General features: G+C 43.0%; 8 protein-coding genes and 2 long non-coding RNA genes across 17 annotated transcripts; 4 read left to right on the top strand and 6 right to left on the bottom strand.

Moving 5' to 3' along the window:
- The first annotated feature begins 3,827 nt into the window (after positions 1-3,827).
- On the top strand, positions 3,828-6,263 carry LOC148653049 (uncharacterized). The gene is made up of 2 exons (XM_088647548.1): positions 3,828-4,290; positions 5,202-6,263. Exons 1-2 carry the CDS (start codon positions 3,922-3,924, stop codon positions 5,970-5,972), a joined length of 1,140 nt encoding a protein of 379 aa, XP_088503674.1. The 5' UTR covers positions 3,828-3,921; the 3' UTR covers positions 5,973-6,263.
- A 14,485-nt stretch (positions 6,264-20,748) lies between these two features.
- LOC148653048 (uncharacterized) lies at positions 20,749-23,421 on the bottom strand. The gene is made up of 2 exons (XR_015941584.1): positions 22,287-23,421; positions 20,749-21,232 (listed from the first exon to the last, which is right to left on the bottom strand). It is a non-coding gene; the product is annotated as an uncharacterized LOC148653048 (long non-coding RNA).
- Positions 23,422-24,209: 788 nt separating this feature from the next.
- On the bottom strand, positions 24,210-31,259 carry LOC148653047 (uncharacterized). The gene is made up of 2 exons (XR_015941583.1): positions 26,250-31,259; positions 24,210-26,167 (listed from the first exon to the last, which is right to left on the bottom strand). It is a non-coding gene; the product is annotated as an uncharacterized LOC148653047 (long non-coding RNA).
- A 14,807-nt stretch (positions 31,260-46,066) lies between these two features.
- Positions 46,067-53,454, bottom strand: pnn (pinin, desmosome associated protein). Its single transcript, XM_088647546.1, has 9 exons — positions 53,284-53,454; positions 51,971-52,042; positions 51,595-51,663; positions 50,742-50,817; positions 50,566-50,660; positions 50,087-50,162; positions 49,686-49,841; positions 49,437-49,575; positions 46,067-49,289 (listed from the first exon to the last, which is right to left on the bottom strand). The coding sequence occupies exons 1-9, from the start codon at positions 53,394-53,396 to the stop codon at positions 47,971-47,973; spliced, it is 2,115 nt and encodes a 704-aa protein (XP_088503672.1). The 5' UTR covers positions 53,397-53,454; the 3' UTR covers positions 46,067-47,970.
- Positions 53,455-55,559: 2,105 nt separating this feature from the next.
- Positions 55,560-60,615, bottom strand: gemin2 (gem (nuclear organelle) associated protein 2). The gene is made up of 10 exons (XM_088647547.1): positions 60,288-60,615; positions 60,001-60,085; positions 59,367-59,456; positions 57,931-57,990; positions 57,715-57,834; positions 57,444-57,488; positions 57,228-57,296; positions 56,542-56,652; positions 55,934-55,992; positions 55,560-55,787 (listed from the first exon to the last, which is right to left on the bottom strand). Exons 1-10 carry the CDS (start codon positions 60,404-60,406, stop codon positions 55,751-55,753), a joined length of 795 nt encoding a protein of 264 aa, XP_088503673.1. The 5' UTR covers positions 60,407-60,615; the 3' UTR covers positions 55,560-55,750.
- Positions 60,616-60,781: 166 nt separating this feature from the next.
- Positions 60,782-88,598, top strand: mia2 (MIA SH3 domain ER export factor 2). Of its 6 annotated transcripts, XM_088647540.1 has the most exons (30): positions 60,782-61,318; positions 61,974-62,107; positions 62,471-62,557; positions 62,955-66,029; positions 66,087-68,310; positions 68,808-69,074; positions 69,343-69,443; positions 74,121-74,252; positions 76,291-76,312; positions 76,638-76,726; positions 76,862-76,933; positions 77,492-77,602; positions 77,815-77,886; positions 78,051-78,155; positions 78,656-78,778; positions 78,961-79,069; positions 79,361-79,407; positions 79,611-79,701; positions 80,004-80,142; positions 80,536-80,637; positions 81,004-81,064; positions 81,544-81,579; positions 81,842-81,909; positions 82,272-82,354; positions 83,204-83,338; positions 84,173-84,307; positions 85,969-86,073; positions 86,488-86,552; positions 86,846-87,020; positions 87,151-88,598. In XM_088647540.1, exons 1-30 carry the CDS (start codon positions 61,201-61,203, stop codon positions 87,327-87,329), a joined length of 8,262 nt encoding a protein of 2,753 aa, XP_088503666.1. In that variant the 5' UTR covers positions 60,782-61,200; the 3' UTR covers positions 87,330-88,598. The 6 variants fall into 6 exon arrangements, with proteins under 6 accessions (XP_088503666.1, XP_088503668.1, XP_088503665.1 ...); XM_088647542.1 differs by lacking the exon at positions 66,087-68,310 and having other exon boundaries at positions 62,955-63,933; XM_088647539.1 differs by having other exon boundaries at positions 62,955-68,310.
- Positions 88,599-90,449: 1,851 nt separating this feature from the next.
- On the bottom strand, positions 90,450-101,063 carry fbxo33 (F-box protein 33). The gene is made up of 4 exons (XM_088647552.1): positions 99,750-101,063; positions 95,995-96,105; positions 94,956-95,638; positions 90,450-94,538 (listed from the first exon to the last, which is right to left on the bottom strand). Exons 1-4 carry the CDS (start codon positions 100,139-100,141, stop codon positions 94,273-94,275), a joined length of 1,452 nt encoding a protein of 483 aa, XP_088503678.1. The 5' UTR covers positions 100,142-101,063; the 3' UTR covers positions 90,450-94,272.
- Positions 101,064-101,396: 333 nt separating this feature from the next.
- On the top strand, positions 101,397-105,769 carry fam177a1a (family with sequence similarity 177 member A1a). Its single transcript, XM_088647556.1, has 5 exons — positions 101,397-101,556; positions 102,390-102,590; positions 103,263-103,329; positions 103,619-103,716; positions 103,940-105,769. The coding sequence occupies exons 1-5, from the start codon at positions 101,488-101,490 to the stop codon at positions 104,141-104,143; spliced, it is 639 nt and encodes a 212-aa protein (XP_088503682.1). The 5' UTR covers positions 101,397-101,487; the 3' UTR covers positions 104,144-105,769.
- ppp2r3c (protein phosphatase 2, regulatory subunit B'', gamma) lies at positions 105,640-114,850 on the bottom strand. The gene is made up of 13 exons (XM_088647553.1): positions 114,679-114,850; positions 113,841-113,962; positions 112,255-112,359; positions 111,983-112,095; positions 110,927-111,024; positions 110,437-110,507; positions 109,732-109,864; positions 109,033-109,088; positions 108,773-108,848; positions 108,318-108,454; positions 107,706-107,843; positions 106,384-106,443; positions 105,640-106,287 (listed from the first exon to the last, which is right to left on the bottom strand). The coding sequence occupies exons 1-13, from the start codon at positions 114,743-114,745 to the stop codon at positions 106,099-106,101; spliced, it is 1,365 nt and encodes a 454-aa protein (XP_088503679.1). The 5' UTR covers positions 114,746-114,850; the 3' UTR covers positions 105,640-106,098.
- Positions 114,851-114,940: 90 nt separating this feature from the next.
- Positions 114,941-140,506, top strand: prorp (protein only RNase P catalytic subunit). 3 transcript variants are annotated; one of them, XM_088647550.1, is made up of 7 exons: positions 114,949-116,396; positions 116,889-116,936; positions 117,569-117,698; positions 125,006-125,113; positions 138,591-138,739; positions 139,454-139,649; positions 139,980-140,506. In XM_088647550.1, exons 1-7 carry the CDS (start codon positions 115,426-115,428, stop codon positions 140,109-140,111), a joined length of 1,734 nt encoding a protein of 577 aa, XP_088503676.1. In that variant the 5' UTR covers positions 114,949-115,425; the 3' UTR covers positions 140,112-140,506. The 3 variants fall into 3 exon arrangements, with proteins under 3 accessions (XP_088503677.1, XP_088503676.1, XP_088503675.1); XM_088647549.1 differs by having other exon boundaries at positions 117,566-117,698; XM_088647551.1 differs by lacking the exons at positions 139,454-139,649; positions 139,980-140,506 and adding an exon at positions 139,339-139,366 and having other exon boundaries at positions 114,941-116,396; positions 117,566-117,698.
- Positions 140,507-140,708: the final 202 nt, after the last annotated feature.

Raw genomic sequence — 140,708 nt, 5'->3', positions numbered from 1 at the left:
CCTGAGATAGGCCTTCTACAGTGGAAAGTTGGCAGCTAAAAAGAGTATGACTACTTCTCTGACACAGACAGCATGAATAAGTCTTTGCCTTGTTTGTTTTTCCACTTAAGAGAAACAGCATTGGACGTCAGCCAGGTATTCTGTCAAGCTCCAGATGACTAGATACCAAGCACTTCTCTATTTCCAAACTTTAAAACAGACGTACAGTATGGCTGAAAGGAGGCAGGGAAGAGGTGGAGGAGCCTTCAGACTACTAAGACCAGATGAATCTGTCTGATATGTCTTGTGCTTTTTTCCAGATAAGGTCAGGTCAAGAGCAGACAGACAGCATCCTGTGTGATGACCTGGATAAATTTCAATTGATTAGTGTCAGGTAGAACAAACATTTCCTGGCTCTGATATTTCTAACAGTAATTAACGACAAAAAAAATGGGAAATTGACAGCAGTCGGACCAGTTCTGGAAATTTCCTACTGCACCAATTGTAATATTTAATTATTGCTGAGCAAGCACACCAAACTATTTATCATGTAAAGGCATATCATTTGTAATGTAAAGGCAAATGCAAGTGTGTCCCAATACAGCCAATACATTTCCATGCCCACATGAGCTGCTGCACTCAGGAGAGAGGTGTCCATGAAGAGAACAAGGAAAGAATTGCTTTCTTGAAATCCGTTGTACAATATGACAAGCCACTGGGCAGACGGTGTGGACTTGTAAACTGGCAAAAGACAAAAAATGACACATCTCTCCAGGCCCTTGTGTGCCTCAGGAAAGTCTTCTTGGAGGTGGAGTTATGGGAATAGGGCTCCAGTCCAAACAAATTGTTGGGTATTGTGTTTATTTAGTGAAGTCTGCAATGCCATCTTTCAGATTTGCTAGGCTGCAACCTCAGTAGTTTCCTTTTACATTTATCAGTGTCGAATAATATATACTGGATGAAGAAATGAGCAGTCGGGAACTGAGCTGAACATAGCCAGAAATACAAAGCAGTTTGTTCTTTCATTTCTTGCTTATTTCATGGTGTTGAATCCCTAGACTACTCCCTGTGATGTGGCAGGGATAATTCCTGATTTTTTTCCTTTCTGCTCTTCACAGCAGTTCACTCCAAAGCCCCTGCAGGTGACAGTTACTGCAAAAGCGAAGAGACGTGAATTCTCTGTCTTCCTAGTCTATAACGCCTCATTTTAATTATTACATGTGACAGGACCTTTTGTCATTCATTGTCTTCCCATGCCTCCTCGAATACCTTCAAACACTGGGTGTGCTGGGGCTTGAAAACCAAAACAGTGCCACTAATTCTTCAAAAAAAGATAATTTCATGTGAAGTGGAGACATAAATGATTGTCTCAGAAATTATAACCTAAGTGCTTAATTAAAACATTTCAGAAATACAAAACCTAGAGATATATTCTTCCTTCCTGTGGTACCTTAATTACGTTTCTTAATTAATCCTTCTTTTACTTTAAAGGCATCCTAGGATATCACAGTCTGGGAACAGACACTTTTTAAATAAGAGGTGTGAAATGAAAATGATTTCTATTTTTACAAATAGAATATTTCACTTTTTTGGGGACAATATAATATTGTATATCTGAGTTAGGCCCTTGAAAAGAAAGAGCTGTTTAGTGGGAACTGGTAGTTTGTAATAACAATTTTAGTCCTGTATTCACATAATCAGCATGAACTGGAGGGGGATTTAGATTTGGAGCCTAAAAAGAAGAAGAGATGAGTGCTCTTCACACTTGTCTCCCGAAGCACCACCACTGTGCGATGTGCCTGCAGCAGGAGAACAGGATCTCACTGGATTCCAAAACTATCTGCAATTCAAATAGAAAATAAATTGCAAAGTACAATTCCATGTCCCCTGGAAGTCTGCTGTGAAACTAGGGGAAGCCCTGGATAAGGGATTCAGACTTCAAGTACTTGAAATCTCTGCTATGAAATTACTTTGTGGGGATTTGCAAGAAGCCAGGAGCAACAGTGTTTCAGAGTGCTCTCTATTCAATTATAATTGATCGAACTGGGATCTAAATAAATGCCTCATATTTGTTAAAAACGTCTCTCTTCATGGATTTCCTGCAGAAAAACAGACATAAAGCTTAAGTATAATTTACTTTGTTACTTTGTTATATCATGCTCTTAGTATTGATGTGCTTTCTTTCATGGGTCTCAACACTAGAGACATACACCCTCTCTTGACCTATTTGTCTGCCTTACAAATTGGTAAAAACACAACAATGGTTGGCAATAAAAAATAAGGTAATACCCAGTTCTTTCCAGTTTAGATCAATATAAGTCCTGTGAAAGATTTGGATTAATTAATGACAATATCGATACCTAATTCTGGGAAAACATCAAGAAACAAAAAACAAATACTTAGAAACCAACTCACAGTGCCAAACTCAAGAACACTTTTTTCATTAGAGTGTTATATCATCAAGGTGGGGAGTAGAGCAACGTTTTAAAAACTATATATCAAGCAATTATAAGATACCAAAGCTTGTTAAACATCTGGGCCCCGGTTGTGCAAAAATGCAGATTCATCTTTTCTTAAAATGAGCAGGATACAAAGGCATTCATTGTCTTGGCTTTAATGAAAGAGCAGTGAGAGATCAGCACTAACCTGCTGCTATGATTCCAGTCATGAGGGCTGCCTTTCTCCACCATGTATATGCGTTGAGAACCAGCTTTTATTACTGTTTCTTTACAGGCTCAATGTCGTGCATTAAATAATAAATCATTAGAAGGAACATTACAGTCTGTATTTACTATCATCTATCATGTTCCCAACAAAAAACATCTTCTTAAATTAAGAGTCAAATTGAAAAATATACAAAATGCCAGCTTTCTAATGAGTTTTTAAATGGACAGAGAGAACACCGATAGCACTGAAAGATTCTGTTGTAAATTCTAACCAACAAGGATCATGAGTGCTTGAAAAATTTTGTGTACATTTATATGCAGACGATGTAGTAAATCAACGTTTTTAATTAAATCTGTGAAATATCGTTTTGCCGTTGGTGCACCGCCAACACACAGTAATTGGGAAACATGTTCCAGGGAAAGTAGACCGATTTTCTTTCATGTCAGAAAATCTGGATTTTTTTTTCCTGAAAAAAAGTAGTCATTAGAAAACTATCAGGGTGTAATTGGAATTAATCAATAATTAAAGGAGCAATGTAGGCTCTACTCAATTAAAGTGTCTACTTAGAGTCTTAAATATGTAGTTTTACATTTGAATTTTAAATTTAATAGTGGACTTTTTCAGATTCATGTAAAACAAGTGGGAATTTTTAAGCATGACCCAGTATTCCCTGAAGATAAGGCACTAGTTTAAAGACGATGAGGATTATGATGATAAAGCACTATCTGAACCTTACTTTTTTATTAAAATCTCACTGTCCCGTTCCCCAATTACAAATACACACCTTGTAAAAAGATTACATTATTCCATGTCCTATTCTATGCTTTTAATGCATTTTTACTTTCATATTGTGTAACGGAAATCTGAAAGGTACGATTTTTTAAATAAATTAATCTCTAGAAAGCCTGACGTGAATACAACGACATGGACTCTTTTAACGTTTTCTTTCGCGATCATAAATCCGTATTTACAAGCCTGCTGCGCCTCAGCCACAACGCAGTTCATTGCAACTCAAAAAGTTCAGAAACGCAAGTTGTTAATAAAGAACTCGAGGAAACTGAGATGTGAAGGCATACATATCTCATTATAAAATTCGTATTATACGCCATAAGGCTTCATATCCACGAAGCTCTTTGAAGTATCAGGTTTGTAGCTCCGTGCGGTATCGTTTATGACGTCATACACGAACGTTCGGAACCAAAGATTCCAAACCCGGAGCGACGCAGTTCGGCCGCATTCGGCTACGAGCTCCCGCTCGGACCGGACGCAGGGGACATGTTTCCTTTGCTCATTAAACTCGTGGTCTGTATTCTGGCGTTATTTTCGCTGGACAACAGACTGTTTCAGCTCGCCGGCAGATTTCCTGCCGTCTTCAAGCTCGCCGGCCATGGCGCCCCATGCTTGGGCGTCGACCACGACTCGGCTGGCCTGTCGAGTCTACTTCGCTGGCTGGAGAAACCTCCGATTCGCCCTCCTCGCCTTGCACCGCCTGGCCTGGACCCCCCAGAACCAGGACCGGAATTACCACACGACATGAAAAAAGACACCATCTTCCAGCACCTCAACATCGGCACGGAGAGGACGTGGCGCGTTGTCGCCTGGTGTCATCTCGTCGCTCTTCTGACTCTGTGGACAGCGACCATGGTGAGGAACTGGAGCAAACTAGACACTGCCGGGCCAGCTGGGAGGTCAGCTGCTGGTTTAGATGGTCAAATCAGTCGGGAGTTAAGAGCAGCAGCGACCGTTAGTCATGGGGAGGAATATTACAATTGTGTCCTTAATTTGACGATATGTCTGCAAGAAAGCAAAATGAGAAGTCTAATAACTAAGAATAACCATGCCTCCTTTATTATTGGACAAAGCTTTCATGACCTGTCTGCTTATCTGTTATTACAATTGCCTCTAGTAAGAGCAGACTTAGTAATGTTTATTTGTGTGTTGATCCGTTACCATGACTTCAGTGCCATGATGTCATGATTTCTCGTGCAATCAAAACGCCTCATCAAGTGAAGACGTCATAACAGTGTGACCTTGACAACAGACGGCCTGACAGTGTGAAAATAAAAGTCAAAATAATAACAGAACTAAACTAAATATAAACATAAAGTTCTTATGAAAATCTGAACATGATGAAAATTAATTATGAAATTTGGTGCAGGAAACATCTTAAGCATAACTATGAAAAATAATTGCTTATTTGTACTACAGCAATTTAATAATTGCTGGACTGTATTGTCCAAAATATTTCAAACTGGTTGAGATTCTGTAAACAAATGCTAAATGTTTTATCCTCTCAGGATGTCTGTTAGCATCATAGAGCCTCTGAAAGTTTCTAGTGCTGGTGGCAGCGATGAAACACATTCAGAAGAGGTCAGCCCCAGTTTGAACTGTGGTGTCCATCATCAAGGTGCTCAAGTCCAGTTAGTGGGTCACAGTGGTCTGGGAGGACCACTGACAAGCACAGCCAATAACTGGACATTGTGACCTGCGGCTGCGTGTGTCTCCTGTGCTCTAGGACTGACTTCCTGTCTCACTCTCCTCCTCTGTGTCCACAGATCCTGGCCTTCAGAGGAAGGTCCTCCCCTGACCTCGACCCGGCGCCCTCTTGCCCCTTGGCCCCCTTACCCCCATCCTCTCTCGCCCCCAGACTGGCGGCCCCCCCATTCTACAGGTTCTACCCCTGCTTGGACCCCCCTGTCCAGTCCAGCGCCCCCAGGGTCTCTTGCTCTCCTCCCCCTCAGGCCCTGCTCTCCGTCTCCTGCCTCCTCTGCTCTGTGCGTCTCCCTCCCTGCCGCCCCGCTGCCCTGAGCTCTTCTCTCTCTCTCACCCTCTCCCTCCGCTGTGCCCTGAAGCGGCTCCAGGGGACTGTCCGCACCCCCCCCCGCCCTGGCCGCCCCTCTCCCCTGCTGCCCCTCCCCCCTGCGCCCTCACGGCCTCGTTCTCTCTGCCCCCTGGCGGCTGGGGCTGTCTCACTGAGGCTGCCTCCCCTGTCCTCAGCCTTCCTGCCCCGATCCGTCCGGCTCGACCCTTTCCCTCCTCCGGCGCCCCTCCCTGACCCCACGGTGCTCCGGAACGGCCCCCAGCTCTGCCTCTTCTCTCCGGACTGTGGGGCCCCCATGGAGTTCTGGGAGCTGGAGGGGGAGAGCGCGGAGCCCGGTCCCAGTGGGCGTGTCGAGGAGAGCAGGGCAGCGTGGGAAGGAGGCGCGAGGCGGCTGGACCCCCTGAACACGGAGCTGGAAGGGCTGTGGGACGGACTGGGCTTCCTGTGGGACAGGGACAGCGGCGACCCCTGCTGGTGGAGCTTGGAAGAGTGGGAAATGGGCTGACTCACCATCTGCCTGCCAGACCGAACTCTTTCACGGGCTTCATGGGCCTGGCTTTTGGACTGACACTTAAATCTGTTTTTATATATAACCTTAACTTTTAAGTTAACATTTAGGGAACATTTAATTCATACTTGTTTAACCTTAAAATTTCAATGAACACCTGGTTAGATTCAAGTAAAGTATTTAGTTCTAAAATGTTAATTTTGCCTCAATTATTAATTAACTTTCTTTTCAACGTCATGTGCTACTGTTTTGTGTTTAATTTTAAAAACAATAAAAACATTTTCTGTATTTTTGAATCTTTGTGTTTTTGCGGTAATACTAATAGATGGTCTGAGCTGAGTGTATTTCCAAGGTTCTGCTGAGAAGCTCTTGAGAGGCAGCCTTGAGCACTTGTGCTATTTGCTCTATTTAAGTCCTAGACAGGGGTTTCCAGTCTACCTGTTTTTCTCATCTTATACAGCTTCTTCAGTTATTTAAAAATCAGAAAAATGTTTCAATGATGCAATACATCTTTTTAAGAGTCATCATTCTATGACTGTTAGCACAACCTTGCCCGCTGCTGACAATCGTGTAGAACAGAAAACTAAAAAGCCTTGCTGAATGCATCCTTCTGGATTAACAAAAGAGCTTTGCTGGTCAACATACAATACCAGGCTGCAGGTAGACATCAGTCCGGCACTTTTAACAGGCATTCTGTGGAGGGCAGAGTATGTCAGTCAGAAAGAACGACACCAGCCCCCCCAGTGATGATGGAGACGCAGTGCTGGATCCACTCTCTCTACTCTTGCTGTGATCAGGTTTGCACCTTTTCTCAAGATTTGCCCAGAAAAGACAAGGCCAAGGAAAGAGCAGGAAGACTCTTATTCCATTAGTCTGTCAAGGTTGTGAAAACACCCACAAGCAATTGGAATGTGAGTTTGATGAAGAAACCCCATGATGACCTGCTGTATTTGGACGTGACAGAAAATTGGAGTTGACTCTCTTCCACCCACGTGCAAAGTAATGTGGGAAGTGTGTTATAAAAGGTTATGCAATGAAGAAGAAAAAAAGTGTTTAATTTCAGAGGAACTGCTTTTATTTTTTATTCTTAAAAGGCCATTCTGAAAATGCCAGCAATACTTTATGTAAGGATTTCATGGAGTCTGATAGTTCCTGGAGCTGGTCAGTTGTACTTTCTTGACCTGTGATGGTGTCATACCCCTTAGGGATGTGAATAGTATTAATAATCTGTAACATGATTTTGCACAACGCACCCTACACCCTGCCCGCCCCAAAAACAGTGGAGCCTCCTCCACAGCCGAAACGCTGTGTTTTCCTTCTTCTTTTTTTCAGAATGGAGTAAACCTATTACTTGTTCCATCATTAAGTATGTGTTTGCTTAGGTTTGTACTTAGAATTCAGCACAAATAAACATTAAATATCTTTTTGTGGTTTTCCAAATGTAAAAAATGTATATTTTGGGTTACAATTTCCTGTAGCACTACAGAGGTGAGGTGCTTATTTATAATTAAGTCCCACCAGATGCTACATTCACAGCATTTACAGTATCAGTATATCAGCTGTATCCCTTGAAGTCCAAATTAAATTCTTATGAAACTGACAGCAATCGGAAGAGTAGAGTTCGCTTTCTGTCTTGGATATGCAATACTGGAAATTGCTTTATTCCACCAGCGGACTTGATAACTGATAGGGCGTAATGGAAACAGACTGGATCTTGATCTCTGTCAGTAAGAAGAAAACAGTGCATGCTGACAGGTTGTAGTAGTAGGCTAATACATTCGCTAAATAGAAACGATAAAATATTCAGAATTGAAAGAAGCTTCTCCACTGCATTCTCACTTTGTCGGGTTTAGATTGACAGTGCACTGCAGGGTCCTGCGCTCTCACTGGGACTGCTGAGGACAGTCACTATTCTCACGTTCAGCCTTGTCATTCAAACAACATTGCTATTGTTGCTACTTCAGAAGGATCTTTGATTTACACTTTTTTTTTATAATGTGTTCTAATGTCTAATGTTTCTTTTTTAGCCCTATACAATTTCTTGCATTAGGAATTGTATCCCTACTGTTGTATCCCTACTGAAGTACAGTATGTGTCGATAGATAGAGATCAGGTGCTATATATGGCCTGATGTAGATACCAATGCAAATCCTAGATAGAGCTATACTTTGAGGGATAACTGTGGTGGTCTTACTACAGTGTAGGTGTTACGTTCAGTTGTTTTTTTTACTCCCCTCCCATGCGGGGGTCCATTTTTGGAAGTGGGTGTGTCCCTAAATCGGCTCTCTCTGTGGATTGGTGGAAGAGAGCGGTCCGGTTTTAAAATGTCGGTTCGGGCCGTCTGGAGAGAGAGGTAGAAGAGAGGTGGGAATAAACTACGTTGGATTTCTGCGAGGCTGACGTTGGTTTGTAGTTTTTGGTAAACGCGAGATCTGGCGGGTTTGTTAATTTGGCTGTGGTGGGGATCGGGATTGTTGTGGCTCCTGTGTGTGGGGTTTTTTTTTGTTTGTTTGTTTTCCATGACAGCTTAGTTCAGTGTGATAAGTTAGCTTGCGGAATCTTTTCTTTGGCTTTGCCCCCCCTCTTCTCGGGAGACAGGTTTAGAGGGTATCGGGTTGTAGGAAAGTGTAGTGTTTTTATTTTATTTGTGCATTTCCGTCCGTTTAATCCCTGGCTCATGTGTTAGTCCCTATTCCCCCCTAGACTGAGCCATATTGGAGATGCAGCAGTAGGCCAGAAGAACGTTGCTGGGGCAGGGAATTAAGACCGAAGGCAGCAGGTAAGTTATTATGAACAGGTTAGTTTAAAAAAAATAGGGGTCCATGTCTATAGAGTATTAGGGGTTTGTTTGCAACAAAATCAGCTGAGTGATTGTGAATACTTTGGGTATTAAGCTTTTAAATGGAATATAGGAAAGACCTCCGTCAAATAAAGATATTGTTCTGTCGGTTGTCAGAAAATCCTAAAATACACCCTCTTTCCTCTGGCCTTCTCATATATTCTGTTTTTTGAGAAATGAAATTTGCTCTATAATGATATCCTGCAGCATTACCATCCTCGTTTTAAGCCCTTCCTGGCAGTTGTCAGCTATTTATTGCTCCTGAATGGAGTTTATCTGCTGGCTCATCTGTGAGCGCTTGCACAGGGTTTTGGAATTGTGAATAATATATGTTCCCAAAAAAACGCTCTGCTGTGAGATTATCAAAATGTGACCAGAACCAGATAAGCGTTGCTTGGCATCGCGCCGTGTCGCGCAACTTTGAAGTACAGCCAGCCTCCCCGAGCACAGTCCTGCCTTTGTACAGGAAAGTCATCACAGGTGTCAGTGTCACAGGCATGTCACCATGCCCTACCCAGACTGTACTGTCTGTCTGAGTGTGCACAGGCCCTCGTTTATCTAGGCTTAGTATTACAGCAACAATAAAATAACCATTTTCAACACAAATTGGCTTATCTGAAGCTGAGACATTACGAAGTTAACAAAATTATCATCAGCTGAGCCGCTACATCAAGACAATAAGAACGTTGCATTTAATATTTGTAAATTGCATTAAAGAAAATTTGAACATCATAAATTTCAGTAATGTTATGAATTCATGTGCTACAGGAAATTAAAATTATTTGGCAAGAATGTTGAATGACTAACGACCGGTAAATAAAACGAAATATCGAAAGAGATATCGAAAGAAGACCACAAGTTCATGTTTTCTCATTGCTGAAGACAAAAATAAATATCTTCCTTATATGTCTTACTCTGACGAAATCAAAATGTTGGCATCATTTCTTTTCAATTTAAAATGAATAAAGTATTTAGCATAGACTTTTAACCAAAGTGGAATTTTATACAGCAGGGCATTGTGCCAACGAATTGTGCTCAAACGGTACTGCAGCAGGGGCCTGTCTGTCATTTTCATCACAATTATTCACAGGGAGGTGATCAAAATTATTACTTTCTTTATAAATTACAGTATATATTTATGTATAAATTGATCCTAGATAATTAACAGAATTCAAGTAAAAAAAGTAACCCAATGTGACTAATTGACAGTATACGGCAGCTAATGTGATTATTCATCCCAGGAAACACAATGTCTCAAAATCCAAATGATGAGTTTTCACCTCTGGTAGTTTTATACCAGTCAGGGCTTTGTGCTGGCCATTAGAGGAGATAGATTAAGTCTAACAAACACTGCCAGGAGTACTAACAAATCAAAAGTGTAGCAGACAACCGACACAAGAATGCGGAGTAAAAGAATAATGAAGACCAGTACATATGTACACACACAAATTACTCCTCTTAGACGCTGCTTATACAGAAGCACAGACATTTGCGTGGGTGGGTGAATGGATTACATTATGCCTTTTTTCTCTTAGAAACATCTTCTTAGCTGAATTATAATTATGTTTCTGTCCGTCACTGTTTTTGATTATTTTTGGTACAGCACACAATGCAGAATAAATGACATGTTCTCCGGAAAGGAAAAATGACATGGATGTTTTCCTAGATGAGGATACTCATCTCCCTATTAGTATTCCTGCAGGTTATCGCAGTCCTGACCATTCTTTGATTGAAACTGGTGTACTTACGTCAAGCCCTGTGAGTTGCTGTATAAAGAGAGCAGTATTTAGGGCCCTGATCCAACAAATGGAAGGTTGTAGGCTCAAATCTGTTGTACTTTCATGCACAATGTGTACTTCTCTCATATCAGTGAAATACTCAGTTGTATAAAAGCATATAAATGTAAATCATTCTGGGTTAAAGCATCACCAAAACAAACTAATGCTAAGAAGAACAAAGCTCTATAACACAGCCTCTGAGCTGTAGCTGCGTAATTCAGCAGATGACAGACTCATTTTTGTTCCTTCACTGCAGGCTGCTGTTTTGTAATGTTATCTGTAATGTGATGTCTCCCAAGTTTTTCTGGAATTCTGTGGGCTATGTAAGTGCATGTCTTCCCTATATTCAAGAGAGATAATGTAATAACAATTTAACAGAGATATTTTTCTTTTCTTTTTGGCAGACCTTAGGATTCATTAATGGAATCTGACTTGTTTCTTGTTTTGTTTTTTTTCATAGCCTGTCAAATTCACTCGAACAATGAAGAACTGAATTGAATTCTGTATGTAAGCCCTCAACATAAGGACTTCTCTTGCGCAGTGAAAAGGCCCCACTGTGACCTTTAAGTGCTACTGTTGTAACAGGAAACTAATTGCAGCAATCCTGGTGATTAATTACCTGTACATCTCAGGGCCCACTGGCTATTCTGCCTGACTCAGGAGATTATGCTATAAAAGTGTTAGACTCATACCTTGCAGTAAAGTTAGATGAGACCAGGATCCATGTAAAATTTAATAACTGCCTTAGATTTTGTGCTATAGTTCAAGGTTCCAGAAACATCCTCTGGCTTCTCTGAGGAAAACCATAAGAGATGCCTCTGTAACCTTCTCACCTTATGGTACTGTGTGAAGTAGTACTTTAATATTAATATGGCTTCTGGGTACTGAACTCTTAAGGAAGGATAGCCAAGGTCATTTTTCTGGTATGGGGTTTGCATACAGCCTCCTTAGTGAATCATTACAGTGGCTGACTAGATTAATTATCTGTAGGTGCTCTTGCAATTTGGAAGATCAGTACACCTCATTACTCTGTCATCTCACTACGTTTCGTCCAACGCATTACATAACCTCCGACTGGGTAAATAAGCTTAAATTGCAACTGCCTGAAGGGGGCCTATCAATAACCACCAGAAAGAAACATTTCCTTCTTACTAAAAAAAAAACACACGACTTTAAAAGCACTGCTATTTAGTTGGAGGCCTATGTAAAGTTTAGTCCTATACATCAATTCTATATTTAATGTCTCTTAATATACTCCTTTGCTTTAAACTACACCCTGAAAAACTAGGAAACGTCAAGCTTCACACAGTCGGGGATTTGAGACAACGTCTTCTTTCATCAGAGTAAAAAGCAGACTATCTGCCCTCAGTTGTCCCAGTGTTGTGATGAAGCACTGCTTCTGACTCCAGTGACATCGTGGTTTAGGAGCCACTGTAGCTGTGGAGTCTGAACCCAAAAATCATCAGTGCAAAAATGCTCACCCTAAATTACAAACTGGCCATTCCTCCCACAAGCACGATTGCTAAGCGATTGTTCATCGGTGTTTCTCCACAAGCAGCCATTGTGAACACTCCTTCACACACCTTGTGTCACTACAGCTAGAGGGCGCTCCTACTCTGTCCTGCTCCTGGTTTCCTATGCTTTGCTTGTCCTTCCGGTGTGTCTTTGTGAGGGCAATATATTTCCGGGTCACCCTTTCCTCCTGGCTCAGCATTGAGGGTTCGGATGTCTTGAGACCCGCCCAGCACCAGGTCATCTCCTCCGGGGCCTGAGGGCACAGGTTTCTACCCGACATCGTCTGACCTCCTGAGCCCGTTTTGCCAGTTTTGCCGCTACCCATAGGGTCTTTATTGCTCTCCTGGCCATGCCCTTTCCAACATCCGTGACTCCTTCGCTTCTTTCCTATTGCCACACAAACTGTGAACTCTCCCCCATCGGCCTCCCGTGAGCGTGTCCTTGGCAATTCTGTGTATCAAAGGGAAGGTTCATCTTGACTTGTGCATGTGATTGTGTTCTCCTTGTTTCTTAATTTCAATTTGCATCCTTTAATATTGTATGTGTTGTACGTCTGCTCTGCCAGAGTTCTTTTGCTGTACCGAAAGCAACTATTGTGGCAGTCAAGACTTTTATTCTGTTCTTTTCCAGCCTGGAAATACCCAGATGCATAACATATTTTTATCACCGGACGGTTTGTGTGATGGCTTGTGTATTTTTCTCCAGATCTGGAATCATTAATTTTTTTAGGAATGTGATTATGTCAACTATTTTCATTAATTTCATTGTTTCCTACAAGCTGTTCCGGTTATCCACTTGCCCTGTTTAATCAATTGTTCCTGAGTATGCTAGAAAGCAGCATAACATATATATATACTGTATATGAAAAGAAGGTTTTCTACTACTGTAATAATGAAAGAGAATGTGTTTTGAAGACATAATCAAACAGACACATCTAGATAATTCATTGTAGATTTTGCACACAGGGTTCTTAATTTGATTTGTCCATTTTGCATTATTCTTGAATGAAAAAAGACAAGGAAGAAGTATAACAAAACCAGATTTTTGTAAACCTGATGCTTCATATTTGTACTTGGGCTCTGGTGTAACCTTTCAGCAAGTGAATTCAAGATACCAGTTTTTCTCTGCAGCTGTGCAGGTGAATTATAAACCTGAAGCTGAAGAAAAGGAATTTACTGTATAAGGACAATTGAATTCTTGGCCGTGTGTCCCACAAAACATCTGTAAGTATGAATTATTAAATAATCCTCAGAAGTGTTTTTGAGTAAATAGGTTTGTTGATGTGCATTAGTCCACATTTGTTTTCAGCATTGTGCACAAAATATAAGACCAACAGAGAAATGAAATGCAGTATTTAGCGTTTAAAGAATCACCCAGATGTTGTGATACACTGCATATTTCTAAGATTCCTGAAGCCTTAGCCAGAGTTACTGTGACATTATCTTTGATTGCAGTCCCATTTTTGTTTGATTTTTTTTTCCCGAAACAGAATGCAATAGCAATACCACACAACAAACAACCGCCTTCACCTCCAAGCTTCCACCTGAAGGACTCGCAGGCCGAAGTGAGCAGCTATGAGACACTGAGAGACACCATGTGCAGTGAGGACCTGACCTCATCAGCAGCAGCTCTCAAATCCATTCCAGCACACCCCCCCCCTGCAGCATGGACCCCCACAGTGACAGCAGCAGGACAGGAGCCAGGGGAAACACCCATTCCCAGCATCCCAACACAGCGCCAGCGTTTGTTTTAGCTCGAGTGCGACCTGCCAACCAAACCTCCTGCTGCTGCAGTGAGATGCAGTGGTCGGAGATGTCCTTGCACAAAGGCACTCGGGGAGAGCAAGGACTGTCCTCGTTCTGCACAGAGGACAGAGAAGAAAGAGGTGTCCCACGGGTAAGCACATCTGCAAGTGTGTGTAAGGACAACCACAGCGCCCCCTGGGCAAATTGAACACAAGTCCACGAGAGGTCAGGTATGCCCTGTCAAGAAACTAAAGTGAATTATCAGATGGTTAGGGTTTGTGGAATCTGAATAAACGTTGTCCAACATGCTGTCCCAGGTACCTTCCTCTATAACATTCAAGTCCCTGTTCCAAAGAGCAACAGTTGCAAACATTCTGTACAAAGCCTTTAGCAGAAACACACAGAGGAGGTCTGTTCCTCTGTTTTGTCCCTGAAGTCCATCAGATCAGGTTATGCACAGATAAACATGTCCCCCAGTGTAGGCGGGGGCAGAGCCAGGCAGGTCATACTGACAGTGTAAGTCCTGGAGTGGGTGAAAACATCCTCATTAGTATGTTTTGAATGCCTGTCCAGTTATAGTGACAATCAGGAACATCAGTGCAAATGGCCATTATTACAACACACAGCTTTATAACAGCCTGTTGCATATCTGATGTCCATGTTGATGTATCATAACATCACATCCTCAAACACAAGAAAAAGGCACATGCGTGTAACTCCAGCACATAGCTTCCTTTGTAACCAAGGCCACACACATTTCGTAGACCCATAATATATTCAGTATGTGTACAGTGCATGCTATTTCCATGCATAATCTTTATCCCTTCCATTCTTATCACCCCCATCTGACAGACCCCACAGGCTAGTCAAAGCCAAGTTAATCTGTCTTGAGGTCTTCCCAAAGTGTTGTGTGTGTGCGTGCACTGCAGAGAAATCCAGTTCACTAATGTGGTTAACCGACAGAAATGTTATAAATATTAGCAGTCTTTCACATTGTCTGCGATATAAATAATAAAAACTGCAGCACTGCCTGTGGACCAAAATGTCAATCATATAGAAAAAAAAACCTTACTTTTCAAAACGAATCAGTAATGCAAGGGGAGCAGATCTCAGAGGGGTGAGCAGCTATTCGTTGAACCTCAAGGCCATTTATCAGCTGAACAGAATTAACTGGCATAGCAGAGTCCAGCTATCAACTAGGAGGCAAAGAGCAAAAAAACTCAAATAAGAAAATGGACAGTTTAGCTGAGTTCCCCACCTAAAGTGTTATGTACTTCTTTGTAGCTTTTTTGTGCCTTAGTGTTTATCTGAAAATCGGACAGACGTCATACTCCCAGGCAGCTTTAATTTCACCCAAGGGAAGGAATGACCATGTTAAACAATTAAAAGGCCCTGAGCTGGCCAGAAAACATGGGTTTGGTACAACATCCATTTCTTTATCAATATCTAAGCAAGCATGACCTTAAAGAAAACGAACATGGCTCCTTCAGAGAGGGCAAGATTGCAAAACAAAATCATTGAGACACCCTTCCCCTCCTGAACATTTACTGCACGTAGGAAAATGTCTCCTTGTTTTAGTTACAAAGACAATTTAAATAATAAAAATGTTTTATCAGCGATCTAAGAACACTCATACCTTTAAATTTAATGACACCACTTCTCAGATATTACAATGCGTTTGGTATTCTGATTAATTTCAGGCACTGAGTTTCATACTAATGGCACAGGAGTACCTCATAAGAATTTAAATGAATGCAATTTTTAGTTGAAACATATTAAATAAGTAGCTGCTATCAGATTTTAATTACATTTTTTAATATATTTTCAAAAACTTTTACAGAGGAAGAGAAAAACGTAAATCTTACCTTTTTAGATGCTCAGAATTCTGGGTTTCCAAATTCATTTCAGATTTGTGGACTTTTCGAAATTTGCAAGGGTGTGCTGTAGGAGACCTGAGCTGCCAAGACTGCTTTGTGTCCTGGGTCCAGCTGACTGTCAGAAGGGAGCCTGCCTGCCTTCTGAAGGGATTTCTTTGTGTCGTTTATTTGGTACTGACTGACAATGCTCCATATGTATTTCTCCATCTGATCTGATTATAAAGAATACACCTTGGGCTATTGTTTTCCCTATTTGAAGGGACCTTCTTTTTGGTCTTCGCTGCTAGAAATGAGGTTCAGTCATAGCACCATCTCAGTGGCAATGGGACACCTTGCTGGGACAGTGCTGCCTTGCATTTTGTCATTTTCCCCTTGGCTATTCTGGGCACAAATAACTGGAACTATTTTATCTACGAGTCTGGCTGTGCATCAGGGAAATACACTGTATATGAAAGGCTGAACGGACTTGTTAAGAATTCCTGTTTAGTTCTGGTGAAAGGGATCTCAGAGCCACTACTCCAGTCTCATGAAGAGGTAATTTGATAAGCCAGGGAACATAGAGAAAGCTATCTCAAATTATACTGTGGAGAACTGCAGACCGCAGTTCATTATACACGGATATTATCTATTTAATAAAATTGGAGCCTGTACACTACAAAGGAGAGTTCTACTTTAGAAAGTGTAGCCATGTTAGATAGAGATTAAAGTAATGCATATAATTTGGCTCAAATTTCTCAAAGTGCTATTTATTTTCGTTTTTTACTTGGATTTAGATTCATGTCCAATTCAGACTATTCTGCTTTTCACATTTTTACGATGACTTCTGCTGCCATGCAAGACCATTTCACAAAAACAAATGGAGCAGACTTGGATGACATTACAGGAACATCCATGTCTGTATCATAGAATGTCTGATGTTTCCTCTTTTATTCTTCTCATATAGTGTTCCATTAACAACTAAGATACCTGACAGAACCTTAATACTCTTGAACATTATTTTTATGAATTTCCTGCATCTTGGTTTCATATAAGGTAATTAGCAGATGCCAGTGTCTGGGAGCAAAGCAGATAAATATCCAAGTTCCACTGGTTTATTACCACACATTACTTCTTCTTAGCTTTTGCCTGAAGAATGATCTATAAATATAAAATAATATACAGTATATCCATCTTTTAAATTCCCATTCTCATCATTGACACATACATGAACTTTAGAAAGTGTCAGAGTCTGATGAAATTGTTTGAACCCACCAGATTTGCCATCAGGAGGAAGTTTCTCTGCCAATTTTATAAGAAGAGTAAATTGCACCTGCTGCAGCCGTGTCAGTGCAAGCGTACTAAAATAGAGACAGACGGATGTGCTCGTGTCCACTGGGCACCTGGGAGTCTGGGTAATGAATCACTGATGACCTGAAGCGGTCAAGGTCACCCATGGAGAGAAGAGGATAAATTAACATGAAGTGAGCAGATACGATCATAAATAATAAAAGTGAGGTGGCCAGCTCATTAGGAACAACACATCTTGTGCCCAATAAATTATTAAGAAACTATCCAATAATCACAGAAACTGCACTTCCAAGATACAGAAGTCAATGTTTTGATCTTGTGCAGCTTTAATTTTGTTTACATTTTGGGGGGGAGGATAACACAGAAATACAGTAAATCACTCCTTCAAATTCAGAACAAGTCCTGCGAGATCCTTCTATAAGCAGGGATGATAGGGTTCGTTTCCTTTGTTAATGTCTGGGGCCAAACAGAATATACCATACTACAGTCAAGGTTTTACCTCTTACCTATTGGGTTCATGCTCCCCATCATCAGGCAGGAAGGACACTGATGACAGCACCATTTAGATTACAAAAACCCTTATTTCCTAAATGTGCATCCTGCCACGTCCCAGCAGCCCCTATTGTCCATATAGTTTTGCCCATTGAATTCCGGGAGCTCCTCACCAAGCATTTGCCCCAGCCGGGAATGCTGGAACTTTGTGCTGTGCTCCACACCGTGCTATCACCACCCCACGTCAGCAAGTCTCTCCTCAGACCTCCTGAACACAACAGGCATGGTCATACTGCTGTTTCCCCGCTGCTGAACTAGTCCTCCTAACATGTCAAGCCAATATGAATTCGCCCCTGTCCCACAGAATTTATTTAAGTAGACTTAATTTATTTGCCTGATGCTTTTATCCAGTGAGACTTCCACTTCCACTCATTTATACAACCTGCTCCTGACAGGCGTTTCCTGTGTTTTTTAAGCCATGCTGTGAATGACACCTGACAGACAGCGCTGCAGTACTCTGGGTCACGAGTCTTTCCGATCCCGATATCATTCATTCCCAGTTTTCTGCGTTTCCCTGCATCTGTCCATGCAGTCGCCTGGTGAAGTCAAGTGACTCGTCTGCAACTACATTTCCTGCAGCTAAGAGAATTTTAAACAGTTTGGCCAGCCAGCGTATACATTTTAGAATCTGTTGTTAGGTTTAGGTTTTGAATTATCTATTATGTTCCTTGCCATATATAAAGTATAATATATGCATTTTGGGCAATTATTGTGTCTGAAATCCCCAAGAGGGAAAACTAAAAAGTGCCTTTTCATGTCTACAGAGAAAGAGCAGCTGAAAGACAAGATTAGAGGATTTTCAGGCCACAGAGCCCCTTTCAGTCATCTGCCTTTTCAAGGATGGGTCATCATTAGCTGTTATCTCTGGGCAGGCATTCCTGAAATGTCATTAGATTCCCAGCTCCGACTAAGACGGGCTTCCCACTGCCTTTTCTATTGCTGAGTTTGTGTCAGGACAATCCGCTTATAACCGCAGGCTGCTGTCATTAAAAGGATTTTTTTTACAACCATATTATTCTCAAATATTCGCCTGATCACACTGTCAAAAAGCTCTACACTTTTTGCTGGGTTCTTTTAATGGCAGGTTCGCTATTTCATACATTTCTACCAATGTACCAACTCTTGTAATCAATCTGTAAATAAGTTACAGATAAATTGTGTAAGCTGTCCCTTTGTACAAAACACAATTGTCGTCTTTGCATATTTGCACAACAGCGCCAACGAAAGCTGTGACGTTTTTACCTTTCTTGTCCGTTCCTCCTCACAAAGAAAACCCATAAATAAAGGAAACAAAACAGAACAAAAATTGCTCTGTTGATGGCCCAGCATTCTTGCACTTAAAAAGATCTACATCTGTACAAAACACATTTACGTTTGAACATGGAAGGTTCTCTCCATGAATTTTAATGTATACCCATTGAATTAAAAGACAAATGCCACCACAGCTCGGAGATTGTAGTTTACTGCACAGCCAATAATGCATTGTAATTCCTGGAGTGTTCAACCCCACCATGAATAAATCTCCAACCAGCCCCTCAACCAGTCATGATAAAGAGCCACAGAGAGACAGCTCTGCCGCAGTGTACTACAGCCTCTTATAGCACAGGGTCTCCAGACGAGCCTGCAGGTACTTCTCTAAGTAGATCCGTGTAATTGTAAAAATCAATGTCAGATTATGACTGACTCGCTCTTCTATCCTTTCAACTAAATGTAAGGGTACAAGGCTGCTGGAAACTAGTAAAAAGCAGAGCAGTACAGTTCTGCTCCTTCCCCACCTCTGTAATTTCAACACTAATGACTACAAAGTGACGTTTCTATGGTGGAGCAATCTGGTCTGGTTACTGTCCTTTCTCCTTCTCTGATGTCAAGAGACATCAGTTTGATGTCAACCCGTGCTTGACATCAAATTTCTTGAGGCTAAATAGTGACAAAACAGAAATTGTACTGGTGGGCAGCAAATGTCAACAGGAGAAGCTGGAGAGCTTCACAGCGAGGGCGCTCGGCTTCCCCACTCAGGCCTCAGCCACAGACAGGAGTCTGGGAGTCACACCTGGTCCTTCTCCCATTGAGCCCCCATGTGAACGACGCGATTAAGATATCTTTATTTCACCTCAGAAATACTGCCCACGTGAGGCAAATTCCATAAATGTCCGATGCTGAGTTTCTGATGTATTTATAACATCAAGGCACGGTTTCTGCAACTCTTTACTCTGTGGGCTTCCGAACACTTCTCGAAGTTAGTTGTGCTATGTCCAGAACTCTGCAGGTACACGTCTAACTCACTCCAGACCCTGCTGGCACATCAGGACTATGCTTAAATCTCTACATTGGTGGCCTATAAAGTCACATATTCCATATATGATTGTGTTACTCAATCAAGTGGGACTGAGTAAAAATTTTATTTCTGTTAAAGGAGTGATGTTATTTTATCTATATATGATTATCTGTGCTTATATGGTAAAAATGGAAGACTCTTGGATGCTTTTATTTATTTATTTTTACCTTGGCTTCATTTATAAGTATTTATTAATATTTGAGTACTTTTTTTCTGTCAGTGGATGTCTTTTTTCCTCTGTTTCTATGGATATCTGTGTGCCTTTGTTTTTTCTTGTCATTTAATAAAACAATTTTAAAAAAAAGATCTTGTTACTGACTTGCAAGGCTGTAAATAATCTGACCTCCTCCGTGTTTACACTCCCTCCTGTTGGCTCCGGTCAGTTGAGGCCGGTCACTGTACCCAGGACTAAATCTCAGACTCCTGATGACAGTGCTTATCCTGACGCTGCTCATTATGGGATGCCCTTCCTCTGACTCTTTGACAGACATTTTTTTGGAGTCTTTTCAGATCTAAACTTAAAACTCACTTTTTATAAATAGGGCCTGTGTTTGATTGCCTTAGTTGTTTATCATGTTCTTGTTTCATTTTAATTGATTTTTTATTGTATTTTCATCTTTACCACGATGTACAGCTTCTTTGGAAACTTTTATAAATAGAAGTTGGTGTGGTCATCGTTGCCATCCTTGTTCTCAAACCAAGAGCAAAATTTCCGCCCTGATCTCTGAGAACATACAGACCTTCCTTTCTACTGCCACACTGCTTATTCCAGTAAATAACAATAAATAACACCTTTACAGAGACCAAAGTTCAAGATGTTCAAAAAACACAGTGGCATCGGTCACTTATTAAAACACAGGAATTAAACTTTAAAAAGCAAACGTGGCTTAAAAATTACAAAATTTTACAATTTTACAAATTACAAAACCAGAGTACACTCCAGCAAATCGTGTACATGGAGGGCTCCTGGGGTGTGCAGAATACTCTGCCCTGATCAAGATGAGGACATTTGATTTTCAGGCCCCTTCATCTATTGCTTCTCTTCTTATTGTGTATTTTAGTTGTTCTTATCTGTGTATGTTTTTTAGTTAATTGCTCAAAAAATTGTCGACAGAGAAAATCTTTCTATGCTGCAAATCAGTCTGCAAAGGTTCAGCTTCTGCTTTCTTGCCTGTTTTACATGCCAGTCCCTATTACACTGCGATGTTCTTACTTCCTGTGGAGTAAAGGTCAGAGCTCCAGTGATGTACAGCAAGTGACAGAGCATGGTGGTGCCCATTAGTTGGCTTTGCTGGAAGTTCCTTGTGAAAGTCGCCCAACTTCAAAAGGCTGTGTAGAGAATAATGACACCCTCAGCTAATGATCAGACAGTGCTAACAAAGCAAAGGATTTTACAGTCCATTTTATACAGAGGAGTAAGCATCATCGTGCAGTATTCTTTCATAATCTACCAAATTCCTTTCACACGAAATGACCTTTAGGGCAGAAGATTAAAAAAATGAAGGTGCTCGTAATGGACACACTTTATAAAAAAATATTTAGTTAGCCTTATCTGATATCAAACCTGGAAAAGAACATCTAATTGGCATTTATACTCAAAGGGTTTCACCCATGAAACAATGACAATAAAAAAATGTTTTAAATTAAAAAATGTTTTAAAATTCTCTCCTACAGACAGTGAAATGTTTCATTATTACATGCGTTGAATGAACGTATATAGGCAAACGACATGAAAGGCTGAGTGGACACAGACTACTGCAAATCTACTAACCTATAAAAACACTAATGGGCATGTGGCACTTTTTGTACATGGGTAACATTTCATGTCTTTCTTCTTTACAATTACAGCTACCCTGTTTGGATAACATCTACAGTGTTTCCAATGGGTGAACAAGCATTAAAACGATCAGGTGGAAGTCAACATTGACATTTTAAAATGTCCTTTGGTTTGTACATTTGGTCTGCAAAAGTGCAGAATTTTGAAAGTTTACAGATATGGTAAAAACATTTTGAAATATGTCTGTTTAACTGAAACACTCTTTAAACAACAGACAGATTTTTAAGTTCCTTCATGAAAAGAAGTCAGAATACCTTATCGACTGTGGTCACGGATGAAGAAGGAAATTTGATTAAAAGTAATTTAAAAGCCTGATATGAACAATCATGTTTTCAACTCTCATATGATTATTTAATTGTTCTCTTTATACTTCCATTACCAGGAGAGTTTTTTTTTCTTCTGGGTGAGTGCTTAAATTCAACAACAAACAATAACTTCTCATTTTGTAAAAATATGGTAATGTAGTACCATCCAAATTCACTGTACATCAACAAGGATAATTAATGGATGATGAAAAAAACTGTTGACTTAAAAGCTCTCTCGTACCTGAATACTAATGAACAATAATCTCGAAATGATTACTATGTGACAGGAATGGCTTCCTCTGAATGCCTACTACTTCAGCAGCCTTGCCTTCACCTTCTTCTCCCTGTCATGGTAGTGAGAGCTACTTTAATATTACAACTTATTCATGAGCCAGTGTCACACTCAGCTCAGCACCCCTGGAAATCTGAAGCCTTCCTAAGCCCATGCGCTGCGCACAACATTCCTCCCTGTGCTGTGAACGCGTTGGGTCACATCAGAGGCGATCTTTTAATTGGCTGAATTACGGGTCAATAAGGTTTTGAACTGTACGGCAGCCGAAACACTAGTGTCTGTTCCATCAGATGAACAGTGCTTCTTCATCCCCTAGTGTCTGCAGCAGACAACCCAGACCCTCAGGAAGGGTGCGGTGATTGGGAAAGGACTTTAGAAAGGTTTGCACGTAACGAACAACCCTAACTTCACTGAGTGTCAGCCTGTGTTGTGACAGCCTTGAAATCAGGAGTTAACATCCCTACTTTTCCAAACACGGGCTCTTCACTGAGCAGCAGTCAGGACCTTGTTTAACATCGCATCCGAAGGATGGAAACTCTGATCGAGAGGGACAACGGAGTGAGAAGAGGAAAGAAAAGCATTTTGGAGGGGATTAGGAAAGATTAATGTATTAATGCTGCTCGACTTCAATCTTGCAAAACAAATTGGGGCTTGCTTTCATTGTCGGACGACAAGAGGGAATTGTTTTAAATGTCCCGGAATTAGCTGAGTGACCCTGTCAAGAGGCCTGAGCTCTGGCCATGTTGGCATGGGGTGAAATGAGTCCGTCTGATTGGAAGCGTTTATGTTTTGCTTGTAAGACATTTTGCATTCAGGGCCACAGGCATAAATCACTGGGGCACACGAGGCAGAGGAAGGAAGAGGAATGACTAAACAGGGTGACTTTTTCCCCTCCGTGAAAAATCAATGCTTCACAGAATTCACCCAGCATGCGGATTTTCAGAACTAGAACTAAAACGAAGCCATGTGCTTCTCCCGTTTTGTCTATTTGATCTCCTCCCTGGCACTGTGCAGCATCTGGCAGATCCTCATTTGTCTTCCAAGCCTCTCCTGTCGGTCGGGAAGGCATCACAGCTGCTGTGCGCTATTAAGACAAAACGTATTATTTATTTAATAAAACAGTACAAGCTTGCTTCATTTTTACTTTTAGATATCACTTATGGGAACTTATGGCTGTCACCTCTAAACACAATTGGAAGTAATAAGAAAATTTGTGTCGTTCACCAGTTACATAGGGGAGGGGTTAAGAAACAGTTCCCATCTCGTTTTTTTGTACAACCTTAGACTCTAGAGCTGCCCTCCATATCTACCGCACTCGGGAACGTTTTAGACCATGATCGTATTGCACGGTGTTAAGTTATACCAGGACAAACCCACATTTATAAGTCAGATTTTTTTTTTTATCACAAAACCTCAAACAATAGAAAGATGAGACACCTAGAGAGATTTTACTTTCCTCCCTGTCAAGTCTCCAGAGTTGGTGGTGTTATCTCTTAGATATCAGAAATGGACAGCTCCAGCTTGAGTGCTGAGACAGGCAGTAGCTTGAAAGCGTCTGGGCACTGATCATCCCACTCTCTCTGTTCAGGCCAGCCTGCAGACCTGAGGAGCACACTTGCCTTACTTTAGGCATGGAGGGGAACCCCAGTCTCACACTGGGCACTAGGCAGGGCATCTGCTGCATACAGAGAAGCACTCCTTCCGTTTTCATCCAGTACCTTCAACAGAGAAGTGCAATTCGGGCAGCCACCCTTCACAGCAATCTTGAAGAAGTCAGAAATAAGAAAAATTGCGAATGAAAGGAAGCAGTTCAGCCCACCCAGGCAGCCAAAGCACGCTTTGAGAACCAGTGTCAGAAATGACAGGAACAAAGAGAGAAAATTATTTATAATAGCTATTTAGAAAATGCAAGACAAACAAAACATTATATTGTGTTAACAAAATGGCAAATTATACATTTTGCTCCATAATAATAAATTAAACACAATAAATCTAAAATTAAACACAACCACGTTATAGAAAGGTTAAGCACTGTGGGGGTTTTTTGTGTTTGTGTAGGATCCATCATGTCTCAGCACAAGAAAGACAATCTATTTGCAATTCCAGTCCACAAAAGAATGGAAAAGCAGCTATTGCCAGTTATAACCAGGACACTGATAAATGAAGCACATTAAGTATTAATCAAACTTGACAGTTTGTTATGTAAATTGTATTAAAAATCTATTAAAAACTGCAAACCAGCTGTCATCTTGATAAAAATATTAAAGCAACAAGGGATGCAGTCTTTCAATTAAGCAGAAAGGAACAAAAAAGATATTTTCTGATTTGTCTTGTCATTAATATAGATTTGGTGACAAGATTTCATCTGGGAATAATTTTCAGGCTCAAATAAGTGTGTTTTGCAGCAGTTGATTAGAGTGACTTTATTTTAACCCCTTCTGCTCCTGCATACCAATATGAGCCAAGCTTTTAGTCACAGGGAGAGCTGCAGATGGCAAATATACTATATTCTCCAAAAGCACTGAGTTTCAGAGCACTGCCCTTGGAACAGTCTTGCACAGATCTCCATTTTGTCCTGATGACCCTTGTTTTACGCTTTTGGAGTATTTACACCTTGCAGATAGATATCATGACAAAAAACAAAGAACACAGACAAAGAGAAAACAGATTGGTCCGTCCAGGCTGCAGAGGGAGAAGACATTGTGACACCAGGATCCCTTGAGTCTTCTGTAAGTGAACCCTGGGGTCTTTTTCTCCCTCTAACTAAGCTTACTGAGCAGAGGGAGAGGGTCCCTGCCCACACTGAAGTGGTGCACTAAATGAGCTAAGGAGCAACCAAACGCTTAGCTTTGCAGGTGCGGAAGTCAACAATTGTTTGAGAAACAATGGAAAACATCATTTTCTTTTCTGGGGAAGCCAGAACCACAGGTTTCTTTTTTCTGAAAACAAAAATGGCACAGAGGAGGTTTTCCTTCATTCCACACTGCAGTTCACAGCTTCTACAGCACTGCCAGCCAACGCCCCCATTAAACCACAGCTGTGTGGCCACTGACAAGCCAGAAATTACGACTCACTGCCACTGCGGCTGGGGCACCTTGCTGTGAATGTAACACATAGCCTGTAACACCGAAGCTGGAAGATGAAAAACAGTAATGTGATTATGGTGAAAGAAGATTAAAAGCTAAAATTACAGTTTTATTGTAAGAAATAGCACGTCTCATGTTGAAGGAGGGCAAGGATGATATATTGGAATGAGGGTTTAGCCGACAGAGCAAAAGCAAACAGGGAAGTGATTTTCTAGTGGCACCACACAATACATTTCAGTGAAGCAGCTGTCCGTAACCAAAACCACAAAACCGAAAGACCATGGAAGCAATATCTGTATCAAGAAGAATTGACAATTGAAATAAAAAATAAAATTCTGTCTGCTCTGAAGTATTCAGAAGACATGAATAAGGCCTTTTATTCTATCCAGTCAGTCTCCTTTGCGATTGCCACATCACTAAGTGAAAAGATCACAATTAGCATTAATAACTCAAAGGGTTGTTGTGAATAATCTCAGAATTCAGCCTCTGGTATCTCACAGCATGCGTAGACTGCACAACCTGCACCGAGCTGTTTAAACTTTTTGTTCCAAACCTCTCCATCCCTGAGAGTAGTCTATCAGGAGAGGGTGTCATCGTCCTCGTCTGCTCAGTGCTTCAGGGAGGAAACTGGGAGACAAGGATTACCTGCCGCTGGGTTGTTGCCTTCAGGCAGAATTCAAAGGCTCAAATAGCAAATTCTCTGGCAAGGAAAGGGGCTGAAAGTAGGTGACTATTTTTTATTCACTGCAACAAAAACAGAGAAAAGGAATAATTGGGATGGAAGCACACTTTATGCAAATTGAGCACCAGCATTTCAACACGGTACCTTGGCACTGCCTGGGTTTCCAAGGCAACCTGTACAGTCTTGTGGCAGGGAAACAGCCAAGTGAAAATTCGGCTGTCTGGGAGTCATCTGAGTAGACATAAATAAAAACTGGCCTGAAGGAACTGATAGGTTAAGAAAAAGCTTTCTTATTTGGCCGGATATACCAAAAATTTAGGCTCGAGAACTGAGAGTTGAAATAACTCTGTTTTTAACAGTTTCAGAGGAGGCCGAAAGGATACCACATTGCAAAGAACACATTTTAAGAAGCTTGGCTGAAATAAAATAATTTCCAGAGGTTCAACCCTATCGGTTTAAGACACTTTCTCTGAGGGATCCATACACCTGCCACACCCTCCAAGACAGCATAAACACATTAGGGTGTTTGGCTTCTACAGATCTCTACTCTCGTTGCTATGGTATCTAATTAAATAGACAAGCCCAGAAGTAGCATGTGAAATTGGTTAAAACAAAAACAAGCAAAGAAGTCAGTGTTGCACCTAAAAGTATACAGTGCCCTCCAAAGGCAGAGAAAACCACAGACGTTTTGACTGTTCATAAAACCACTAATGTTGTGAATGTAAGGAGTTCAGCACAAAGACTTACTCTTCATCTTATATATTGTACGCCCAGGCTGTAGAAGGGTTGTCCGTGATGAATATACTGTGCAACAAGATTGGTTTCTCTGTTTGTAAACTTCATACCAGGGGGAAGCTGATCAAAAACTGTCCTCTCCTTCTTCGTTGGAAGGTAATTATCTTACCTGACCTGTGAGCAGCTCTTACTCTTCTGGAACAATTCTAACAAGCGGACAGAACTGAATGCAAACTCCCTGGCATGACACCGATTGCCAACAATGGGAAAGACAGGAAGGAGACTGGTGCAGTTAAAAGTACTTTCTTCCAGGGCTCTTGCTTTACAGATATTAGAGGGAAAAGAAAAATAAAATGTCGAGGCCGGAACTGTTTGGGAAGCTGCCAGGCAATCTGCAGCTCAGGGAACTGTCTTGCAGTTCTACAAAGGGACTTCGAATTATCTCACCGCCGCATTCCTGATAGGCTCTTACCTCTATATGTAAAACCATCACGAACAGAACTGAATGTCAAGAGGTCTCATTGTGGATTCAGCAGCTTAAATTCTTTGCTGTTTAGGATGTGCTACAATTCCTGTTCTTTGTGTGCCAGTTCTGAGGCTAATCCAGCCGTGGATGTGACTGGGTTCCATTTAAAACATTCAACATCATAATCTCATTACATATTATTACTGCAGCTGATATGGAACAGCAGCATCTCAGTTCAGAGGGCTTAACTGCTACAGAGAACATAATGGGATTGGAAAGGAGCTGAACAGGAATCAGGTAAGAGAGGAGGAGGGTAATGGATGGAAATTCATCTCAGGCATGATCAAACTGCCTTATTTTTTTTAGAGGGAAGTTAGATTTTTTTTTTGCAACACACGCATTCTGTACTCGATGACTCCTGTTTTTAAGAAGGTTGAAGAATGAAACGATCTGGTTACCTTAACAGGCCATCTTTAAGAAACCACTTATCCCTTCCCATTCCTTTTCACAGAAGTATGCATAGACAATATCCAGCTGCCATTTCAAATGCCTCACCACACAGATTACTGAACTGACAGGAGACATGAAGACATTCTCGATGGGCTGAATACCCCGCGCACTCCCCTCAGGGCCTGTTCCCATCCCTTCCTCGTCCACGCCAGCCTCGTCCGCTGTCCGCTCACAGGCCATACAGTGTGGCACAAGGCTTCCCAGGGTGCGCTAAGCTCTATTTAGCGACTGAATTGTAAAACAAATATTTTGCTAAGCACCCACCCAACTGGGGATCGCCAGTTGTGTATTGCTCACATCCTCACAGCATCAAATCCAAATCCTGCAGACTCTCACTAAGGGGAGGGCTATGGGGAAGTGTAGGCAGATGTCTCTGCCTCGCCCAGCTTCAAGCCACTCTTCTTTCATCGCGTCACAGATTTTCAGCGCCAGCTGTGCTAGGGGCATGTCCTTCACCGGCTTCTCCACACGCCTGCAATGATCCATGATGCCTCAGGGCTCGCCATGTCACCCGGCACCAAGAAAAATCTGGCTGGTTCATCCCTCCCCCTCGGGGAACCAGACATGACCAGACTCAAACCCACAACACCTGGAGCACTGAGCTCACCCTGTGCTCACACCAGCACCTGTACCAGCTGAGCCACTCAGAAGCCCAATGCCAACTCTGTGTTCTGAGTGCAGGTTTTCAGTTCTTCCCCTTAATTGCTCATAAATAATGTCCAGAGTCTGTATTATGTCTTCATTATTCTTAAACAGACCTCACAAACTTGCTCAATCATGGTGCCAACGCCATGTTTCTTGATCAACAGCCAGACGAAACTCTCAAGGCAGCCAGATGACTTGGCAGTGGGGCCCTCACTCATGCCCAATAAGTCTGTTGCAGAAAACAGTAGGCTGTTTCATTGTACTTATGCTTATTTCATTAACAACCAAGAGTTGTCATAATTTTCTGTTACTACTGAATCTTTTTGGAATCATCTCCAGCAGCTCACAGGATTTTGTCTCACTACAACTATCCCACTGTATGTGTTACACGTCTTTTACTTCTAGCTCATTAATGTGTTGTAGCACTCGTGAGAAAAAGAGAGACCACAGAAATCACATTCAAGAGCTCTACACCTTGCTCAACAGTACTCTCAATACTGATCACTAGCTCCCGTGAAAGTATCCAGAAAGTACAGAAGAGCTCAGAAAACACTGAGAGTGCAGCCATTTATAGGCCAAACTGAGCATGTTCACACAATTCAGTGTTCTTCTGACTGGGACTGATGCTGCCAATTCCCACCAAAACATATTGTGGTGTCCAAAGTTAATGATGGACACAAACACTGAATTAGAAAATATTTGCAATACAGTACATGCTGGAAATCATCTTGAGCCTCCCACAATCCCAGCTTGATGCGTGACATTTGATTCTTAGACCCTGAGCACTGAGGCACACAAATGAGTACCCAGAACACCATGCATGGAACTTTATATCCGAAGCTCAATACATTTAAATGCAGTACATTGTTTTCAATGCTGATTCTTAGAAATGTCTCTTGAAAAAATATGTATTTCTGTAATTCTTCAGATCTCTTTTTAATTGGCCTCAGAGCTTTGACCTACGGCCAGTTCTAAAGTAATGCATTCCCCTCGATTCTTGCATACATAAAGGACAGCTTCTTGTTGCACTGTGTTGTTTCCCATGATGCCGGTGGGAATGACTTTGTCTTGCCTTCTTAAATAAAGGATTTCATGTGTCTTTTCTTTACAAGGTGTGATAACAAGTTGAAACATTCATGTCTTTAGATGAGGTCACTCCAGGACAAAATATTTTTTCCTGTTTTTCATTGTCAAAACATCCCTAAAGGATTTATGTCTTTCAGTTTAAAACAATCTTTTTCCAAATGTCATTTTTGCTTTATTTAGTGAACAAAACATCTCTGTCCTATTTTCTTTCCTTATTTATAGCTGCTAGGGATGCTCCTTTCTTTTGAACAGGATGTAGCAAATTCATAAAAGACTACTCAAAACTTATCTTAACCTGTGATACCTTCAGAGCACATCTAGAGACAAAGGAATTAAAACTGCAATATGCTAATTGTGTATTCATGTATTTAGCACTGTTTTAATGAATAACTTTAATAACAGATAACTGCTCCCAGACGGATTGTTAAATGTAGAACATAACTAATGGGAATTTAGCTGTGGGGAGTGTACATCACTCTAGCATTCACTTCCAGAAGAAAAGTGGACATTCATCATTGTTCATGATGTCAATGTCTCATAAAAAGAACCAGCAAGCATTGAAAACATAGGTTTTAGGCAAAATATTTGTGCATGGACATTTTTTTTACAATAACACATTTTTTGTCAGTCTAAATGGCCGGATTAAACCACAAAACATTTTCATTTCATTCTCCAGATTCCCATAATCCTACATGAAACCACTTCCCAGACAGTTCCGCAATCTGGGATTCTACTCATGACACTCATCTGCTTCTCTGGCACTCGACTGAGACAGAAGAGAGGCTCTTTCCCCACAAGGATGATGTAGCCTTCCCATATCAAGAGGTGTATCTTTTTTTTTAGTTGACCATGGAGTTGGCTCTAAGGAAACATGAGCTCTCTGATGTACGTACCCCCTCCCGAAGCCCAGTTTTCTTAACCTCTGGACAATTTTCCTGTCCAGAAAGGTGACACGCGTCGTCATAAGAATATTGAACTATTCAGCCCATCCAGTCCACTTGCCTGCTGGAAGCAATTAAAATTGAGAATCCCATCCAGCTGCTTCTTGAAGGAAGCCAGGGTTTCAGCTTCAAAAACATTCCCTACTCCTACCATCCTTTGCGTAAAAGAAATGCTTCCTGTTTTCCATTTTAAAGTGCATTTCCACTGCCCTAACCATCCAGAAGGAAGTGACTCACACCAAGAGAAGTGAGATTATTAACAAAGGTCACAAAAACAGCTAAATGAACCTGCATTAATCCACCTGCTGGACTGCACAGTAGTGTAGGCAGCACTTACAGGCCACAGCTGCAACAGGGTATTCAACAGTGAGAAAAGGAAAAAAACAATGCCTTGTGCATCCTGCAGCGCTGCAAATGAGACACCATCATTTCCACAAGGGAAAACTTGAACAAGTACACATCTTCCAAATTGAGATTCTGCCATCTTGGGCTGTGGTCCTGGGACGTAAAGGCAGGAAAACATTCACATGTGTAGCACACAATATTGCCCACCTATCACATCATCCTGAATAGTATTATTATTGTTGTTATTGTTATTATTGCAAACCTGTAAACTTCTGTCATAGTGTTAGTCAACACTACATTTACAGTATATTGTTGTCTGATTGCTAGTACTGTTAATGAATGTTAACTTTTCTGTTTTGCTCATATTGCTATATTGCTATATTTATAAGAAACAAAATGTACAATTATATATGAAAATCCTCCCAAAACTTTTTAGGTGTTTCCACCATTAATCTCTTCTATAACAACTCAATGTTCATCAATACAAAATATTCATAAGACATCAATCACAATATAATGAGATTACTGGCTGCAATATTTAAACATGAACAATTAATGCAGATAGATGTTTTCTGTAACGTATTTAATGTGATGTTGATGTGATTGTGCAAGCAGTCACAGCATCAACACTCTGCACGAACCACACATTCAACATGGTATTAATTTCCCTGTGTCTCCTCCAGTACCTGCCTGGGGTTCCTGATGTCTACACTTTCTATGTTAAAGAGGATGTACCTCGTGTATTTACTTTTCATTATTTAAAAGAGAGACACAAGAAAGGTTCTAGAGACGAGGAGGCCATTCAGCCTATCTGATTTGTTTGGCTGCTGGACAAAATGAGTTCTTGATTTTAGAGGTTTAATTTCCTGCTCTATGCCCCCTATTTCTGTTCAGGGCCAGCTGATTTGTTTACTCTGAGACCTTTTCTCAGGAGAAGTCTGCTTTGTTATAATAATCTGTTTCTTGGTTTTTAATCAAAAAATGGACCTAAAACCATACGATCTAAACTGACATGGTCTGTGCTCCAATCAGTGAAAGACAGCAAATGAATGAGACTAATTGCAGCACCAGGTTTCAATGTTTGGGGCAATTCTGCTCATCACAGCCTGGTGTTTCAGAATGCAGACAGAGCTCCCGTGAAACACCAAGGTCTTCAGCGAAACCATAATGACGTCTGAAGTTCTATTCAATAACCTTCCAAACTGAAGCTGCAATAGTCAAGAAACCTTTGCAGAAGTTGTCAGAGGCAGGGAGAGTGATTTTCTATAATATTCAATCAGCAAGGCTCCATTAAGTTCTTCAGATATGTTTTACTCTGAATTCGCCCTTACATCCACCAGAACCGGTGTTTCTTACTTCAGGTTTTTAGGTTTTAACAGCTTTGGAAGCAGTTATGTTTCCAAGGCTTATTTTCATTCTTCAATGTCATATAAGTACATTTCTTTTTCAGCAATGACAGCCAAACAGTTAAGACATTTGCTGAGGACTGAGCATATCAGTTTCTGTTAAGGACTACAAAGCACATGTTAGTGATTGGGATATTACCTACTGTATATGGAACAGAATCCCCCTGGGTGTGAATCCAGATTTACTGTTGTTTATTTAACAAGGTTCACATTAATAGAAAAATGAACAACAAATTAGACAGAACGTGAAGTAGCTTTTTGGGACTCCATCCCTGAAGGGGGAATTTGTGCTCTCCGGCCATGTTAACTGTTCATTTGCCGAGGCACAGGCGGCAGGGTACCCCACTTGCACCACTGGGCTGCAGAGATCCTGAATTAGGCTCACTGCAAAGGCAGGGATCACAAAATAAGAATCAAGGTAACAGACATACTGTGTTCAGCAGCTAGCAGGGCAGGGGAGGGGTTAGGAAGAATGCATAAACGAATCTCTAGAGTGAGGATTAGGACTCACTTTGAAGTGGGAGACAGGTGGAGGCCTGAGGTCTCGAATACCGTTAAAGTTAGGGTTAGATTTCTCATTTTGCAGCCTTGCTGGATCTAAGGATATGGTAGGGGCTGGAGTTCGTATAATATTCATGGACCTGGGTGGATTAGCTAGGGCTGAGCTAGGTTTCGTGTTATGGCTGTTGTTAGGATAAAAGATGAAGAAGGGTTTAGGGCTGGGAAAAGGGTGAGCTTATGTTTCCAGTTAGCGTTAGAATTAGAGTTCATAATAGTGAGTGTATCTTATGCAAAGTAAAAGATAACTGCATACATGTTAGCTTTGTCATTAACTATGAACTTTACTCTGACAGTACCAGTTTTCTTTTTCTGATGGTGAAATGAAGCAAAGCACTGTACTCCATACGGTGCCTCATGTTGAGTTATTAATGTCGTTTTGTTCTCCCTTCAATAACTTTCTACTTTTCAGTTTGCCATTCTCTGCAATTGAAGTTTTTCCAATTTTGTTCCATTACAAAAATTAATTAGAACGGAGTGTTCCACAAGTACGGATCTCTTTCACCTGCTGATTAAGGGAAAAAATCAAATAAATTAATTCCCTTTGAAAGTACTGAGGAAGCTACTTAATGACTGATTGGCTCACTTGCACTAGGTTTAATCATTCATAACTGCCAAGGAAAACAGCCAAGATCTAGCAACATGCTAGGGAAAACTTTAATCATTCTGCCTTCACTAATATTTTCATATTTTAGCTTGTTTATTAATTGTTATTTTTAGATAAGTGTCTGCTCCATGTAAATATTAGCAGATCCTTATCATTGTGTAAATACAAGCCATGAAGAGCAAATACCATCGCCCCTGCAGAAAATGACAGAAAGGGCTACCATGCCAGCTTCAGCCAACATCCTGACATTAAACAGGACGACCAAAATGCAAAAAAACAAAATGTCTATTAAATAAACTTAAGTTATGATTGCAATTTAAATTAATTTTGCTTTGCTGTTACAGGGGTGGCGATTTAAAATAATTGCACCTTTGATTGGACGCAGCAAACGCTTAGCGTGTCATTTTAGCAGGAGTAGCAGAAACTTTAAGGTAAGAGGCAAGGTTAGATTTACAGCCTGGCTGAGGCTTCGTATTAAGGATGGTTTGGGCTTTGTAGACCGGTCTATGATAATGCAAATTAACGCATGCATTTATGACAGAAACTCCCAGTGAAAAGCAGTTGCAAGCAGAGCACTGTAGGCATTAGTCTTAGTCTGAAGTGTGTGAAACATTGTATGACCAAATAGTGCATAAATTAGCAATAAGTGTTTTTTTATTTACTGGCCTCCTGCCAAACCCTGCAGTAAAAGGCTGTAAGTCTTGCCAATTAGGTGTGCTTATGGCACTGCTTTCAATAACACAGATCACAGCTCAGACTCCAGACCTTTGCTCCATAGTTTGCAGTGTGCAGCAGCTATATGGTACAAAGGATATTTTTAGAGAGTGTGAACGTCATTAGAATAGTGAAACATACAATACTTTCGTGGCATTCAACGGCAATATGTGTGGTGATTTCTCACTCATTTTTAATAAAAACAAACCTTTCACCAATCCCATGATTCGCTCTGCCGACAGAAAGGCTTCTGGACGATGCTGGTACCCTGGATCATTTATCATCTGGATTGGTGCAATTACTTCAGGCTACCACCGAAGCTCTTAAAGGTCAAATCAAGCTGTTTTTTTTCTCTTCCCGAATTGTACTAACAAATACAAAATACCAGCCCAGATCTAAGGGGAAAGTTCTTCAACCGAAAACCTGCAGCGGGATCTCAAATGAGGCTGTCTGTTTGTCTTCCTAGCTTCAGGTGCAGTCCCATAACTGGGAGTGAATTAAGTACCCTGGAATTTTCAGCACTGACACAATGCCCTCTCATTATTTTAAGTCTCTAAAGTTCCTTTGCTCTGAAAATGTTGCATGCTTCAGGCTGAAAATGCATTCAGACGATTGACCCAGCCCTTACTTTCTGCCGTTGTGCGATGCTTAGTTTTTCCCTCGCAGGGGAGAATTTTGCTGCTCTGCGCTGCTTCTCCATTATGATTAATGTGCGCAGCTGTTCTCGAGAAGGAGACAGCGTCGGTGCTGCAGCGCTTTCAAAGGGGAAAGGGCTAATTACAAGAGCACGCTGCGTGCGGCAGGAGGGGGCCCTGAGAGATCAAAGGAGATGCATAAGGTGAGCTCAAGGTGCAGCGCAGAATTCCTCATCCAGCACCGAGCGAGCCGGAGCTGATCTGCTTTTTGGCTCATTAAAGTGAAGGGTGGCGCGGCCAGGCTGCAGGAGTGCCTGGAGAGACAACAGCACATAGAAAGGCATTGCTTAGCGCACACACAGGACCACCCGCGCCGCACCAGCCTTTAAAAAGCCTTGCCGCTGCTTATTGGGAAGAACCACTGCAATTTCTCACCCCCCCCCGCCCCTGAAGTGCTGTGCCTGCTGAAGACACCTCTGCAGGGGCAGTACGCTACAGGGAGGCTCACCTGTGGCTGTAGGCAGCTCCATCTTCCTAGAGGGCAGTAATAAATGGCTTATAAACAGTACAAAGCTAGTTACAGAACAGTGTTATTACAGGAGAGGATGTGGAAACGTGTGGGAGTGCTGGGATTGCCACCTTTGCTGTTCACCACACGAGGCCAATGGAGCAGCAGGTGGCGCTCTGTGTACAGTACAGGCCAGCCTTTTCTTTGTTCTCTGACTGAATTATGGGGGGGGTCTTGTCCTCATGTCCTGGTGGTACATGTGTCCCAAACTCCACAAGCACAAGGGATCGGGAGAGAGGAGAGGAGCTGCTATGCAGACTTCATTCACTCAGCTCAGCAGTCCTGCCTGACATCATGTAGGGTTTCTGATGCACATGAATAATGCATCTGGCCAGGCCCATAGGCATGTTAAACTCTCCTACAAAATGTGGTGTCTCTTAACGATTGCAAAGGAGGAAAGAAATAGATATTGCCAGGATACAGGAGTCTTGTATGTTGTGTGTCTGCAAAGTTAATAATACCACCGTTTGTCAGCCTCCTTGTCTCTCTTTAAGTGGGCTTTAATTGCATTGCTGCCGAACTTTAAAATTCCCCCTTTGACATTAAGGGCAAGTTGATGTACTTGCATTTGATAACCAACATTTCACATAAAAAGGCTTTTGTTACCGCTTATGCCCCTGTGATGTTTCAGCTAGAAATTCTTTTATTCTCCAGACCAAATACCTGCCTTAGCACCGAGAGGCTGTTAATACATTATAACCCCAATTAAGCTCCCTTCTGCTTTAAATGATATACTGCCATTTAGAAAGGTTTAGAATTGGTCTTAATAATAATAATTTATTAATTATATATAAATGCTGGCATTATATTCCCATTATAAAAAAAAACTGCCATCTGGGAGTAGTAATTTTTGTTCTGTGTTTACATTAAAATAAAACAACAAATAATTTCTCTCCACAAAAGGACAGGTCTGTGGAGTATCTACAATTCATTGCAGTGAAGCACTGACCCTAAGGGAGCAATTCAGTAATGACTTTTGAATGCTTTCAAAACATAAGAACGTTTACAGGCAAATTAGGATGAACCCAGCCCCTGTAGTTTCGAGTCACTAATCGATCCAAGCGCCTCACTCAGCCACGCGTTGAAAGAAGGTGGGGTTCAATTTAAGAAATTCTTTGACTGTTCTTTACGTTTTCTGTCAATCGTTCTCGCATGTTAAGTAGGGGGGGGGGGGAGTGAAAGATTTTGGAAGCAGTTGACTGTGTGGTGCTGGTGTGGGCTGCGGATCTGCCATCCCGACAGAAGGACATTGTGCCTCTACGAGCCCCCCGGGGAGCAGGCTGCAAAATGACAGCATGGTCACCGCGGAGACACGCCCAGCCCGTTGCCACGGTGACGCATTTGACGCGCTCCGCACCACAGGCTCGGCCTGCGCGGTCGGGTCTCCTGCGGATATTAATAAAACACCGAGCCGCTCGCTCTTGTGTTTAGTTTCAAGATAAACGAGGGGGGGAAAAGCAAGCTGCTCCACCTGCGACGGAGTACATGGAGTTTTGCATTTTTCCCCCACCTGTGAAGGCAAGCTCCGTGCAGATAATGCGAGCATGTGCTGATAAAGCAATTCAAGAATTAGAAGTCATTTGTGTGGTCTGCAGCTCATAAATCCTTCATCTTCCAGTTTCTGCTTCCCTGAAGTGTTTGTTTCCTTCCCTGTAGCTTCTCGGAACCACAATTATACTCGTAACAGTCCGAAAACTGCATGGAGCCTGTTATTTAAATCAGGGCTTTCAGATTACAGTGTGTGGTGTGTAGGATGAAAGACTGTTACTGTACCCTGAAGATAAAATGCCTACACTTTGCTGTTACAGTAAAATAAAGATAAATTGTTTAGAGCTCTAGGAACAACACAAACTGAGCACAACAGGAATACGAATATACCGATATTGGGCTTCTTCACCTCAAGTCATGGAAGGTTTCACACATATCAAAGCATGTTTCACACCTATAATTCTCCAACACAACAGCAGAGCATAAAAAATTAGAATGCAAAAATTAGAAACAAATGATCATACAATGTGACTTCGAAACGAGTTTATTGTACGTTCACTTCCCTGACAGGATCAGGCCACGGCCCCTGGCCAGTGGAAGCGCTAATCCCAGCCCAATGGCCTCTGTGTCATCCCGAGGGCCGGGAATCAATCCCACAGGAGAGAGCAGCGGGAGACAGGGCTCCCTGGACTCAGCCCCACAAAGTCCCGCCAGGAAGGATGAATGCCGGGTATGAAAGCAGATGAAAGATCCCCCGCAGTCGGTGCACTGAAAGATGACAGGACAGATCCCCTGGGGTCACAGGGACCGTTGTCACCACCCTTCTGAGCATCTGCTCTGCCTCACTCTTCCGTCATCGTTAATACCGACAGAACGAGACCGAGGGGCAGTCTGAAGGGCTTTGCGCCTGCACCCTCTGCTACAGCACTTTGAACCCCCCCGATAAAAACACATCAATTACAGATTGCGCTGTCTGGAAAGCCAGAGCCAAGCATGTATTCAAATAAGAAAGCTGGAAACCTCAACAATTTACTGTCGGAAGAGCCAGAGGCTTTTTTTTTTTGTTACCTTGGAAAAAAATATTTGCCCGGTACCGATGCAGTCGTGTGTGAGCCAGCAGAGGTACGCTGCCCCCTCATGGCCGTCCGCGTGCAGCGCTGGAGCCCCCTTGCTGGAAAGGGCAATCTCACCCCTGGCTCCCTCCTATCGTCTCACTGCAGATGTGGCCGTAGATCCCCAGATATCTTCATTTATTCATCAAAAATGAATTGTTTAAAACAATCTAGTGCTAAACTGAAGGGGGGAAGGACTTCTGTATTTACAGATCGGTTATATCGGACTATGCTGCTCCTTCGTTGTTGTTTTTTTAAATAACAGGTTTAAAACAAGGAAACCACAGCCAGATAAAATCAATTTAAAAGCAAATAACGCAAGGGTATGAAATAATTATCCGGCTCAGAGAAGCTAACTGGTACAAGTGATGCTGATCAAATGAAACATTTTCTCTGAAAAGACTGAAGTAATTTATCGCACTCCACCCTTTCTCAAACTTTAAGTCCAAAAGAAATCAGACAGAAGCAAGTTACAAGCTGCCATTTGGCTACATATTCTCACAGCACGGTACAAAACCCATCCCTGGCTCTGGTACAGGCTCAATAAAAACACTTCCCACTACCTGAGCTATACCACTACCTTGGGCAGAGCTAATTATCGGGATCTTACACTACATCCCCAAAACAACTGAAATTTAGGACTGTTATCCATTACTTGTTAAAAGAAACACAAAATGGTTAGAAAGTCAGCATCCGAAAGGATTCTTCTCTCCTTCATTACGCTGTGTTCAGATTCACCATCTTTGGATGTCATATATGCGCGAGACAAAAAAGCTCTCTATTGATCATCTGCTAAGAGACTGTGACTGCTTTTACTGGAAGGAAACTGCTGACTGGTAGAAAAGTAATGCTAAAAGATAACACACTGAAAGCAATGCTAATACCCTAGTATTGTCGAGACTGCGTTTCATTAATCTTCTGGAACTTCCCTGTTAAATACGGAGGAGGAAATCCAAGCAGACATGAGAGCAAAACAATTCAGCCCCCCGTTACTCCAGGAAGAAGAAGAGAAGGACATTAACATTGCGATCCTGGCGCGGACAAGAACACTTCCTATCCATCCATGAACCACAACCACTTCGTCTTCTAGAGGGTCATGTGAGCTGGAAGACACAGGGTTCGAGGGGAGACATTGCCCCAGACGCGGTGCCAGTCCATCACCAGACACTCACACGGCATCATTTTAATAACACTGGTCAGAGTACCTTCAGATTCTGGGCAAGAAACCCAGCGTCAGGAATATTAACCGGCCCCAGAGAACAATTTTTTTAATAAAGGAAATGCTTCAGAATTCAACTGCCTTCGTCTCTCCGGTAGAAAACACATATATTTGTCAGTATCAATCCTAGTTGTAAATACTTGCTTTAAAATGGAGTCCTGGAAGAGAATACTTATCAAAGTACAGGGAAATTATGAACTCTCTTCTGTTACGTCTGAAACTCACCTCTAAGGTTCCCTGTTCAGGTACCAAGGACTTCCCAGAACACACAGCAGCGCTTAGTTACTGTAGGCAGCGGGGACACTTCTACACAGATCCCCTTGAAAGAATTCACTGCCCATTTCAAAACAGAAAGATCAATTTTTAAGAACCAGTCTCTTGTAACGGCAATAACCATATCTCCTCTTTGAGAGAGACGGCGGAAGACTGCCAATTGAAAACCGTATAGCAGAAAGTCATCGGGCTGTATTTGCGGATGTTTCATCAGATTAAATCGGCAATGAGTCCAGGAAGTGTTTCCAATTTACTGGAGTGTGCGATTTACTAATGGAAACTTTTATTGGAAAACAAAGCAAAAGTTTTTGTTAGAAAAAAAACTTAAAAGCCTTAACATTACCCATTTTACATGACAAACATGTTTTTGTAGACTCGGAAACCTCAACTTGGTTTTTAATCTCTTCCTGCTCCGTAAACACTTAACATCTTTGGAGTGTAATTTATATTCAAAATGCGTCCCGGACTAAACCCTTTAATTTTTAGGGGAGATTTAAAAAACAAACATCTGGAGCTAAACCAGTTACAGAGTACTGTCCAACTCCTTGTAAAAACATCACTTATCTTCATTAAAAACAAACTTTTATTATGATACTTAAACTGGACAGCTTTTACCATTCATAGTAATTCCACTTAAATTATGGTTTAAACTACAGAGTTCTGTGGCATCTGGAATCAATTAACTGTTTTAATAAATCTACACGGAAAAAATTAGGTAAAAACAGAAAACAACATAAAAAAAACAATGACGAGGTGCATTTTTAAAAGGCACAATAGCCCACACTGTGGCCAGGGCCCTTCCCTGTGTTCTGCTGGGATCTGCGAAGCCCAGCTGGTCACAGGGAACAGCTGGAGTCAGCTCTCACAGGAGCACTGAAATATCCGGTGGCACACGCAGAGAGAAACAATTGCTACTTTAAGGTTCACTGTTCTTTGCAAACCGACAGCACTCTCCAATCACAAGGACGTCACAAGACGTGAAAATGAGCAAAACGTCCACTTCTTTAACCATGTGACAAAAGCTTTTTTATTTCTTTTTTTTTAAATTATTTTGCTTAACCTTTTCTATGACGTGTTTTGAAAGGCAGCGGCAGATCTGGTGTCAAAACGTGACCATGTGTTAGTCTTCTTCTGGCATGAGGTTAGGCTCATTTGGTTTAAATGAGTTTGCACGACCTGACAAATCATTACTGTACAAAAACTAACATCGGTAAATGAGCTTCCTGTACACTGCCTTTTGGAACTTACCAATGCACCTCAAAGTGGACGGTGGAGAAGCACAGCTATACCACTGATAAACATCCAACTGCAAAGTGATACAAAAGCCCACTCTCAGAAATATCACCCTCAGGCAAAGGAAGCTCACTTATCTCACCGATAGTGATGTTAAAGGGTAACAACTCAATGTTTTCACAAAAATAATTTAGCTTTATAAATACCTCTAGGAAATCTGCCATTTCCAGATTCTTCCCTCCGAGGATAAACAAAGGGAATACAGGTGCAGAGAAATTGCAGAACACTTTCTTACCATTTTCTAGGAATTGTATGTAGCATAAATCACGTTAGAAAACCTTCCAATCGTGGCTATTGCATTTCTTACAAAGAGTAGAGATAAGAGCCATTTAGCTATAAGAACCCTTCCACTTAAGTATCCAGATATAAATCTCTAATCTCCACTATCAGCTTACACTACACACAACAGATTACATGGCACAGAAAGAAATGGACAGATAGGTGCCTCACAAGGGACACCTTTCATGGTAATGTTGTTTTAAGAGCAAGCAGTCCCTACAGGACTGTGAATATTAATTAGTTCTAGCTATTTCAAACACTAGAAACCAAAACCACTGAAACGGACGTCCAGTTCCACTTCATGCACATACTATGTAACATCAAAGGTGGCAGCTAGGCACAGCCGTTACCCTTATAAGGGCAGAATCAGGGTGATATAGCTGACTTTGACCAGTGTAATGGAAGTATAGATGTATATAGTGTCCCTTAAAATGTACTGGTTTTACAATTAAACAGTTACTGGGAATGGAAATGCAAACTTTTGTTAGCAATAGCCAAACAGCCAGAGCTAATTAATACTCATATTCCCATAATGGATAGATGATTTTCTGTGTGCATTTGCCAGCATCCCTCTCTAAAGTCTCCTCTGAACAGCTCTCCCCGGTATCATTAAGTACACTTGTTTATCTTGCAAATTTTCTGGGATCAATAGAACTGTTCTATCACCCAGTCATCAAAGAAAACAAGCTACTGTACTAATGAGCCCAGAGCAGCTGACTCATCAGTTCCCTATCGGCGCTAACAAAACGGCCTTCATCTCCTCAGAGAAATTGCAGGGGTAAATTCCAGCTGTCTCCGAGCAGCCCTGGGCATCCTGCGCTGGCCTGTTCCCCAGAGATGTCCCTCAGCAATTTCATCTTTCCTCTAATCCTGTCCTACTTAACAAAAGGTTCGAATGTAGTGCCGACTGAAGAACTGTAGGTGTTGGAAACAAACGCGAAAAGAATTCAGCTACTCTTTCAGGAGAATGGATTTTAAAAACACCCCTTATGAAATAGCTGTGCTTGTGCTTGTTTTTGTTTTTTAATCAAAGGGTTAATACCAACTGCACAAAAGAGCTGAAGCAGAGCTGCCATTTTCACCATCATCGCCTACAGCCAAAAAAAGAGCTCAGGAAGGAAAAAAAAAGCAGAAGGGAAAACAATTCCAACAGTGAAGAACAAAATGAAGATGAGAAAAAAAAAGCCTGGCAAATAAAAAAAGACACCACTGCCAACTTGTGTTTTCCTTCATCGTTAATTAGATACACTGTGGCAACACTTGGATTCAAGGCCGGTAAATTCTGCAGCCAACAAACCAACTCCTGTTCTCTTCCAGCCCACAGCTGCTGTCACCAGGCTGCTTCTGCAAACAAGAGGAGGCATCTCAGAAGGTACATTTCCCAAGGCTGGGAGAGCCAGCTGCTTGCAGAGAACTAGTCGATAAACTGGGGCGCTACCGCCGCCTGGTGGAAGGTATCATTCACCGCAACTTCTGTTTGTTTTCAAGAAATACTGAAAGCTGAAAAAAAAATCATATTTAAAATTTAAAATTAAAAAAACGATCATCGATTATGACTGCGGAAGTGCTGGAGCCAGATCAGAGTTGTAAACTGAAAGAACGAAGTATTTGTGAGACTCGAGACAGATCGCAGAAGCAAACTTTCCTGTGTGTCAATACATTGAGAGGCTGGAATATGGGCCTCATCCCCTTGCATACCTCAAGAAATATAGGTTTAGCACAATCAAGGCACACAAGTAATGCGTATAAAACATTAATAAATAGCTAAACAGGACAAGTTTTTTTTCCCACCATTTCTTTAAAATGGTGATGATTTGAGAAGATATACAAAACCAGCTGGACTGTGGCCCTGCAGAAGTAAAGTGGGGTGATACACACGTGAAGACAAAAAAAAATCATAGTCTTTCACTCATCACATTTAATTGCATTATTTAATCAAGGATTAAAATACTTGTCTGCAACCGCTGGCCTCTTGAACAAGTGTTCATGTCCAGCGCCTTGCATCTTCTGTCAAACACTGCTTGCAAGCATACTGTGACTAATTTCAACAGCAAAATCACCTAATGACTGTATAGGGAATAAACCGTTTGCAAAGAGCAATTAAAAATAAGGGCAGCAGTAATATTTTCTAAGTAAAAATAGTCTTTATCAAATGTGTTCAGATCTCAGATTTAAATATTCATCCATCTATCCACGTTTTAACCACTTCTTCCAATTCAGGGTCACAGCTGGAGCCTATCCCAGCAAGCAATATGCACAAGGCAGGATACACCCTGGGTGGAACACCAGTCCATCCTGGGGCACAGACAGACACACGCACACCCAGGGCCAAAATTCCCAGAACACAATCACACTAGCAGTATGTTTCTTAAAAATCGAAATCTGGACTGTGGGAAGAAACTCATATGAACGTGGAGAGAACATGCAAACTCCACACAGACAGCACCCCAGGACAAGAACAGGGCCCCAGCACTGCAAGACAGCAATGCTGGCCACTGCCCTAACGTGCCGTAAATCAATCTGTACACAATCCAATCAATTCTGGACATTCTCGATCTGGGAGCTTTAGAAAGCAATTCTAAACAAAATGTGAACTTAGGTTCCATCACATTGAAAACACAGATTATTTTATTGGTGATTTTATTCTATAATTCCATATCTAGAACAAGGGTCTCTAACCCTGCTCCTAGAAATCCTCTATCAAGCAGAATCCTTAAGCAGCGATTAAATGAATTTAAGTCTTGGGGTAATTTTACTGTAATTTTTTTTTCAATTAATCAATACAGAGATCATCCATCCATCTGACTGTTTTCCAACAACTGAATCCAAGACAAGGGGAGCCTGAGCCTATCCCAGCAAGCAACAGGCACGATGTGGGACACACCCTCAATACACATTGGCACACTCTGCTGGTACTTCAATACCAAACACACAGTTAACGGGCTCACAGGGGGCTGGCGTGTGCACAGGACTTCTACATTACGAAACTTTAAATCAAAGAACTTGACAAAATTGTCTAATTAAGCAAATAAGGTGCTTTAGGTTAAGAACCAAGTTGAACTAAAAGCCTGCAGCCACACTGTCCCTCCAGGAAAAGGACTAGACAGGCCTGGTTAATGACTGCGATTCTGGAAGTTACACATTTCACTGACACCTTCGCCCATTGCACTGCATTTAACTTTACATTCTCAGGGCACATACTGCGATATGATCAGTCACAAAGTGATTACAGGACTGAAAAAGCTTTAAATGGCTCATAGAATGGCCGTTCCATGCCAGAAACACAATCGTTTTCCCTTAATTAAAAAAATTATCGTTTGAGACAGGCAAAAAATAATCTTTTGCTCGAGGTGCATTAAACCAAAACCGAGAGAAACATCTGGGGCTTCACATGATTCTTAATTTGGTTTTCAAATCCCTTTGGTGTTCCTAGCAATATGAAAAGGGGGTTGCCCACAGCCTTTCCCTGACCTCCTACGAACAAGTGCGGCTTTTTGTGAAGAGGACATGTCCATCAGTGCGTTGCGCCAGTGAGGCAATGACTCTGCAAATGGAGCCTGGCTTCTCCTCATGCTTTTTAATGAAATCAGCTCCTTTGCTCCCAACTAGCTGTGGGCTTCAATTTGCGTGTTTCACAGGTGTTGGAGAAGATAACAAATTGATATGCAAATGACGCTTATTCTTTTATTCATGTATGCAGCACATTCTGTCAGCAAGTTCTGAAAGTTAGAGGCACCCCCCATGGGGGAAAGCTTAATTCCACACAGAAAACCACTTAAATAAAATGGCTTTCAAGACAAATAGGTCATGCTCTATTATAAGGGTTAATACCTCTCAGGGGACAGAAAAACTTTTTAACTATTCCTTGCTTTTAGAAGTTATTTTTCTCAAGACCTTTTAACCAATGTTTAAGAAGATTGAAAAACGTTGCCTGGTGTACCCTGCAGGATAGAGTGAGGATTAATGCTGCTCTGATCTTGAGTATTCAAGATCAACAAACGTTATAACCGTTTAACTACAGATGAACAGCGATCAAAACGCATTTCTGCTCCTTCTTAACTGCTGTCATCAGGAGGATCTAGGGAAACACAAAATCAAAGACTTAGTAACTGAACTGTAAAATAATCTCAGGCTTTAAGCTCAGCAGGTGTGAGCCTGGTCTCCTCCCAGGAAAGCTCTGGTTTCTGCTGGAAGAGGTATTATTGGGACTAGTAGCGCTCATCTTGTAGTCCGAAAGGGACACTACGTTATGTTATTCTGGTGTCCTGGCCAAATTTTCCCCTGACCTTCCAATAACCCCATCTCTGAACTGGCTTCATCTCTCTGTTCTCCTCCCCACAGAGCTGGGGTGTGGGGAGCGGACTGGCGCATCATCCAGGTGGGGCTTCACACCGGCGGTAGTTGAAGGGAGTCTCCATTACATGTAAAGCTTTTTGTGGAGTGTCCAGAAAGGCTCTGCACAGGCTAAGGATTTAGGGTTTAAAAGTTGATGTTTTGTGATGAAAAGTTCAAAAAGTTGTTCCAAAAAATAAGCTGACAAATGAGTTTTCAGGTTTGGGTAACGATCACTTATTGATGACAGGTTAAGCACCTACCTCTGAATAGCACATGGCAAACTCTGCACATGTATTTTGAATCAGCAGGTAATACACCCTTTCCAGTATTAACTCAAGGGCCCGCACCCTTGAAAGGGGAGATTAAGTCATGTGAACATGTTGACATACTCACCAGACAGCTGCTCTTCTCTACTTAACGTGTCTGCAGTGAGCTCCAGCTGAAGGAGCACAGCACCCCCTGCTGGCAGGGCTGCAGGCACCGTCCATGCTGCTTCAAACCAGACCAGAGCTGGCAACACTCGGCCAATTAGGCCCCACAGCCTGGGAATCCCATTCGCCACTGGCTAAAGACAGCCAAGTCTCGAACCTCACTCTGAGCACCTGCCCAGAAGTGTCCACACCAGCGGATTCGTCTTCCCACAGATCAAAAGTTAGGAAGAAGAGGACAGTGAAACCGGAGGGAACAAGTACCCACGTCTTTGAAACTTGAGGACACAAAAGTACAGCAAAACTCAAACAGAAGACTCAAACCTTTTAATCTTTTTATTTTATATCAACTGAATGCAACAATTGGGTTTCAGTTAGCAACTGACTTACAATGACTCACCGACACCTTTGCACATGAGAAACAGGAAGAGCTGCAGCACAGGCCTTGACAGTCATTCCCTTGAAACTAATGCTGCTGGAGCCCAGGCACATCACCCACCACAGTCTTACTGCAAGAAAACCACAGGGCTCACGGACATGTCCTGCACCTCATCCAGGGATCCACACAGACAGCACATCTAGAACATGGGTAAAAGCAGTAACTCGCAAGCAGACGGCTGCAAAATCATGCTTGCTTTGCTCACCCCATCGGTAGTGCAGCTATGAGACTGTAGTGGCGCCACAACAGATAACACTTGCAGCCTTCTCTTTAAGCCGAAATGAGCAACATACTTCAAGTCAAAGGAAGTGACTTGCACACATCCCCACTATGTACAGTATTTAATTTCTGGCCAAGTTAACTAACCATCCTTCCACAATCCCTAGACAAGGCCAATGACTGCTTAATGAAAACCGTTCTCATCCTCCCCAACAAATGTGCTGGAGAAGCAACTATCAGGTTTTAACTTTCTGTACCTAAACATTAATCAGAGCCCACAGAAGGATTATTACTACTGGGTGGTGGAGAAAATTAAAGATGGTAAAGCAAAGGCCTACAAAATCAGCCACGCTACATATGAAAAGCTATAAAATTATTGTAAGATGGCCTTATACTACAAACAAATTGGAAAAGAACAAGGGAAAGGTTTTTTTTCCCCCCCAAACTGTCATGAACAGTGGAAGTGAAAACCCCAAAATTTTAAACAGACACCTGTGGTTCACTCATACACCTCGCAAGGCATGGCACGGGCAGCTGAGACCTCACAAATACAAGAGCAGACAAGGGAGACGGGACTGCAGAACTGACTGATTCGGCTGAAAAATCTTACAGAAAAAAGTTTTAGAAGCAACAAAGACGCTTTTATTTAGGAAGGGGCTTCAATTTCAGTTGTACAGACACCCCCCATAAAGGCCAAAAATGTTCCATTGAGCTACAGACTCCCAATGTCCCCGACAAAAAAAGCTTTGGAGGTGCGACACTTGATTGTCCCTCGTGGGTGCCAACAGACATTTACAAAAGAATAAAATACAAAATGAAACGTACACATTAAAATAGAGGACTGCATCATTTAATTCCACATCAGGGACAGCTGGCAGGAACACACTGCCACTGAGCAGATAGAAGACCGCTGCAATGATGCACAGTCTCAGGACAATCTCTGTGCACTGCAAGGCAACACAGCCAAATCCAGCATTCTGCAGGCAAGGCCACAGGGAAGAAAGCAGCCCGCTTGCTCAGAGGATCAGTACAAAACAAAATGCCATTCGGCTAACAAATGACAAAATGAAAATACGCAATGGCTAGATCAGTAGAAACCTTTAAAACATGTACGTTTTTTTAAAAAATTGCATGTTCAAAACCCAGAGGGACCATTTTCTTTTGCAACACCGACATCACAATTACCAACTTCAATTTAAACACACGAGGTATTCCATTTCAATATAACCCCCTCCCCCTCCAACACAAACACTGAACAGCTCAGGAAGAATCACCCGACAGGAAGCCGGGTCCGGTCCGAAATTTAAAACGACATCGTGTCAGTCTGAGGAACACTACGCAAGCCAGGTAAAAAGGACGTAAACTCAGAAGTTTTATTTTAAGCAGTGCCTCATCGGGTTTGTGTTTCTTTGTAAAAAAAAAAAGTCAGCGAGCGATTCATAAGGCGATTCTATTCCTTACAAAGGAACTATTCTTCCCGCTCGTCCATTTACAGTCCCCTTCAGCTGAAGATAGCGGCTTTTCTCTTTTTGAAGGAAGGGGGGGGGGGCGGCCTGTCATCTGCTCAGCGCCTTTTGTCCTTTCTCTCCGTCTTTCGCTCTCTCTCGCCGCGAGAAGGCCTCTTCCCAGATCGACTGCCCTCCGAGACCGACCTCTTCCCATCTGCCCTGGAGGTCTTGTCCTTGGGCCTCTTGGCGTCTCGACTGCTGCCTTTGGAGGTCTTGTGGCTCCGCTCCACGCCCGCCGCCCCCCTCTTCCTCTCTCTGTCCCTCTCCCTCTCCGAGGGCCGCCTCCTGCGCTTCCTGTCGCGGGCGTGCCCGCCCCCGGCCCCTCCCCCGGCCCCGCCCCGGCCGCGGCTGCGGCTCCTGCTCTCGCTGCTGGTGCTGCTGCTGGAGCTGCTGTGGCTGCTGGAGGTGCTGCTGCTGGAGGTGCTCCGGCTGCTGCTGCCGCTCGAGCTGCTGCTGGAGCTGCTGCCGCTGCTGCTGGAGCTGGACGAGCTGCTCGAGGACGAGCTGCTGCTGCTCCGGCCCTTGTGCCTGTCCGGCGCCCTGCCCCGGCCCTGCGCGCCGCCATCGCCCAGGAGGCCCGGCTCCTTGGCGAGGTCGTCCGCCTGCTGCTGCGGCGGCGGCGGCGCTGCCTGCTCTGGTCGCGGCGGACCGGCCTGCGCGACGGGCTCGAGGCCGGGCTGGCTCCCGGGAGCTGCCGCCGCCGCGATCGCCTCGGGGGCCAGCTCGGGCTCGGGAACACGGGGGGCCGGCTCCTCCGGCGGCTGCTCGCTATCAGCCGGCCTCGCTTCCAGGCCGTTTTCCTGCCTTTCCACCTGCATAGCGGACTCCTGCTCAGCTTGTGCCACAGCCTCTGCTTCTTGCTCATCCTCCTCTGCTTTGTCATTGCCGACCTCCATTTCTACAGGAGCGGGGCTCTGCGGTTTAGGTTCCTCCATCTCCTGATCATTGGCTCCTGACTGAGACTCCTCGCTCACCCTGACCTCTGCAACAGTCTCCGCCTGCTCCTCTACCTCCCTGAACTCAGCAGCACCCCCCTCTTCCTCCTCTGCTCCTTCCACTTCCGCTGACTGAGCCGGCTCCTGTGCTGCCTGCTTCCCCCTCTCTTCCTGCTCGACTTCCACATCACTATGAACTACACTCACCTCTTTCTCCTCCCTCTCCCCTGCTTCCTCCATCTCTACATCGTTGCTCTGGTTACCTGTCTCTTCCCCCTCGGTCTCGTGCCGAGACGGCTTACCCTCCTCTTGCTCTTCTTTCAGCGGGTCTTCGTTCTGAACCTCCTCCTGGTCTTTCTCCTTCAGCGACTGGCGCCTGGGGCGCGCCTCCATCTTGTTTAGCTGCTCTGCAAACTCTTCACGCCTTTCGGTAAACAAGGCTAGAAAGAAAAATCGATGGTGTGAGACAGACAGCAGCAAACAGACGATAGAGGCACCCCACTCCTTGGACTCAGATGAAGTAGAGCTGTTTAACTTGTTTTAGAACACATTTACAACGGCACAGGTGTCAGTAAAGAAATGCTTACCATTCATTTTTTTCTGAGACTCCTCTAAGAGCTTATGAGTGGCTGAACACATTCTGCCAGGAAGGTAGAAGATTGGAGGCTTTGTTTTCGTACGGATGTACTTAATTATTTTAGCGTTGTGTACGTTCCACTCCTCTTGCTGTAGAAATAAATGAAAAAAAATTCTCACACGAGGCACAACAAAAACCTGTCTCTAGGTGACAGGATCTCATTAGCCAAACTCCTCAAATTCATAACAACTCTCCTTACCAACTGAGCAAGCTCCACTTTCTGTTCTAAAAGTCTCAGCTCTGTCTGCTTGGCTCGCCTTTCTTCAAAAAGCTCTCGTCTCTCATTTTCAACTTTCTTGCGCTCTTCCTCTGCTTGGACTTCCAGTTTCTGCTCAATCTCCTGACGCCTTTTTTGCTGCAAGGGGAAAAAAATGCACATCAGCAGCCTACATAATCATGGTGTACACTTACAAAATTCCTTGTCTTACAAAAACACGGGAAACAGGCTTAAAGTATTTCTAAGCTTTCGCAGATCTGAGAAAAATGAGTGGTGCAGGGTAAAAATCAAAACTCCAGTGGTGGGCAAAAAAACCAGCAGACCACTATACCCAATTAAGCAGGTAACGTATCCCACGAACAAGCGGATTATGAACGCATTACCCTTTCAGTGGCCACTGTCGATTCCTGCTTGAATTTCTGAAGAGTTCCCATCAGCAGGCCAAACATACGTCGATTCCTAAGGAAAGGAACAAAAACAACTTAAAACGCTAATGGACAGACCAGAGAACTTCCAAGTCTTCCAGTGGCCACACTGCAAGTTTTGTGGGACCTCTCAACAATTAAAAGTTCAAATTTAGGGATTAGAACACTGTTTAAAGAAACCAAGACAAGATTTATAGGATGCAATGCAAGACTTATATTATGCAATACCTAAGATGTAACCAGCTGCACAAGAGCTGTGTAGCTCAAAAAGCATAGTATATTCTCCACAGCAGACTGTAGTTTACTACTTTTATAGAAGAGAGGGCTTATAGGAAAGCTTTAAAACGACCAATGAGATCAAAAGAAAAAAAAACACCATCTGGTCTTCCTTGACTACAAGTAATCACCAAATATCCAAGAATCCAACAGATCAATACCTTTGCTTGCCCTTTTCATCCATGGTCTGATCCTGAATTAGGTCTCGACGTGTCCGTTCTTTGGAGGTAGCAACGACTGAAGACTGCAACGCCGGCTGTTAAGAAGGGAGATGAGCAGGATTATTCCTGGGAGGCAACATCTTTCGGAGTTTATCGGCCACTGTCTGCAAAGTTACCTTCTTGACATCATCATCATCCTCTGCGTCGCTGTCATGGCGCGACTCTCTCCTCGCCCGCTGATCACCTGCCAGCCTGGTATTCAAAGTATGAAAAACGGGACTCAAAAAACTAGCACAGGGATTATGTGCTGCCTAGGTTTACCAGACCAATGCAAACCTCAAAACCGCTGCATGAATAAGGAACCTCTGCAGGTCTCTACAGCATGACGGGAATCCGCAATAGCTTGCTTAGCAAGACCGAAACTTTGTAACTCCATAAGAAGCAGATTGTGTTCTAAATTCTCCGACGGACTGCCTGTGCTGCCATCTTTCATCCCCTTTAATGAACCAGACAAGACACTGGATTTTGCCGAAGAAAAGTAATGAGAGATAGTACTAACAATATGAACCATGAAGTGGAACAATCTCATAAATCTTGCTGGGCCTTCTCACTGTTACAGATGGCTTCTATTTTAGCTCTCAGTGCTATTGTTTGGGGAAAAATTCAATAAAGCTCAAAACAGATCCAACATTTGAATTACAGAGGCAGGAAGGGAGGAGGGTTATAGAGGCAGAAAGCTTATTCAACAGCCTGCTTCTACAACATGACATTTTATGGCACGTGCAAATAAGACTGCCTTGACAAGGTCTCCCCACTCTTCCTGTGCATCACACGCAGTCTTTCAGCAGCGATGTTCACTATCGTCTTACTGCTTCAAAAAGGGAACCAGGAGCAAGGTGTAGCTGTGTGGCACGACTCCAAGGCAGCTACACGATCCTTTCCCAACAGCTTCGTCTCCTGTGTCCCCCCTCTTCCAAGCACTCACAGATAACAGCCAGAAGACTAACACCTGCAAGGTGGCTTGCTCACCTCAAGAGCGCCCCTTCAATATCCCTCTGCTTAGCTGGGGGGCCCCCTCCGCCATCCGAGAGTCCACGCCTAAAACAGACAGGTGACTTCAGTCCACTGCACACCGACACACCCCCACATCCCAGGTATTCACATCAGCGCAAACTCACACATTCTGCCAGCTGTGAACAGCTGTAAGCACCCCCCCACCAAAACAAAACTGAAAAACTGCCAGCTGCCCCCCTTTTAAATTTAAGGGAATACCATTGGTAGCTATATCAACTAACAAATTGAGAACCCCCCCCCCGCCCCCCCAATGAAAAGCTATACAGATTACTACACTGCCTTTATAGATTAGAATACAACACAGAGAGGAAAAATAAAACACATTCCTTACCTCAGTATATTAATCCCACGCCCCCTACCTCCACCTGGGCCTGTGATGGTCAACCTTCTGGCTTGGCCAGGCCTGAAAAACAAAGGGCAGATTTACAGGCCTGCCGCTAACCTGCAGAGCAACACAGACCTGAGAACGGGCTTCCTCAAAACGTGACACGGGGTTATTTCACTTCATGTTTTTGCGCAGGCGAGGCACGACGAGAGCAAGTACATCAACGCAAGACAGAACCCTTAGGGCTCTTGGACAAGGATTGGGTTTTTTTCTTGGGGGGGGGACGACAGGCTCATTCACAACCAAAAGCTACAGTGTTTCAACACACACGAGGATTTTCTGTGTGGGGAGAAGAGTATAAACGCATATAGGAAGTACAGTCTTCGAGTACTTGACGCTTGGGCGTCCAGGAACCAATAAATGTGAAAAACTCCTGGGGTGCAGGCTTTAGAAAACTATTCGCGGACATTTAAGCGTTCTGGGCTAAAGCAGGCTCAGTCGGGCCCCGGGACTGCAGCTCCTCGCGGTGGACCGTCACTGCACGCGGGATAACGCCCCCCTCCCACCCGGAACCCGTCTGCGGACCCGAGCGGTCCGGGCCGGACCAGCCCTTCTCGTCTGGGGGATGCGGGGAATGACTTGGGCACGACGAAATCAGAACCGCACTTTCTCCCTCATGGCCGCCAAGAGTGGGCTGAACTACACGATCCTTCGGCGCGCTCTGCAGTACGTGCGTGATCAGCGCGCACACACACACGGGAAATTAATGATCTTTGAGGCTTCTCGGAAATCCCGATCTGTGCACGAACTACTCGTGGGCATTTTACACGACGAAGTCTACTTTTCGTGACGGAAGCCAACATGTGGCTCCCAGGGAAAGTAAGGCCGGAAAGCGGCCACCATTATTCCCCACACCACTAAAAACACATACACCCACACTGGGAGGATGGGTGCACGGTTTAAAGTTCTGTAAGTAACCCAATCTGTGCCCGCTGAATTAGGCAGTCAGCCTGAGAATCGTACGCATAACTACTACCGTTTCATCGACCTTTGGAACTAGAAAACAGATATTCAGAAAGGTGGACACCCGATGTGCTGGTGCTGTTCATAAACTGTACACGACAAAGCATTTGATCCGAGCTGCTGTGGGGCGCCAATGTGCTCATCTCGTGCTCTCTCGAAATCAGACCCATTTGACTTCGTTTTTCACATAATGAGCTCTCCACAACGGCAGCCAGAGGCAGGACCAAGAAGTACAGGCTGGAACCCGGTGAATAAAGAACCTTCTGGTAAGGACTCCAGCTCAAGCTCCCACATACCTAAGCTCGTTCGGATCCCTGCCCGTCAACTTGCGGATGTTCTCGTCCACATTTTTTAAGCTTTCCTTAGCCTTTTCGAGCTGCTCTTGCAAAGTTCGCACGGCCACCGCCATCTTAGCTCTCCCTCGTCCAAGCACTGGAGCCCAGCCTGCCTCCTGCGCCGTAGAGCACGTCGGGAAGTGTATCGCTACTTCCGCTTAAATTAGGATGATTGGCAGCAACGCTGTCCAATGACAAGCAAACTACCGGTCCGGGCGCCAGTCACATGGGAGGTAGCAAGGTCAGTCGAAAACGGGAGACAGGAAGACATTTTATTATAGTTTGGTTGTCGTAGAAGTGGAGGGGTCCAACGTAATTTTCGTAACTTGATCGCCATCTTAGTAGAGAGGAATGTAGGTGCTTTGATATTGAGGTCAAAGGCAACAGGTATACAGTATATGTTTCCTACACTTTGGAGTAACAGCATTAGTCCCCCAGGAGAAAAAAAAAACAAAGATTTAAATCTTGTTAAAAGTACGTGATTTTTCTCTTTTTATGTTACTTTTCTTAAATTCATATTACTTCTCTGACCTAGTATTTTGTGCATATGTTCAAAATTTACACAGGGTATTTTAAACATTAAAAATATAAAAATAATGTATGATAATGACAAATCATTAATTTTTAAATAAAGCATTATTAATCTTTTAATACATACTACATACTCCATTGAACTGATGCATTTTGCATTGTTTTTAGTAGAGTACGTTTGACTAGGTTGTAGCCTTCTAACCTAAAACATTGCTCCTGTTCAGAATGAGTGCCCAAAAAAGCTTTATACATAACCTACAAAACATTCTGATTTCCTGATTATTAAGATCCTATAATGTTTAAGCATCATAAAATCTAATCATTGTCAATGGAAATAATGTTTAATTTACATAGTATAGCACACTTCATTACAATGAATTTTAATGTGCTTCACATAAAAAGCACATAAAAGAGAAGTCAAGGAACTGACAAATTGCTAAGGAAAAGACAGGAAAATCAGAGAGTTTATAGTACTGGAAGTTGATAAGCTTGCTGGTAGAAAAGCTTTCTCAGTTGAAACTGTCTGAGATGATCAGGGAGGCTGTTCCACAAGTGAGGAGCAGAGACAGAGAAGCACAGTCACCCACACGATGCAGTTTGGTTCTGGGGACCTGCAGCAGATTTAACTGACCTGACCTTAAAGACCAGAAGTTTGAAAAAGAAGAAGATCAGGGAGGTAGGCGAGACCTTCGAGACAGGAGCAGTACTTTGGAAGGTTCTGGGATTGACTCCGGCCTGTGGCCCCTACTATGTGGAGTTTGCATGTTTTTAGCATGTCCACATGTGTGTTCTCACCATGGCCCAGATTCCGCCCACAGTCCAAAGACATGCTGTCCAGATTAACTGGCATTTCTAAACTCCCCTCAGTGCTTGTGTCCTTTGAGGAACTAGGGTGCTCTCCTACCTCTCAAGTACCAAAGATGGATTGGAAGATAAATATTTTTCCACATAAAGACAAGGTTTCAAACAATGCACCTACTGGCAAAACCACAGTACATGAAACTGCATAGAAAAAATAATCATATTTTATCATAAAGGATATGAAAAAATAAAAGTAAAAATTCTAGTATCACACCGTTAAACATGTTTTAGAGTGCTTACCAAAAGCAATTTGTTAGATCAAAGTACAGGCCAGACAACACTTACATTTTAAAAATCTACTGCCGAAAAGCTTACATGATCGCTGAAGAGCAAAAACATAGAACAAGCAGGTTAAGTCACATATGAGCACAGTAAACAATATGCACAAACCAAAAACGTTTTGAAAAAAAAAGTCAGTTAACATACATTTCCCTAAAAGCATTCATTAGATGAGTTTTGTAAAGAGCCATTTCATCTTTGCAATGGAATTTGCACTAATTTCTCCTTTTAGGTACTATGAAAAAAACCTGTAGCAGTATCCCATGTCAATGGAATATTACATAGGAATCAAAATACACCAACACAGATATGTATAGTTTGGATAATATCAATATAAAACCCATGAACTACCATTTAATTTGATTTTATTAGGAACAAACCAATTATAACTAAGATAAATGAATTCTCTTCTTAACTTTCTTCCACTTTGTGTATCATCTTATCACTTTAATTTTTCACAATGTATTTAATATTGACACAGAACAATCCTACAATCTAAAAATGTATCAAAACTTTCATGACCAACCCCAACATTTCCTGATCTAAAGCAAGATGCAATACAATAATTATTTTTACAGTTTATTTTTGTTTTTTGCAGCACAGGATGTAGAGAGACTGAAAGGAAAACTGTGAAATTAACATGTATCTGCAAGACAGCTTTATCAGAGACAACACTGTGTGTAACAAATAAAAGAGCAGAACATGTTGTATTGGTACTGCTTGTTTACCACAGTAAACGTAGTCTTCAGCAGAAACATCAGTCTTTATCCGCGAGGTCAATCTGTTCAAAATATCTAAAGAAAGAGCACTTTGTCAGTTGGCTTTCAAACACAAAGTATTTGTTTTGAAAAATGTGTCATGTAACCTCGACTATACTTGTCTACAAAATATTTTCCTAACTAGACTACAGAGTAAAAGAAAAGCAATATATCAGACTTACCTGGCAACCAGACAAATCAATAAGTTCAGAGCCCACAGATTTTCTTCTTCTTGACTTTCCTGTAAGAAAATGCCTCTTTATTCTGTAACATTTAGTCATGTAACAAATCCCCCCACCCCCAATCTTTTGTTTTACCCGATTGTTCAATAAAATGTATTCAATGGAGACACAAACATTTAATGTATATTAATTAAAATTACTAAACTCCAGTTCAAAATCTTGCATGCATTTCTTTCCTTGATTATGGAAAAATACTCACTGTCACCTATGTCTGGAGATATTTTCATTCTAGCACAATGATGAAATGATGATTTTTTTCACACAGCTTAGAAATGATGATATTGTTAATATGTGTATCCAAATGATATAATATATATCCAAGGGGAACAAATGTTATTTAAAAAATAAAATATTCAAGTGGAAAATGTAATTTTCTATTCCCTTTCCAGCTGACAAAGTCTCATCTTTCACATCATTAGATTTGATCACGAAACTGCTGTATTTTTCCTGCACACACTGTCTTTCACCTTAGTGGCCACTGATGATTTTTCCTTTAAACAGTAAGGTTTTGACATGTGTATGTTCCCGAGCAGTAGAAGTAAGCTTACAATTCTGGCACGGACTTCGGAGCACTGCCTTGCCAGCTGTCGGAGGAGGGAATGCGCTTCAGGAATCAGAGGTTTTTCAATACAGGCCAGCAATGCATAAAGCCATCTTCCCTGCAGGTATGTTAAGTATGTTTATATCAGCAGCCAAAAGTTGCTGTTAAACAAAGTCATGCTGTTTTAAACAAATATAGTCAAGACTTTGCTTGTACATACAATATATTTAGAGTTCAATACAATACAATGGAGTTCATTGACCTCCAGGTGATTTAATGGAGTCTGAAAAAGCAGTTTAGATACTTCTGTTTATTATATTATACATTATAATAAGATATTCTCAAGTGCGAGAAGAAGAAAAATTTAGCAAACAACTGCTTGAAATAGCTGAACTTCAAGTCACTCATATAAGCCTCCACCACAGCTGAAAACACAGCAAAATCAAAACAAGTCTAACACCAGTTTCCTGGGATGTATAAAAAATATATACAGTAGGCTGCACAATCCAAGTGAATCAGAGCCTAAATATATGACAAAAAGGAATAAGATTAAACATTAAACAGTAAGACTGCAAAGATTTCACATAACTTTAAACACAGTTAAAAAAACATTTGCAGCTCTGGTCTCTTACTTTGATCTTAAAATAAGAAATAATTACTAAAATAAAGAATTCAATGTGAAAGAAAACTTACCAGTTCTGGGCAGAACTCTCTCTCCCCAAACCAGTTGATCAAATACTCCAGAACAGTAGTAACTAATACCTTGAAGAGAAAGCAAAACTAATTTATATTACCACTGCAATAATTTATTTCTTGTCTTTCTCAGATATTAACCTTCTCCACCTTGGTGCCTAAATTAAATACAAGCAAATGCAGGCTGATCTGTACTAGCAAAATGAAACGTCTTACTTGGCTAAATCTGCTGACGATGCTGAGCAGAGGAGGGAACCCCACCTGGAAGAAAGACAGCAGAAGAGTCACACATGTTCTCAATGGGTCCACATGTGTAACAGCTGAGGTCAGGAAAATATCATTACTCATCTCCAAAGCCAGGGCTTTCCTGGATCAGAGTAAAAAGGAACACGGGGAACAATATTCCCCTCACTAGCCGCCTGTGTATAGCTTTCAATACAGCGGTGCTTTGTTTGCAGCAGAGGGATGCGAACAGGTCAATAATCACCTTGACGTAATCAATACTGGGGCTGTCGCTCTCGATGGGGTCCTGCGTGCGTGGCCTTTCAAAGTACACGTTCTCGCCCAAGCAGAACTTCTTCCACCCTTCTTCATCGCCTGCCTTGGGCTAGTGATTATAAATGAGGAAATAACTGAACACTATTGAGCTAATTCTCCCCCCCCTCCGAGTTACAAATCAAGTGTCTCAGTGGTATGTTCTCACCATGATCACATTGTCATCCAGAGATTGCTCCTTCCAGTGCTGCCGATGTTTGTTTACCCTCTGAAAGCAAAAAATATAGATATTATAGGCCTGTGGTGTGCAACTCTAGCCCTGGTGGGCAGCAGTGTGTAAGTTTTCATTACATCTCTGCTCTTCTAGACTTAATTGAGCTGACTAGTTGTTTTACTGAACCAATTAAATACGTGTTGAAAGAGAACAAGAAACCTCATGTGTTCTGGCTCTGAGGACTGGAGTTGTGACCTATATTATAAAGCTGGACACCTTTTTAGCATTATGTATATGCTTTGCAGACGCTCTTATCCAGGAGCCCTTCCAGTTGCATATGATCAATGCAATAGGTAGATCAATACAATAAAATCCTAATAAAGCAAGGACACAAATCACAAACTTAGAATAAATCAGCATAAAGATGACGACAGGAAGAAACAGATATACGCAGCAGCCTAGCAGTGGGGAAATAATGCAAATCTAGTCAAGAGAAATGCAAATAAGTCCCTATACAAGGCAGGAAAGTGTTGTGCGAAAATAATTCAACTAGAACGAATAAGGGGAACTGCAGGCACGGCTTTACTACAGTTATCTGGACATAGAGACTGAAAACAATGCATTACAGCAGTTCTTGTAAAAGGATAATATTATCTGCAGCTGTGGGAGGAGACTATTATACAGCAGGCGCTGGCACATTTACGCCAGCAGCCATATTCAATTCAATATTATATAGGGCCTTTCACAACGAGGTTGCCCCCAAGACACTTAACAAAGCTGTGGGACAATACATTACATGTCATGTTACATGTCACAGAAAGAGAAAAGGCCAGAAGACAACAGAGGAGAGGAAAAACCTCTAGGGGTCCAAGGTCAACTGGCTGCCCAACCCCTCTGGGCATGCTAACATTATACAATTCACCATTATATAACTCACCACTGGCAGCCTACTGAAGCTCAGCAGGTGTGAGCCTGGCCAGTGCCTGGATCGGAGACCTCCTGGGAAAAACTAAGGTTTCTGCTGTAAGAGAAAGGCCCGTAGGGGGTGGGTGCAGTTTGTGTGGGTCCTAATGCCCCAGTACAGTGACACAATACTGTAAAAAGGCGCCGTCCTTCAGATGAGATGTAAAACCGAGGTCCTGATTCTCTGTGGTCATTAAAAATCCCAGGGTGTTCCTTGAAAAGAGTAGGGATGGTACTCCGTACTGGCATCCTGGACAAATTTCTCCCTGGCCCTTACCAATCACGGACTCCTAATAACCTTTGAGTGCCGTGTCCAGAAAGATGTCAGAAATGCCCTTTAATATAATCTTGTGTGTTAAACCTACTTAAACAAGCGATGCTTTTTTCTTTTTTAATATATGTCTTGTAATATCGTGCACATTATTTTATACTTTAAGTACAATAACATTACAATAAATATTTTTTACCTGTCTGACCTCTGAAAAACTGCCAACTTGCTGTTGCTGCCATCTGAGACTTGGGGCAAGTCCTTCAGGGGCAGGCTGGCATCCAGAAAGCTGGCAGACAGTGAAGTCAGTCCAATGTTAGATACACAATCACAGACACCCAGATACACACACAAGCGGTCGTCAGTGTTACTGTAAGGCTTTGTCGAGATTTTGTGTCAGCAAGCCCTGTGAAGCACTGTGCTACACAATGGTAATCCAAGAAAAATGAATTCTCACAGTACTAAATGGAAGTAACATCCACGAGTTGGGAACACTTATGTTTAAGCAAGGTGAAATAATGTATTGACATGTTCAGTTTTTTAATCCATTAATGATTTTAAGAGCAACCCCTTAGAAGCAGAAGAAGTTAGAAGAACTGCAGGGCAGTAAGGATGTATTTTGTAATAATGGTTTTCCACGCAATACAAACACAGCATACTCCAGCACAGCGGAATATAAACAACAACGGAACAAGTAAAGGTTTATTCCATGCTGAAAAGAGAAGAAAAGAAACACAACGTTTCGGCGATGAGGCCTTCTTCAGGTGTGTCACCTTACTTACTGTAGCTTGACGCAGCTACAGTACCTACTTGAACTATAAATGACACCTTACCGAAATATTCACAGTCTGCTTCTTTTTCAGCTTATTTGGGTCAATTTGGGCAACAACGACATCAGGACACATTGCAGCCTCCAGCCTGAAAAGAAAATTCCGTTTACAGAATTGTTCCATACTTACAGATCCAATAGAATCCTGTTTAAACTGCACTTTTTAATACAGATGCACACAGCGTCATTCTCTGCGATAGAACTGTTTAGATTTACCTTTCCGATTAATTTATTATTTTCATCACAGAGATGAATAAGCTTTTTTTAACAAAAAACATAAAACGAACATACTGAACCTGTCGCAGATACTCCTGGGGGTTTGTTGGAGGTACGTTGGGATCAATGTCTTCAGTATCGTATTCTGACACAGGCAGGAGCCTGGGCATGAGTTCCTCTACATCGGACTTCATAGTGGCTGTGCTCAGTTTGAAATAGATCCCCACTACTAACCTCTGGGCTAAGATCCCAGCTGTGGATTTATCTCGAAACGGGGTACATATTAAATCTCTGATTTTTTTTTTAGATTAATGCTTTGTAGTCACTCAACGCTTTAAAATACAAATTATGATCGTTCATGCGCTACTCTTATTCTCCCTTGGTCGCCGCCATGTTGTTTTGTGACGCACAAATTACGCGACGTCTGCCATGGTTACCGCTTGTTCCCAGAAATGCACAAACAGTACAGATGAAGTGAAGCAGTATAGAAAATATGAATAGGTCGACTAAATGGAAACTACACGTTGTATTTGCGTGTTAGCTGTTATCGTGTTAGCAGTTAAACGTTCACATCGAAAATAATATAAACATTAACAATTTTCCCGTTTCAGAACGCAGATCGCTATGTTACAACGCAACGTGCGAAACTTATCGCCATTTATGTCGTTAATTCTACCCCTGATTCCCCTAAATGTATTTTAATGTCATTAGCTGAATCCACTGTTATAGTCTTTTGAGAGTCCATGCTATCTGGGCTTTGCCCTCAAGCCGTTCAATTGCAGTTAATGATTTACTCTCAAACAGACCTGACTCCTCATTTTAAACAGGCGCTGTTTTCGCAGGATTATATCTTGAATTTCAAACTTTTATGCCTTTTTTCTGTTTCATTAGAAGACGACTTTCTCTAACTCATATAATGGCGCTGTGGAAATAACTTATTTAAGTAGATTCTACTTTTTAACATGGGTTTTTTCGTCTAATTGAAAACATGGTGCGGGGGATTGGTAAACTGCTTTTTCTGCCAGCTCTTTTGTTTTTACTCAACACTAGGCAAAGTCTGGGGTTACTGTCCGACTACAAAACATGTGGAGATCTTGAGTGTGAAAGTAAGCATCAATGTTTATTACAATATGGGGTCTAACTAGAGAAATAAGTTTTCCAGGTAACTACACCTCCAGAAAGTAATAATTAATGAGCAAGGTTTTTTAATAGCACTCGTGTTTGGAGTAGGTTTCTATTTGCTTTTAAATAATGTCATTATATATGTTATTTCAGTGCATCTACTAGCATATGTAGACTGTTTCGACAAATGTACAGTATGGTTACCATTATCACCCAGTTGTTTTATCTTTATTCAAGAATATGGATATTTTTTTTAAATACATCTCGATCTGCGTAGCAATATATTTTTTTCGAGTTCAGAGTTAACAAATTTTAGACTTGGTACTCGGTGACTTCGCAAACTATAGGTCAAAGGTCGATAACATTAATTTCGCATATTAAGGTAAACGTTACAAGCCTAATATATATATCTATTTTCCATTTTAAAGTCTATAAATACTTTTCAACGAGTGGATATAGCACTTCTGAGCCATTGCTTCCTGATTGCCAAAGCAAAATACGCAATTTTAAAAATGAATGGTGTTTTAATTGCTCTTACTACAAACTGAAGATCAAACAATGTTTTACGGCTACTAGTACCTGCTTGTTTTTTCCGTTTTTCAAGAATATGACCTTTTGTGTTTTTTTGTATCGTTTTAGGCTCAATAAATCGAGTCCGGGCCATACGAAACTATAAGAACCCCGACTGCAGATTTTTGAACTTCAGAAGCGGTGACGTAATATTCGTATATCACAAACTTTCAGGAAAAAGAGACGACCTGTGGGCAGGAACTGTATGTATTTATCTGAAATCGGATATTTAACTGAAAAACCGCCATAAGGAGCGACAACTGCTTATAAAACACACATAGTTCTTTGATTTTTATTGCTGCTTTAGAGGAACATTACACGTTTTTGTTCAATTGTTTCCCTATGCATGTTTCAATGCAAAGTACGATGATTCACTGAGCTAACATGATATTAAACATTTAAATCCAATTATTAAAACAAAATAAGACCCTGGGCTCATCTCATATTAATGCCCATAGTTAAAAATGATACTACTTGAATATATGTATATTATTGTAATGCTATACGATTTGAAATGTAAAGTCTAGTATAATAAAAGTAATGAAATTCTGGTTGCTTTCCTTTAGATCGGCAAGCGGTTTGGTTATTTCCCAAAAGATGCAGTTGAGGTTGAAGAGACTTATGCAACAAAAGAAGTCCAGGTTGCAACAAAGGTAGTGAGTTTTGCATGGTTCTCTTGTACTAGTTGGCTAAAAAAACGAAGAAAGTTTAAGAAAATCAAATTCTATCCTTGAAGTCCAAATACTTTATCTACATAATTTAAACTTAAATAAGTAGAGTTATAAGTTCACAATAACTTTGATAACCTTTGACGATTTCATGTTCTGCCAGACTTTTTCCGCATGAATTTCTGATGAAATCATCTCGTAACACTCTTGTCATCATAAATGTAATCTGATTAAAATAGGAACTAGAATAATTAGTGACCTCCTTCCCCTGTTTAATTCTTTTTTAAAAGGGGGAAAAGAGGATTCTAATGATTTTTGGGCACGATGGGATTTGGTTCTCTCAGCACAATGTTCTCATGGAAGAATTATTTTTTCCTTTCAGGAACATGACTTCTTCTGTCTAGACGGAAATGGTGCTTTCATAGAAAGTGACTCCAGTCACTGGGACAGTGAAGAACATCAGGAAGAAACAGCAAGAGATGAAACAGAAAGTCCAGAAGCAAGTGGCTCTGGAAGAGGCTCTGTAACAGAATTTAAGAATAGCAAAGGTATTGCCAAAGGGCAAGAGAATGGCCCGGCAGTACCGCACACCACTGACAGAAGCGAGGAGCCCAAGACTGTTGAACGAGGTGGGTCACATTGGCTTGGATCTGGAATTACTGGATGGCTGGGCATCGGAGGCCAAGAGGATGATGTTTCCCAGGAAGAGAAAGAGGAACAATACTCCTTTAGGAGTAGGAAGATTGCATTGGATCTGAAGGACAATGATTTAGATGGTAATAAGCTGGAAACAGTGGCAGAAGCGAAAAAATCTGGTTGGCTTGGGGGACAACTATCAAACATATTTGGTCTTAGTCAAGAAACTCTGTCTGAAGTCGGGGGTCCGGATGCCCCCGAAAAACAAGGAGTAAAAGTCACACTGCAGGACAGGGGTCAAAGTCCAGCAACGAGTAATAAAAGGGTGATAGCTGAGACAGAGACTACAAAGGAAGAGGATGCACAGTCCAAGTCTTGGCTTAGCTTTGGTGTCGGGGATCTGTTGAGCTATGGTCAGAAGAACAGTGACAAGGAAGGTGAGGGAAGGGGAGAAAATACTGAGGGTGAAAGTAAAATGTTAGAAACTGCTGTAGATGCGAAAACACCAAGACAGGATTTTAGTCAATCACAGGTTCATACTGTACAGGATCAAGAAGCAAAAGATCCTGGTGGAACAACAACAACAACAACAATAACAGCTCTCCAGCGAAACAGTGAGCAAAGCTCCCAGATGTCTGAATTAAAAGCTGAGATGAAAGAATCAAATGCTGTTCCAGAAGTAGTGATAACTAAAGATGAAGAGCACAAGAAAGAGGAAAATACAGGTTGGTATGGCAGTGTCTATGATAATATTGTAGGATTTTATAAGGCAAGACGTAAAGCTGTTGATGATGATAGTTCATTTCAGGGTTCTCAAGAAACGGGCAGTCAAGAATATACTTTAGGCAAAGAAGTTAAAGAAATTCAGGGTGAAGAGTCTCAATCTATGTATTCCATAGGCAACATTAAAGATTATGATCGCAGCAAGCATATCCTAGGAGAAGAAAGTTTAGCCAAATTTTCAGATGAAGACAAAGAGCATGTACTGTCTAAGGAGGAGCCCATCATATCTGGTGCTATAAACATAAGTGGTTTGAATCAAAACAGTCAAGAAGAAAAAAATAGGCTTAAAGAAGAGGAACCACCTGCAGTTCAACTGGATGTAGAAAGTGTCATGGAACATGACGTGATCAGTTCCTATTCAGAAGATAATTTAAAATCATTAGATTTGTCAGTGGATAATAATGCCTCAAAATCTGAAAGTCTAATAGAATCTGAAGATCATACCATAAAATCTGATGGAACTGGAATAAACATTGCTGGAAAAAGTACTTTACTATCAGAAAATCAGATTGAGAAATCAGGCATTGTGCAAGATATCACTGAAAATGTAAGTGGTCTTCAGGGTGACAGTGAGGCAAAAGTAAGGATAGAAGAAACCAGTGCCAGTGAGAATACTGAAAACATGCTGAATTCTAGGTTTGAAAGCCCATTAGAAACAAAGCCCAGTACAGTTGATGAAGCTCATACATCTTCTGTGCCAGAAGACCCTGTCGGGCAAAAGCTACAAGTTGATGAAGCTCATATCATTTCTGTGGCAGCAGACACTGAAGGGCAAAATCTACAAGTTGATGAAAATCATTTCACTTCTGAGCCAGAAGACACTGTCGGGCAGAAGCTGCAGGTTGATGAATGTCATACCACTTTGTTCCCCTTAGATACTGAAGGGCAAACACTACAGGCTGATGAAGCTCGTACCACTTCTGTGCCAGTAGATACTGAAGGGCAAACGCTACAGGTTGATGAAGCTCGTACCACTTCTGTTCCAGTAGATACTGAAGGGCAAACGCTACAGTTCGATGAAGCTCGTACCACTTCTGTGCCCGTAGATACTGAGGGGCAAAAGCTACAGGTTGATGAAGCTCATACCACTTCTTTGCCAAAAGACCCTGTCGGGCAAAAGCTACAAGTTGATGAAGCTCATATCATTTCTGTGGCAGCAAACACTGAAGGGCAAAATCTACAGGTTGATGAAGGTTGTACCACCTCTGAGCCAGAAGAAACTGAAGGGCAAAATCTACAGGTTGATGAAGCTCGTACCACTTCTGAGCCAGAAGACACTGAAGGGCAAAAGCTACAGGTTGATGAAGCTCATACCACTATTGTGCCAGTAGATACTGAAGGGCAAATGCTACAAGTTGATGAAGCTCGTACCACTTCTGTGCCCGTAGATACTGAAGGGCAAACACTACAGGTTGATGAAGCTCGTACCACTTCTGTGCCTGTAGATACTGAAGGGCAAACACTACAGGTTGATGAAGCTCATATCATTTCTGTGGCAGCAGACACTAAAGGGCAAAAGCTACAAGCTGATGAAGCTCGTACCACTTCTGTGCCAGTAGATACTGAAGGGCAAACACTACAGGTTGATGAAGCTCGTACCACTTCTGTGCCAGAAGACACTGAAGGGCAAACGCTACAGGTTGATGAAGCTCGTACCACTTTTGTGCCAGTAGATACTGAAGGGCAAATGCTACAGGTTGATGAAGCTCTTATCATTTCTGTGGCAGCAGACACTAAAGGGCAAAAGCTACAAGTTGATGAAGCTCATACCACTTCTGTGCCAGTAGATACTGAAGGGCAAACGCTACAGGTTGATGAAGCTCGTACCACTTCTGTGCCAGAAGACACTGAAGGGCAAAAGCTACAGGCTGATGAAGCTCGTACCACTTTTGTGCCAGTAGATACTGAAGGGCAAACACTACAGGCTGATGAAGCTCGTACCACTTCTGTGCCAGTAGATACTGAAGGGCAAACGCTACAGGCTGATGAAGCTCGTACCACTTCTGTGCCTGTAGATACTGAAGGGCAAACACTACAGGTTGATGAAGCTCATATCATTTCTGTGGCAGCAGACACTAAAGGGCAAAAGCTACAGGCTGATGAAGCTCGTACCACTTCTGTGCCAGTAGATACTGAAGGGCAAACGCTACAGGTTGATGAAGCTCGTACCACTTCTGTGCCAGTAGATACTGAAGGGCAAACACTACAGGCTGATGAAGCTCGTACCACTTCTGTGCCTGAAGACAATGACAGTCAGAAACTACAGGTTGATGAAGCTCATATCACTTATGCGTCGGAAGCAAATAGTGACAATCTTACTACCAAGGAGACAGATACAAAAGCAAATATGGAAATTGTTCGACAATATGAGGAAGAGCCTCACAAAATGGGAGTCTCAAAAGAAAAATCAAAGATTTTGATGCAGGAAGACCTATCGAGTAAAATGGAAGGATTGTTTCAGGAAAGCTCAGATAAAGAAAGTTTGAATAAAATATATGACGTGGATGTAGTATCACCTAAAGATGCACCACCTCTGGAAAAGCAGTCATGTAATGGAGAAAAATCCACTATAATGAAGAGTGCTGTAGAACTTAAAGAGATTATAAACGGAGAACATCATCCAGAGAAGGATTCCAGAGATGATATTCAGCATGATTTATATTCCCTAAATGTGTCGGATGTAAGGACCACACACTATAATCAAGGTCCATTGTCAGAGCCCAGGGCTGACCTTGAAGATACGGTTATTTCTGAAGGAGAGGTGCTGCCAGTTGATGGTGATGCTGGTGAACATGTAAAAAACTCTATAGACAACGTGCAATTAGCATTAGATCTAGGGTTAAAATCCCGAGGCGATGAAAGTCAGGAAACAACCCTGATTAAGCAGCCTTTAAGCACAGAACAGCAGCAGGGTACAACTAAGAGCATCGTGATAAAAGAGAGTGCAGACAAAGCTAATGAAGAGAAGCAGAAAGCCGAGGTACCGACCCAGGCACATTCAGGAGACACAACAGCAGACCCTCTGATAGAGATGGGTGATTCTGTGCCATCCCCAAATGTGCAAACAACTGAAGATGGGATCGAGGTACAGTCACAGCAAGGCAAAGTTTTGAATGATGTGTTGCCTTTGGTACAGCCGGCTCCAAAGGGCCTTGATGATAAAAATCTTGACTGCTCCTTACCAATTTGCAGCAGGGAGGGACTTGAAAAGACTGGAGAAGGTAACTTTAATGTCTTGAGTTCAGATACTCAGTCCCTTGGTGTAGCTGAGGATGGATCCATTTACAATGAGAAAAGCTTCTTTAATGGCGAGCAGTTGTTTCCCAGCAAGGATGGAAGTGAGGAAGGCTGTATTGATAGGGATAGCAGGTGGGGTGGTTGTAAAACAGCTGTTCGTGACCAGCAGGGTGAAAGACAGAGGGAAACAAGAGAGCCAGGTCAAGGTGGGGTACTTTCAGGAGGCACAGGTCTTTTAGATACAGTAATACACGAGCCAAGTCATGTTGAGAGACCATCGATATTAGATCAAAGAGCACAAGATGGCAAACTCCACAGGGAGGACAGCAAGTTAACTTTTGAAGGCGAAGCTTTAAGTGATTTGAAAGATACACTAGCTGCTTATTCCAATCGAGAAGGGATGGATAGGTCGCATACCCAAATGAACAAAGATGAAGATCTCCACGCCATAGCCTCTGAAGAAAAGGATATGACCCACTCAGGAGCCAAGTCTAAAAATATCCACTGGGATGAAACCAGCAAAAATACAATTTCCAAAGAAACCTCGAAAGACAATGAGGTTTTAATTCCGGAACAACGCACTGAAGGCACTGAAGCATCACTTTCAATTAGGGATCAAGAAGTAGTGCATGAATCCTCAATCCAGTCTTCAAAACATCTCCGCCATGAGGCTGAACTCCAGGATGTCCCACACTGTGCTGCGCAGACCACCAAGGATGCAAAGGTCTTTAAGGAATTTAAAAAGATACAGGCCTATATGACAACACAGGATATACAGTATTTGCTGGATATGTTTGGGAGGCATAAGCTTTTGTGGCTTGACTACAGCCTGGAAAATACAGAGACTGGAATCTCAGGCCTGGGCGATGATGATCTGGCTATTTTTTCTGATTTTGAACGTGTTTTGGAACATCATCAGGAAACAGTTTCAGTTTCAACAGGTTCAAGTACTGAGGGAAATGTGAAGGAAGATGACTTTCATTGCAAAAGCATGGCCCTTCAAAAATTAGAACATCTTCTGTCAACCCTAAATTGTAAATCCACTGCAGTGGCAGGAGATATCAGTGTAAATGAAAATTCAGGTACTACACACATTAGTTGTTTTTTTTTCAAATGAAACACCTAATATTGCAAGCAAAAATAGAATTTAGTGATATATAATCAACGCAATTAAATAAAGTATACATTTGTGATATTGCTTATAAGAATTAGTTTTAAGGTCATGGCATTATTCCATAATGTACTTTGAAAGTTTAAGTAAATAACTCAAATATTTTTCAGCAATACCTTGTTTTAATTTTATTTTTTCTGATCTGCTTGTCTAATTATTGCTGCTAGTGTTGGGTATCATTAACAACAGTGATCTATTTTTAATGTATGTCACAATCAGTGCTTGACATCAGTTGTCATTTGTTCTCTGATACACGTAACTCCAAGTATTTATTTTGACTGTGGATGTATTTTTTAAACATCGCGGAGACACAGTGATGTGTTAATTAATTAATTATATTCTTTATAACTTTTTGGTGATAAAAAGTTCTGTTATTGAATCCCAATTATTACATTTTTATTTTTGTAGGCACGGATATGTCAGACTGTTTCACTGTCCCTTGTGTGAAGGAAAGGAACAGTGAAAATCGTGTTGAAGATGGGGCAGGACAAGGCCCACATTCCACAGCGAGCAGAGTTGTGGTGAAACATGAGAAAACTAGGAGCACCCATGAGCACGCTAGAGACAGCGATGGCCACACCAAAACTCACACGGCTGCACAGGAACACGCTACAAATCTGCCAAACGGGAGCACAACTTCTCTGCTCGCTGCACAGAAGCAAGATCCAAAAACTGGTAAAACAAAATCAGATCAATAAAACTGCCTTTCTCTGTGTGTATGTCTGTGTGAGAGAGAGTGTGATTCTAATCAGAAGATGCCTGTATTTTTTCTCCATTTGTTCATGTGTTATAACAACCAATTATTTAAAAAATGTCTTATTTACACATGACAGCAGTTCTGTTACTGTTGGTACAAATGTGTTACAAATGTTGACTGACCCAAAAATTGATAAGGACATCTTTTAAAATAGAGAAATACCTTTTGCTTTGTTACACTGAACAGGTGACACTGAATTGGGTTCAGCCCTGAAGCATGTAGTCCGAGATGGATCACCTTCCCATGTTGAAAGTGACTGGTCATCTGTCAAACTTCAAATTATGAAGGTAAGGGTGTTTTTTTTTTTTTATCCTGATGTGGCTTGTTGTGTTTTAATTAATATCCATATCCATAATATCCATTCTTATAGCGGTCTGAATTTCACACTATTGTCTCACTACCTCAGCAGTATGGTACTGAGATGTTTACATCTTTTCTGAAACTGTTATGTAAAATTATCAGTTTAATTCCTACATTATACTGTTATAGTTAGTGGATATTTTGATCTAAATACATTGCCAAAAAATATTTTAATCAGCCATTGTATGTTACTTTTGAAGCTTGCTTTTTTAGGGAGTATTTAATAAATGGAAGGATTTTGGATATCTCTAGATCTGAAGCTAACTTTGAGATATTCAGTAGAAAACAGCTGTTGTGTGCCTATTGATTAAACCAGTCGTTAATATGAAGACATTCATTGACATGTTGTTGTGCTTGTAGCTGATTATAAATGAAAGTGACTACCTTTAGTTCAGTGTAGTATTGTAGACTCTGCTGTTTGATGCTTCACTTATAGTAGTCTCCAATTTATTCCTACCCTTAATGAACTGTAAGTAAACATTGATTAAGCAAAGGAAATTTTAATTTATAGTATGAAAGGGTATTGAAAACATCAATAACATAACTAAAAAATACTTTTTTTTTCTAAATAAAATGTCTAGACGTTTAAATGTCCTGTAAATAAATGTTGAAAATAATTTTGGGAAATTTAATCCTGTAACGTTCTTTAGTCATCTAGTAGTTTCATGGAGCCTTCGAAAGGTTATGGAAACTTCTGGAAGCTTCTAGATTTCCATTGGTTATTGAAGGAAGACAGAAGCCAAATGATCGGTGCCACTTTAACAGAGGGAATTTCAGTGAATTCTCCAAAGAATTTATGACAAAACACTGTTGTTGTGTTCGCCTTCAAGAAGTTCAAGGCTAAGGGGATGAATTGGTTTCATTACTCTGCTCTCCTCCCCACTGAGAGCTGGTGTGTGGGGAGCGTTCTGGCGCACTATGGCTGCCGTCATCCAGGTGGGGCTGCACACTGGTGATGGTGGAGGGGATCCCCATTACCTGTAAAGTGCTTTGAGTGGAGTGTCCAGAAAAGCGCTATAGAAGTGTAAGCAATTAATTAATTTAATTAATTAACATAAAAAGCAGCGTCTGCTGGAATTTGCAGTAGGATTTAAAGAGGAAGTAATGTCAAGTTCAGGGATAAGGTGAATGTACTTGAGCGTTACAGGTTGCTGTGGGTGGATAAATAATTTTGGTTTCGGCTGTACATCCTTGGACGTTTCATTTAGCATGGAAGTTTTCAGTTTCAAGCAGGCTTTCAAACGTCATGGACGAAAGTTTGATTCCTCTGCCGTGTTTAATTCTGTTCATATTAATTTAAGTCTGTGGTTCGAAGCAGGTCGACTTGTTTCATCCTTGTAGCTGATGATTAATGTTTATCAAGGTGTCGCTTTAAGATGTGTTTTTTTTCCTGCTTTAACTTCTTTTTGAAGGCCTTGCTTGCTGTCATTGGTCTGTCGTGTCACCGGTGTGAAATCCGATGTGGGTGACGCAGGGCTGGGGGTGTGGGTTTCGTCTGAAAACGATGCTCAGGGTTGCGAGCTGTTTTCCTCTCGAAACGGGTGGCTTTTCTAAAAACTGATTCGGAAGACAAAAAAAAAATGTGAAATTTCCAGGCTTGTCGAAATGGAATTGTACCAGGACACCGGGGAGGTGAGTGAAGTTTTAAACGACAGCGGCAGTTCTGACTAGTTTGTACAGGTGGACAGACAAGTGAATACGTGGAGGGCAAACTCGAGTGGATTTCCCCCACACCGCACGCGTGCTGTCCATTCGTTTCACTGAAATATAAAAAAAAGAGAAAGTGTATTCAGGATGAACATACAGGAATAGGTGGTGTCTCTTTTACGTAAAGTCGAAACAAAACGAATGTGAACTCAGTGTGAAGTGCTGACACCGAGGAACAGGAGCCCGAATAGCACAGCCCGCCATACATGCCTATTATGTAAGCATTGCCATGACGTTCACCGTGTAACGTAGATGGTATGGGGGCGCACAGACTTTTGTGGGCTGCGTTTACTCGGTTTGTAATTCGTTATCCGCAATCGGCGTGGTGGTATTCATGCAAGCAGCTGTAACGCCAAGACCCGCACGGTACGAGCACGCCAGGCCGGACTGACAGTCCGCAGCCGGTGTTTGTGTGGCGCTCGACAATTGGTGACGTGCGGAGCAAACCACGTCCAGAAGAACCACCCGCCTAGAGGGGGGTCGGGGTATACCCCGTGCTCCGTATAACGCTGTTTAACCGGGCAATAAAGCCTTCTTGATGAACACGGATAAAATGGCGTGTGTAAAAAAAAATTATTTGGAATATTCAACAGAAAAGGGCGGATTATATTTTTAAAAAGTATTTACAATAGGAAGCCTCGCACCCCCGCTTGCTTGTACGTGCGTAAAGCGTTCCGTTTTACGCTGCGCGCTGCCTAAACAGGACTCCGTAACGATGAAGTGACAGACGAGACGAGCCGAGCCGAGCCGAGCGGAGCCGCGTCTTGGGTTTTGTATATATTACCGTTTCACCAGGAAAACGGGTAAACCGAGTGGTGGCGGACAGAGATGATGCCAGATGAAAGCGTAAACGACCTAGTCGGCGGCTCACCTGATGGGACGGCTTTCACAGTTGCAGCCAGAACGTACTATAGGCTAGCGGTGGAGAGAGTCAAGGATGTGAGTCTTGCAACCTACGAAATTGCCTTCCCCTGTCTGTTATCTTCCCAGTGACGTCCTGTGGTTGTATTTCATATTCGTGCTTTCTCGTGAACCGATTGCCAGAAGTGAGAGAAAATGTTAAATGTCTGAAAACAAGTCAAACCTTGCAGCCGGTGCAGTGACGTGCCAGGCGGTGTTTAGCGCACAAAACACCGACTTGTTTTTTTGGCGTGTGCAGTTATGATTTCGTGTAGATAGCGGTTCCGTAAGATCGCAGACAGTTACATTTTCTTTCCGTGCACGTTCATTTTAAACGAGATCCAAGAAAAGAATAACATTAGAGTTGTAAACGGTGGCGGTAGTTAGTGGCAATGCTTCATATAATATATTTTTAACTGGTTTTCGTTTTTTAGTTTTTACCTATCCCGAGGTTGACTTCCGGCTTTTACTCTTCATCGTTGACCAATTTGCAGATACTTTTTAAGTTGGCTGACTCGGTCAGTTCAATTCAATTCGAACTTTATTGTCCACTAGAGGAAATTTGTTTTACGACACAGTCAAACACAACACAATGACAAATAAACATCACCAAAAGGGAAGAGAATACAGTAGTGTTACAGGTGATAAGAAACAAGAGACAGGGTAGTGACTTGGCATTAAGTGTGTGATTGCAGTGCGGATGAAAGATTTCCTGAGTCTGCTGGTTTTACACCTGGGGGCACAGAGGCGTCTCCCAGCTGGGAGAAGTGTGAATTCGCAATGGAGGGGCTGAGACACACTCCCTGATGCTTTTGGCTTTCTGAGTCACCCTCTGTAAAGGATGCTTAAATTGATTCGATTATTCCCGATTATTTTGTCACTTATATTCACAAATTTACCAGCCTATTACAGTTACCAGTACTTATGTTGCCAAACCAAAAAGTGAAGCAGTATGTTAAGACACTTTCAATGAATGGTTTGTAGAAAAGTGTAAGAATAGTTTTATCCACCTTAAAGTAGCCAAGTTTCCTAAGAAATAAGAGTCTCTTTTGGCCTTTTTTATAGATAGTGACACATTTGTCCCATTTTAGGTTTTCGTCAATGACCAGTCCCACGTACTTATAGTCATCAACAATTTTAACAGGCTGACCATCAATTATAGTGGGTTTGGAGGTGTGGTATTTTTCCTAAAATCAATAACCAGTTCCTTTATTTTTGAAACATTTAACTGTTGGGAGAACTCGTTGCACCAGTTAGTAAAATCATTTAGAGTGGGCCCATGATGGTTTTCTGTGTCCTTTAATAAACTCCCAGAGGTGTGTCATCAGCACACTTAGACTTAATGAGAGGTCTATCTGTTTGCTTATGCAGTCATTAGTGTGCAAAATATACAGCAGAGGGGACAAGACACACCCCTGTGGTGATCCAATTGACGTGTAGCGAATGTCAGATAAGCACTTCCCCAATTTGACCTGTCAGTGCTCAGTTGGGTTTACATGCTTGAGGATATTTTGCAATGTGTCAAGTGTTTCAGGAAGCTGACTTGTAAACATGTCAGTTGTTGTGCTGCTCTTAATCAGTGGTTGTGTTTCTACATAATAACATGTTTATAGACCATAGACACATCCCACAGCAATGTTCTGTTGATGGTATCTAGTCAGAATTGTTTCTAATTCAGTGTATTTCTTTTCCAGCATCCTGTATATGCAACTTAAAAATTGCCTTCCAAGAAGGTAGATTATGACTCTTCATTTAAAAGAATGATATCCCAATTCCATTTAAAAAAGGAATTAATGCACACCCTCAGTGACCAGCATTACTGTGAATTAAATCATTTTCCCAGGGAGTTTTTAGTCCAAAATATACTTCTTCCCAAAGATGACATGAAAAAGTTGTAATGAGCTTTTTTGCTTGGAGTTGTCAGTAATGTTGGTTGTGAACACTGAGATCCTCTGCTCGTCCCTTTAATATTTCATTTTGCCCTCTTCCCCCCTCAGGCTGTGTCGTCCTTGCCCGAGGACATGAGGCCTGGCCCTGACCTCTACGGACTGCCCTGGGAAGCAGTCATCCTCACTGCTTTTTTGGGAGGAATGACTGTGTTGATGTTCTTCTGTAGATCCTGTCGTTCAGTAAGCATATTCCATCCCTTATGTCAATTAATTCAGTCTTATTCAGTCTGTATTTTCAGAAAATACAGTTAGCTTGCTTAAGCCTCTGTAACACCGCATTTTTCTTGTTGCGTAACAATGATGCAACTCGTTCTCATTCAGTCATATATCCATGCATCGTTACAAGTCTGCTTTTCCCAATGAACCTCATGACCACCCAGAAGCTATCCTGGAAGTAATCAGTCCCACAGGGTGCACCAGCCGCACGTGGAGAAACACCAGCCCATCCCAGAGCGCGCACACTCGCTCACACGAGCATGCAGAGATCACGTGGAGACACCATTTAACCACACCAGCACGTTCAACTTTGAGACTTCATTGGCATCGTTGTACGGGATCTGGTTCGCTGAGCTCGTACAATCAAAGACGTACAGTATGACGATAGACCATAAAGCTTAATCACAGAGTGCATCCACCCAGCACATTGGGAACCAGCCTAAACACACTCCAGTGATGAAACAAGTAACAGTGGGGCCTGATGGAGTAACGACGAGCTGTGCGAGATATAAAATGCGGAGGTTATGCGCCTCACCTCTAGGTAGGTGCTGTTATGAAACCTGCTAGTCCTTGTCTTAATAGACCTGAGCCACCTAGCTGATGCCCCATGTGTCTTTGTACCCGTGTCCCTGGGGAGATACCCACCGAGAAGGCAGCCGTGTCTTAACGTCACGGGGAAAGCTGTATAAAGGAAAAGGCTACGTTGCTCCCAGGACTGCAAGGTCTTACTTAGAATGACCTTTCAGGATAATTTAACCTTTATATTCAGGAACAAAGAAACGGCAAAAGAGACGCGATTAGGGTCTTGAAAGAGAAATTAACAACAATAGCGGTCACGTTTTGTCTGACTCGGGACTGAAGAGAAATCGGTGGATTTACTGTAGATCTTTGGCTGGGTACATGTGAACACAGGGCCTCAGTTCTCCAGAGAATGGCGCACTGTGGGTGTCCTGGCAGTCAAGCCTTATTGTGGAGCCTGAGGCTTTTGACGAACGAGAGTCGATTGGATGAATCTGCTAGCTTCCACAAGCCGGCTGAGCACCAGAATACTGAGAGGCCCTCATTTGTTTGTAGCTTTTAGATGGTTTCTGATGCGGCAGTGCGCGGGTGGACATGGTGTCTCTTGTGAGAATTGGGTCCTCTCCAACACCTTCCCCAAAGCACGTGTAGTAACAGGAAACTTGACTCGTCTCACTTTCTGCACCCACCCACTCACACTGCTCACAGGTCTGCAGCTTCACCCAGGCAGAGGAGGGAAATTAAATCTGTCGGCAAATTCGTAAAGACCCATTCACAAAAACGAAGACCTTTATTATGTGAAGTGATCCTACAGAATTATAGGTTGTTGATATAACCCTGACAAAACTGATAATGTGATTTGATTTTCTAATTTTGATTTGATTCAGAAATAGCCGGGAATATGACCTATCTTGTATTCCATGCCTTTAAAATCTTAAAAATAGGTGCTTCCTAGTTGCGCTTGCTAGGCCTGGATTACAACCAAAATAAATATATTAAATAATAAATCTTGCCTGCATTTGGTGTTCAATATTTTCCTTAAATTAAACTTTTTTTATGTATGCGCTTTTTTTTTGTCTTAATATTGTTTTGTAAGAGCTTTTCCTCACATTTCTCCTTGAAATGTAAGAAGAAGAAACTCCAGCTGGACAGATAAAAGGAATATTTTGTGGTACAATAGGGAGATTATTAACATAATGTCAGGGGATATCTTGTTTGTGAAATGTGGATTTAACAGAAGTGATGTAATTGTATATTCAGAGATGTCTATCTGGGCAAATGGGTGCTTTAAAGAACACTGCCAGTGCCTTCCACAGTCCTGTGATGCAAAAATACATAACAGGTTTGCTGAATTATTTGGAAGGTGTATTGTCTGTTTCATGACCTCAGTTTACTATGTGAAAAAAAATATTTTAACTCCTTAATAAGTCTGAATTTTAACGCTTTCTAACAGCATCTTCCCCTTTCTTTTTTTCCCCGACAGGTAAAAAGCAGGTTGTATGTTGGTGAGTATAGAAATGTTTTACCACCTTTTGAAAAATACTTTGTATAGATCTATAAAGTTTGAATGTTGTGTCATGACCCGCCATTTGTATACGCTCTGCACCTGTACTGTGTTATGCTGTCGTGACCTGGCGTGTGGGCTAGCAGGCAGACTTCAGCCTCTGCCTGCAGGATCGAGTCTCCCTGCGGACGGCATCCATTTTGTTTTCTCTGAGGCAGATCCTCCATGGGTGCTCTAGTCTTACGAGTAAACAGAAGCCAAAACATACCGTTCTTTGCTTACAAGCAGGTTGTTTGTGTTTTGTTTTGGGGATTTGTTTTCCCCAGGAAAGGAGAGGAAACTTGGAGAAAAAGTAGCAGAGCTGCTGGAAGAAAAATGCAAAGTTCTAGAGACCCTGAGCGAGTGCAAGCGAAAAGTAAGCAGGTCTCCTTTTCTGATTTTACCCTTATTCACTCTTTCAGACCAGCACATGTTAGTGTCTTTCTTAGAGCTCGTACTGTTCACCCTAAAAAGAAGGTTGGGTTGAGTTGGGTTTTTTTTGTGTTCGCAGTACGAAAAACTGGAAACCACTCTGAAAAACGGCGGCCTTTCAGAGCAGGCCACAGAGAAAGAGAATCTGCAGGTAATGGAGTGTATGACAGAGGGTGTCTGAATAAACCTGGCTTTGCGTAGCAAAGACCCGGGAATGTAAATATTAAAACACTTTCCCTTTCTAGAGTGATATCAATTTAAAAAAAAATGTTAAGAATTAAATACAGTATTTGCAAAACCAAAGATGCTGCAGTTATATTAAACCTGAGTGGTCTTTCGTGCAGGAGAAAGCCGTCCATGTGATTAAAAGCTGACACATAGCAGTACAGTGGCATGGTGGTTTCACGATGCTGCCGCACAGCTCCAGGGTCTGTGTTCAGTTCTAGCTCAGGGCACCTGTGTGTGTGGAGTTGGCATATTTCCTCGTTTTTGTGTAGGTTTTCACCAAATGCTCCAGTTTCCTCCCAGCTCCCAGAGACGCGCAGGTTAGGCTTGAGTGTCCCATTCCTGGGGGTTAGGGGTTCAAAGTTCAACATGCCGCCAGTACTGGCTGTCGTGTGAGCGGAGCGGCTTCCTCTCGTCTGTGGGGCCTGTCCTGTTTCTGAACTTGAAAGACTTCTAAACTCGGAGACTTGCTGTCTTGTTTTAGGTCATGTCTAAGAAACTTGAACAGTCCAATGCGGAACTGAAAGATGAAATTGAGCGCTTGAAACAGGATCTGGATTCTCAGAAGGCCACACGGTCCCAGCAGGGGGAGCTGGTGAGTGACGTTTGAAAGTGATCAGGAGAAAACAGCTCTCACTCCCAAAAGCGATCTTACCATTTCTCTTTGGGGTTAGGAGATCGCTGCAGGCTGGTGACTTTATTTTCTTTTCTGCTTTAAAAAATTGCTAAATGAAGTTGGTTTTGCCTAATACATTGAACATTTTGAGATTGGAATGATTAGTAATATATTTGCTGTATTGTCGACAGCTTGCTGGAATGCAGTTATCTTTGAAGAGCTTGGAAGAAGAGGCAAGAGATGTGAAATCACAGATGGAGCAGGTAACTTGGGGTTATGGCTTGTTTGTTTTACCTTTTTGCATAATAATGATGCAATGCAATAATAACGAATGGTGACTAGCAGCCATATTCTTTATAGAGCTGCTATGTTGTTCAAGGAGTTTTTGAAAAAAAGTATGTTTTTGTTGTCTATACCACTTGTTTAGGCACAAACAACTCTGAAAGTCTACGACATTAACAGTGAAAGACTGAAGAAAAGTATCCAAACAGCACTGGAAGAGAACTCTCATCTTCACGAGAGTGAATCCCAGGTATGGCGTATTCTGCATTTGTTTTTTTATGAACGCCTGAAACTCAAAAATAAAGCTTCATAAATCCTCTAGCATCATTGCTTGCACCATGTTATTTGTGCTTGTTCTGTTGCTCAAGAATGGTCCAAGAGGTTCAAAATCTTATAAAAGAAATACACATATCCTACTTTCTGTTCCACAATTCATTAAATTGCAAGTACTTTATATATTTTTATAGGAACAGTGTTAAATGTAATTAAAAACAAACTGCACCGTCGGTGTTGGATCACTTCTGTTGAGACAATACAGTAGGTCACCTATGTATCGTCATCCATCAGGTCAGATAAGTAAACAAGTGGTGTTTGGCATGCGCTATCGTTAAGGAAAATGGTGGAATATTTTCTTTCATTTCTTCAGGGTTGTGGATGATAAAGTTGACACGCCTCGGCCGGTTGCCGTCAGACGTGCCACCTGGGTGCCGCCGTGTTTAAAGGGCTTGTCTGCTTTGGATTTTCTTTCAGCTTGCACAGGAAGCCGAGGGATGGGAGGAGCGGCTGAGCGAACTTGCTGAGGAGCTGAAGATGTGCGAGAGCTCTCGGAGAGACATGCAGGCAGACAGCTCAAATAAGGAAGAGCAGATCAAGGTGAAGCTGTTTTTACTGTAACGTGCCCTGTAATGGGCATAGGCAGCACTCTTGTTCTGAATGTATGTCTGTTGTGCACTAGATGTGTGATGGAGATTGATTCTCCTCGATTCTGGTGCGGTCCAGGTGTTGGGATTTTGGTAGAAGGCGTGTTCACGTTTCCTTTCGTGTTGCCCATCCAGACTCTGACGGACTGCCTGCTCAAGATGAAGGACTGGGATTCTGAGCTGGAGGAGGATGCAAATGAGGAAGAGGAAGAAGGGACGAGCACAACAGAAAACGGAGATTTAGGTACTGCTCTTGTTCTTCTAGTCTTTTTTTATTGTAGAACAGTTAACAGAGACTCTCGTACAATGAGAGCCTTTAAAACATTGTGTATAAAAATACAATCAATCTTTTATTCAAAACCTCCCCAAAAGACTGGACTGGTTACATTTGTTTAGCATTCAAGGCTGGCACATGGAGGACAGATGATTTTCCACATCAGGATAAAGATACCACCTCCTGTTTTTGACTAGTTATAACAGTTTGAAACCAGTCAAATTTAATCAGTTTTTTGTATTTCAATCTCTTTTGAAACAGATATGCATCAGAAGCAAAAGGTGCAGAAGCTCATTTATGCAGCAAGGGTGAGTTTGAAAAAAACATTGGCTTAAACCTGTCAGATGAGATTTTTTCAGTTTTTTTCTTTTTTATTTGTATGTGGCTAATAAGAGACGCTCCGTTTCATCCATTACTAAGTAAAATAATACAATATAGTTCAGCCTTCATGCGAAGAGGAGTTAGAATTTGAGAGTGAGTGTGAGTGTTTCAGGGCTGTTTTCCCTTTCAGATGAATGCAGATTTAAAGTCTATGGAGGAAGAGAAGACCAGGGTCTTTGCCAGACTTGCGGATGAAGTGAAAACGAAAGAAGATCTGCGAGGTGTGTGAGCTACTCTAATAACCACTCGGACTTGCTACACAGAGACCATTTTTAACTATGGTCATGTTTTGCATTAGATGCTTTTGGCCAACTAGAAACAAAGTTTGTGAAGTGTCTCTTAAGCATAGGGCTAAGTTTAAAAAAAACGTGTTTTGACTTTCCTTGCTAAAATGTGCTGTAAAAGCGCGTTTTCCCTCCATAGAGTAAATCAGCCCATGTTCATAATTTTAATTGGCACTTCCTGTGTTTGTGGTAACAAACTTCGGGGGCCCAGAAGCTCAGATTGCACTTTGCTTTGGCAGATCGCATCGGGAAGCTTCAGACGGAGAAGAGCTCGCTGCAGGTTGAAAGTGCCAAGTACACTGACGAAACACAGAAACTCCAACAGAAACTGCAGATCATGACTGAGATGTACCAGGAAAATGAACTCAAATTACACAGGTGCTTAGCCGTGCCTGATTACATGGGGGCTTGTCGTATGTAATGCATTCATTTCTAAAACAGAAGTTTTAACAGAAGTCGGAAAACTTCCTGTAATAGAGACGGGCAGTGAAGGTAGGGGGCTTTTTTCTCACGTCTTTACCGCTAGAATAATGCATTTCATCGGTTAAAGCTTTGTAAGCAAGCACTTAGCAACTTATCTTCACTTACTAATGTGAGGTTTTTTGCCAGTGTTGCTGAAGCAGCTTTTGAGAAGGGTTTTGGGACTGTATTTCAGACATCATAATGGAATAGCTTGTGAGGAGATGCATCACATACAGCATTGCACTGTACAGGGGGGTTTAAAGCCGTTCATGAAGTGTTTCCTATTTTTTGTGTGTGCTTGCATGATAGAAAGCTGACGGTGGAGGAGAAGGAACGCTTGCAGAAGGAGCAGAAGCTCACAAAGGCCGATGAGAAGATCAGCCTGGCAGCAGAGGAGCTCAGCACGTATAGGTAAATTGTACACCTGCGGAAATATCGTACACAGCCGACCCTACTGCTCACAGGTGTGCACAAGGCACATGCACCTCATTAGCTGCAGTTGTGCAGAATTTCAATGTTCTCCATATTCCTGCATATTGATTGAAATGTTGGAATGATCAGTTTGATAACTTTGGCAGTTAAGTTTTAAACCTGGTAATTTTAAATGTTGTTCTTCTTTTAGGATTATTATAAAGATTTTCTGTTTGTACATACCTGGAAAGTTGCTTTTGATGGAAGTTGGGACTTGGTTTGGAATCTGTTTACTGCATTGTGTAGGTGCTTTTAAAACATTTTTAGCAACTTTTTATTTCCAACATTCTTTTTTTTTTCTTGTAGGCAAAGAACCAAGGACCTTGAAGAAGAACTGGAAAGGACATACCAGGCCTATAAAAATCAGGTTTGTTGTTTTAATATAGAACATTTTTATTACGTTAATTAGAGAGTATTGTCACTTCTAGATAGTACAATCCAAATCATAGACTTTTTAAATGCCAGTGAAGGCAGATAATTCTACAGAACTGAATAATTTTAGACTTTATTGAACACAGCTGATGATAAGATTTCCTCCTTGAAATGCAAAGCTAAGGTTTAAGTTGTTTGCTTATTGTGTTGCCCAAGTGGGTAATGCAGGTCATATGTAGTGCACACAGCCATTGTGTCTTTGTCTTGTTCTGTATGAGTCCTTTGGGGAGAAGGTCTTTCTGTTAAACCAGCTTGAACTATATTGATCTTGTGACGGCTGCCCTGCTTTCCTTATACTGGATTCCAGTTTGGTTTTTGATTCCAGTTGAAGGTATTGCTTGCCTCTTCTACTTGGTTTATCCAGAACAGTCTGTTTACAGTGTGCTTGTCTCTTTGCTCTTGTGTATTTCTCAGATTTCATCGCATGAGAAGAAGGCACACGATAACTGGGTGAGTAGGGAGGGGGCAGTTTTCTGGATTAGGATTTCTGCACAATATCTAATTTCTTCTTTTTTTTAAAAAAAGAAAAGTTTTGCTCATCTGTGACCTTGTCCAGAATTCCTCTGCGCACTGTTAAATGTCGGAAGGCACACAGCTGAGCGTTGCGCACAGGTGAAAGCGGTTGTCTGCATGGGATATGGCTTGATTAAAGAACGTCTATAACCTGCGTCTCACACAAACTGGTATTCTTGCTTTTCCGTCTGTGTTCCAGCTGGCAGCGCGAGCAGCAGACCGAGACCTTGGTAACATCAAGAGAGAGAACTCCCACCTCCGGCAGAAGTAAGAGTGCCATGAGAGACGTTTAGCCACACTGGAAACTACACCATGGAGCAGAGCGGTTTAGGGAGAACAGTAACATTAGTGTACCTTAGAGCTGCATTTCCTCGCCTCACCCCATAGATAACTGCTATGAAAAGCATTTTTTGACTTTGCTCCTCATCGGGGTGATGTGTTTTCTGCTGTTGCCATTTTTATGGTTCAGTGTCAGGCAGGTCCGTGTCAAGTTCGTTTTGATGTCAGTCTGGCCTTGTTAGTGTGTGTTCAGAGTGTCGCGTCCCTCTGTGACCGCCGTGGGGAGTGGTATGTAGCTCTTCGGTGAAACGCAGGGTGAACTGGGTGCGAACGATGTTGATTCTGTGCAGGCTGACGGACGCGCAGTTCAGACTGGAACTGGTGGAGAAGGACCCTTATGCGCTGGATGTTCCCGGGCGGCCCCTGTTCAGAGGTGACTTTCTCTCATCACCTACACGACTTCCAGCTTTCGAGTTTGGGCAGGTTTTACTCAACAACGACGTGGTTTTTACCTGTGCAAATAAGAAAATTAATGAAGCCCTAAAACATGCAAGTATAATGAATACCACCTAAAGGCTCGAGCTGAATGTTTAAAAAATTTAATAGGTTGTAACTCCGTTTCAAAGAACGAACAGGCGTAAAAATTGCCCTCTGATGCCAAGACGTGGAGACCCGAGGCAAAGTAGTAATCCACGCATAAACAAAACATGGAGAAATAATGTACAGTCAAACTCCTGAAATCTTTACCATAGGGATGATAACATTATTTTTTAATCATTGGAGTGACTGAACTTGGAGAATAAAGTGTGCCCCAATCAGAGCCATCCTAAGGAAAATTATTGAAATTTGCGTTATTTTCACTTGATTTAGTCTGCAACTGTTTTGTTTGCCGTTCCTCCTGTGTGTTATGCCTTTTGATATACCTTGAACAAAATACATTTATATTGCGCAAAAATATATGCAGAGGCATATTTATATAACCAGAATGTAATGGAAGAAATGGGGTTACTCTTCTTACATACTTCTTTTTTCCCCCTCAAGATTCTTACTTAAATTATAATGCTGTGATTTCTCTCCGAGTGAGTTCCTGAGATGGAATCTGTGACTGTTTTACGTGCCATTCCGCCCCGTGGTGGAACAGGTGCCCGTTGCCGACTCGTCGCCTTCAGTAGCTCGTATCGAGACAGTGGGGAAAACGCGTTCCGTCCGGAGCCTCCGGAATGGCGGCCCGTTCGGTTTGCGGAAGACGCTGACCCCCCCCCGTGGTGTGTTCTGCCGCTAGGTGAGAGGTCCCCCTTTGGCCCCTCTCCGCTGGGACGGCCTTCCTCGGAGACCAGGGCCTTCCTGTCCCCTCCCACGCTGCTGGACGGGCCGGCGCGACTCTCTCCACAGTTTCCCGGCGGGCCTGGGGGCAGAGGTGACGTGTCCGTCGGGGCTGTCTGCGTATCGTGTGGCTCTGCGGTGCTATGGGCACCTCCGTGATCCTGTTATCAAGACACGTTTATTAATAAATACATTGCTGCTGGAAATTGGTACACACAACGTAGGACTTACATTGCATGTCCCATCAGCCACATTTCATGAAGGTTAAGCAGTAAATCAGTGCTGAGGTGACTGTACCTTTTAAGTTGGATTTGGAAGAGATTTATAACCAAATTGTGGGAGAAGGTGTTTAATCTTATTATTTTTTAGAAAGTGTATTTTTGTCAGTAATCATCATGTCTGTGTTCGGTATGGGGAAAAAACAACATCAATCATTTGAGAGCTTGTTTTCCTCATCAGTAAGCAGGGTCACAAATAGATGGGTAGTGTTCTTGCTGTGAGCAGTCAAAAGCCTGAAACAGTAGAAACTTGAAAGGTATAGTCACTGTAACTAGCATTACATGTGTAATTGTGCTACATGCATTGTTTGAGCATAGCAGCAAAATTCCCTGAGTCAGTGTTGCTTTGTTGCTGAGCAAAGCTCTAGCCCCGATCATTGCAGTTACTAGCAATCTAATAAGAGGTTAAAAAAAAACGTTCATTCTTTTCTGCAAAGATTCAGATTTTAAAACAAGTAGCAAAATGTTTTCTTAAACATACAGCAAAAAATACAGGATGCTGTTGTGAAGATGTTCGTTTAGAAATCTTTAATACATTAGTAAAGAAAATGAGCCGTGCTCTTGTTGTTCTTGTTGTGGCTGGAGTGTTTTTGCGTATTGAATTTAGTATTCAGAAATAACATCAGGCTATTTGTTTTATATTTTGTTAGCATCGAGAGGTCCTCCAGTTCTTAGTGAAGGTCTGGACTGTGACAGGATTTTGGAAAACCACGGCTCTCACTCTGACAGTGGATCATTGTCTCCTACATGGGAAAGAGACAGGAGGGTCCAAGTGCCCCCACCAGGTACAGTGATGGTCATATGTGTGGACACCCTCTGGATAATATCGGGCATTGGTCACTCATCTTCTGGCTTTGGAGGCTGAGCAGCAGAAAGAGTAGCATTGCTCTGTTGAGATATTCATCGACTCTTTTTATTCATACGCATATATACTGTATATTTGTCAGAGACACAAGATGCATTTAATCCTAATCTAGTTTATCTTGTGGAATGTGTTAATATATGGGTTAAGTTGTCTTTTTATAGCAACATCTATTTGTGATGATCATCAGGCATATTCTGACAAGCTTCAGTATTTCTGGATAAAATCTCCTCTTCTGTTTCTGCCTTCTTTCATGATCTGTTACTGATTATTAGAGAGCTTTTTTCCAATATTGGAGCTCTTTGTGAGTAGCTGAATGAGCTTGTAGCACAAAGCTGTTAAAAAAGCCGAATAAGCAGACTGTTTCTCTGAGTGCTCAGCTGCTTGACACATTTGTGCCAGAGATTTCTGAACACTTTGACCATTCTGACACCCATTTTTTAAATAGTGTCATTTTCTGAATTAGCATGAAGGAGGAGAAGACATTGTAACGTTCTTGAGGGACATTTGCTCTAAGCCAAGAGAACAAATGCCATTATCTGGAGGGTGCAAATTGTTATGGCATCACTGTATTTTGTTAAAGAAAATGATAGTTGATATCGTGTTAACTGTCCTTGACTTTATACAGTGTTTTTTTCATTTCTTTTCAATGATAGACAATACTGAACTAGGATTTAAAAGTAATCTAAGTGATGCAGACAGACGTTTTGCCTGATGCTTGCGCTTGATGCCCACGTGTGCCTTTTACAGTGCTTGTCTGTACCTTTTGAACTTCGTTCTCTCAAAATATTTTGCTGCACCGTTTTGAAGCTAGCATGTCATTTATGAGAGTGCACTTGATGTTTGACAGTACTGTACAGTGATGGGACTCCTTTGCAACAGGTCCATAATCCTTCTCACCACCATTATCATCATCATTATTATATCACTGTTTATTCTAATGCACACTAATTGACCCTCTTTTTCAAACTAATTTATTGCAAAGTAAGTCTACAGTTTATTGCTTGAATAAAGTTGCATGTGCTGGTGGTCACCTGATTTTTAACACGTTCCTCTTAACAATAGTTTTCTTTCTAGTGTTGTCCTTAATGCTGGAGTTATGCTGTTTTTTATGTAAAAGAGAAAGGACAAGGTGGTTATATTCTGGCCTCAGGGATTTTTCAAGTCCTTGCACAGGAGTATCTTCTGTAGTTTCCTAAGTTCAGAAGTGATTGAACCTCTGTTTTGCATCTTCTGAAATTATTTTCCTTCACTTTTCGCACCTTACCTATCCTATTATGTAAACATGATTTTTATTTGTTCTTTGTACAAAAAGATTGTTTTACTTGACTGTCTTGTATTCGGGAAAAGCTTTAATTTATGTAGAATTGCCATTTGTCTTGAAGACTGAGATAATATTTTTGCACAAGATTTTATTTTACTTCCATGATGCATTTCTTACCCTAGTTCACCCAGTCAAATCATGACAGGATGGCCCACGATATACAAAATGCTATATTTAAAAGGAAGGAGATTTGAAGTCCTCCTTTAGTGTAATGCTTGACATGTACCCGGAATTAAAATGGGACTGCTGTTGTCCTCCAGGATATCCGTACCCAGACCCCAATGTTCCCTACCGGAGGCCACCTCCCAGACTGCCAGGTCCTGCTGAACCACATGGGTACAACCCACAGCCAGCGGACAGACCCGGTGAGCTGTCCTGTCATTTGTCATTGAACCCCAGGATTATCCTTGTTCATTTAGACATTTTTCTCCACTGCTGACATCGAGCACTGCATGGCGTAAAAAATAGAAATGCTACGATGAACGATGAATCTCACGACATGGTGCTAGCGAACTCGTCTGTGCTAAAAAAAGATGTTGAAGCATAAGTGTCCCTTGGGGTTAAATGAGGGTCTTTTTCTATTAAAACTAGCAGTTTGGAAAACACTCCAAACTAGCAGACTTCTAGTTATCTGGCTACTGCCTCGTGTACCTCCAGTTTCTGACCTAAAGACCTCGAGTTGCTCTCTTTTCACCAAATCCTCGAGTGTTTCTCCAATGCTGCAGGAGGAACTGGAATGTGCTATTGGTTGTGATTGAGTAGTTTCTCTTCCTTTACAGCAGAGGCATCGTTTCCTGAAAACAGTTCGGATACTTCAGGGGTAGCAGAAGGCGAGAGTAAAGACGTAAGTACTGACGTATTGTTTTAACATTAAGCAAATAAAAAGAGTTGTACCAAAATAATTTTAGAAACCATCTCCCCAAAATGGAAACAGCTATGCAGAAACAAACTGCTGCTGATCTAGGCTGCCGATTTCATGCAAAGCGCCGTACTGTTGGCTGTGTTGTTGGAACAGTGTGGGTGAAGTCTCTTGCTCGTGGGCATACCGGCAGTGATTCAGCTGGGATTCGAACCCACAGCCCTCCGGTTACAAGGCCAGAACTCTGACCCCTGCTCCACACTGCTGCCTCTGTCTAGAGCTTCCTGTCTATACCTGGTGACCCGCGTGTTCCCCCGGATGCTGACCCCAGGGGGGGGCCCCCCTTCGGCCTCCGCATGCGAGGGCCACCCAGAGATCACTTTCCTCGCAGGCCCCCCTTCGGACCCCCGGAGCTCTTCCACCCCAGGGTCGCCGGAGCACCCCCGATGGGCTGTAAGCATCCGTTTCTTTAACGCCGCGTTGCCCAGTGCCGCACTGACGAAGAGGGCGGAAGCTTAAATGAAACTAAAACCCTATGATGTAAAAACAAACAAATGCACTCCGTTTAATTTGTGCTTCACAGTACGAGGACCGCTTCCTCCTCCTCCGCCGGGAATGTTCCCCCGATTCGCTCCTCCTCCTCCTCCACACCACCTGGGGTACCCCCCTCCCAGACCGCCTTCTGACGGCTCGCCCAGGCCCTGTCCCGCAGGCGGCGAGCAGGCGGGGGACCAGCTGCCCCCCGCGCAGGACATGATCTGAGCCCGGACGTCCCTCCCGCGGGACCCCTCCGTGGGAACAAGTGGCATGTTGCTGATCCGACCCCACGTTGATCCTACCCCTCTGGCACACGAGGTTTTCGAAGTGAAAGGAGGAGGTGGTCAAGAGTTTTTCTGAGCTACAATGAGCCACAGTGGGCGTTAAGAGCTGCGGGACCTGTGTCACAATAGAGAAATGTTTACTTCTGGATTATTTTCATTCTGAATGTGTGTAGTCTTTCGGTCCTCAACATTTCTTCTGTGTCTAGGGCTGCTTGATTGGTTCTTGAGGTGAATAAATAACAGATAAGCAGTGCTCAGTATTATTCCTCTAAATTAGCCAACTGTTGCAGCACTGGACTTATATTTCAAATTTGTTTTTGTTTTTATTTGCGTCAATGCCATGGTGTTTTATAGACGGAAATGGTCTGTGAAATGTGTAAGTTTTTGAAACACTGAATCTGCAATGTGCAATGTTTGAGTATCATACTAGAGGTTTAAATGAATACATTATTTAAAAAAATAATCTAGTTCCACTATTTAATAAAGAACAGGAGCAGGAGTATGTGACTGCTTCTACGCAGAGCCTTTTGAAATCCCTATGTAGCTGCCACACATAATTAATTAATTGCTTTTAAATGATTACAACTAAGTTGCTCAAATCCTTGTTTTAAAATGTATATAGAGAATTTGTATTAATATTGTGAATAGGGAGGCATTGTACAGAAGTGTCTTTGCCACATACTGTTTTTAATTAACTCATTGTACAGGATGATATGTTCATGTTTTATGTAGTCACCCTATGCCTGGCACTGTTGCATGGCGATTAGGACTACTGCCTCACATCCTGCAGGTCTTTCCTTCGACTCTGATGGAGGGAGCCTGTCTGTGTGGAGTTTGCATGGTCCCACGGTATTCCTGTGGGTTTTCACTTGGCCATCTGGTTCCTTCCCACCTCCAAAAGACAAGCCCAGTAGGGTTGACTGGATTCCCTACATTTTCCCTTTCCTGGGCAGATGCTTGATCCTAGTACTTCCAGCTTTGGGACGAACCGGGTGACCCTGATGGGCCAAAGCGCCCCCTGTGTCCTCTGTGGCCATTCTGTTGTTCATTGAGAGAGTCTTAAAGCCGTCCATACTGTTCCTGCCAGCTGGAGTCTGTCGAAATGGGGGGACTTATCAATTGATTAAATGGAAAAGGCGTAACTAAAGTTAAATTGATCGTGTGTATGGTGGTGTGTAAAAATAAAGATACTGCTTTTTAAAATCTACAAGTGAAATAGCGTATGTAAGTCTCTTACCAAGAATTAGCGTGCTGAGACTGGTCTTTCTAACACCATCTTCAAAGAGATGAATAAAGCCCACTTAGGCCAAAGAAAGGAAACGCGGTTCACCTCTTGCTGCAGAGCGTCGAGTCGGCAGCCCCTGCCCAGTGCTGAGGCATGACCCGGCCTGCAGGGGGCGACATGCTTGCACGACCTACAGCCCTGCTCCAGCGTCTCTCTGAGCCAAGTGATGTCTGCAGTCCAGATTAATGGGACTCTTTCTTCCCGGTTGGAGATGCCTACAGATTGTAAAGAAGGGCCCTCCGGTCTCGGGACAGCACCATCTCGAGTGCAGTATCACCACTTGCACCACTACTTAACACACACACTTAAGAGTGCATCATAAACATGGAAGTATTCCGTGGGGATGCCAGTGGTTTCCAGCTTTTTTTCCACTAAAAAGTTTTGGGAGTATTCATTGTTGTACAATTCACAGGGAGCTGGACTTAAGTCCTTACAGGTCTTTTGTACACCTATATTGAATATTCAGTTATTTGGTCATCAAATGATTGTTGCACACAAGGTGTACATGAATCATATTAGATATATAAAACTATATATACACACATGATCAGTTTCATACATTTTTCAAGGATTGTGTACTCATTTGGCTACAACTACTGACTGCAAACTGGAAAAAAATGTGAAGTTTTTTTTTTTCCACCCATTCACACAAAGGAAAACTGCACCATTCAACAAAACATTAAGATGCTGAAACCATTTTTCTTATAAACATGGTCTGAGCAGGTAGCAGATTTAGTAAGCAAAGTGACATTTGTCATCAACCAGGGCTCTGCTGAAAGCCCCAGGCTTGTACACAAGACAGTGTGGCCACTTTCCAAAGCAACACAACTTGTACATAGACAACACGTGCTTTTCTCCAGGTTGCAAATGCAAATGTGGGATTTGGTCCCATTCTTCTCGTACAGCGTGGACAAGCATGGGCCTGTTCAGTGCGGTCTGAGCTCTGGACAAAGGCCTCGGGATGAGGCTGCAGGAAGGGCAGCAGGTGGGGTCCCACGTGATCAGTATTGCATCAGACTCTCAGGTTGCCTAGTCAAGGCAAGCAGGGTTAGACCTGAGCGGCTGTGAACAGCCCAGAGGGCAGCTTAGGCCAGCATCCAACCTGCTGAGGGTACAAGTGTACCCCCTTTTTCCTCAGCAGGCTGTAGTGGTTCCTTACTGTATTCTTCTCGATTTTCCCCAGGCCCGAATGTCAACAACTTAAACCAGCTGTTCGCTTGCACCCAGTAAGCGGTCTCCCTAATGAAGCTATATCGCGCATATGCAAACATCAGTCTTGAGCGTGTAACATCCTTCATGACAGATCAAATCAAACTGATTCCAAAATCCAAATACTTTTATTTAAAAAAAAATGCAAAGAAATGTGTGAAAAATTCACAGCTGTTGCATTCTTGGATGCATCACCTTATCCCCCATGATGACAATGCTCAATTATTTCTCATCTTGAGTATATTCAAGCTCTTGATCAGTTTTAGATTGGATTTAAGAACCAGAGCACTACTAGTGACCAAAACAGCAAATGGGCCAAAATTGTTCTTGATCAGTTTATTCACAAAAACCAAAGGTAGCATCGATAATAAGAAAGCCATCACTCCTTCCTCCCACCCCTAGTTGTACTAAATAGTTATAAACCTGTCCTTTAAACCTCGTTCCTACAGTATGAAGAGTATCACACCAACAGCAAAGATGATTCTCAACAATACAAACCACTAAAGAAACACACTGCAAAAGAGCAGTCACTCATTGTCAAATAATAATTCAGAAACAAAGTCAAGGAATTTTTCAATGCTTTTATTCACTGATTAAAAGAAAATGCATTCAACATAAACCACTCAACAATAATTCGATCAACTTTCAGCTGGTTTACCCACGTCTGTCAGTTTTTTTCCTTCCTTTATAACGTCTGATCACTTTCAATAGATAAAATCTCACCACATCTGGCATGTTCACAACTGTGCCAGTGGACTCGCGTAATGCTGATGTACATATAAAATCCGAACGCTATGTGCTCGCTGGAGACAAAAATACAGACAGTGCACACCTGTCGAAATATTAAACATTAAGATGGTAAAACCATTTTTTTTGTAAAACAACACGCTTATAAACTTTTTTCATGTTCATAAATAGAATCCGGACATTTGTTGCATATATATATTGATATATATATACTGTATTTTTTCGAAGTTTATAAGGTAGCAGCCAGGTCTTAGCACTGCTAGTACCCCACGGTGGCCACTTTACGACTTCATTATTGCAAACTGTCCTGATTTAAACAATAAATGCACAACATTCGTACCACTTAAAACTGGGGTCAGCTGGCAAGTCTCACAGAGACTACGTCTGTACCCACGGTTGCCCCTGAAACTGAATTGGCTTCCGAAGCATCAAGATTTTAAAATAATAAGGCCAAGTATCGTTGCAAGTAAGTTCTTTCCATTGTAAGATTACTGAAAAAAAAGAGCCACAGAGTATATGCATTTCTCTTGCATAGTTTGACTTTTTTCGGTTATGCAAGCCAACCATGAAAAGATGGGGCTGGTTTAGCTTGATTTTGACCTTTACCACAGTGGACCTATTACAGCAGATGATTGTGGATTTGTAAGTCATTTTTCTAAAAAAAAAAAAAATCAAAAATAGGAAGCATCTATGGTCAGTATCCCACCCACCCCCTCTGTGAAAGGTCTCGCAATGTTCAATTACCAAGCTTCAAATCCATTACCTTAAGGCTGGCATAAATGTAGGTTTTGAAATAAGGAAAAGAAAAACAAAAAGGATGTAAAATTATACAGGCAGCAGTACATCAGCCTTCCATCATCTGTATTCAAGCAATGGAGTGTACTAACAGCTTCCCTATTCCAATAAGAGAAATTCAAACTGAGAATGCATATGAAAATTTCCCCAAAGCAAATATTTAAAAAGGAAAAGCAGGGATCCAAGTTGTAAAAAAACAACTGGTTGTTCTTTATGATAAGATAGTTTCCCTCCCCAATTCATTGCAGAGATTGATAAGCAACAGGGGAAAGAAAACATCCAAGTTCTTCAGATGACACTTTTTTTTTAACACCACAAACAGCACAACTGTTGTATTAGACCAGTTATCTGGTAACGATTGGACCCCCACCCCCTTGCCCCCAAAAAAAAATTTAAAAAGTAAAAAAATAAATAATTTCATGCAGACATTTGGCCTTTCATCTCCCCAGTGGAATGTTCTGTAACGTTTCATAGCAGCTTACAGGTTTGATAGAACCAACCTCGATTTTTTTAAGTTACATTCACTCTTCACAGTGAAGCAGGTGCATTGTTCAAAGAGTTCTAAAGTTGCTGACCAAGCCACAGCACAGCTGTGCATCACACAGGTCGAACTTTGACTTCTTAGTACGTAAACCCAGTAGTGGAACACCTTGGCTGACCAGCCATTAGCCTGCCTCTGCCAGTGTGTGGGCACTTCTCTAGGGTTGCATTTCCATGATCTTTGGCAGCCGACGCGGGCGCTGACAGAAGTAAAATCCAGTGACTTGTTGAGAAAAGCTTTTCACGACTAGCTTTCATTTCAAGGCCTGAGCAGGTGAACTCCTCTCCTCTCCTTAGTCTGACGGTAACCCTGAGAAAGGCCGTTTCCTATTGTTCACCGATTAAAAGGAAAAGCGATACTTTCGGATATTCTGCCAACGTGCTCTCTCCTGTCTAATACATGCATTTTTTTTTTTAAATCTAAACACTTTGATACTAAAGTGAACATTCTAAAAATAATTCCTGACTAGACAGCCATCAAAACTGAAAAGCAACTTAGTTTGAAATGAAAGCTACCTGGAAACAGGCACAACAAAAATGAGTTGCTTACTGTAACAATGAAGTGAATTTTGATTAAATAGAAATTCACCATCAAGCCTCTATAAATATATATTGTAGACTGAATTCCAATCAAACCCGTGCATTTTCCTTTTAGTTGTGGTACTCCAAAAGAAACAGGCCATTTAAACCATAAGCAGACAGGTCAGCACACTCTGAACACAGGCAAATATATCCTCCTCTTGTGACCTCTCGTGAATAAACTCTATGCTTGAAGAGCTTTCAGAGAGGACACTCCCATGCAGTCTGAATTTGCACAGCCATGCAGGTTGGGAAGCTCTTTCCCAGTTCCAGATTTTAAGGATTCTCTGAAACGTGGCTCCACCTTGTACACCTTCTCCAAGGCAAAGTGAGTCTGGAACTCCACTTGTCCAAGTTTTTCCTTCCCAAATATCAATACTCATCCTGTGTGATTTGATTTTGACTAGCACTCATTTTTGAGCACAGTAAAAATATTTTTATCACAAGTAAAACGGATTCAGAATATATCCGATTCCGACACCAACTGAATTGAGCAAGGTTTCAAAAGGACCTGGAATTCCACACCTCTGCAAGATGACCACGGTGGGGGGAAAAAAATCATACGGAAGATGTAAAACGTCTACCACCGTTTCAGAGTCAAAGGGAAATCAAGTTATTAGGCACAGACCAACCCTTATCCTTAAATGATCTTCACCAACTCCTGCTGCTATCTATGCAAACACTAGATGCTTCTTTTACAAGCTTTAAAACAAAAAATGCACTGGCAAGAACAGAATTAAAAAGTCTTGGAGACATGCCAAAAATGCTAAACCTTTTAAAACTATGAAGGGAGAAAGATGTCCATGGAAAGGTTGGGTTGTACTTTGACAGATCATTTCTAAACGCACATGGTTTTCAGCCTTCAAGCAAACTTGCCTTAAATCAAAAAAGTACCACAAGATCAAGATTCCTGAGATATGGAACAAGCCAGCAAATTCTGTCCCAGACTCAATAGATGAAAAACCTTAGTTTTAAAACTTGATATAGAAATAACGTCCAAGGCAACTCTGACTCAAGACTAATAAAAGACAGACAGACTGATTGCTTCATGTATCTAACGTGCTGCCTACCTGAGACAGACCAAAAGGATTTTAAAATGGACTGCTATGTTAACGAGTGTTTCTCTACAGTATAAGGGATCAGGAAAGTCACCTAAACACTCAGTTGATCTAAGATTGCTTCCGCCACCCTCCAGTTACAGGGAAGACAGAGGTATTAATCCAAGTGCTTTCATTTTGTCTAGGTTGGAATACCAGCAGTATCATCTTCCCAAATATAGCAACATCTCAAAAAATGAGCAGAGGGCTAAAGGTCTCTGTACGTTTATCAGTACTCCATCCTTGGCCGGAAGACTCAAGCCAGGAGAGGTAAATCAGTATAACGGACTTATCTCAACAGCAGGGACGGATTTACCGACGACAGACTCGCTAATCTCAAAACAACTCAAGAATCCCCTATAAAAATATAAACATCACACTTCTAAGCATCTTGTAAGCTAGCCGTGAAAAAGCCCTTCCCCCCACATTCACTCATTAGCTACTAAACCAATACCCAACTATACTCTCATACAGAAGCAAGATATATAGATATAAATATAGAGCTAATACTGATTAAACATAGCACGTATAAAGGGTTAGCTCACACTACGGAAAGGAAAAAAAAGCGTGATAAAATAAAGAGACAGGGCCCATTATTTTAAGGGAACCACAAACAGGATTAAGCGGGCAGGCTAGACGCCCTCGCTGAAGCGCTGCATCTCTCTGTAGAAATGCTGCGTGGGCTCGCTGAGGACAACGCTGGTGTCCATCATGGGGTGCCAGGGCCGACCCAGTCCCAGAGACACCTCCTTGATCAGGTTGTGCACGGGATCCTCCTCCACGAAGACCAGCTGGTCCTGGTCGAAGTCGATGCTCTCCTCGGACACCGCCAGCACCTTCAGATTGGAGCCGCGCAGGCGGGAGATGGCGATCAGGTTGTGCGCCCACACAGTGTAACCTAGGAACAGCAGACGGGTGAGAGCCGCGCATGCAACGCAGGGTTGGTTTCGCTTGGGTTTTTCTGGGCTCATTCCGTTTCAAGGGTAAAAACATTCCAGAAGCAGCGGAATCTGGCGAGGGGGGAGGTTGGGAGAATGGTAAAACTCCTAAACTCTTAGCAGATCATGGGACACACCCAAGGATAAGTCAAGCTCCAGAAATAATCCTGGGAACTGCTAGGCTTCCTTGCTTGGTCACAGGCCTGGCGTGCCCCAGAGGGAATTCCTCCGAGACGCACGCGGGTTTCAAGCCAGCCCTCCAAGGCAACACACCCCTGAACTGCACAGCAGCCAGGACTGAGCCGTGAAAGATCTACCAGAAGGAGAGAAGCAACGCTCACACACACACACACACACACATTCACTCCCACACTCACCGTGGATCACCAGCAGAGACAGGCGCGTGCAGCGCCAGGCCAGCAGCACCAGCGGGTCCTCGTTGCGGTTGTCGCTCAGGTCGGGGAAGCCGGCGTCCTCCCTCTCCACGGGGTCCCTCATGAGGATGAAGTGGGTGAGCGTCTTGGGGTACTGCAGGGAGATGAGCTCCACCGTGCCCTCGGAGGCGCAGCAGGAGTAGCTGTCGAAGTGGATCCTCTCCAGCGGCAGGCTGGGCTTCAGGACCCTCAGCAGGTCCTGGCTCGGCACGTCCAGCGCCATGACGTAGACCCGCAGGTTGGCGCTGCTGCGCACCAGGGCCTTCCAGTCGCCCTCACTGGGGGTGGCGTCAAGGGGCTTGTCGGGCACAGCGGCGCCGCTGAGCAGGAGGGAGAGGCGGTGCAGGGGCGCGCGGTCGCGGCCGGAGAGCAGCCGGCACATCTCGGAGGTGAAGTCGCAGAAGTCGAGGGCCAGGGAGCGCAGGCGGTGCAGGCGCTCCAGCTCGCCGACGGGCACCAGGGAGGGCAGCTGGCTGTCCAGCAGGCTCAGGTGCTGCAGGGAGCTGGCGCTGAGATTGGACATCATGGACAGGGAGCTGGGGGTCACCATGCCCAGCATGAATGCAGACGACAGCCACTTCACCTGCCGGCTGTTGGCCAGGATCTCCTCAAACAGGAGCTGTATCCTAAAGGAGCAGACAGACTTATCAATCTCCGACTCTGATCAGAGGACTTTCAGGCAACGGCGTAACACTAGAAGATAGATTTTCCTGCATCGTTTAGGAGTTGACCTGCTTCCATGAATAACCTAGGTGTGTTGCACCAGAACAGTTTTCACATTAATAAACTAAGCGGAATTTCAAATCCACATAAGAAATTGGATTGGACTTCTCATAACTGATCTTCAGTCCGATGTGTGAAAGATACACAACCAATTTTAAAAAAAACTTACAAGCTGCTTAGAAATGACTGGAATTAAGGAAAGTTTCCAACGTTTAAAGATCGCCACCAGAAAACAGCACTCTGTTTCCCTGTCACTCACTCTTTGATCTTCTTGCCCGCCTGATCCACCTGACTGAGATGACCACGGTCCAAAATTCCTTCTTCCTGAAGGATACAAGTGTCTCCATAGAGGCTCAGCTTCTGCAGGTTTCTTAAAAAAAAAAAAAGGAGAATCGGAGTGAAAATAAAAAAGTAGGAATCCAGTAGAGTGAACTTGGAAATGCAGAACAAAAAGGACTCTATTAGAACTCTTAAACATTAAGAGAAGCAAAACCCCAACAAAACGATGTCAAACTACATTTCTTCGCACTTACGTTCAACAAAAACAAGGAGACACAGAATGGTCTGCAGGAGCTGAGACTACTGGAGCACAATGGCACTGACGAAATCAACACAACAGGCTTGTTCAGCAGCAACAGAATAACAGAAACCACAGGCCTCAAGCAAAACTATGGGAAAGAACTGAAACAACGGCACTTCTATCTGCACAGGACTGAGGGGGTCTGGAAAAAACTGTAAAACAAGCTGTATCCCACCATGCTGTCAAAGCTGCCAGTGCAGCTGTATCCACAAAACCACCCCAGCAGACTCGCAGACCGGTTCGCTATCAATGAAATGAGTAAGGTGGGCAGAATAACCCCCTAACCCACTCTTCTGGTTTCTAGGCTTAGTGATGTTCACAGGAAAAAGCCTAGGCTTCCAAAACAGCCCGGTAAGTAAGAAAACAAGCAGCCTATAGGCTTGGAAAAGCCCATATGAACTAAATCACCGGCTTCGCCAGAAAGACAGCAGGGGAATTAAGTTCTAAATTATCAGCTGCAAATGTCAAAGCAGCAAGAAAAATCAAATGTGAATGAGAATCATCTGAAATTACACAACATGCGATAATAAGATTGCTGATCCAGAAATTGCTATCATCAATAGTTTATCAGGCTACCCGAGACAGACCCATTCCAGAACACAGCGTGACTGATTTTTCTGCCCACATAGCTACATATTTAAAACTTCCAACCCTCTTAGTGGTCAATAACGAAAATCTCACTCAGACATTTCATATGTTTTGTTCCTGTTCTAAATAATTCATCAATGAACATCCCCCAGCATCTCTAATTTGCAAATTCTTTGCCTATGCTGGCTAGTCTCTTTTCACAGCAGAGCACTACACTCCAGAAGATGACTTGAAACAGAACAGGAGCTGAGCCAGCTGAATTAAGAGGAATATTTTGGAAGGCCGTGCTGGAATTCCAGAATGGAAACTACTATTCCCTTTCACAACATGGTTCTTAAACCTAAGAACAATCAAGAGGAGCTACATGGACAGAAAAGGTGATTTCGACTGTAGCAAAGCTCCAGCAACCCAAAGCACCAGTGATGAATAAGCCAGCTGCCCTCAGATTCCATCGTTTGTTTGCAAACAAACACCACTCACTGCCTCCTGAAGCAGGACAGACCACCACAGCCATCTAAACACTGGGCCTCCCTCTTGTCTGCAACTTTATTTACACATTATAAAACCGCATTAGGGAGCCTCTCAGGAAGTCAGATTGTTCCGACCTACGGAAGTCACCTTGAGGAGATCAATTCCAATGCGTAAATCTCTGTCCAAGGCAGAATTAAAAATGGTACAAACCAGCATTTCAGAAAACACTAAAAACAGCAGGTCATGAAAATGGTGAATATCAGATACAGGCCAAGCGGATTAATCAATCAGTAAATTTAATTATCACAATCCCCAACTTGTAACCAAATTTTGCCAAGAAAATACTTGAACAGCTGGTATAATGGGAAGCATCCGGGTTTTCCGTTTTCCGGCACAGCTTTGGTGAAAAGAGTAATTCAGGCACACTGGGCTCAACACCTTTGTTAATAATGACAATATGCACACTAAATACACAACAAAAACATACAGTGTTTACAAACAAGGCATCCCACATGCCTGCGGTCCTGACCAACCAGAAAAACCCCACACAGCTACCAAGTATTTAACTCCTCTATAAAAGGACCTTTGATGACATTCAATGTATACCAATGATGTAATTAACAAAGGTAAACCAAGATAAACCTCACAATTGCTTTGATAGGTGAATCTCAGACTCCTACATGTCAGCAGGCACACCTCCTTGCTTAGAAGCTCCTTAGGTGCTGACCAACCACTCTCCCTCAGGTTACGACACCCTGATAGCCACTTCCACCCCAAAAATGTTTAACAGAGTGGCTGTCTCTCAAGTTGAATTAAATACAAATGAATCCCTTTTCTTGCCAGGCAAATCCAAGTACCTGCTACAGAAACAAATACGAAACTACTCCAGAAAACAAAAACAAACCCAACACAGCTACCGCCGGGAATTTCGGACTCACAAAATCCCGGGAAATCCCACCAATTCAACACCGATGTGAAACATTTCCTGCTGGCACGCCACATCGCTGTTCCTGTCCCACGCCATGAAAGCACAGACAATTACAGGCCGCGTGGGAAACCATAAAAGTCGAGGACCCGCCCCATCTCCTCCTAGACCACAGGCGCGGCGTCAGGACCCCCCGGCCGGGACTCTCTGGGTCAAGTCGGTCGACCCGGCCACAGGCTTCCCTCAACGTCACGCCGCCCAACACACAAGGAGACCAGGATCCGTTTCCATCAGACAAGCACCTGGGAGCAGGCCCGTAACCATCCCAGCGCAGTCTGTACCACCTCCTGACCTGACCGGCCTTCACGTACAGAGATAAGCGTGAGGCATTACCCTGACCAAGACACCAGCGACATTATTCAAGTCCCTCGGCACTGCGACCACACTCACACCGAAGCAAACTCTAGATCTCGTGGAAAGGCCTTTAAACTGTCGCTGGTACCAGTCCAGAGAGATCCTCTTAAATCGTCAGGAGCGCATGAAGGATGATGGGTCGCATACAGACCTCTGCTGAATTCAGCAGAACCAGCAAATGGCCGGCTGGAATTCGCCACCAAACTGATTATGAGACACACGATGCTTTGTGTACAGCCATGTGCAGTCTGTCGTCGTATGTCATTCAACCAACAATCACACCTCCTCACGCTGAAGGAAAAACACACACACACACAGAAAAACAGTTCCGGTGGTAAAGGCGAGGCGAACTCAGCCTCGCCGTGAGGAGAGGGGTGGCAAACGTGACTACCGGTTTCCTGCGAACCGGAACCAGCCCCGCTGTGCACCGCCGCACCACAGCGGGACACCGGGACGTGCCGCTTCCCCATCACGCCAGGGCACCGCAGGCTCGGTCTCTGCGACAAGACCGCGGCAGGGGGGAAAAAAACATCCAAAATTCAAATTCACAATATAAGCGGATCAGGGCAGGGGTCAACGGGGCTCGATCCCGAAATGAAATTGCCCGGGGACACGCTCCTGGGGATGAGTGCGCAGCTGGACCGGGTCAGCCTTTTGCGGAGGTGCTCCCGGGTCACCGGTCGAATTCAGATGTCAGATCGAGAGCCGACTGCAACATGTAATGGCTGCCAATGTCACCCGCTGTTACTGGTGGTGGGGAACCAAAAAAACACATATATATATAATCAAACGCTTTGCGTGCACCATTCCCGTCTATGACCCGCTACAAGCAAAGCATTCGCTACGTAGCTGGTAAAACAACAACAACAACAAAAGTTGAGAAAGAAACATCGCCCGAGAGCATTTATTCCGAGAGAGGATGACGAAAATCGACACCAAGGGTTGTTTCGGTACTTTGAAACACCGGGCGCGATTACGTAAGACGGGGAGTCGGCGCCACCGCAGGCCCTCCCCTCCCCTCCCCTCCCTCCGCTACCTGTTGTTCCGCAGGCCCCTCAGCACGAACAGCACCTGGTCCAGGTAGGTGTGCAGCGCATCCCTCCAGCGGCCCGCGAACTGCGCGTCCTCCTCGGCCGCCCGCCCCGGGCCCAGGTAGCCCTCCACGGGGGCGAACTCCAGCTGCAGCTCCCGGACGAACGAGCCGAACTTGCGCATCAGGAACTCCAGCTTGGGGGTCTCCTCGGGGCCGGGCCCGCCGCCGAGGCTGAGCCTCAGCTCCGTCCAGAGCGCCGGGTAGAAGAGGCACTCCCGCCAGCGGGCGCACACCGCCGAGGCCCGCAGCTTGTCCCGGGCCGACAGGAAGGAGAAGATGTGCACGATGAGCTCGCTGGGCAAGGCCGAGGCTCCGACACCCCCGCACAGAGCCATGGCCGTCGTGTCAGGCGGTTCTCGGCACCCCCAGAAGCGCGAAGCAAAGAGCTGAGAGGTGCTCACACTGGGACGCCAGCCAAAACCGAAGCAGCACCCCCCAACAGCTGCTCAGCGCAGCCTCTCAGCGAAAACAAACAGCGCCCCGCCGCAGCCTTCCCTTCACTACTATCGGGCCGCACCACTGCCCTCCCGGACGGGGGGGGTCCAGGCACAAGTGAAAATGTGGATTGTGATAGAACTAGCCAAGTGAGCACTCTGTTTAAACGCGTGGCCTTAAAAAACACAATACGTCTAATTTCGAGATTGCTTTGTTTAGCGTTTGGCAGCACGTCCCTATTGTGCTGGTGCTGTGGCAGGGCGGGTCCCCCAGGCGCATGGTCGAGCCCGCAGCGCTGGTATTTTTGCTGTGCCTCCATATTTCCTGCAGAGGGAGCCCGGCTCTGCGCCGAGCCACGCGTGCGCCCTGGCGCCGCAGGACCCAGAGCTGTGGGCTGGACTGTGACCGTGTCCGAATGTGCCGATTTTCACCGAGTCGGCCGCAGATAATGTCCGATTTCACACCCCGTGACACCTAGGCCTCTAGCGTCTTTGCTTGTTTTGTGCACGTGTAACAGCCATTTAAGACTGACTTCTGGCAAGCCAGTGTACTCTTTTGACCCGCCTTTGGCAAGTGAAGAAACAGGGCACATTTAGGTGCATATTCTGTCAAAACACGTATGTCTTATTTGCTGTTAATAGCCTATCTGTGCTATTCTGATTTGGTTCTTCGGAAAGAAATACAGTTGCTGTAGTCGACTGGCACCCACCTCATAAACAGCTCTGCGCTGTACTTGTATTTCTCGGCGGGCAAGAGCGCGGTTCGCATTAATCATATACAACAGCACAACTTTGTTTTAATGGTGAGATACATTACAGGAGCATCAACAATTTTGATAAGTACACCTGTACGCCTTCTACAGGTGGATGCTGCACACTGGTGGTGGTGGAGGGGAGTCCCCATTACCTGTAAAGTGCTTTGAGTGGAATGTCCAGAAAAGCGCTATATAAGTGTAAGCACTTATTATTATTATTATTATTCTACGCTTAGACGCGAAGACAATCCACAACACCGAGTACAGCTTGCAAAATGCAAAAAAAAAAACTCTCCACACTGCCCACAGAGACCACAGCGTGCACCTCCGGCGCCTGCGCACTGGGCTCTGCCCCCCACCCGCTCCCATGGAGCTCACGCGGCGCGCGGGGCGGAGCCGCTGCGGGGGGTGACGTCACTTCCGGGTGCGCCCTGGAGAGCGGCCGCTCAGCCCAGCCCACATAAACAACAACCCGGGGCAAGACGCGGGGAGATGGCGGAGTTATCGCTCTATCTCACCAACGTGAACGTGTCTCTGGGACAGAACATGGACGTGGAGAAGGTAAGTTGAGCTCGGCGGGTGTACCGATGGGGACGTTGTTGCGGGTTTGAGTGCCAGAGATCACCTCACTGTCAACCGGTCCTCTTCATTTGGCCACTTCAGCCTTTCCTGTGTGTTAGTGCTCAGCTGTCGTCGTGGTGGCGGAGGCGGCGGCTTTCTCATTAATTTCTCTGTTTCCTGGTGCCGTGGGTCCAGTATAGACCGCGACAGCTGAGCTCTAATTGTGCATGACAGGGTTTTGCAGCTCTTACATTGTTGGGAAATGCAAACTTCGCAGAGCGAAGTAATCCGAGCAGAGGTCTGTGTCACTCAGTGGTGACACCTGGCCAGGGCTCAACTCACGACACCAGGAGCCGAGGCGGCTGGGGGGTCTCGGCCACGACCGAGTCGTGTCGGGAGCTGCACCCGGGTAGCTTGTGCTTTGTTGTCATTCATTGTCACTCAGCGCGGCAGTGGAATGCAATGTTCTGGTCTCTCGCTCTTTGTTTCAAAGGAAGTTTTCCTAAAGTAAAACTAAAGGGGCTGAGGGAAATCGTCGAGGCCGCCGGTCCCCGGAGCTGAGACCGTCTTGCCTTTCGCTTGCTTCTGTGCCCGGCTTGCTCCTGTCAGGTGTCCGGAGCATCGGGTTCACGGGCAGGTTTTGGTTGAAGCGGTTTCAGATTCAGGTTGTTGCCAGAAGCCGCAGGAATGCTGCCTCCTGGTTTGTTTTTGCTGCCGGTAACGGCGAGGGAGAGGGGGTGTGTGAGCCCTTCATCCGCATCCCGTCTTAATCGCAAAGCGAATGGCTCCCCTCTGGGCCCGGGGAAACGGGGCTTGCTTCCTGTTGTTGGCAGAACCCGGGCGTCGGGAAGGACTTCGAAAATGTGGAGCTTGGGGAGCTGGGGAAGAAGACGACGACGACGGCGCAGCAGCAGCAGAAGGTGCCCCGCCGGATCATCCACTTCGCCAGCGGGGAGACCATGGAGGAGTACAGCACGGACGAGGAGGACGAGGCGGAGCCGGAGGAGAAGGATCTGCTGCCGGCTATGGACCCGGTGCGTGTGTCCTCATCCAGGGTGTGGGGCTCAAGGCTCCGTCAGCCGCCTGATGGAAAATGAACTAGTGTTACATGAGGGCTTAACCTTTTTAGAGGCACTGCAGATACGAAATGGACTGAGACCCTTTGAAATGACAGTGTTCTATGAAGATGGACTCCGATTTCCATTCATTTCCCATGCCAAGTCTTTTCACTTATGGGTTTATTGCACTCTTGGGACATTGCAAACCTATAATTTGTAGTCGTTAGACTGAGTACTGGTTATTCTAAAAGACACCGTGATCCTCCCTTTACCTGAGAACGGTTCTGCAGAACTTCCCGTAGCCCCATGCATTGTCTGCAGACAGAAACATTAGTTTCTACCCGATGATTAATTGGTAAGAAATTTAAAAATTGCAGTTGATTTTTGTGATGGCCGGTGTGTGGTTGCAGTGGTGTCCTGCGCTCCTGTGGAATGCTCAGACCTGCGTAAGGGTTCACGGTTCATCATGCTTCATTCAGTCGGGTCGAGTCACGACAGGTGTGATCCATGCGACTTGCACACCTGACTCTCAGAGGTGGAAAAGTGAAGACTCCAAAGCTGATTTTGCTCCCCAAATCGTAACTCGGATTGCTCCAGCAAGAGGATGGCTCTTGTGGGATAAAGTTTTTCTTTCAATTTTCTTCACAGTCGAAGCTGACCTGGGGGCCCTACTTTTGGTTCCATCTGTGGAGAGTTGCCACTTCAACGATATCGGGTAAGTGTTTCCAAAACCTGCACCTGTCTTTGGAAATAAGACACCTTTTGTAGCTGCAGTTTGTTCAGCAGCTCTGCAGTTGAGCTTTTTACACTCCTCTTAAGACAATCATTCAAAGTCCCTACATTGTAATGGCAGTACTCAGTTGTTAAACACTCTGGAATTAACTAAGCTTCCTGTCATAGTTATTTTTCCCCAACTTAAGTGCAGACATCAGTTTCTTTTATGCCTTTTTAAATGTCCAGTAAAGCGTGTTTTATAACTTGAATGTACCACATGTGGTTTTCAGTTTGTGACTATCTTGGAGAGAAGATGGCGTCGCTCTTTGGAATAACCTCACCTAAGTACCAGTATGCCATCGATGAATACTACAGGGTGAAGAAGGAGGTATGTAAAAGTTAATGGCCTGAAAGCAGGATGCATGTGGAAAGTTAAGAGTACAAAAAAGCAAATCCGCATAGGAACTTAGCATAAATAGCTGCCTCAAATAGGGTTAGGTTAAGAAATTGAGGGTGATGTACATACAGTATGAAAGTCAATGTATTGCCCACAGCAAACTCCCCCCCCACTGAAAACACTAACCGCTGTCCTTGTGAATGACACATCACAGGAGGAGGAGGAAGAGGATGAGAACCGCATGTCCGAGGAGGCAGAGCGGCGCTTTGAGGAGCAGCAGAAGCAGGAGAGCCAGGAGCCGCACACGGAGCAGCCAGAGGGGGGGTCCGCGTCCTTCGTCAACGTCACCTTCGAGCTGGAGAAGGAGCCCCTCTCCGTTCCAGAGAGCACCCGCGTTCCTGCTCCTCTGCCCACTTAACCCGCTATTAAAGACACAACAGATCCCCTCGTAATGACCTTTTTGTACCTTTTCAGCATCGCTTGTTTGCATGGGTTCGCTTGACTAGACTTCTGTTTGTACAGTATATGTGCCACATTTGAAACACCAAACCAATCGTTAGATACTTCCAGCAGGATACCTTAATTGTTTAAAAAATGTGAGAGATCCCATATGAGTAAATGTTACCCTAAAAGGCTATTTATACTGCACATGCCTTGGTCAAATGTATCTCTGTTAAAAGGTTTTAGAATTCCAGTGGCCTTTACACAGGAAACCTAAGGAGTTTCTATGAGATGGGGGGCTAAATGGCAGTCAGATGCTATTCACTAATATACAGTCTTATGTCTGTATGTTATGCGTGTCTGGATACCTTAATGAAATTTTATATAAGAAGTACCCAGTAGTAAACATGTTTTACTAGAAATGTTTTGTGCTCTGATAAACCGAGGTTTATCATTTCAAACCTTGTCACTTCAAGGTTAATTAGAGCATACAGTTTCTGTAAGGCTGTGTTTTTAAACATCATTTGGGATCCTAGGGATGCTTATAAAAAAACTTCTGTACTTTCATCACAAAAGTAGAAATGGCAATATTGCAGAACTCATCGTTTGAAAGGTGTATTCTTGCAATGACCAGGTGTCCAAAATCTTCATTGATTTTGTACTGTCAATTACCAAAGCAGTTGAATGGTAGGATGCCTTCATTTAGACCTGACTGGATAGTTTGAACACTCGTGATCTTCACAGCATTCTTGCAGGGGCTCTTTGAAAACGGATGAAGGTCATGCATGATCTGATTTGACACCTTCTGTACTACAGTGGGAGATCTAAATTAGACACCTGGCTATTTAGAATATGTAAGTAATCAGTAATTAACAGCTGCATTACTAATGTTATGACAGCCTTCTATGTGAGGGTAATGTTTCTGACATGCACTGTGATATACCTCGGACATCTCCTGTTGCCTATTAATTCACGTGTTACATGTGGTATTGTTTAATATGAACTATAGCTGTCTAAAAGGGAAGCATTAATTGTTTGCAGAAATGGTCTGATATAGTATATCAAGAGTGAAGTGTTTAAACCAGGACTAGCTGTTACTCCTGCAATTGGTGGATTCATCCTTGTTCTTACCATGGATTTCGTATCTAAACTCCATTAATACAGAACAAAACATGATACCCAGGCTGCATAACCTTTACAAAACATGGCCTTAATTGTATACTATGATATTTTCATTTAATAAGTACATTGTCTTTATTGGATGATTTAGACTTTTCTCAGTGCTACTTTAGAAGATTTTGCAGCATGTTTAGACTTTGGCAAAACAGGCGCAGCTCCTGGTTTGATTTTAAATCCCACAGCTAGCCTTGGCAAGTCCTGGATTAAGCAACTAAATTTCAGAAAGCGAAGGTCTAGTGGAACCTGGTCTACAATTGCATTTAATCTGCTGCACTACAATTAAAACAAGCTCACTTTGTTTATAAAACATTTTATAATTTATTTATGTAAATGTTTAAATTGAAGGCTTTTATATTTAATGGGGAAGAATATGCATTTTATTTTGTATATAATACAGCTTAATAAACTTTTAATAAAGATGAAACTTGGATCAATTTACTTTGTGCACTATGAAGCACTAAACACTTGCAAGGAAATTCAGGAGCCTCGGCAAGAGCCATATCCTCACACTACCCAGCCGTGTTGCTGAAGTAGATTACTTGTCATTTTTAAAGAAAAGATTGAAGATCCTCAAATTCCTAAAGTACTAGAGTAACTTGCAACAAGTTGCCCCTTCACATACATAACCTTTCTTATGTTCTTATGGCACTCCATTTAAAATGGAACAATAATTTATTGCACAACGTTACACTGTACATTTCTCTGGAAAGGAGGGATTAGCATTCTTGCTGTGCAGCCAGTCCAGAGGGAGTTTCATGTCTCATCCAGATCAGCACTGCTGTCATTGTCATTGGCAACAAGGACCTCTCTGTTTTCATAGGTCCAGAAACCGTTCAGGTCAATGAGGATGCTGCTGACAGTGTCCCCTTGGCCGCTGTTCACGAGATCCTGAAGGGTGATTTTGTATGGGTCCTTGGGCTTCACCATGTCAAAGATTTCATCCTGCAGAACAAGAAAGGATTTTGTATGAGGTCAGCACACCAGAAGAAATAAAAAGGTAGCTGTCCGATATCCTGCCACTGCCAAATGCTTCTTTACCTTGACATCCTGAAAGGACACTGGCTCCTGCCCATGTAGCTTCATCTGCTCCTGGATGGCCTACGTGGAAGTAACAGCACAGTGCAATTAAAAAATGCTCCTTTTCTGCTCCCATTTGTGTTACAAAATTACAGCATGAAAAAACAGAAAGACCTCAATCTTTATATATATAAATCGTGAACAGTATTATCCACAAAACCAAAAAAATCTATTCTCCACAACGGCCTGTTGAAACATTACTGGATGAAAAGCTATTATTTTACTGGAGATGCACTCATTATAACCACTAGAACAATACACTTCATATATACAATATATCTACAGTAATGTACACAAATAGAAGACCCCTGGAACTAGATGGTACGCAAACAGAGAAACAATCAGCATTTAAGGGATATCAGGCCTATGCTGTATAGGCTCACAAGGCAGTGGTTTAACCACTCTGATCAGCACCTGCTCTGAATATAAACCCCACAGTCCCATAAAAGAAACTTCTTTCCTTCAACAAAATGCTCAGCTTTACTGTAACAAATACAAAGGCAGTCTTATTTGAAGGAGCAGGAGAGCGAGGACAGATGGCACAGCGGAGTGAGGGGGGGGGGGGGTTGTCTAACCATAATCTAAGAAGGAACCTCCACACTCTTTCAAAGGAGATCTTTTGAAAAGCTAACAGTGTGTGCTTTCTACGGAAGTGAGAACAGTTCAGCAAAAACAGCAGCAACAGCCAATGAGGATTCAGGAAGTAAGATACTTTTCAGAAAACTGAAGTGCAAACTTTTGAATTAAAAGCCCAGGTCATCCCAGATCCCATGGCACTGTTGATAAGAATAGGGGTATTCACCGAGCTGTCCTGGCTGAACGCCACACTGGGTTTGTACAGTCTGGGCTCTGTACATTTCTCCCTTAATTCAACTGATCAGCTTGGGAGCGTGGCTGCTGGGGCAGAATGTGCCATCAGTATTAGGAGTAGTATTATTGTTAATAATGATATTAGCCATGATTTATATATGAGTTAATATGTGATGGGTATGTGGTGACAGACAATTGTTAAGATTTTATAGAGCTCTGGTATAAAGTTCAATGCGTTGGTAAACTTTCAATCAGGTCATGTTAGTGGATATGAATGCTGAGGATTTACTGTTGGCAAGTTTTAGTATACCAAAGAAATAAAATGAAAGTGGATAACCTTTAGTGACTACTGATGAAAACATTGATTTTGGATTTCATTGCAATCATCAAGGGAATTTAGAATTGTATTACCGCAATATTTGTGTTTTGATGCATTACGTGGTTAAAAAAGAAATGCACCTAGTGTTACTCACCCTGAAAAAATAGTTGAGTGCAAAAACATTGAGGTAGCCCTTGTTTTCAATGTCCAGCAATTTAAAAATGTACTGCAGGGCAGCTGGCTCCTTCCTGTTCTCCAGGGCCAGAACAAAATCAAGGTATGTCTTGTAATCCTACAAGCACAAAGAAGAGGCAAAGTGATTTCCGAGCCCCTCACTGCATCCATGTAAAGACAGCCCTTATCAACCGGCCTAATTGTACAGGGTGCATCAGGAGTCTGCACCCATAGGACATACAGTATACACCTCAAACTGTCCAAAACAGGTTGAATTACACAAGGCCTCTGAGGTGGACAGGACACAGTAGCCCAGTGGACTGAGACCCTGCAAGACTCAAAGGGGGTTATGGCCGAAAATCAAACTGTGTCGCAGCACTAAAAAAGCTTCTGGAATTCATGCTCTCAGATCAGGTCTGTCTTTAGAATTGTTCCAGTAAGCAATGGTTAACCATAGGCAACACATTTCAGTAATAACAAAAAACTGCATGCTGTTTAATTGCCTGAATAGGCCCAGACGACTGATATACCCTGTACATTTAAGCACGGTAGCACCAATTCACTCTGTGTCGCGTTGCGTGCTGGGAGTTACCATCTCTCCATCGTAAGTGAGACACTCCTGATAGACTCGATCCAGAAACACGTTCGTGAGGGTTCCCGTTCCATAGCGGGACAGCTCCTCCTTGCTCAACATCCCATTGTGGTCCTTGTCCAGGTTTAAATACTGACCTGCAGCGGGAAAACGCAATGGGCTGATGTAACCTGACCACGGCGGTCATCCCCCCGGTCTCCTGAGAACACGGTTGTCTACAGAACCTTTGGGGGCCCAAGTTCAAATTCCTTCTGCATTAAAAACATTTCACATTTCCTCACGTGAGACGAGATTCCAAGACTGAAGAAGGTAATACTGCAGTACTGATAAAGTGATACTGCACTGGATACCTCGGCCTGCGCCAAAACAACTGCATGTCAATGATTACACATATCGCTATAAACAGAAATCTGTTCCTTTTATTAACCAGATAAAAGTTGATGAACTTTGCGTACCATACACTCGGAGGGCTGATGGAGCAGAAAACCAGTTTGATTCCTGACTCTCCTTGGAAAGCTCCTCATCTCTTAGCTGTAAAAAAGCATTGAATACACTAGATAACGATATACTAAACAAGAAACAAGAAATCTAAATCAAAGGCCTCATTAGTCTGTTTTATATTTAGTATCTTAATCAACTTTCCATTGCCCTGCTTCCCACTGGTCATGTCTTTAGCCATCCCAGAAAAAAACAAATAAACATAAACTCTGTTTACCTCTAGCAAATCATCCAGAAAACTGCAAGCTAAAATGTCTTGAATCTTTATTTTCCCTGCAAGAAAGATTTTAAAGTTAAGTACTGGAAAACTAAAAGCACAACACAAAGAACCTAGTCAATACCATATGCATAGGCAAGAAGCTTTCACCGTGCAATGCAGAATACAGACCACTGTTTCAATAAAGCAGAAATAGTCTTCGCACCAGAAAGAGATTTTACACTACGAATCTTTCAAGGGGCTTAGCAAGTTATTTGTTATCACAGTCTCACCACTGCTACAGTACACAGGGCGAAGATGTCTTGATTGCTATTCACTGTTCCATTTTTCCCCTCCAGAAAATGTGCTACATACAGCAGGTAGACCTGTGTGGCCCAGCTATCAGCCCTAATGTCTCACAGCCCTCGTACACGCAAATCCGGGGTTCAAACACATGTCAGGTTCCGATGTGTCAGAGGAGTAGAGATTGATGCACACTAAAGTGATTAATACAACTTAAACGAGAGGTCACAAAGACAGCTTGGAAAACTAGATGGATCCCCACATCAGTAAACAATGTTTTGTGCCAACAACACGGTGATGTAGATCTAATAAAACTCCCTGAAAAGGATGAGGGGGATCTTTTTCACATACGTGTATAAGAAGGGTCAAAGCTGTGTATAATATGGATATATGGGGGGGGGGGGGCAGGCAACCAACCAGTGCGAAGAGGATCCAGGAAAAAGAAGAATTTCCGGACCGCTGTACAGACGTAGAAGGAATAAAAGGATTTCTCCAGGCCATCCAGCTGTGGCAGAGTGGGGATCAGCTCCAGTATGTAGTTCTCCAGATCCTGCCACACAACACAGTCCAGTCACAATCCCAGGCATCGATTCTAGCAACGGCATGACCTCAGCCGATGCCACAGTCAACGCAAGAATGACCAGAGATCCAGATATTTTCTGCAATAAGCAATAGCATTCCCAAAATACGTTTCCTAATCCTGACGGTATGTATTAAAACAAAATAACTCGCAGGACAGACAAATTAATTCCAATTTATTTCAAAAGATCAAGAGGTGTGTGATCACCCACCCTTGCACATTATCAGCACCTTTTAAAAGTCATCTCTGGGGTCATTTAGCTAACACTTTTGAGAATTGTTCAGAGGGCGCTAAGGAGAAACTGTAAATCACTGAACACTCAGAAACCTGATCCGACAGGATAAGGGAGAGATCGTTTCCACAAGGTGACATCATGGACTGTCTTTCAGGGTGTACCAAGTGAAGGAAGAGCAGTGGGAAATGGTCTCATTCCCTTTTTGTTTCAGCCTTAATAAAACGCAGTTCATTGTAAATTCTAAATGTGTGTTCCTTTGGATAAAAGTGGAAGCCAAACAAAATCACCAATATGTTGCAATACTTGCCGATTCCCTGAGGTACCCCTGTCCGGCCACATCGTACAAACTCAGCCCAATCCTCGTCTGGTGTAGCCACACTGGAGAAAAGGAGGAAACAAATGATGTTTTAAAGAAAACAATAACCATAAACAAATACACCCAACATGAAAAATACACAATCCTGCAAGTATCCCTTTCAGAAGGACTGTTTGTTTTTTTTAATCTGACTCTTAAACAACAGCAAAGCTAAACAGACTCACTGAACTGTAACTATTTTGAAACCATGCATAATACACTAAATAAAGATATTCCAAAGTAGGAATTGAAAGTTTTGAAGCTCCAGGACATAACACAGTGCAAGTATCAGTAAATAATGAAACACTACCACCACCAGCCTCCAGATGGCACACTCCCCAATGTGCCAATTGTTACATCTACAGCACAAAGCACTTTCTGAAGATGAATTACAGTATCGCACTGTTTCAGTCACACATTTGCAGCTGTACAAAAAGCAAACCTTTGCGCATGACGTAGTTGAAGAACTGCATTATTGATATCCTTCCGTATGGGTCACTGTGCAAGAGCTTGGCATAGACTCTGGCTGTGAAGAACTGCCTGTTCAAAAGAGGATAAAAAATCTTGCGTTTACACAGACTACTGCAATTAACAAAGATTTAGAGCAGGTATCTCCAGCTGTTGTCCTGGAAAGCTCCAGTCCGATGGGTTTTATAGGTAAACTAAATAATTTCTAAAGACTAAAGACTGAGAATAAATTGTGTGCTCAATTACAGTTTATTTGTAAAGCGAGTTAATTCAAGAAAAATTGACCTCCAATATGAGAGTACCTTTAATTAAACACATTACTATTTTAATTAATCAAAAACTGACACGTGTTCCCAGTCCTTAAAAATGTTTATTTTTAGTTTGTACCCTTTTGTAACATGTGTGACTGTGTGTAACAAGTAATTGTAATTTGCATTGCAAATCAATTATTTAAGATTTTTAAGCAAACTCTATCACATAGATTTTGTAAACCTCAGTTCAAGACATAGGTGTGTTTTCCTTCCCCGTTCCCCAAGGATAAGAACTAGATATTGATGTGGGATATCCAGCAAAATAAACTAACCACCAGGTCTTACAGCCCTGCTGATCCTAAAATATAAGTTGGTTTACTCTTCCCCAAACACCATGTCAAGGGTAAAACCTTTGCATTCACACCTTATTTCGGAACCATGAACCAGCACTGTAGAATCTTTTGAATCTGCAGAGCACCAACTACTTAATTCTGGAAAGTGTGCTACAATGTCGTTCAGTATGTACAAAGAAAACATAGATGTAGGACATATAAATCTGGGTTTTGTTTCCAACTATCTTTTCCTCTTTAACTATTGAGTTTATTAAGCTTATTAAAACCTTGATATAATAATGTACTTCCTAGCTGTAGGATTCCCTTCACAAAACATCATAAGACTTATAAAACCTATTGGAGATTTGTTGTTTCTTGCAAAAATGATGAGATCAGGGTTTCAGATCACGTACACAGTAGACTACATTGTTGTCCGTTCCCACTTACTTGCACTTGGCTCCTGCCTTTTCAGCGACTTTGAGGAAGCCGTTGTAGTTGATCATGGCCTCCTCCCCTATCGAAGGCGGCGTCTGGTGTTTGTCCAGCAAAAACCACAGGTTCTGGGAGAACAAGGGAGGAACAGACTCGCAATTCGTGACTTTATTCAACTCAGCAGTGCTCTGGGAATAGCACACGAGAAGACATATTACACAGAAATGACTTCAAATATACAGAAAACCGTGTAATAAGCTAGGAACAGGTGCACTTTTATTAACTACCTGCAGCTCCTCGTTGTCCAGAAGCTCCCTGCTTTTCCGCTGCAAAAACACAGCTCTGGATTCCTCTCGTAATTTCTGCAGCAAAACCTCATCTTCAGCTGGCAACTGCAGTAAACAGATTAAAACGCAGATCTCTTACCGAGTGCATATCCGAGGTGTTGTAGGCAAGACCACCTAGTCCGAGTCCGGCCCGAGACCGGGTCCGGGAAGAGATTAGCGGGGGTGAGTCCAAGACAAGACCAAGACCTAAATAAATGTGTGTCTAACTCAAGACCAGTTCGCAAATAGCTATATGATGCCATCATCATGAATGTGCCAAACGTTAAGTGTTAGCACAAACATTCTAAACAGTAACAAAACTAGCAATCAGCTCACATATCAAAAATAATTCATTAAATTGAGGTATTGAAAACTTTGCACTCTGCAGTATGTTTTTTTTTTCCAGTGTCCTTTTGCAGACGAACTCTTTGTGCTTCACATGCGAACTGAAGTATCGACAACGTAGATGACATTTTCGGCAGAATGATGTGTAGTCTACTGTATAGACAACATCCTTAAAAAAACTGGCGCCTTTGATCACGGACAACGGACAATCATTGGTTATTATTGGATGCGTATAATGTTCATCTGGTGGCAGAAATATGTGTTTGAGAGGCAGCAAAATAATAGGCTACAACAGATGTGTTCTGTGTTTTTTTTAACTGGTCTCAACTGGTCTCGGGAAAAAATGAAATTCCATCCTTGTCCAAAACCGTGACAAGGCCAAGTGCAAACGTACCCCAGTCCATGACAAGACCAAGACCATAAAAATATGGTCTTGAGTATTACTGCCCCCCTGCGCTTTTAAAACGGCGAACAGGAGGCATGGTATGTCTTTATGCAAAGGGCTGTGGGAGTCTGTAATACACTAACAAATCAAGGTTGTTGTCAAGGCTAATACTCAATGGCTTCTTTCGAGAAATGGCTGGAAGGTTTTTTTTGGATGAATAAACTATTAATAATGAATTCCTTACACTAACAGAGCACTTTTCTGGACACTCTTTACAGGTCATGGGGATCCACTCCATCCCCACCAGTGTGCAGCCCCACCTGGATGATGCTCCAGTACTCTCCCCACACACCAGCTCTCAGTGGGGAAAGTACTGGAGCATCATCCAGTGTTCTCCCCACACACCAGCTCTCAGTGGGGAGGAGAGCAGAGGGATGAAGCCAGTTCAGAGATGGGGATTACTGGGCCATGACTGATAAAGGCCCGGGAGGAAATTTGGCAGGGACACAGGGGTCACACCCCTATTAACTACCAAAAGGGCTAGAAAGCCCAAGAGGTTCCTCTCATTTGTAACCTTTTCTAATGTTCTTTGTCCCTTAAAAAATATATATAATTTTACTTTACTTTAAAAGAACTGAGAAGGCAACAGCGATGCTGGGATAGCTAAGATATTCAAAAATCATCAAACAAGTAATGGCCTGAAGTTTGCACCACAAGCGAGTGTTATACTCGACACACAAGGAAAGAGCTCAGAGGTTACAGAGCTCTCACAGGTCCATCAGACTGCAAGCAGCCGGCCTGCTGCCCTCGCACTCACCCGGTAGTAAAAGCGCGGTATATTCCTATAGGAGCGATCCCGCCTGCCCCAGCCCCACTCTGTGTAGTGCTTAGTGAACAACGTCATCTCTTCGTCTTTCTTCTCCTGCTCCGTCATTTCATCTGGGCAGAAAACACAAGAGACGAAATGTCAAAAATAAAAATGTTTTAATGCTACAGTATTTCCACCTGAAATATTACAACTAGTGCCAGAAAGCTTATTTTAATTTTTACATTGGGGATGTACAGTATTGACGTTGGCTTGAAGTATTTAAAGACGCTTGTCCGAATAGTTAAAATATTTGTAGTACACATTTCTTAAACAAAGAACAGTAACCTCACAATCTCCTTTAAATGAACAGAGAGTGCCATACTCATCTCCAGGATCCTGAAGAAACCCTAAACATCAATCGGCGTGTTATAGTTTCAATTGCACAGTCATGTTTCTGCGCTTCACAGTCGTGCACTACGACTCGTTGTGATTATAACTTGCATATTAATAACAAAAATTACTATGCAAATTTGAGTTGAGAGACAACGGAGAAGCAAAACTTTATGAATCGATAATCGAAGCAACTTTAAGTTTTATCCAATGGCCTTGAACAGATTTTACACAACATAACATTTACAACGGTAAAAAATACCGTAATTGACAACATAATGTTAATTAGCTAAATAACTTCTGTAAATTTTAACTTTGCGATTGCGATTGTTTAACTTCCTTTAACATTAAAATACAGTTTGATGAAATTGTCAAACAAAATCCATTTATAAGGCATAGAGATATCGCCCAGTAATGGTTTAAAAAGGTCAAACAAAGGCACACTTTATTCACTCACCTTTTTTTGAGGTTGCCAACCTCCTCTTTAGAATTTCTTTCCATTCTATTGCTTTATCTCTCGACATTGAAACTTTAAAATCAATTATAACTAAGCAGAACAACTCGAAATCTCTCAGAACAAGTTCCCGTCTGCTTTCATTTACGATTTGTTGCCAAAGCACTGTAGTTGTTTCTGATTGGTTCACACGGCGTGAAGGGGCGGGGCAATATCGACCTTTCACTCCAGGAGGGCGCGTCACTTGTTTATGACGTCATCCAGCGTGTGTCGGAAAGTGTGCTTTGGTTTAACGTTTTCATTTTTCGTACAGAGTGGTTGAGTAAACGCTGGCTTGTAAAGTAACGTGAGTTACTCTCTCTTTTTTTTTTGCGATTTATCGATGAAACAGCGATCTTCCCGGACCATTAGGGAAGCGTAAATAGCATTCAGTCGCTTGACATTGTTGAACTCTTAAAATCAGAAGATTCGATGTGTTGAAGCTTTCGAGTAACCTGCTGCTGCATCACCACACACACTTAAGTGATCTGTTTTCAATCGCCTGTTTTATTAAAGATCTTGAATCTGACTGGGGGGTGCGTCTGCTTCTTACACCCAGAAATGAGAGTCACGGATTCTGACTTTCCTGGCTTGGTGCAGTTATAAAGTTATAAAGCCACTTTGTCCTGTTCCCTGTCAAAAGCTGTAGACCGCGGTGTTTTTTGTAGGCTTGAGCCACGCATTCGCAAAGTAACTTTCCCAAGATTAAAGATGGGGTCTCTACTCTTTTCCTACACAAGGACTAATGCTAGAAGTATTTGCACACTCCTCAGTCATTCGAGACCTTTGGTGTTTCTGCACCCGAGTGTGCGATCACCTGTGGACACAGGTGCTCCTCGTGTGCGCTGCTCGTCCACACGAGAGAGGAATAAGTTCCCTGGGAGCTACAGGAACTCGGGCACCAAATGGAAAGACTTTCCCAGCAGGGAAAAGCCACCCAGCTCAGTGTTTGAAGCGGGGACAGCAAAGAGAACAGCTGAGCTCCTTAAGCGAAAAGAGGGAAAACACCTTGCTGAGGGGCCAGAGGAGCCCAGGAGGCCGAAAGAAAATGACATTCCTAGCCGCCCGCTCACGGCAGCGGAGTGGAAGAATCGGAAGGAGAGTGCCGGGGCCCCTCAGCGCTTCGAGGTGAAGATGATGGAGAAGATGCTGGCAGCAGGCAGCGCCATTGATGTGGCGCAGTCTCTTCTGGGGTACGTAGCCACGGAAACGGGGACTGTGAGCTATGAACTTCTTCTGAGGTACCTGACTCTATGTGTCCATGGAAACCACCCAGCAGAGGTCTTCGACTTGTATGACATCATGAGGCACAGGTTCAAGACCTTGGATACTGGGGCCTACAGCCTGTTCATTAAAGGCTTCAGCAGGACTGAGCGCTGGCGGGAGTGTCTCCTGCTGCTGGAAAGCACGAAGAAAGTCGTCACCCCCAGCCCTCGCAACTACGGCGATGCGATCTGGGGGGCTGTCCAGCATGGCGAGAGCACAACTGCCTGGGAATTATATGAAGAAATGGTTGGAACGGGGCTTAGTCCCAACCAGGAAACATGGCAGACATTGTTCGATAGTGGCTTCTCAGGCCAAGGGAATGAAAGCAAACTTCAGTCCATCCTGCTTCACATGAGAGACAACCAGATCTATCCTGGAGAGGCACTGGCAAAGAGCATCAGGGCCTGGTTTGAAAGGTAGGCCACAGCTGTGGCTCTGAATAAATTCATCCTTTTTCACCGTCTTTGTTGGCAGAGACATTAAAACACATTATATGAATGAAGAGTGAGCTTCTAGTTAGAAATATTGTTAGGTAAAAACACAAGATTCAGTGACACAGTTGTAAGAAAATGGAGGTTTGTGTCAAAAGTCATACTCTGAATCAGAGACGGCTGCTAGATTTTATAATAAGTTAATATTATAATTTTAGCATTGTCATCAATGATGAAGTAAAGTTATTGAAACCTGCAAGACTGTGGATGTTTAAAGGCCAGTGCTGGTCGCCACCTCTCTGTCTGATAATAGAAAATTAACTTCAACTTGCAGTTCCACCTTCATTTGTTAATGGAGTCCAAATTAAGTCATTGCTGTTGTGTCTTGAGCCAGCAGCCTGTTGCAGGTTTCGCTTCATGGTGCTGCTTTGTTAGGAAATTAAGGCTTAAAGTCTCATAAAGCGTTTTTCTTTTAAGTCTCCCAGGTAACAGGTGGGAAGGAAGTTGGGCCACTGTTGAGACCAGGTAAGGGATTGTGCACATTTATTGTGTCTGGTGAAGTCATCCCTGCTTGTGTTACCAGAGGCCTGCGGTGTTGTAGAAGCTTATTATTCAGTGTCTGTACCTGCGAATATCTCTCTAATGCCCTCAGTGTGGTTTGGAAAGTGTGGCTTCACCATCATTCCCTTGACAGGAAATACAGTAGCACCTCACCCTGTTCTTGCCAGCTGGTGGTTACAATGAGCGGCATGAAGTCACGAGGCCCACCGTGAACGTGGCTAGTCATGGCTGGTTCCATGTGTCACGTGTAGTCAGAACATGCTGCTTCTGGTCAGTCCAGGGGATCAGACAGTAAGATCTTTCTCAAGCACCTCAGTGTTCAAAACCACTCAAGATACTCTAACGGCTACCCAGTGGAAAAAATGTGTAGATAGTGTAGACTGTGAGTGCTTAGTAAGAAAGACACTTTGATACTGCAGTGCCTACGCATTGTGTAGTATCTTTATGACATTGTGGCACAAACCCCAGTGGTGAAAGTTAGCTGAGCTCCCAGGTATTTTCGGTGACTCGCGTTTAAGCCTGGCTGCTCGGTGTTAGTGGGCGGTTCGTGCCAGTGCATTCCCTTGGCTTTCCCTGCGTCCACCCATGTCCAGCAGCGTGTGCCGGAGCTGCAGGGCCCGGCTGGAGTCCATCCAGCTGAGCGAGGAGGAGTACAGGCAGCTGAAGGACCGCGTGATGAGCGATGTCATCCAGGGCCGGGACGTCTTCACCAAGACCACGCCACAGGTGAGGGCCGCCCCCCTCATGGTCCTGCTGCACCCTTGGGGTTTTTACCTTTTTTCATTTTTGTGTCTTGCGGTTGGAAGAACAATTTTGTGTGTGTGTAAAATTGCTGGATCTTTTTCCTAGATTATAGCTCATGTACTTCAGAAACATGATTCATTTCATTCTAGAGAAGAAAGGGCAGCCACAACAGGAAGTAGGTTCATTGTCTCCCATAGTGCGGGGGTTTTTGTGATAAGGGCCAATGTGAGGTCACCTGCGTCTTTTACATCGTCATGGCTTTGCCAGCTGCCATTTTTACTTTTGTGACGCTGTCGTACAGGCAGTTCTTTGCTTGCTGCTAAACTGGGGTGAGTGCTCCTCACCTCTCCCAGACACAGGCTATGAATTAACCTTTATTTTCAAGGAATTTACATTTGTCATTTACATTAATTTGCAAGGAATTTGTCATGCGTGTCAAGAGCCCATCGTTATACAACATATATGACAATAATGCAACCACAGTACCACACAATAATACAAAACAACATTCAACAACATCTCTCAGTCAGAACTCCTTAAGAACCTTAAGATTAATAAACAGATGATTAGCATGTACACAGTCTGAAAACAACAACAACAATAATAATTAGATCCCTACCTGCAACTTTAACACTTGTTTTAACAGTCGAGAGACTTTCTGTCAGTAAGAATTCCATTGTACCAGTACACGGACAGGTTACATATGGCAATAAAGTTCAAGTTCAACTGTTTCTTCCATTTTCAAAATTTCAGTGCTTTCAGGTACAAAGGAATTAGATGCTCTCTTAGTCTTTATACAGAGGACCTGGTACCTCCTCCCAGACGGGAGGAGAGTCTATTCTAAAAAGAGTGGATGTGAGGGGGTCATCTAAAATTTTATGTGCAAGAGTTATATGTCTCTCCGTCAGACATGTTATTGAGTCCAAGAATGCGCCGATAAATGTGCCACCCGTCTGGTCACTTTGTTCAACTTATTTCTGTTCTGCAAGAACAAGGTGCCTCCCCAGCTCTGAATACAAAAGGCTGGAATGCTCTGAATAAAACTCTTACAAAAGCTGTTTCTCGTTCCTGGGCGGAGTCCTGCCTTGTGTGCTTTTCTTCTGAGAGACTGTGGGTCACCACACCCCTTAGTATGAAAAAAGTATTTCTGTGCAACTTGTTTTTTTCTTTTATATAGTCACCTGTGTACAGCAGTGAGTAGAAACATTTGTTCTCTGTCTTATTATGTTTCTACTAACAGAAACTTCTGTTTTTACTTAGTTTAATTCAGTGTGTTCGGGTCCGTATAAAGTTGTTTAAAAACTGTTCACTTTTGCCTATGCGGCTTGATTCCTCAAGGTGGCGACAGAGTTGCATTGAGAATTCAGAATAACAAGGGGGAAATCCAGGTTCTGTTTCTCGGCTTCAAACCAAACCACACATATTTTGTGTGTGTGTGTGTTTGCCTGCTTTTTCTTCAGGGGGCCAAGCAGAGCTGAAGTCGACATATTTCAAATATTTCAGTTAAAGGGGAAACTCAGGGTGTTGATGCACTGTTGGCGGCCCCTTTGTTAATGATGGTGGTTGTTTTCCAAGTCACTTCTGAGCTTAGCAGTGGCCTTTATTACACTGTGTCCTTCTGGCATGCGATGGGCTGGTGGCTGCTCTTGTGTGTAAAAAGAGTTCATAGCTGCAGTTGTCCTCCAAATGTCCTGAAGTTCCATTATTGAGAAGTTTGTTTCTAAAGTCCAGTTCTCCACGTGTGCTTTGCAGAATGCTTTCCACCATGCAGCTAAAGCGCTTATGGTGTCTGCAAAGTCTTCATTAGTCTAGAATTATTATTAATCAATTTTCATTAATGTTCAGAACTGCATCACAGAGTTCTCAAAACATTTGCAAAAGTTCTTCTCTCCCCGAGCTCACCCAGGACACCTCAAGTGCTACTTTTATTTGAAAAATAAACATTTTCACTTCCCCAATGTGTAGGATTCTCTGGGTGGAATGGAAGGGGGATGAGCTGAAGGCTGTGTGGAAAGGAAAGAAAAGAACCACCTGTCCATCTGCACAGGAACAGACTCAAATTAGAAAGCTGTGTCTTTCCGCGGTGTCAGGCAGCTTCTCAGTTTGGTCTCCAGCTCGGGGATTTCCAGCACTCGGCTTTGTTTCTCTTCATACTTCCTCAGAGCAGCGCTTGCGCAAGAAAAGGGCACTTTGCTTTCTCAAGGTGGGTTGGGACAAGGTGTTTGTCATGTAAAGGGAAAGGACCTTTGCCTCCTAATGCAAATTAAATTAAACCAAGAGCACCTGAAAGTATGACAGCATCTGTCTTTAGTTTTTTAATGTCATCTGAGCTTTGTTCTGAGGTATCTCAAAAACAGCAGTGCATTATAAGTGCAGAAAATGCATGCCTTTCCTTATCATAATCACTGATCTCTTTTATTGAAGTGTAAAATGTACAATTTTTCATCTCTCTTCTTATGCATTTTTATTATTTTTTGTAATCATGTTATTTATTAAAATGTGCAGTAAGATGTGAGGGAGCTGACCTTTAGTTTCATTCTTTGTTGTCCGGTGTGCAGTAGAATGCAGTTGGGGTTTTTATCAGAAGCATGCAATTGATGCCTTTTTGTGTTGTGTGAATAAGCTCAGAGCCCTCAGCGCTAGCAGATGTAGTATGCAAGAATGCTATCTGTAGGTAGCAATTTTATAAAAAAGGCACTGGCTTAAAGAACAGAAAGAAACATAGCTTTGTAGTTTTTGTACAAAAATGTATTTTGCATGCAACGCACTGTTCGAAGAGTAACAGTTGTTGCTACCGATATTATCACTACGTAGAGTGATGGAGATTTTATCAGTGTGATGGCCTCAAAAAGTTTAGGCACAAAAAAAAAATCTGGGGTCTGGCACCTTTGAAGCAGCCCCAGAGCAAGGGCACTGTGGTGTCTCCGAAGCGCTTGGTTAGCCTGCGTTGTGTGTGCCGAGAGCTTGTATGGACGTTTTTGTGAAGCCTTTGGCAGAGCAAGCTGAGTGTTGTGAGGCTCTCTGCCCTCTTCAGCAAAAGCACCAGGCAGTGGTTTCCAGCTGCAGGCGCTCGCAGTGTCGCGCTGCACGCAAGTGAGTCTGGAAAGTCCCTGGTCTGTACATTAACCCTGCACGGCCCCCGGCCTCGGAGAACTGAAACAAGCCTGGAGCAGAGCAGTGGCTAAGGATCGGGCCCTGAGCTGCTGTGTTTAAAATCACACAAGCAAAAGAACTAATCCCTGACCGTAGAAATCTTCTTTTTTTTTTGCCCTTCCTATTTTCAGCGTCTGCATTTAGCATTGGGCAGAAAATGTTATCAAAACGAGTTAAAACGAGCTGCCGCAAGGAAAGCATTTCCATAAACTAAACAGAGTGTTTGCGTGGGGATTTTTTCAGAGCGCACCTGAAATTTGATCCCGAACTCTTGTTCCTGAAATACACACCTCTTTTTTTTTAAAAAGATAACCATTTCTTGAGAAGTCGTGTGTCAAAGGATGATGTGAGATGTGACGACATTCTTATAAATTAAATTAAACTTGTCATTACTGCCAGTGTAGCTTTGCATGCACATTTCTTGGGAAAGGGTCAGTCAGCATAGAGAGAGTTACAGTTTTCTGCTGTCTTTTTTCACAGTAATTGGCCATGTATACTGCGTGCATGATGGCACATTATTAGAAAGATACAATTTAGCTGGGTTTCTGAATTTGGCTTCCTCTTTTTGCTGCACCAGCAATAAACACTTTTAGCAGGAACAGAATTACAACACTTAGGGGATTTTATTTTGCGTTGTGTTCCTGCTTGCGTCTTTGAGTACTTGTGAATTGTCTATATAAGCTGGCTGTGAAAAATGAATTGAGCAAGCACTTTGTAGTCACGATATAAAAAACCCAGACTTGGTATCTTTAACAGAGGTAAAATTCCCTTTCCAAGTCTAGCACAACTGGTGATATAATATCGAAGTCTTTCATGGCTTTTAATGTATTGGAATTCTATTCATAACTAAACTCAATGGGAATTAAAGGATCTGAACATGAATCAGAGCATATAAGGCCTTTAAAGTTGCTCAGTATTGTGGTCATTATGCGATTATATCCTTATTTCCGGTGCTGGGCACAATTAAAAGGTCACTTACAGTGTTTCAGTTGTTGGTCCGATATCCCAATAACAAGATTGAGCCGAAATCCCAATAATACGTGGTGGGATTCTCCTGTCTGAGTGCTGGATAGCAAGAGACCCCCAGGGGTCCTCAGGGATGTTACTGCAGGGTGTGCACCTGGCGCTGTGCAGTTCTCCTGAGGCCAGAAAAAAACACTGGTTCTTTCAGTTTTTCAGAATAAAAGGGTGAACCAGTTTGTGAGTCTTGTCAATCTGTATTACTATGGAGTGTGGCTGGAATTACAAATGTGCCTGAAAATGATTTCTGTCTGTGTGCTCAAGAAATATGTCAACTATGGGGAAAACCCTTGTTCCTAGGACACCTTTGCCTTAAATGTGCACTTTTAGTTGTCATTAGCTCCTCTACAATCAGTTTGGATGGCTCATTTGCAGAATTGATTGTTATTTATTTTCTGTAAACCATAGCAAAGCCCCCAAACTGTTTAGAATAAACCATAAACCTTCAAATGCCTCTGTTTCAGTTTCCTTCAGGTTTAGTGCACAGACAGCCCGTGGGGCAAAGGCCCTCTTTCAACAGTGTCTTCCCACAATCACACTGGAGATCTCTTGGGCAAGGGAATGGCATGTGAAGTATTTTGAAGCGCGTGAGCAGGGCTGTGTTGTCACATGGCCTGTACACAACAGGGAGGTTTGTGTGGAGACAGTCACAAAGGGAACATGCTGTTCTGGACACGCCTGTCCTGAAACACGAACACTGTGGAAACGCACAGAGCACCGGTGCTGGGATTCCCCTGAGTCGCCACCCCTACTGTACCTCCGCTCTCCTGATCGGCCACTGAACAATGGAAAGCAAAACTGCTAAAGATAACAAATCTGCAGGGAGGATGTATTTTCCTTTTATTGCTGACTTACAGCACAGTAAACCTGTATAGATACGGAATGAAAAAAAAGAATGATCCTTTAACGACTAAAGCTCGCTGCACTGCATGGTGGTATATTTAGAATGAGGAGAAAGCAATGTCCGATGCATTTTTGGAGATGGTCATTTTGTTGTAGAAATAAAAGGAGAGATCTTGTTTGTTAGCATATTTACTTGATGAGCTGGCACAGGAATACCCTTTCTCTGAAGACTTAGAAAACCTCATGAAACTAACCAGTAAATCTTGAAAAAAAGGAATTTCCTTTCTGTGGCAAGTTGGGGCAGGATTCATGCTGTTCTCATGTCCATACTGGTGGATGAAAGTTACTCAATCTCTCTGCTTACTGACAAGCCTGAGTCTGAAGGTTCGCATCACAGAGACAGTGGTCTGTGTGACGCTTTGGGTTACTGTTGCAAATTGCTGTCCTGCAGTTTCACCTTGCGCTCCTATTAGTTTACGCTGTGTCTAGAGCAGATCAAACTGAACGATTAGAGAGGTTTCTCTTCTCCAGCAGGGAGACTGTATCTGAGCCCTCTCTTTTGACTTCAACATTTCCGAGCTGTGTTTCTGCAGGGCTCTACTGTATATGCACTGTCAAGATGTGTTGAACCTTTTTTTTCTTAACTGTCCGCTTAAATTTAGGCTCATAAGAATGTTCGGATGCTATGTTTTTTTCTGTGTGAAACTCCCTTTTTGTCCCTCGAGGAAATTCCCTGCGTTTTTGGCGTTTATAGACTTCCCCCTTCCTGTTAACAGCTTGCCCTGCTGCTTATCTGGCCGAAAGCAGCTGCCTGCTCTGAGGTCCTGAAAACAAGATCTGGTTTCTGCGATTTACAGTGTTTCAACCGAAAATCTGCTGTAAACAGTGTATTGCAAAAAATGCACGTATTGTCTTAAAAGTTTCATTTACAGTACTTTTTGCAGAAATATAGAATTTTTTATAAGGTTTCAGTGATTAGAAAATCATTTTATTTTCCAGACAAGCTGGACAAAAGTCCTTCTTCAGCTGTTTTTTTGCCTTTTTAAAGTGTTAGTTCTCTTAATAGTTTAGTTTCTTTTATTTGTACATAGCTCTTCATCCTACTTTTAAAGCTATAGATTTGCAACAGATGTAGCATGCTTTATTTTCATTAAAATTGCATTGTTATGAATTATTTATCTCTCTTCATCAATGCAAGGCCGGTCGAGTATCGCAAAGGTAACTGCAGAGTGTGAGCTGGCATTAGTGTGCCTTAGAATCCCCTTGTGTCCTAAAGCCCTTTGATATTGTTACCTTTTCAACACCTGTAATTCAGCTTCACCTCAAAAGGGGAAGAAAAGTGAGTTTTGTGAATCGGCATCCACAGGCTTTGTGTGTGGAAAAGAGAAGTGAGATTTCGTCCTGGGTGGCATTTGTTAGATATTATGTTAAAGTTATTAATAAGATCTTTCTGGCCAGAAAACAGCAGATGTGTTCACAGCAGCTCTCCTGCAATGAATACTGCAGATTACGGTGCAGCCAGAGGTGACAGTCTGGCCATCAGATCCACAAACCCAGGTCCCATTTCTGTCTGGTTCTTCTTTCGTGATGAAACAGCATGGTTCGTGCTCAGTGCTGAGGGGCTGCCAGGAGGATACAAACTAAATCCTTTTCTAACCCAAGAACTTCAGCAGCTTCCATAGTTTCTTTGTCACCACATCAGAGTACATTCTCTTAAAATGGCCTAAATTCCTGTAATCCCATTGAACCAAAGGCAAAACCATTTCTGGAAATGGTTGCACATGCAAATCCTCTATTTTTCATATCAATAAAAGGTTGCTCAGAATATGTTTATAGTTTCAGCGTAGTGTCAGTACTTTATTAGGCACAGCACATGTAGATCGTGTTATCAACCTTTTGTTGTTGTAACTCTGCGATTTAATCATCTTTATTTGAGTCAACGCGCTCAATAGATATGTCCATATATCCTGGATTTGTCCCCAGGTATCACACTGAAGCAAAAGAGTGTTTTTCCCCAGTGAAGGCTGCTGTAACAACGCAGAGCGTTGCTCAGAAATGGGTTTTTGTTTCAAGTACAAAGCATTTGTCTTTATGAACCCGACGTACCATCAGCGACGGTGGTGCGCTGAAGGATCGTGTCTGAGGCCAGGCAGCAGGCAGCAGGTGGGATAGCCGCTGTCTCTGGCTGAGTGAAGGGCAGGACTCAAACACAGTAAAAACGCTCTTTCCCATGGCAGCACAGTGCCACTGACCCATGGGATCTCCTGTTGCAGGAGCTGGAGAGCTTCATGAGCTTCGTGAAGAAGAGGCCTCCATTCGATGTGGTGATCGACGGGCTCAACGTTGCTAACACCTCCAGCAAAGGGAATCAGGCCAAAACGGTGAGTTTCTGAACCTCCTCTTTTATTTTGTTTTCTTCCTCTCCGATTTATGCCCTTTGGGGGCAAAATAGTGTTTAGAAAATTGGGCTTTGCTGCTTTCAGCGTAAGGTGTTGTGGCTCACTGTCTACACAGTGAGCTGTATAAAACAGGTTATACTTTTACATCTAAAAGTTTACATCTACCTGTAGAAAGCATTATTTCTCTTTTCCTGTTACGTTATTTCAATATAGTGTGATTGGGGAATCAACTAATTTGCACATCGTGATGAAATCGGAAGCAAGCCACAGGATATCAGAGCACACTGCATCCTGCAGTAGACAAGGGAAGATAGCACATCAGTGCAGCAGAGCAGTTTTTCAGGCAGCCAGGAGGTGGAAGCCAGTGGTTTTCTCTTCTCACAGGCCAGAAAGAGCACCTCAGCAGTGCCCACAGGACCTGAGTGACTGTGCCGTTACACAACCACAGTCGCAGTTCTCGGGAAGCTGTAAGGCCGTAGGCGCTCGCAGTGTGTGATGATGTATTCGAAGAGATTTGAATAGGTCTTTTCAGTGTGAAATAATCCCTTTTATTTGGGTAAACAATACGCAACAATAGGACTGGCTTGTAGAAATAGGAATTATAATGTAACTCCTGATGTGGCGATGTGGAGAGAGCTGGAGAGGTGGATGACGACAGCTGGAGACAGAAGAGCATGACTCTGGGGGAGCTGTTCCCTTCATACACACATTACATATTGTGGGAATGTGAGAGTTTTATTCTTTCTGGCACTTTTCCCCCTACTGGAAAGCAGAATTGTCTCAACAGGCTTCTAATTCCACTTCACGTGTTTCAATTCAAAGTCAGCAGCAGTGAGCAGCTGGTTCAGCCCCACAAGGGGCTCCTCGGCGTGGCACGGCTTGCTTTCGCTGACGAAGTGCGAGCTCGTGTTCCCGGTTAAAACATGCACGAGAGGGCAGAGGTGTAATGATCATTTTAGTCTGTTTTACCAGACAGGCTTTAGAGTGAATTGAGGGATTAGACTGTAGACGTGTGGAAGATACTTACATGCAAAATTGAGTTGGGAGTCTATTGAGGTGATTCTGCATTTCAGTTTGTGAAATGCAGAATCTAATTAAGTCACATTCTCCCTATTCATAGCAGCTGCGTGCTTATAAAGCCCACCCCAGCCCTGAAAGCAGTTCCCTGTCAGACATATACAGAATATATAGACCACCACAGCCACACCCAGCACAGCAAGCAGCAGCCAGGAGCCTGGTGGCACAGTTTCAGCCACGTTTCAGCTACCAGTGAAAACCAGACTCCAGGCAGGAGCTACCTGGTGATGTGCAGAGTTGCAGTCGGCTCAGGGGAATCTCTGGCAGGATCCGAAGCAGACTGTCAGGTGGATGGTTTCAAGCAGGGAACAGTAGCGGGTAGTGTAGTGGGTGGGGGGAAAACTGTTTTCTCTGCCCACAGGGCTCAGCCAAGCGACGGGGGTGGGGGGACTGGAGCTGGTAGCCAGAGAGCCGAGCTGTAATTCTGCCTGATGGAGAGTTGAGCTGTCAGAAAGAGCTGTAAAACTGGAAGAGAGCTGAGTAAGCCCAGAAGTGGAAGTCAGAGTGGATCAGCTTCCTGTCAGGCCTTTCACCAGAAATTGAGCCGCGTAGTTGAGCCATCTACCCTTCCTGACGCACATAAAAACAGAAACAGGGTTGCAAAAGAAAGGAGGCTCTGGTGCTGACTGATCCAAGGGCCCCGTCCTCCTGTGTTCTGGAATAAACACTCCAGCGCTATGGGTGGCTTGCTAGTTCCGGATCCTGGCATCCTGAAGAAGCTGAAGCCGAAGCCAGTGGTATCGTCTCCTTGTCAGTGAGCTCACTGAAGCTGGCACTGATGTCACTGACGGAAGCAGGACTCATGTCTGGAGATGTTTCTCTGGGACACCAGCCAGGTGTCGACAGGGACCGGCTGCCGTCACCGCAGATGCGTTGCCCGCCCCCAACCCCCCCCGGCCTTTAATATGTTGGTTTTTTTTTAGTTTTGATCTTGATTTTGTTTGGGTTTTTCTGCCATGTTTGCTACCTCGCCTGCTTGAAAACCCGGCTGCGGGTCCTTGCGAGCCGCCTGGTCTTCCCTGCTTCTCAGCTAGCGTGCCGTGCGTCAGTGTGACTCAGCTCTTTGGTCTTGGCCTGAAGGAGGGCGCAGCCTTGGTTTAAATGAACCGTCACCGTGACAACCATTCCTCACCTCCCTGTGTGTGAGGACCAGCGGCAGAGCAGAATCTGTGCAGAAACTCCAGTGACTCACTTTCCTGCCCCGAGTGGCGAATACAGACAGACGCGCCGACCTCATTTTCCCACATTTACGTAACTGACATTAGGCCTGCAGGGTTGTACCCCGTCACCTGAGAGACGTGCCGGTTTGAAGCGCACTTGGTGTTTTTTTTCCCAACGCTTTCAGAAAGGGTTCGCATCCACAGGTCTGAGGGGTCGTCGAATGTGTGGTCGGGAGGCTGCGAAGTGCCCATCGCTTCATGTGTTTGTGGCAGAGCGAAGCGTTTTGACAGCAGGTCGCTGTGCATCCTTCAGGCCACTGGAGGCTCTCTTCTGCCCGGATAAAGCTTCTCTGCTTTGCTTGTGAGCTGCGTGTGATGCCATGGCCGCCGCTAGGGGGCGCTGCACCGGCCTGCAGCAGAGGCCGTGGGGGTTGGATCCTGTGGGAGGGGAGGGCACCGTCTCTTCCCCCTCCTGCTGAGAGCTGAACTCTTCACACTTTCCGTCCCCCAGAGGTCAGGACCCCACAGCTCGTGGGGGGGGGGATTCTGTGTGCTCAAAGATCCCGCAGAGATCCCTACAGGTACGCAAGCACCTGCTCTTCTACACATCAGACTGCAACCCAGCGGCCGCTCGACGGTGATGGGGTGCAGCTCATTGGGAGACGTAAATTCCAGGTCCAGTCTTCACTTTTAATGTTGTTCAAAGAATTTTCAGCGGCTGGCTTCTGATGAGGAATAGCAGGGCCCTTTCACTGTATCACACTGCCATCGTCTGTACTGGCAGTGTTCATCTTGAAAGTGCACCGGAATCATATCTGGTCTGAAAACTGAGCCTTCGGTTTGTCTTTTTTTACAAACTCTCCTTAATCACATTATGTGTGATCTTCTATGGTTAAAAACATTCAGAAAAGGATTATGCTGGGTGGAAACCGGCCTCCTCAGACAGACTAAGCAGTCTGGGGCTATATAAATAATACCAGGAAATTATTTTCTATTTTAAGAACACTGGTATGATGTTGCAATTGTGGGATCTTTGTCCAAAGCAGAGCATATTTTTCTATCCACAGGCTTCACTTAATAGTAACTTCGTCTTAAAGGAATACACATTATAAATAATACAGTAATAAATATTTCCTGTAAGTAATACTGTAAATGCAGTATATGTTCTGCAGTGAAAAAAGAAGCACCAAATCAGATTTATCCGAAACTGTGAAGGCCTCAGTTACGGCTGGTGATTGGAAACTGAACTTTTGTTCATAATCCTTTCCACTAAACTGCTTCACTTTTCAAAAGTCATAAAAGACAGACAAGGTTCTAAGCATTCTGGGGAAATAGGTAAACAGTACTGTAAACTTGGAAGGACAATTCCTGGCAGAGGATCTTGTTTCTTTGTTAAAGTCAGACTTTCTCATGAATAAGTCTAATACAGTATGTGCTTATTAATGCAGCATTTCCTACCACCTATATGACATTAAGCTCATTAATAAGACATTTCTTTTTCATAACTGCTCTCCAGTGTGACTGGAAAAGCACACCGCCAGTTGGCAAAGGAATTTTTGATGTAACAAGTGCATTTTCCATCTGACCTCAGCCCCTGGTGGAATCTTCTTCATGTGAGCTGGGTTAGGGGAGGCAGGCAAGGTGGGAGGCATCTCAATGAGCCCTTTGGAGGCTTCCTTGAAGAGCAGAGAGCTGAGTACCGTCACCACCACAGTTTCCTGTGGGGGAAGGTTGTTTATTTTTAGATTGTTCTACAGATGCCGAGCAAGACAAACTTCACCGTGCAGAAGCTGACTCTAGATCTCCTCATTCTCACCAACACTGCCTCAGTCGAGGCGTCTTCTAGGACGCCTTCTAGAACGTCTTGCTGGTCACCCTAAGACTCCTTGCCCATGGAATGTGACCTGGCTGTGAAGACCTGCGTGTGATTTTGCAAACCAGGAGAGTAAACAGTTAAAATGCGTATCTCCGTGTATCCGTGTAAACTTTTTTTTATCTGTTTCTTCCCCTCATTCTTCAAACTTTCTCTGAAGAAATAATAATAATAATAAGTGTAGTTCTGGGCTCACTGTTTTTTTAACTGCTTTTTTCTAGAAAACCTCTGGTCTCTCCTTACTCGTCACTCTTTTTACAAAAGATCGTCTTCGGGTGCTGTGCATTCTCCAGCACACAGCATGCATGCAGAAAAAATTGAATGCGAGCATTATCTCAAACTGTTTTGCAGTGTCCACTTACAGCAGACCCTGTAGCCTGTAGTTAAACCAGCTGCTTCCTTATTTTGCTCCAGACAACCCACACCTCTGCAGGCTAATGCGCTCGATGGCAATGGAGTCACTTTAAATAGAATCAAGGTCCAGGAAACAACTTTTTCAAAATGTTTTCTCACATGAATACAGTTTCTTGTTACAGGAAAAGCACTTCTGTGGGATTCTCTTTCTTGAGCAAATATATATATATACACATATCCACACTAGGTGTTTCAGGGATTACAAGTGTTGACAAATCCAGTATAGTTGTTTTCACAATTATAACTATTTCATACAAATTTACAGCACTTGTTTTAAAAACATAAGCAATTGTAAATAAATTCATTGTTTTGAGGATTACAAACAAATAAATTCAGGATGTTTTTTTATAACAGCTATTGTATACAATGTCAATGCTTGTTTTTCCATTAATTTAAAAAAGTAAAAAAAGTAACAGATTGTGTTTTGGACACATCTTTAACCCTAGCAAGAATTAATTTCTGTAGCAGTTCATATGTAGCAGGATGGAACATTCTCATCCTGTTTCCCCTCTGGTGCTGAAGCTCAGTGTTTTCTGTCTTAATCAAGCATCCCACAGGCCTGTGTCTCTTCTCTACACTCTCATAACTGCCTCGGTTTAAAAGATGTAGAGAAACGGGGAAAAACCCTTTACTTTTTACCGTCACATTTGATTAATTTTTAAAGCAATGTCAGCTCACCGAAAAGGTGTGCAACACTGACAGCACTAATGCAGGTTTCTCCAGCTTCCGTGTTTCCAAGGCATTTCTGGACATTTTTTTTATCCAGTAAAAATGTCCTTGAAAGCACAATTTACTGTAATGGGACCAAAAAAAATAAAATGTTTTTTTTTTCCTCCTAATCTTAGTCTGATTGGCTTGGAGCTTCACAGTCATAGTCAGATTTAGGTGTTAATTTTTTGCTGGTTAAAAACAATTGTGTATGGTGGAAAAAGTTGTACTCTGTGGAGAGGAAACACTGAGGGGTTTCAGTCTGACTTACAGTATATTATCCCTTTAGCATTTTCATCCTCGCTCTGGCAAATTTTAACAGTAAGCAAGGTGTTTACAGAAAAACTTCAGAACCAGTAATGCTGAGAAACAGGAGAGGTCAAGTAGCTTTGTCAGCATTTTGCGGGTCCAAGCCGAAAGCTGCCATTTTCGAAAGAGCCCAGTAACTCAGTGGATATGCTCTTTAGTGCACCAGTGCCTCTGTTTCCAGCCCAGTGCCAGTGGTCTTCAGTGGAATGTCTGGACCAGTGCCCTTCTCCATGCTTTTCTGGACAACAAAAGCTTGTTCATAGTCTTCATCTCCTATGCATTAAGTGTGTCTGTTCTTTGGCAGATCAGCTGCCTCAGCGAGCTGTATTGTCCTTAAAAGTTCATATTCTCACTTCTGACATCTTCGTTCCCCCACACAACACCACACAAAACAAAGCACAGAAAACTCTTGAGCATTTCACCGGTTTTCCAGAACAGAACCTTAACCCGGCCTTGTGAATGTCGGAGCCCTTTGACTGAGCCGTTGCTCTCTCAGAAAGCCCCTTGCGAGCTGTGGTTAGACTAGGGTGCAGAGCTTTGCCATTCATGGGCTGTGGAGTGGCTCAGACTTCGAGTGGGGGCCTTTCTGCAGACAGCCGCACTGTGTGAGGCAGGAATTGGCGCTGAGGAACGCCTACAGACCCCCTTTCAGAAGCGTGGATCGACTGAGAGGGGATTTCTGCACCATAATGATATGACTAACACAGGAGTGAAATATACTGATTATGAAAAGTGGATTTTTTCTTTCTTTTTTTGTCTGTGCATGTGCAACTGATCTTTGTACCCTGGAGCGGCTTTTGTCCCTTAAATAGCTGGTGCAAAGAAACCACACAGACAATAGATTTCAGCTAAATGCTGTTAGCAGGCTTAGGCAAAGTGGAAGTTAATCCTAATCTGATCAACCTGACTTTAGTAGTAAAATTCAAGACTTGCTTTCGAAAAGCAATTATTATTGTTTTTTATTATCCACCCTGCCATCATTGCTCTCTAGCTCAAATATGGCGACATTACAGATGAAGACTTACTCAGGACACGTTCTGGTAATGGCTCAGTGTGTGTGCCTAGCAAGGCAAAATAAACCACAGTGCAAGGAGTTAAAGAAAAAAAAACAATGCCAGATTTCACTTTAGTAATGGAAGTCTACAAAATCACATTGATTAGAAGAATTTGTTTGACAAAAATCCCTTCACATTTTCTTATAAACTCTTCTTGTAAAAAAAATGAGCAAACACTAAGAGGACCGCAAGGTTTGTAGCAGAGCCAGCAGCAATGTAGTCTGATGTCGGAGATAAAGACCCTCACACATAGCAGCAGTGTTAAATGGGTGCTTCAACTTCCATCTCCGAATGTCATTTTCAGAGCTGTTTTGTTATTATTCACTGACATGTCCCCCACACTTGAAACTAAGCCATAGGAAGTTCTGGAAAGTTTTATTGAAGAGGGTCAGGCTGTTTACTGTGTGGTTAAGGGTTTCTGGACAAGCCCAGCGTGCCTTTTGTGTTGTGTCTTGTACACTCAAAGATTCCTTGAGTCGGCGTCGCCTTTCCAAAGAGACTCGGTACCTTCCCCCAGCTCTCTGAGGGACTTTCTCTTGCCAGGGAGAAAAGAATAAAACTCCCCAAGATTGCAAGAGATAGCAAGAGTGAGAAAGAGAGGGAGGAAGGGAGAGTTACCTATCAGACGTGGGATGGCAGGGACAAGTTTTCAGATGCATAACTGCCTCTTTCACTTTAATAGGCACAGCTGGCAGTTTTAATCAGCTTACAAGCTCCTTTTCTGCGTTTCAGCTGGCCGGCCAGTTGGAGGAGAGGAGCACTGCCTTGCCTAGTAGTTCACTTGTAGGACGAGGCTGTATGTATAACACCTCCTCATTAAAAATGAGAACAAAGTGCTGGTGGGCTGTGAAATGGCTCAGACTTGGGATTTGGGTTCTGAAATTATGAAAGAGTTTGTTTTACTCGTTTTAGCACATCAAGCAGAAAAAAATCGGTGTGAACCGAAGAGATTTTGCTGAGCAATTTGGTGGACGTGACAATGCATGCAAGAATTACTTCTGTGGAGGGGAGGCCCCATTACCTGTAAAGCGCTTTGAGTGGAGTGTCCAGAAAAGCGCTATATAAGTGTAAGCAATTATAGCAATTAATTAATTCTGTCGGCAGCCAGTGGGAATAGTGTTAGTCTAATCTAGCTCACATAACACTTCAGTGTAGCTGGGCCTATACTGTGTTAAACTTCTGACCATGCATCCCTCAACATTCTCAAGCTTGATGATTCATGATGTATCCTAAATAGCAGTGGGGTTTCATGAATCGCATGTCTTTATTGTGAGCTATAGAGGCATTTTTTGAGCACAGGTGTACAGTACATACAGAAACATGAGCTGTTACTGCTCATGTTCCTCTTCCTTACTTTCAGTAGGACCTGCATGAATCCGGCCCAGTTACACGCTCAACGATCGGAGGCAGCAAATGATATCATTAGCACAAACAGTGCGGTTTTATTGAAATGAACAGGTAATTCAGGACAAGCTTGTATTTGACAGTCATAATGTTGTAATTTAAAGGTGAACACTTCCAAGTGTTCATATTGCCTGTCCTAATCTTGGGCACGTTTCAGCCTTCCTGAATAGGTTTTGTTAAGGCATTCCATGGCTATTGAACTTGTTGTTCAATCAATCTTAATGGCTAAACATCAGGCAGCGATAAAGACATGTTGCTCTGGCGAGTTGGTGCCCTCAGGTTTCCCCTCTCATGTGTTCCTTGTGAGGGACTGTTGTTCTGTCCGGGATGAAGACTCTTTTGCTTCCTTGTTAGGATCCTGGTCACCACCATCCACTCAGGACAAAGTGGTCCTGAACTCGGGCAAATGGATGACAGGCTAGTGGAGCAGACTGACAGAGTATGTGAACGGAAAGTGGAGGAAGTGTGATTGTCGCTCGGACATTTTGCATGTTTCTTGTTATTTCTCACACCAGCAGACTGCTGGGAATCAGCCAAATCACCTCTTAGAACTCAGTTAAAAAAAACTACAGAGGTTCTACTGTTTGAATGAAAGAATGATTGTCCATTAATCTAGACCTGCTGATACGGGAACTGAGCACTCCTGTTTTTTGTGAATGTGTTAATCAAATGAAAAATACCCAGATGTAAAACTGAACGGCTGTACTTTGGCAAGATAACAGATGGCTGATTTCATCTCAGGGTGGGATGGGCCACCTGTGGACTCAGCGAAGGTGTCCGTCCTGTGTTGTGGCCTTGTCTGCTGCTGGACTTGACCTCCGTAGTTCAGGCTCAGCCCTGCTCACCTACAGCTGTTTCCATTGTCTTGTCTGTCAGCTGGATTCCTAAATGGGACAGGCACCACGCAAGCTGGGCAGAGAAGGAGAGAGAGCTGCAGAGCTATGCCACACACAGGGCCCTGAACTAGGGCAGCAAAGCTTGCAGGAATTCTTGCTTTACAGTCAAGCGTTGGTACTGTATGCGTATTCAGTAGATTAATATGAATGACAGTTACAACGTAATATGTATCTAATTCTTGGGAAGTTTCATGCATTAAATCACATAAGTAATCAAGCCCACTTCATCCCAGTAATTTCAAGCGGCTGTAAGTATTGGGACACATTTACTTTAAGTCATTTTCAAACTGTTGCTGAATGTGTTTAGTTACACATCCCTTTGAGACGACAACTGCGTGACGTCTGCGGCCCACTGAGGTCACCAAGCCCTTTGTGTGACCATCCGAGAGGCTTTGCCAAGCCTTGATTTCTTTCCTGGTGTTCTGCCTTCATTGTTTTTCTCCAGCATATACTGTAAATTGCCCACTCAGTCGGATTTAGATCCGGCGATGAGCTCGGCCAGGCTAGGATTTTTCCGGGTTTTTTTCTCCTGACGCTTGTGTTGGCCGTATGCGTTGGGTCATTGTCGTGCTGCTTGGAGAAATGCCATCCAGGAAGTACGGCAGCATTTTCTCCTTCATCAGCAGACAAAATGCACCTGTAAGCCTCACAATTCACTGTGCTGCTGCCATCATTGGGTACATCATCTATAAAGATACTGAGTCAGTTCCAAAGGTGCCATGTATGTCCAGGCCATCATACTGGCATAAATATCACAAATTGGCTGACTATAAAGCAAAACAGTTTCTGCTTTGCTGCCCCAATACTTTTTGAGGGCCCTGTAGTTTTTGGCAGGCCATGCATTGTATCTGTAATGATATGATTCATAACACATTCAGCCTCCTGTGATGAATGAGTCAGATTGCACTGTGTGGAAGAGTACTAACCCTGAACTCTGGAATTTTTCAGCAGAATGCTTGCCAGGAGTTGTATTCCAAAAAACCCTCACAAGGTTGTGTGGCAGTAAAGACAGCCCTGGTATAATCATTTCAGAGTCCAGTAGGGGAAAGTTTAGCTCTTTCACAAGACAGTGCTGGATAACACGGGATAGTGGTGGTTTCCAAGGTGAACAATTTGACATGCTCAGTCTGTTCACAACTTCCTTAAAATATAGAAGCTGAAATTAAGAATGAAATGTAAAAAAAAATATTTTTCCTCTTTGGAACCAGCCATGTGATATATTGTTTAGCCACCTTTGTGTGAGCGCACAATATAGAGAGAAAAACAATAATTCTGTTGTCTTATAAGGAACTGTTTAGCTCATTGAGAGTATATTTTGTTTTCTGACACTGCAGTTCTAACATCTGAGAGCCAGTTTTAATATTTCTGTGCAACATGGCAAAGCAACATTACTCTTAACAGTATACGTTAGTCAGACTTACCTGATAAGTCAGTCTTTCTTAGTCAGAATGTTCAATGAAGAAAGTCTTTACAAATTAAGATGTTACTGATACTGCCTCATTTAAAAATTGCTGTTTTAAAGAACTTGCTCTGAAATGGCATACTTAATATGCAAAGTCTCTCTGTAGGGAACCGTAAATAATATTCGCTAACTCTTTGTGAAGTGTTGTAAGTGTCCATCTATTATACCTACAATGCTATTTATAATTGGGGAAAAAATTGAACTAAACGTTAAACTATTATTCAGGGAATGCTGAAACTTTTTTTGTAATTTACTATTGGTTTAAAATATTAAAATATACTATTTACAATAAAACAGGGGCAGCAGTTTGCAGGATTGGTTATAAGCCTCTAAAATGCTCATTGGAGGGTTGTGGCTTCAAATTCCATTTCAGAAGCTGCTAGTGAACCCCTGAGCATGGGCACATCATTCAGGTTAGTCTAATCAGCATCCTGCCCTGTAAATGGGTCTCCAGGTCATCCTTGTACTGTAAATGACAATTTGTTCTCATTTGACTTATCTGGTTAAATATAAGATCCCCCAAAAAGTGAAATGCTTTTATTATGTTTTTTCTCAAAAGGCTGGGCTTGTATTTTACCCTGTTTTAGAGCGTTTCTGTCTCAAATCAATGGAATGTGTGACTTACTAATGATTAGCCTATAAGCAGATTCCTGTTTGACTTGTTAAGTGGGCTGATGCTCATGAAAAATCTCGTTCTGAGTGATGTGTCTGGTCATGCCTGTGGAATGTGTGACCTGAGTCAGTGGTGATGAGCATACGGTACAGTCCCGAAATGAAACCTAACATTCCGAAATCCGGGGAGGAAAAGACTGGCTGCCAGCATTTTCTCATACTGGTAGCAAGGGTAAAAAAGCTCGTTGATTTGTATTTCCTCATCATGCTGACTTTACACGTTTTATAGAAGATTTTTTTCGGACTTCCTAATAACGCAGAGTATTCCGTTTGAACTGTAATAAACTAGCCAAGTAGGACAATGACATTGTGTGAAGGCATAAAGGGTAGAGTTACAGTGCCAGCAACCATATCACCCTGCAGCTCTCGAGTGGCTACCCACTGAAGCTCAGCAGGGTTGAGCCTGTCCAGTACCTGGATGGGAGGCCTCCTGGGAAGCTATGGTTGCTGCTGTGAGTGGTGTTAGTGGGACCAGTGGGAGGCGCCCACCCTGCGGTCTCTGTGGGTCCTAATGCCCCAGTATAGTGGTGGGGACACTCTACTGTAGTGGGCGCTGTCTTTCGGATGAGACGTTAAACAGAGGTCCTGACTCTCAGTGGTCATTAAAGATCCCCGGGCATTTCTCGATTAGAGTAGGGAGTTATCCCGGTGTCCAGGCCAGATTTCCCCCCTCGGCCTTTACCGTGGCCTCCAAATTGTCCCCATGTGTGATTGTCTTGCACCTGCCCTGCGATGGACTGATGCCCTGTCCAGGGTAAACCCTGCCTTGCGCTCATTGCTGGCCCGGTAGGCTTCGGCGTCCCGCGACACCGTGTGGTATAAAGCGGTTTGGCAAACGACATGACATGAAGAGTTACATGCACACAGACAAGTCAGCACACAGACATCTGGGAAGAGAGCAGCTGGGGCACTCAGGAACCATCAAGCTGAAAAAGGCAATAAGATGATAAAAACAGTACACAACAGACAAGAAGGATTTATCTTAAAAACTTGGTTTAAAAAAATTAGGTTGTAAAATAGTAGCCTGTCCGTAACGCTGCTTTCGTAGAGGATAGATCCTGGATAGATCTACTTGCATCTTCGTCATATGATAGTTAGAATAGTTCAAGCAGATGGATTTAGGGATTCAGAATGTGCTTGTCTAGTCACTGCATATACCTCCTATAAATGATGAGGTGCATTAATAATTAAAAATATATTTTTTGCTGATAAGAAATAAGCTTGTTCACATTAGCTGCAAAAATCAGAGGCTCTCAGAGTTGGGGACATTATAACACTTCATTGTGCTAAATATTATAGGAGATGTGCATGGACCAGGAACTATACTCTAGTCTGCTTTGTCATTCATGTACAGATATGGCATGTTAAAATTAACTTGCTTGGTGACGAAGTGAGGAGTTTTTTGTGCGTACAAAACTTTCCCGTGAAGCCTAGCCCTTGACTTGTGAAGGATTGAAGATGACTTTTTTTCATTGATAAATTGCTCCTTTTCAGCATCCCATTGGTGTAGATGTATAACCCAGAAGCTCTGGAAGGAGTGGTATGCTCAGTAAAAGGAAGGGAAAAAAGCCACTTGCTGCAGTAATCAGCTTCCTTTATGACTCCTTTGTCTTCCCTGGCCTTAGTCTAGTCATAGTTAGTCGAGACACTCTTTGCCCACTTCCTGGCCAGCAGGAAATCCCCCTGTTACTGTTAAAGAATGCGTGGGCTATACAAGGAGAGGGGGTAGGAGGAAGAGTACAGAAATAAACATTTCCCAAGCATGGAGAGTGGTAGAACCAAGAGACCAAGAGAGGGCGATGATGATTTTCATCTTCGGAACGTTTAATTCAGGTCGCGTTTAAAGTCAGATCAAAAGGTTATGTATATAAACTACTACATTAACATCCTACGCCAGTGGTATTTTGCATTACAGATTGATGCAGTTATAGTATGAATATGTAACTAAAGCCTGAATCTTTTTTAACACTAGCTTTGTGTGATCCACAAAAAGCACGTGTAAATTTTTAGGCAGTGAGAAAAAGACACTGCACGTTGATGAAAAACAAAATCACAAAATTAAATCAATTTGTAACATGCAAAAGGGTGGTGAACTCAGTGCTGTTTTTCTCCCCAAATTACTCAAGTCTAAAAACAGTACCTGGAGTATTAGAAAAACAAGCTTGACATCCTTAGCTCCCCACATTTCTTTCATGAATCCTTGTGTAGTCCTTAAAGAACCATCATACAATATTTACTTCTGAAATTTCTTTTGTTTGGGTATTGAATACTGATTTCCTGAATGTACAGTAGGACAGTCGTCTTATTCTGTCCACTTCCTCTTCAACTAAGTCTGGGAACCAGCCTTGCTGGTCTTTGCCAGGCAGGGTAAGAGCTGAGAAAGAGCTGGTTGTTTCCCGGAGTCAGCTGGTCTGTCCATGCCCTTACAGCTGCTGGCAGTGGTGTCCGAACTGGCCTCGCAGGGCCTCCGGGTGCTCGTCCTGGGGCGCAAGCACATGCTGAAGAACTCCCGCAGCTGGGACAGGAGCCACATGGTCCTCATTCAGCAGAAGGCAGACTGCTTCTTCACCGAAAACATGTGAGTCTGAGCAGCGCTGAGTCAGCGCAGCTCCGAAGCCTTTATCTTTATCTCGACGATTTCTTTGAATGTCTGAGGATATGGTGTGTGCTATCGACTGACACATCCCTGAGCTGTGCAGATATGAGCTCTGGCCTGCCTTCAGGTGACGCCAATACATGTTCATATTGCAAAACAGTCCAGCACAAAGTTCTACCTTGCATATATTATCTAACATATATATAACCACGTTTCATTATGGCACCCAGAAATGCAAACTGAACTCTTCATTACATAATGTGAAAAGTAATCTCTGTTCTTTTTGGGGAAAAAAGAATCTTTCTTTATGTCATTTGTTTTTTTTTTCCTGCTGGCTGTCAGTTGGGCAATTAAAATTCAACTGCAGATGGATTGTTTGTACATCTGGCACCACATGGAGCTGCGATAGGAGAGGCTTAATCAAACAGTTTCACGTGTTGAAACTCTAAGTACTGTATGTGAAAAAGTTGGTGTTACTTTGTAAGAGTTGCATATATGGGGTAACGGCATTTTTTATCCTTGATACAAAAAGGTGTGAATGTGATGTAAAAATACTTATTTGCAATGCACGTTTCCTGCAGTTTTACAAGATGAACAAAATGCATCGCCAGTCTCGTATCTCCCCAAAGAAATAAAGCCGCGGACAGCTGGAGCTCACCATAGTGCTTTGTTGATTCTGTCTTTGGCCGGGGACAGCTCGGAAGACGACCCGTTTCTGCTGTATGCGGCTTTGCACTCAGGAAACCACTGCAGGTTTGTCAGCAGGGACCTGATGAGGGATCACAAGGCCTGTCTCCCTGACAGCAGCGCCAGACGCCTGTTCTTCAAGTGGCAGCGTGGGCACCAGCTGGTGCTCAACAACTTCCTCCCCGGGCAGAGGATCCGCTTTCAGGTGAGGGAGCCCCAGAAACAGCCTTACAAACATAATAAGGGGGTACAGACAGGAGGAGGTCATTGCCCCCCCCCCCCCCCCTTAGCCCACTTGGTAGTAAGAGGCTAATTGGTTCAGGTTTCCAGGTTCATGGTCCAGCTGTTTCTTCAGGAATGTGGCTGGGCAGCTCGTTCCACTCTCCCACAGCCCTATGGTAAATCAGCCCTCCTGTCCTCAGTTTTAAGGGCACTTCCATGTAGCTACTGAGCCTTAAAGTGCCGCTGTGCCTTAAAGCAGGGTCATGTACAACTGGTGAGCTAAATCAAGAAACATTTCATTTGTCTTTTTCAGGAAATACCGAGCTACGACACCATCGTCCAGACTCATGAATCCTCCTGGCACATCCCCTATGATGTGGAAGGGCTGGAAAGGTGCTCCTATGAAGTCCCGAAACAGTGGCTTTGTCTCAGAAGAAAATCCTGAGGAAACACACTTTGGAATGGAGAGGCCTTATTATTTCCAAAGTGTTTGTGATATATCGCATTGGTTACACATGAGGTCTTCAGTACAGAAAGAGAGACACTGTGCAAAGACGAAGGTCTGTAGGATACTGAAAAGAAGTTCTTCTGTTAGATAAAAAATAACTTTGGTCTCACTGACTAAATCATAACATTGTATAATATCCTTCCAGATCCTGTTTTTTTTATTTATATTTAAATTCCTGGGTTCCTCCTGGAAAGTGTGGGAAAATGTATTTTGATGTGTTCCATCTATTGAATGCATTAAAATTATCCCTGTACTGCAAACACCTCTTGATCTAGACGTTTTTACAAATGTTTGCATATCCACTGTAAATAAAGACAAACTGTAATGCTGTGCATTTGCTTAAATTACTGTATTTGGTTCACATGAGTGATTCACACAAACGAAAATCAAAGACCGTGAATTGAGCAAACAAAACAACATGACCTAACTTTGTGCTTTTGAAAAGCTTTGCACACCACATCTTCTCCGATCCACCTTGTTCTTTTTCCTTGTTGAATTCCTTCACTGCACTTTTTTCTTAGTCAAATCTAGATG

Source organism: Lepisosteus platostomus, chromosome 10 (genome assembly GCF_059453375.1).
Source record: "Lepisosteus platostomus isolate fLepPlt1 chromosome 10, fLepPlt1.hap1, whole genome shotgun sequence".
Taxonomy (NCBI): domain Eukaryota; kingdom Metazoa; phylum Chordata; class Actinopteri; order Semionotiformes; family Lepisosteidae; genus Lepisosteus; species Lepisosteus platostomus.
Note: the sequence above shows the minus strand (reverse complement) of the source record. Positions and strands in the feature narration are given on the sequence as shown.

What these genes read in the sequence shown, in the direction of transcription:
- prorp (XM_088647549.1), top strand. Translation starts at nt 115,426, where the DNA reads ATGGGGTCTCTACTCTTTTCCTACACAAGGACTAATGCTAGAAGTATT. An exon ending in TGGGCCACTGTTGAGACCAG is followed by an intron (nt 116,937 to 117,565) that starts GTAAGGGATTGT and finishes ACCCATGTCCAG; the next exon opens with CAGCGTGTGCCGGAGCTGCA. An exon ending in TGCTTCTTCACCGAAAACAT is followed by an intron (nt 138,740 to 139,453) that starts GTGAGTCTGAGC and finishes GGCCGGGGACAG; the next exon opens with CTCGGAAGACGACCCGTTTC.
- ppp2r3c (XM_088647553.1), bottom strand. Translation starts at nt 114,745, where the DNA reads ATGTCGAGAGATAAAGCAATAGAATGGAAAGAAATTCTAAAGAGGAGG. An exon ending in GTTGGCAACCTCAAAAAAAG is followed by an intron (nt 113,963 to 114,678) that starts GTGAGTGAATAA and finishes TTTTCTGCCCAG; the next exon opens with ATGAAATGACGGAGCAGGAG. An exon ending in TGGACAACGAGGAGCTGCAG is followed by an intron (nt 112,096 to 112,254) that starts GTAGTTAATAAA and finishes TTGTTCTCCCAG; the next exon opens with AACCTGTGGTTTTTGCTGGA.
- gemin2 (XM_088647547.1), bottom strand. Translation starts at nt 60,406, where the DNA reads ATGAAGTCCGATGTAGAGGAACTCATGCCCAGGCTCCTGCCTGTGTCA. An exon ending in AGCAGACTGTGAATATTTCG is followed by an intron (nt 59,457 to 60,000) that starts GTAAGGTGTCAT and finishes ACTGTCTGCCAG; the next exon opens with CTTTCTGGATGCCAGCCTGC. An exon ending in CCAGTATTGATTACGTCAAG is followed by an intron (nt 57,489 to 57,714) that starts GTGATTATTGAC and finishes TCTTTCTTCCAG; the next exon opens with GTGGGGTTCCCTCCTCTGCT.
- mia2 (XM_088647539.1), top strand. Translation starts at nt 61,201, where the DNA reads ATGGTGCGGGGGATTGGTAAACTGCTTTTTCTGCCAGCTCTTTTGTTT. An exon ending in TCTGTAGATCCTGTCGTTCA is followed by an intron (nt 74,253 to 76,290) that starts GTAAGCATATTC and finishes TTTCCCCGACAG; the next exon opens with GTAAAAAGCAGGTTGTATGT. An exon ending in AACAGAAAACGGAGATTTAG is followed by an intron (nt 79,070 to 79,360) that starts GTACTGCTCTTG and finishes CTTTTGAAACAG; the next exon opens with ATATGCATCAGAAGCAAAAG.
- fbxo33 (XM_088647552.1), bottom strand. Translation starts at nt 100,141, where the DNA reads ATGGCTCTGTGCGGGGGTGTCGGAGCCTCGGCCTTGCCCAGCGAGCTC. An exon ending in AGGGGCCTGCGGAACAACAG is followed by an intron (nt 96,106 to 99,749) that starts GTAGCGGAGGGA and finishes TTTTTTTTTAAG; the next exon opens with AAACCTGCAGAAGCTGAGCC. An exon ending in GCGGGCAAGAAGATCAAAGA is followed by an intron (nt 95,639 to 95,994) that starts GTGAGTGACAGG and finishes CTGCTCCTTTAG; the next exon opens with GATACAGCTCCTGTTTGAGG.
- fam177a1a (XM_088647556.1), top strand. Translation starts at nt 101,488, where the DNA reads ATGGCGGAGTTATCGCTCTATCTCACCAACGTGAACGTGTCTCTGGGA. An exon ending in TGCTGCCGGCTATGGACCCG is followed by an intron (nt 102,591 to 103,262) that starts GTGCGTGTGTCC and finishes TTTTCTTCACAG; the next exon opens with TCGAAGCTGACCTGGGGGCC. An exon ending in ACTACAGGGTGAAGAAGGAG is followed by an intron (nt 103,717 to 103,939) that starts GTATGTAAAAGT and finishes GACACATCACAG; the next exon opens with GAGGAGGAGGAAGAGGATGA.
- pnn (XM_088647546.1), bottom strand. Translation starts at nt 53,396, where the DNA reads ATGGCGGTGGCCGTGCGAACTTTGCAAGAGCAGCTCGAAAAGGCTAAG. An exon ending in ATGATGATGATGTCAAGAAG is followed by an intron (nt 50,661 to 50,741) that starts GTAACTTTGCAG and finishes CCTTCTTAACAG; the next exon opens with CCGGCGTTGCAGTCTTCAGT. An exon ending in CGACAGTGGCCACTGAAAGG is followed by an intron (nt 49,842 to 50,086) that starts GTAATGCGTTCA and finishes TTCCCCTTGCAG; the next exon opens with CAAAAAAGGCGTCAGGAGAT.
- LOC148653049 (XM_088647548.1), top strand. Translation starts at nt 3,922, where the DNA reads ATGTTTCCTTTGCTCATTAAACTCGTGGTCTGTATTCTGGCGTTATTT. An exon ending in CTCTGTGGACAGCGACCATG is followed by an intron (nt 4,291 to 5,201) that starts GTGAGGAACTGG and finishes CTGTGTCCACAG; the next exon opens with ATCCTGGCCTTCAGAGGAAG.